Below are 124583 nucleotides of genomic sequence, written 5' to 3'. Positions count from 1 at the left end.
CCAAGACCTCAAGGAACTACAAAGGTCATGAATATAGCCCAATCCATTATGCAAACCAGCCTCCCATCTATTGGCTCTGTCTACACTTCCTGCTGCCTCGGCATGCACCGCACGCACCCCAGACATTCTCTCTTCCACGTTCTTCCTTGGGAAAAAGATACAAAAGATTGAGGCCACGTACCAACCGACTCAAGAACAACTTCTTCCCTGCTGCCGTTTGAATGGAATTACCTTGCACTAAGTTGATCTTTCTCTACACTGTAGTTATGACTGCAACACTACATTCTGCACTCTCTCATTTCCTTCTCAATGAACGGTAGGTTTTGTCTGTATAATGCGCAAGAGACAATACATTTCACTGCATATTAATACATGTGGCAATAATAAATCAAATCAGATCAAATATTTTATACAATTTAGGAAATTACACTAAATATATGTCCCTTTTAATCTTATAGAGTATAATGAATCCTTGCAACAGTTGATTGAGTGGATGCTGCTGTTAAATAAACAGTGGATAGTTTGATTTGATTTGATTCATTGTTGTCAAATGTATTAATATACCTTGAAAAGTACTGTTTCTTGCGTGCTATACAGGCAAAGCATAGCGTTCATAGAGAGGGAAAGGAGAGAGTGCAGAATGTACTTTTACAGTCATAGCTAGGGTGTAGAACAAGATCAACTTAATGCAAGGTAGGTCCAAAGTCTGATGGCAGCAGAGAAAAAGCTGTCCTTGAGTCAGTTAGTACATGATGTCAGACTTTTGTATCTTTTCCCAAAGGAAGAAGATGGAAGAGGGAACGTCTGGGCTGCATGGAGTCCTTAATTATGTCAAGTTCACAGAAATATTAATTTAGATGAACACAACCCAGTCCTCCCAACCAGAAATTAAGAGCAGGACTCTCCGACCTCATCTGTACCTGCCCCATTGCCAACAAAAACAGAAAATTGGGCGCTCAGCCAAAAATCTATTCACTGCAGCGACACTGGAGGATCCCAGCGGCAAGCAAGGTCAGAGGTTTTTGATGTAAGGTTTACCTTGAAGTAACTCAATCTTGTCAGTCATGGTATGAAAGTGCCAGTGTTGGACTGGGGTGGGCACAGTAAGAAGTCTCACAATACCAGGTTAAAGTTCCAACAGGTTTATTTGGTATCATGAGTTTTCAGAGCGCTGCTCCTTCATCAGATGTGTCAGTTATATGGCTTAGAAAAGCAGCTTGCATTATCAAGGACCGAGCGTGCATCTGATGAAGGAGCAGTGCTCAAAGCGCATGATTCCAAATATATCTGTTGGACTTTTACCTGGGTGTTGTGAGTTGTCAGTCATAGACTGCCTTTCCTCTCACTGTTGACCAGCATTTCAGGTTTGCCATGGGATCAATCATCCACTACACTCCCTCAGCAGGCTTTCCATTTAGTGCACTGTAGAAAAGTGGCTGCTTTTGACTATCTTCTTCATACAGAGTCCTTCACTTGCTTGATGGGCCCTGAAACTTTTGTGGTTGGGCAGTGTGATTTCCCAAACTGCTGCCAGTTGTGGGACTGGAATTTGGGGTGGACTAGCAAATGGTCTGCCTCTATTCAGGTTCTTTAGAAATCAGAGGCGCTTCCAAGAATGGACACAATAAAATATAAGGTGAATGAGGGAAATACAGTGTGCAATGTAATTTGTCATTTATGTGCAAATTTGGATGATCAGAAAGTACACTATCCACTCTCTTGAAGTACATATACTTGAAGGAATAGTAACTGGACTATAGCCGCAAAGAACACGGAATTGCAAACCTCTGTCTGTAGTAGCCTTTCAGAAAGGCCTATTTCCAATCTTCAGTTTAGAATTATAATATTCTAAGGCATATTGAGTGATTAGGATATGTTAACATTTTTAATTCCCAGAGACACTTTGATGTGATTTGATTTATTATTGTCACATGTATTATCATTCAGTGAAAAGTATTGTTTCTTGTGCGCTATACGAGACAAAGCATACTGTTCATAGAGAACATGAGGGAGAAGGAAAGGAGAGGGTGCAGAATGCAATGTTACAGTCAAAGGTATGGTGCAGAGAAAAATCAACTTAATATAAAATAGGTCCATTCAAAAATATGATGGTATGTGATCTCAGACTTTTGTATCTTTTCCCAGATGGAAGAAGATGGAAGAGAGTATATCCTGGGATGCATTCTGTCCTTAATTAGGCTGGCTGCTTTTCCAAGGCAGTGGGAAATGTAGACGGAATGAATGGATGAAAACTGGTTTGCATGATGGACTGGGCTATGTTTACAACCCTTTGTATTTTCTTGTGGTCTTGGTTGGAGCAGGAGCCATACCAAGCTGTGATACATCCAGAAAGGATGCTTTCTACGGTGCATCTGTAAAAATTGGTGAGTGTCGTAGCGGACATGCCGAATTTCCTTAGACTTTGGCAAAAGTAGAGGCGTTGGTCGACTTATTTAACTATAGCATGAGTGTGGTGGGACCAGGACAGGTTGTTGGTGACCTGGACACTTGGAAGCTTGAAGCTCTTGACCATTCCAGTAATGTGATAATAAAGCATGGCAGCAAGTTTTCTGCCACATAAACTCCTTTCCATCACTCCTGTTCAGACCCCCACCATCCCCCTCCTCAGTGGGTGCTTCTGGATTGTATGAACATAGGTTCAGGTGCCTGCTGGAAGTATTTTGATAAGTTGACCTTAGGATTTCAGACCGACAGCAGGCATGGAGAAATTCTATTCTTCCTCAAACTTGCCTGCCTTCCCCATGACCACCCAGGAATTTGAATGCTACGGTTTTTTTGTTCTAATGAATGCGTAGATAGAAATCTGTGTTAAATAAAACAAAGACAAGGTGAGTGCTTTTTAAAAAAAATTGGAGGCCGGTGCTTAAATAGAAAGGAGATGGGATGATGGCTATTTTCACTCTGAAAAAAATGAAACCGGCTTTGTTTGAAAAAAAAGGGTATGATTTGTTGTTAAACTTAAGGCAAAGGGATGGTGCAAATTGTGTTTGTTAAACTTTGAATAGTTAAGTAATATGGAAATTCAAAAGGGGCATGGTTGTAGAAAAGGGGCGTGTCTTAGCATTGCTTGATATTTGTACTGTGGGGTTTGGCAAAATTGTAGTTTGACTGTTGCTGCACTTCTGTATATGACCTAAAACAATTTGAATCCGGGATCTTTCCACCTTATTTGTTGAAACGCGCCAAATGTATTTTACGAGGTATGGATCGAGCAAATCATTAGCTGCAATAAAGTGACGGTTAAACTTTGACAAGAGTCTATTTGGTATCGGGTTCACATTTTGTTACTTCCAGTCCCTGAACCATAGGAGATAAAGGAAAAGCCAACTACTTGATTGACAGGTAACTGAAACTTTACTTTAAATATTGCAGCTGCTGTTTGCGCGTTGTATGAAAATGTAAGATTTTCTGTGAAGTAGTGTTTGAACATGTAGGGGCTGCTTCCAGAACACAGCCCTATATCATGGTGAAGGGTTTTTCAAAGGGTGTCGTTCTTGCTTAATGTTACGCAGTTGACAGCTGGTGGCAAGCTCTTATACCACGACTTACTTTACATAAAAGAACATTTGTCCCTGTTTTGGACAAATACAGCATATTTTGTATGTTTGCGTCTAATAATCTTGATAGCACAGACTGCAGAAAGTAATAATTTCACTAATTTGCCTTGGTGATATTTTCACTGTCTAAGAATAAATTTAGTTCCATGCAGCCTCGCAACCGACTTCTGTTTTTGTTTAGTTTCTGTTTGAGGTTTTCATTGATTTGACTGCAGACAGATGAGCAGGTTTTTTGGAAACAGAAAGAATTGCTAAAAGGCTCTTGTGTAATGTAAAAATGGTGACTGTCTCAGGTTGTGAACAGGACCCACCCGATTAATGCAACCTGTTACAATCAGGTCTGACAGGTTCGTAAAAGCTTGCTGTGCTTGTACATGGACTGTCATAAAACATGTATGTGAGTGCACCATCCACAAATGGTTCTGCTAAAGCGAGCAGCTCTCTTCATTGTCTAAATGAGATGCAATAGTATCTTGAAAATCGTTTCTGTGTTTTTTTTATGTGTTAAAAGCAAATAACCTGCAAATTATTAAATGTGCTATTATCGTGCAAAAATAAATCTCTCATAAAATAGCAGACAAGAAGGATTTGTACAAACATTAAGCACAAAGGTGCACTGTGTTAGAACAACGTTGCACAGAGTAATCTCAGTGCGACAGATTGATTAAAACGTTTTCAGTTTTCATGTTGTCATTGTGTTGATTGCTTTTCAAGACAGCCCAGGTTTTGAACGTTAAATAATTTGTTCGAACCTGACTTTTTTTTGACCGATAGCTTTAAAAACTGTGTAACATGTAATCAATTGTGTACAAAAGCATGATACCTTTTCTGAATGGGAGCTAAAGGGTGGCTTAACATTTAGCAACTGTTAACATCAGCAGGACTGGCCCTCTGGTATAGAGGCAGTGAAGGTGGAGGTGACTCAATCAATTGGTTTATTTGTGAATTAAGTGCAGAGCTGCCATTGTCGATGAATTCTTGATTTTGGTTCATTGTCAGGGAAAGGGAAGAAAAATTAGAATATAGGTAAGCTTGGAAAAAAAAGGTTATTCTTCCCCCTAAAAAAAATCTCATTAATACAACTGTGTGCTTCAGTGCCAGGTGTTAGTTACTTTTTTTAGTCAATTTATTAATCAAGAGAAAAGCAGGCTGATTTAAATATTCAAATTCAAACCGTCCATTTCTCAAGAAAATCCACATGAGGCAGGTCTCACACACCTCATAGGAACAGTAGTTACTGAGACCTGGGAGTGGTGACTCCAAATTATCTTTCTTACCTGGGAAACTTATCTGGGAAGACCAAGGAGAAGGACAGACTGGTTTTAGAAATTTAAGGAAGAATATAAGAAAAGATACATCAGCAGATTGGGTGGAATTCTCCCATCTTGAATGGTAGGAAGGGGAACATTTGTCGCTAAGGAGGTCGGCGAGAAGGCACACCAAATCTTCTGGCCCCAACCTCAATAATTATGTACCCTGGTGTTTCACCCAGTATTCAGTGGCAGGGCAGGCTGGATGACATGTAGTCCGCCATTGTCTCTTGCGCCATATTGATAAGGTGTCAAACATAAGTAACTTACCATTGAAGAAAGAAGGTCAATTGCCTGAAAGTGAAGATTGATCTCCGGCTATTCTCTGTGGCCAGAAGATGGACCCCCTGAGAAAGAAGGTAGATCTCCAGGAACATTCCGAGGCTGGAACATGGACCCCCTCCAGTACACTGAATCTGGAAGGTCTACCTGCAGATATTTCTCCCATCCACTGCTGTAGTGCTCTAGGGTTGCAGATGGCCTCCATCCTAAACTGCAGAGGCAGCCTCAGGCATTGTACAAATTCGTCCTGGTATCTACAAGCCACATTATTCAAAGTGTTTCATGCTGGCATGTCTTTCCACTGGCACCATGGAGAATCTGGCCTGGGGGGTTTGGGGGCATAGGAGGGTGGTGGGGGTGTTTGGGCCTTCATCTCATCCGTTGCAAATGAAGTTGACACCAGCCTTCAGTGGGTTTTCCAACCCGCAGTGGCAGGCATCAGTGGAAAATCCCACTTTAAATTCACGCCAACGTGAAACCAATTTCTGGGCTTCTCACCATATTCTCCCACCATTCCCACCATCGGTCACATGCTGGTGCGGGCTTGGGAGAATTCCGCCCGTTGTGTTTTGTTTATTTCCCGATATCTGATCTTGAAAAAATACATATTCAGTATGCCAGGCTTTGAGCTAAATAGTGTAGACTCATTCAGGTTTTCATAAACTTCTTTGTCCGTATCCCATGATGTAGAGATGCCAACGTTGGACTGGGGTGGGCACAGTGAGAAGTCTCACAACACCAGATTAAAGCCCACCAGGTGTTACTCACCTAATGAAGGAGCAGGGCTCCGAAAGCTCATGATTCCAAATAAACCTATTGGACTTTAACCTGATGTTCTGAGACTTCGTACTGTGCCCATATCCCACTGCCACTGTGATCATGGACACTTAATCAATCAAAGAATGGAAGCTTGGGGAAATTGGTTTAGTCACCGTCCTATGGTGCACGAGAAACTATTATTGTAATTCAAGCAGGCCTTCTTGGTGATTTTGTGAAGTAGCCCTGCCAGGTGATTCTTTTGCTGTGTGGCATTACAGCCAGGCTCTATCCCACTGTGTGAGGGTATCTTCCATGGGGACGAAGAATTCACAGCACAAAAGTGAATTGCAACTGCCTGCTTCCATTGTGTGCTGAAATAGCTGGGAGTTACAAGGCAGATTCTTTAATAATGTCATTATACATGAATCTGAAGGTCAGGCAGTTTACAAATAGTGGTGGTCAGATAGAGTAACTGAATTGTAACACAATGCCGGTGATTTATTATTCTTCATATTAATATCAAGCATAGTATATTTGTATTGTAACTTAATATTTTTTATACTAAACTAATCATAGTAGATGAAACATGAATTGTGCAGTTGAGGGTGATGTAAGAATTGGAGGAATGTTAGTTTATAAATTCAGCCATGCAATTGTTTTTCAGGAGCTAATTTGCTTACTAATGCCCCAAATATGGCAAGGAGCAAACGTACGTACGTTTCTGCTGGTAATATGCTGTATGTGACATTGGGAAAGGATAAAAAAAAGGCATTGATTCAAACCTACAGCAGGATTTGGGTTTTTGATGTATCAGATAGGGGTCTAATTCCTCCTTAAGGTGTCCTCTCCAGGATTGGTTTACCATGAAGTAGACAGTGGTTGAAGCCAGTGTCACTGGCTGAGGAATCATTCTCTCAAATTGCCTACCAGGCATGAAAGATTTAGTGATATGCAGAGCCTTTTCCAATCACAGGCCCATTATCAACATCCAAACCAGCTCCTGTGATTCTCAGACCCCTGTCCTCAGCGCATTTTGATTGTGGGCCTGAGTCCCAGCCTGATCTAATCTCAGCCCCAAACCCCAGACCTACACACCCGAAGTCCACTAACTGCAGCTGCCATTGACTAACTCTCTGCTGGCAGCAGATGTATGAATTCATTTATATGGGCCTGTGGATCAAATATCGGGGAGCCTCAGGCCTCACCACTCAGACATCAGGAATATTCCCTATATCCCAAACCAAAAGAGAAAATGCTGGAGAATCTCAGCAGGTCTGGCAGTACCTGTAAGGAGAGAAAAGTTTCAAGTCCAAACGACCCTTTGTCAAAGCTAAAAGGCATAGAAGGTGGATGTTTATAGTGCAGGGCGTGGGAATGGAAGATGAGTCATAGCCACAGAAACCAGGCGAAAAGACCACTAATGGTCCACAGAGAAAATAGAACACGTGAATGACCAAACAGCAGAGAAGCGAAAATGAAGATGTTGCGGGGGCAGGGGGAATAGATGGGACAGAGGTAAGATTTAGAAAGGAGAAGCAAAGGCAAATAAAAGGTAAGGGAAGAGGGATAAAATAGGGGGAAAGAGTGGCGGGGGGAAAAGAATGAAGAAAGACAATAAAGAAATAAAAGGTAGAGAACAGTAAAAAGTTAAATAGAATGAAAACAAAGAGATTGAGGTGGGGTAGAGCAAATCATCAGAAGTTGTTGAATTCGATGTTGAGACTGGAAGGCTGTAAATTGCCTAGACGGAAGATGAGATGCTGTTCCTTCAGTTTGCATTGAGCTTCACTGGAACATTGCATCAGGCCAAGGACAGACATGTGGGCATGGGAACAGGATTGTGTGTTAAAATGGCATGCAACTGGAAGGTCAGCGTCCTGATTGCATACAGACTGAAGGTGCTTAGCAAAGCAATCACCTAGTTTATGTTTGGTCTCTCCGATATAGAGACCACATTGGGAGCAGCAAATACAATACACCAAATTGAAAGAGGTGCAAGTGAAATGCTGCTTAACCTAGGTGCTAACTATGCTTGTCTTTTTAAGGGGTATGTGATATATTCCTTGTTCCATGCTTCTGTCCAGACCTTGAAAAATTAATGAACTTCGCTTCCGGTTTCCACCCCTCCATTGCCTTCTACTGGTCCACCTCAGACACTTCCCTTCTCTTCCTTGACCTTTTTGTCTCCATTTCCAGCAATAGACTATCTACCAATATCCATTACAAGCCCACTGATTCCCACAACTCTCTGGATTACAGCTCTTCACACCCCACATCCTGTAAGGACCCCATTCCTTTCTCTCAGCTCCTTCGCCTCCGTTGCATTTGTTTTGATGATGCCACCTTCCAAAGTTGTGCACCTCATCTGTGCTCCTTTTTCCTTAACCGTAGATTCCCATCTACAGTTGTTGACAGGGCCCTCAATGGTGTGCAGTCCATCTCCCGCACCACAACCGTCACTCACTCCACTCCCTCCCAGAACAAGGATAGAGTCCAGCCATCACATGCAAAGAATAATCACTTCTGCCAACTCCAGCATGATGCCATCATCAAACACATCTTCCTTTCACTTCCTCTTTCAGCATTCCGCAAAGACTGTTCCCCCGGGATAACCTAGTCCACTCCTCCACTATATCCCACACCTCTCCCATTACTCATGGCGTCTTCCCATGCAAATACAGAAGGTGTAACACCTGTCCCTTCACCGCTTCTATGTTTATCATCCAAGGTCCGAAACATTCATTTCAGGTTAAGCAGCATTTCACTTGCACCTCTTTCAATTTGGTGTATTGTATTCACTGCTCCCAATGTGGTCTCCTCTATATTGGAGAGACCAAGCATAGACTGGATGATCACTATGCCGAGCATCTTTGGTCTATGTGCAATCAGGACCCTGACCTTCCAATTGCTAGCCGTTTTAACACACAATCTTGCCCTTGTGCCCACATGTCTATCCTTGGCATGCTGCAATGTTCCAGTGAAGCTCAACACAAACTGAAGGAACAGCATCTCAGCTTCTGGCTATGCATTTTACATCTTTCCAGTCTTAACATCGAATTCAACAACTTCAGATGATTTGCTCTACCCCACCTCAACCCCTTTGTTTTCATTCTATTTTATTTAATTCTTTTACTGTCCTGTATCATTTATTTCTTTATTATCTTGCTTCATTTTTCTTCCCCCCATCCAGTCTTCCCCTACTTTATCCCCTTTCCCTTACCTTTTCACCCTCTTTGCTTCTCCTTTTCTGAATCTTACCTTTGTCCTTTCCATTCCAGCCCCCTCCTCCCCCAGCATCTTCATTTTAGCTTCTCTGCTGTTTTGGCCATTCACACCTTCTATCCTCTCTGTGGATAGCCATTTGCAGTCTTTTCCCCTGGTTTCTATGGCTATGATTCATCTTTCATTCCCTCTCCCTGCAGTATAAATATCTCTCACATTCTATGCCCTTTAGCTTTGACAAAGGGTCACCTGGACTCAAAACATCAGCTCTTTTCTCTCCTTGTAGCTGCTGCCAGACCTGCTGAAATTTTTCAACATTTTCTCTTTTGGTTTCAATTCCAGTATCTGCAGTAATTTGCTTTTTTCCCTGTACCCCATGTGTGCCAAAAATGGGCACACCCAGATGTCTGGATCTTCACTCTGTCCACCTTCTGCTGATGTCCCTTCTGCTTATACTTCACCTTCATCACTAGCTCATTGGTTCCTGGCCTATTGAACTCAAATACTTGCCCTTAGTTAGAAATTATATGAAATTATTCTGCATTATCACTACAATTTCTTCAGCACTATGTTTAAGTTCACACCCCTTCTCTACATTTAGTAGAAGAGCCTTCACTTCCACTGCATATTTGTGATCCAGCACTCTAGTTAAATGTCCTGGCTTGTTGTATCACCGTCCAACCTCAAAAGCCTCACTGCCTCTCTGCAACCCTCTTCTCCTGAAATTTTGGCCACTCCCTCAAGCTCCTTCACCTTGGTCTTCATTCACCTTGGCAATTTTGTAAACACGTGGAGTGATATTTGAGTTGTATATAACATAATATGATTAGTAGTTTAATAATAATAGGGTAGATTTTCATCTTCTGCACCTGGCTGCTAATCTGGCAGGATAATTACATACCCCTTCCAGAGGCTGTTTCATTTCCTTTCTATTTATTTCGCCAGAATGACAATTGGTCTGAGTCAATAAAGACACTGCGACCTATCCTATCAGATGGAAATGGAAACCTTTCCCAATATTATTTCCAACCAGTACTAGCCTATAAATTGTGTATGGTTCATGTAGTTTTGGCACAGACTGTGCAGAAATTGTTTTATACGATTCTGAAGAGAAATGTAGAAAATTTTTTATTATTTTATTTTAATTTGTGCCCACGTTTCAGATACCGAGGCACCATGAGGCCATCCAAGCACCAACACAATGGACAACTGCTTTTATTTTTGATGGTGATGGTAAGTTTTCACAGGTTTTTATTTCATAATTTATATTATGAATCAACATTTAATGATCGCTTAACGCGAATTGAATTATGCCTTTGATGTGACTCGTCTTCCTTTGTTGAGCGGAATTCTAGGCTGTTGTAAAGTTCTCCGGATTTCACTCACAAAGCGAGGTGACTGATCTGCAGGTTCTGTCGAATGTTTCTTGCACAAATATTTACCGAATATGCTTTGGCCACACCTTTAACTCTGGGAGCCAGAAGTAGATTGCTTAACTGGAATTTGAATTCAGTTCTTTGTTCACATACAGGAAAGCGGCAATTGAGAAACAGTTTGCCCAAGGAAATAATTTAAAAATTCAATGGCTTTACAACCGGCTGCTGGGATATCTCAATGGGCCTCACCAGCTAAACTTTGACACTATTTCCCTTTTAAGATTGCTTACATCACCTTTAATTGTGCTTAACTCAGCAAGGAACAGTAGGCATTTTATTCAACCCTGAGTTTATTGGTAGGTAGAGAAATTACTACAGGGTTTGCTGCAAGTTTGAAGCCACAAACACAGCTGTGTCTGCCACCTAGTAAAAAACAGCAAAAGCTGCTTGGCTGTTTAAAAAGCGCTGACAACTCTGAAAAACAAACCAAAAGCATTTATAAACAAGTTGTTGCAAGTGGCTCCTTCACAAGTTAATGCCGATAACACTGTTATGTAGAGAAGTAACGATTAGTTAATGAATGACACAGGAGGACGAAGTATACTCAAGGTACCAGGCTATTTTCAACCTGGTAATGTGTAAGGAGACAGGATTAATTAAGTACCTTGTTGTAAAGATTTGTCTAGGCAAGGGTGATCATAACGTGATAAAACTTTGCATTCAACTTGAGGATGAGAAATATGGGTCCACAGCTAGGGTCTTAAATTTAAAACAATGTAATTACAAGGGTAAGAAGACAGAGTAGGCTAAAGGTGATTGGCTACAAAGGTTGTTAAGGAAGATAGAACATAGAACATTACAGCGCAGTACAGGCCCTTCAGCCCTCGATGTTGTGCCGACCAGTGGAACCAATGTAATGACCCTCTAACCTAAACTGTTCCAATGTTATCCATATGCCTATCCACTGACCATTTGAACACTCTTAAAGTTGGCGAGTCCACAACTGCTGCAGGCAGGGCATTCCACGATCTTACTACCCTCTGAGTAAAGAACCTACCTCTGACATCCGTCCTGTAATTACCACCTCTGAATTTAAAGTTATGTCCCCTTGTGTTAGCCATCACCATCTGAGGTAAAAGGCTCTCACTGTCCGCCCTATCCAATCCTTTGATCATCTTGTATGCCTCAATTAGGTCACCTCGTGACCTTCTTCTCTCTAATGAAAATAACCTCAAGTCCCACAGCCTTTCCTCATAAGATCTTCCCACCATACCAGGCAACATCCTGGTAAACCTCCTCTGCACCCTTTCCAATGCCTCCACATCATTCTTATAATGCGGCGGCCAGAACTGTACGCAATACTCCAAGTGCGGCTGCACCATAGTTTTGTACAGTTGTAACATGACCTCATGGCTCCGAAATTCAATCTCTCTACCAATAAAAGCCAACACACCATACGCCTTCTTAACAACCTTATCAACCTGGGTGCCAACTTTCAGGGAGCTATGCACATGTACCCCGAGATCTCTCTGCTCGTCAACACTACTAAGAGTCCTTCCATTAGCCCTATATTCTGTACTCCTGTTATTCTTACCAATGTGATTCACCTCACACTTTTCCATATTAAACTCCATCTGCCACCTCTTGGCCCAGCTCTGCAGCTTATCTATGCCCCTCTGCAAACTGTAACATCCATCCTCACTGTCTACAACTCCTTCAACTTTGGTGTCGTCAGCAAATTTACTAATCCATCCTTCTACACCCTCATCTAGGTCATTTATAAAAATGACAAACAGCAGTGGCCCCAAAACAGACCCTTGAGGTACACCACTTGTAACTGATGGTAGAGGAGCAGTGGCAGATATTTAAGGAGATACTTCGTAACTCGTAAGAAACATATAATCCATGGGGGAAGAAAGACTCTACCAGAGGGAATCACCATCCATGGTTAACTCAGGAGGTTAATAGTGGAATCAAACTGGACAAATTCCAGACAAATGTGAGGTAATGCATTTTGGAAGGTCTAATACAGATAGGAAATATACAGTAAATGGCAAAACCCTTAAGAGAATTGATAGGCAGAGGGATCTGAGTATACAGATACACAGGTCACTGGAATGGCAATGCAGGTGGAGATGCTTGCCTTCATCAGCTGGGGCATTGAGTTTAAAAATTGGCAAGTCATGTTGCAGCTTTATTGAACCTTAGTTAGGCCGCACTTGGAATATAGTGTTCAATTGTGGTCGCCACACTACCAGAAGGATGTGGAGACTTTGGAGAGGGTACAGAAAAGATTTACCAGGATGTTGCATGGTATGGAGGGCATTAGCTATGAGGAGAGGTTGGAGAAACTTGGTTTGGTCTCACTGGAATGATGGAGGTTGAGGGGCAACTTCATAGAAGTCTACAAGATTATGAGGGGCATGGAAAGCTTTTTCCCAGGGTGGAAGAATCAATAACACACATTTAAGGTGCGAGGGACAAGGTTTAAAGGAGATGTACATGTCAGATTTTTTACACAGAGGGTGGTGGGTGCCTGGAACTCATTGTAGTGGAAGTGAACACAGTGGTGACCTTTAAGGGGCGTCTTGACACATATGTGAACAGGATCGGAATAGAGGGATATGGTCCCTGGAAGGGTAGGGGGTTTTAGTTAAGTTGGGCAGCATGGTTGGTGCAGGCTTGGAGGGCCAAAGAGCCTGTTCATGTGCTGTAATTTTCTTTGTTCTTTGAAAAGATGTGCAATGCTGCAATGATTAGTGGCAGGCCAGATTATTGGGAAACTTTTAGAATCTAATAAAAGACATCTAAAATGAATAAGGAGGAAGAAATTGCCCCGATTGCCCCCCCTTCACTCCAATGGGGAATACACTAGCTCCCCATTTTCGGGGAACTAGTGGCCTGACCACCCTGAAGTGAAAAGGGGCAATTGGGGCTGCCCAGGGAGTTGGGCAGTGGAAGGGTAGCGCCCTTGGGCATGGCGTCCTGACAGTGCCAACCTGGCCCCCCCGGCACTGCCCAAGGGTCAAAGTGCCAATGTCCAGAGAGCACCTTGGCACTGCCCATCGGCATGGGGGAGTGCCAAGGGAGTGTGGTCTATGGGGGGTGGGACCTAGGGGATGATCAATGGGTTGTGGGGGGGGGGGGGGGGGGATCCCGCTGCCACTCTACAGTTAGGATTGGTCGGGGAAGGAGGGAGGCCAGCGATCAGGGCGGGCTAGGGTGGGAGGGAGGTCAGCTGAGGGGGGGGGGTGTCAGTCTGCTGGGGGAGGTCAGCACTGTGGGGGGTGGGTCAGGTCTATGGGGGGGACATTATTGTTGAGGGGCTGCTGGAGATCATGGCTGGTTGGAAGGATGCAGGATCAGGGCTGGGCCCTGGAATGGTTGGCGGGGAGGGCCAGTGATTGGGCCTTAGGGGCGGGCAGTGAGCTTGCGTTGCGGGGTTCCTGGGACTGGCCAATTACTCCAATGAATTACTCCAGTTTTCATGCAAATTCAACACATTGAATTTTTTTGGGGAGAATTCCACCCCATGTCTTGGATGAAGAGACTGAATGTACCTTAGCCAAATTTGCTGACCATATAAAGAAAAGTAGGAAATTGAATAGATAAACATGATTTTTAATTTATGAGAGCTGCATATAAAACTGGGAAAGGTGGATAATCTTTGGTTCTGGGAAGGATCTAGGGCATTACAGTCCTGCTCTTCCTCGACCCAACAAGGGAAAGTTAGTCAGTTAGCTAAATGGCCCATTTGATTTCACCTGTTGGGAAAAGTTGCAGTGGTTTCACCACTCAGTCCAGGGTTAAGATTACAGTTAGGTCCCACTGACATCATAGCATGGGCAGCACAGTGGTACAGTAGTTAGCACTGCTGCCTCACAGCACCAGGGACCTGGGTTCAATTCCGGCCTTGGGTGACTTTCTTTGCCGACTCTGCATATTTTCCCTCTGCCTGAGTGGGTTTCCTCCAGATGCTCCAGTTTCTTCCCACAGTCCAAAGATATGCAGATTAGGTGGAATTACTGTGATAAATTGCCCCTGGCAATTAGTTTGTCTGTGTGTGTGAGTGTGACTATGCTTCAAGTGGTGTGATGCCCTTCAAGCTATAAGCCCCTGATGATAGATTAGCAAACTGTTTCAGGAATAATTAGCTATAGAAACAGACAAGAGTCTGACTTACGCACCATCAAGGTGCAGAAAGTTGAGAGACATACACATTTGCACATCGATCTCCGTATTTAAAGAGGATCCTGAGAAGTCCAGGTGAATGGTTTCACCGCCTGTTCAGAGCTGGTGGGATCCAGTGAGACATTGGTAGGTAAGTCACCCAATTGGTTTTAACTGACCATCCACTCAGTGCCTGCTGCCAGATTAAAAGTTGCCCCTATTCATTTAATATTCCCACAGTTAATCAATATACATCCTACCTTGCCATGTCCATGTCCATCCAGGGGCTGCAATGGCCTCTGAGTCCCCTGGCATGGTAACCATCATTTATTCTTAGTTTGTGGAATTATGTCAAATAGGCAGATGGGAACATGTGACGTTCCTGGAAGATTCAGCATTAATCTGATTTTGTTTATTAAAATATATTTAAATAAATGATAATCAGGCTGACAATCAGGAAGAGTATGAACCTGATTATGTCAACTGGGAAGGACCAGCGGGCATCGCAAACTGTTTGGCATCTGGCACAAATTGCATTTCAGATCTCTCTCGGAACTTTCCTGGCATAGTGGGATTTGCACTGGGCGCAATGCAGCCGGAAATTTGCCCCTTTTATCTAGCATTGGATTTATTATTAGGTGTAAAATCTGACATGATGGGAATCAAAGGATATGGGGGGATCAGGTTATTGAATTGGATGATCAGCCATAGTCGTAATGAACGGCGGAACAGGCTCGGAGAGTCGAATGGTATCCTCCCGCTCATTGTTTTCTTTGTTTCTATGTTTCCAAAGGTGTGTCCCCTCTTCCCTTAAACCTGATTCATTTTCTAGTTAGCACTGCTGCCTCACAATGCCAGGGACCTGGGTTTAATTTCTAGCTTGGCTGATTGTCTGTGTGGAGTTTGCATATTCTCCTCATGTCTGCGTGGGTTTCCCCTGGGTGCTCCTATTTCCTCCCATGGTCCAAAGATGTGCAAGTACGCTGACTAGCCATGCTAAATTGTCACTTAGTGTCAGGGGGAGTAGCAGGATCAATACATGGGGCTACGGGGATAGGGGCTGAATGAGATTGTGGTTGGTGCACACCTGATAGGCTGATTGGCCTCCTTCTGAATTGTCGTGGTTCTATGAATTTTATAATTTTGTGACAATGCTTCAATTAAAGAGCCATCTCTCTGACTCCAAGTCTTCGCAGCCTGATGAGTTGAGTCTTTCTTTGTTTTAAGCAATGCAAAGAGTGGGTTTCCCCTCTCAGCGTTATCAGGAACTTTGCCCGTTGTCCTAATCTCTTCTTTGGTTGGCTGCTCAATGTACTCCAACAATTGCATGCTTCAAATCACTTGATTAAAAAAAGCTTACCAGTACGTAGCAACTTTCACAACCATAGAGCATCTCAAAGTGCTTTACAGCTGATGAAGTGCTTTTGAAGTGTAGTCATTATTGTATCGTAGGAAAGTTAATTGCATTGCTTTTGTACATTATAGCTTTATTCGTATTTTAATTTCTCACTATTGCTGAAGTTTCACACACACTGCTCGCTCTCACTCGTCAATTACTTGCTTGAAATCTTGGGTGGTGTCCTGCTTTGAGCACATTTGGTGATCCAAGAGCAAAATTTGTCCAACATTGTGCTAGGTTTGAGAGGAGGTTTCTTTTTTTTAAATTAAGTTTTGCTCCAACCCATATGTATACCTCTGACACAAACCCTGCCATGAACCAGTGTAACTGGACAGCACTTAAAAGTGCAAGCCATTCAAAATAAATTCCTTTAAAATATGCTCACTGATATACCTAAGAAGAGTGACCGATGCTGATGCTACAAATGATTATGTGTGGAAAAGACCCTACAAAAGTTGACCATGGTAGACCATTCCCCATTAGGATGGTAGACTAAAGTAGCACTCAAAAGGATAAAAATCAAAATTTGTAAAATAAACTTAAATAAAGATAATAATTGAAAGTTTTTTTTTGGATATGCCTATCCCATGTGGCCCTGAGAAATTGATAGTAGATATTCCTTTTGAACTTCCTATTTTTTTTAGTGGTTTGTTATAACTAATTGGCTTACTAGACAATGCCAGCGGGCAGTTAAGAGTCAATGATGTTGATGTGGGACTGGCATTCCATAAAGATAGATACAGATATCAGAATTGTAGATAGAAAATCAGGAAAATATAGACATATGAAAGGAACAGGCAGACCGCTGGGAGATGTCACTTAATGTGGAAGTAACATGCTTTGGGAGGGAAAGCAAGAAGTAGGATTGGATGCATTGAAAATATGTTGATAGTCATCTAAGAGTGACGTAGGTGTTCACTGATAGTATGAGTGCAATTGAATGAAGGCATAAAGATACTAGCAACATTTTGGAATTTATAAAGAAGGACATGGACTGCAAGATAAAGGAACAATGAAACTTTTGTATAATATTGTGTGCAATTCTCAGCATCATATGAAGAAAATATATTTAAGCCACAGAGCACATAATTGTCTGTTGATGTTCAGCAAAGGTAGCTTTAATAATAAGATGAAAATTGGAGATATTTAGACTATTTCCACAGGAATAGGAAAGGAAGAGAGGAGATTTAATAGAGACTTTTTAAATTTGCGAAGGACTTTGATTGCTCTAATAAGAATCATAGAATCCTACAGTGCAGAAGGAGGTCATTTGGTCCATTGAGTCTGCACTGACCACAATCCCACCCAGGCCTTATCTCCATAACCCTATGCATTTACCCAAACTTGCCCCCCTGACACTAAGGGGCAATTTAGCAAGGCCAACCCATTTATCCTGCACATCTTCGGACTGTGGGAGGAAACCGAATCACCCGGAAGAAATCCATGCAGAGAATGTGCGAGCTCCACACAGATAGTGACCCAAGCCGGTATTCAAGTCTGGAACCCTGGAGCTGTGAGTCAGCAGTGTTAGCCACTGTGTCACCATGCTGCCCAAGGAAAGCTTATTTCCTCTAACTGAAGAATCATTAAAAGGGCTTATGACCAGGGTAGGTGAATGCCTAGTGGTGTTATCGTGGAGACCATTAATACAGCATTCATCTAATGTTCTGGGGGCCCAGGTTCGAATCCCACAATGGCAGATGGTGGAATTTGAATTTAATAAATATATCTGGAATTAAGAATCTACTGATGACCGTGAAATCATTGTTGACTACCAGCAAAACCCATCTGGTTCATTATTGTCCTTTAGGAAAAGAAACCTGGCATTCTTACCTGATCTGGCCTACAAGTGACTCCAGAGTTACAGTAATGTGGTTGACTCTAAACTACTCTCTGAGATGGCTTAGCAAGCCATCGAGTCAAGCCATTCAGCTCAATGGGCAATGGGCAATAAATACTGGCCAGCCAGCAACAACCATGTTTCACAAATGAATGAAAGAAAATGTTTCAATGAGAGGAGAGGTCAGGAGGAATTTTTTTTTAGGTTGTTTGGATATAGAATATTTTGTTGCAGAGAGTGGTAGAAGTCCCTGGGATAATTGGATAAATATTTGAAGCACAGAAAGATGGAAAGTGTGAGGGGAAATTCAGAGCAGTGAATTAGTGTTGGATTGCTGTAACATAAAGCTGACACACACCTGGACCAAATCACCTCCATCTCTGCTGAAATCCTCTAGAGTTCTATGAAGTACGGGCTGTTTCAGCTTTGCTGATCTTCAACAAAGATAGTTAACAAAATATGCATGCTCACCTGCCATGATCATTGAAAAACACCAAAATCCAATTTGCAAGTATCTATCGCTGATCTCTTTGAAATCAATATCTTGCTTGTACTTGTAATTGGTATGAAACTGAGGTCACACCTGCAGTTACCAGTTTGAAAATGTTTAATGTAATGACTGAGATAAGCATGGTATAAGAACGTGTGTGATTGGCGTTTGTTCACTTACCTCCAACTTAAAGATAAATCTTAAAAATATCATCTGACATAGACCACCTCTATTGAAGTTACAGTTCATCACAATCTTCTCTAATTCCTTCTTTTCTTACCTTTGCCACCCTAGTCTTTTCTTACAACATTCAAGCACTTGATGCCCATGATCAGTGACCCCCAGTCGCTAGTCCCCAGAAAGTTCACCTCCTGTCAGCACTTGCAAAACTTGTTGGAGTGATGCTTTTCTGATATATACAAGTAAAGTTCTTTGCTGCCAACTTGTACCCAGAAACAGACCCAATCTGAGCTAGATCCAGTCTCCTCTTACTACGTCCATCCCTGTGGCTGTCCTGCACTTTGGGGCCTGTCCACTTTTCCTGGTTTCTCAATGAACGAAATTAAATGAGGTAAAAGCAAAATGATTTGGGGTGAAAGCATAATAAAACAGTAACATGGGTTCATGAACATGTTGGGATCATTAACTGGCATATATCTTCCAATTCTTCATCACCGTGAAGGGCAGTTATAGCACTAGGGCATAAGACCAGTAACTAATTCCTTCCTTAAAATGTTTGTCGAATGGAGAGCAAATTGTGGTTTAATGAAAACAGAAGTAGAAAACCCCAATGAGGTATTCCTTAACAGTGGAATGCGGTGCAAAATACCTGTACATGTAAAACATTTCAAACCTGTGGGAGTAGGTCATGGGTGGAGTAACATGATGTAAGCGTGGGAGTGGCTCGTCTTTTAATCCTTTTCTTATCCTGATGCACAAACTATGATTATCCAATCCTGATGTGTATAATCTAGATCCTGCCTAGATTTTGGTGAAGGGGAGCCGAGTTATGTCAGGAAAATCCTTGTTTGATCGAAGCGCTCAGAAATGGCTGGGATGGGACTCGCTTTGCAGTGGTCGTTTCACTGGTGATGCTGTTGGCGTCGAGATGATGGCCACCATTATGGGTGAAGGTCTTGGCTTCCTGGCACACATTATTGGTGCTCATTTTGAGGAATTGCGAGATATTCTTAAAAGGAAGGATGAAGCAGCGAAGAGAATCCTGTCAGTTCTTGGTAATCCTGCTGCATGGCTTGTCGAGCACCCTGGCTGACCTGGAGAGATGGGACTGTCTGTGAGCCCAGTCTCCCGTGGAGTAGTGGGGATGAATTCCCGGCTGAATTTGAAATTGGCTGCCATGCTTTCACAATCTCAATTTAAGGGCTGGGTGTCTTGAGTTCAATGAAGCACATTATGCTCGGTCTTCGAGGCTGGGGGGTCAGTCGAAGATTCTGCCCATTGATTTTACATTGTCTTGTCCTCAGAGTTTGTTGAGAGGATTGGAGCGGCCAGACATGTCAGATCCTTGCCATGCAGTGGGGCCTGGGTTTTTCTTTGCTATGAAACTATGAATGGATCCTGGATATTGCTCCACCGTCCTGTTACAGCTTTGGTCTTTTCAAGCTCCGTGGCTGGTTATATTATCCTGCAGTTCATCATTAGTCTTGAGCTTTGTTCCCTTAGACTTTAATCCTGATTTTCTGGCAGTGTCTTTCATCCTGACAAGTGACAAAAATGATTGATGAGGGAAGGGCCGTGAATGTCGTCAACATGAATTTTAGTAAAGCATTTGACAAGATCCCTCATGGTAGGCTGGTGCAAAAGGTTAAATCTCTTGGGATCAAAGGTGAACTAGCTAGATGGGTACAGAATTGGCTTGGCCATTGAAGACAGAGGGTAGTAGTGGAGGGGTCTTTTTCTGATTGGAAGTTTGTGACTAGTGGTGTTCACAGTAAGAAGTCTCACAACACCAGGTTAAAGTCCAACAGGGTTATTTGGTAACAAACGCCACTAGCTTTCGGAGCGCTGCTCCTTCGTCAGGTGAGTGAGAGTTCTGTTCTGTTTATATGCCTTGTTTGTGAACAGAACTCCCACTCAGCAGCACTAGTGGCTTGTGCTACCAAATAAACCTGTTGGACTTTAACCTGGTGTTGTGAGACTTCTTACTGTGTTTACCCCAGTCCAATGCTGGCATCTCTACGTTGTGACGAGAGGTGTTCCGCAGGGCTTTGTTTTGGGACCTTTGCTTAGAATGACTTAGAATCCCTACAGTACAGAAAGAGGCCATTTGGCCCATCGAATCTGCACTGACCACAATCCTACCCAGGCCCTACCCCCATATCCCTACATATTTACCCACTAATCCCTATAACCTGTGCATCTCAGGACACAAAGGGCAATTTTAGCATGGCCAATCAACCTAACCCGCACATCTTTGGACTGTGGAAGGAAACAGGAACACCCGGAGGAAACCCACGCAGACACGAGGAGCATGTGCAAATTCCACACATCCGGGACATCTGGTGACCCAAGCCGGGAATCGAACCCAGGTCCCTGGAGCTGTGAAGCAGCAGTGCTAACTACTGTGCTACTGTGCTGCCCACTCTGCTGTTTGTGATATATATAAATGATTTGGAAGGAGATGTGGCTGGTATGATTTGTAAGTTTGTGGATGACACAAAGATTGCTGGAGTTGCGGATAGTGATGAACATTGTCAGGGATTACAGCAGGATATAGACAGGCTGGAAAATTGGGCGGAGAAATGGCAGATATAATTTAATCCAGATAAATGCGAGGTGATGCATTTTGTTAGATCTAATGCGGGGGGAGCTATACAATAAATGGCAGAGCCATCAGGAGTATAGACACACAGAGGAATCTGGATGTACAAGTCCACAAATCCTTAAAGGTGGCAGCACAGGTGGAAAAAAACAGGTGGTGAAGAAGGCATATGGCATGCTTGCCTTTATTAGACGGGGCATAGAATATAAAAGTTGGCATATGATGTTGCAGTTATATAGAATGTTGGTTAGGCCACATTTGGAATACTGCATCCAGTTCTGGTCACCACCCTACCAGAAGGATGTGGAGGCTTTGGAGAGAGTGCGGAAAAGGTTTACCAGGATGTTGTCTGGTATGGAGGGTATTAGTTTTTTACACAGAGGGTGGTGGGGGCCTGCAATGCATTACCAAGCAAGATGATTGAGGCAGGTACGCTAGGATCATTTAAGACTTATATAGTGAGCCCCACGAACAGACTGGGAATAGAGGGATACAAACGGATGGTCTACTTAGGAACAAATGATCGGTGCAGGCTTGGAGGGCCGAAGGGCCTCTTCCTGTGGTGTATTGTTCTTTGTTCTTTGTGTGTATGATATATAAGCACAAAGGCGTTTGTCGCCTGTTATCTTGATATATTGCGAGTGTGTTGAGTAGACTGTCTGACACGAGGGCTATATGGTTTTTATCTGGTTTTTCTTTTTATCTGTAATCCTTGCATTTCCACTGGAGGAGTACAACATTTAGTACCCTTAATTTTTTTTAAGATGAGTCCTGCTATTCCTTACTCTTAGACTGTGACCCCTAGTTCTGGGAACATTTTTCCTTCATTTAGTCTGTCAGTCTCATCAAGATTTTATATGTTTCTATGAGATAGTCTCTCATTCTTCTAAATTCCAGTGAGTACAAGCCCAGTCAATCCAATCTCTCTTCACATGTCAGTCCTGCCATTCCTGGAATCAGTTTGGTGAAGTTTTGCTGGACTCCCTCAATGGCATGAATGTCCTTCCTCAGACTAGGAGACCAAAACTGCACACAACACTCCAGCTGTGGCCTCACCAAGGTCCTGTGTAACTGCAGCAAGATACCTTTACTGCTATACTCAAATCCTCTTGCTATGGAAGCCTGCATGCCATTAGCTTTCCTCATTGCCTGCTGTACCTACACGCCAACCATTCACCATGACATCAAGGTCACATTGCACTTCTCCTTTTCTTAAAACTGCCACCATTCAGATGATGATCTCCTTTCCTGTTTTTGCTACCAAAGTTGGTAACTTCACATTTAGCCACATTATATTGTATTTGCCCATTCAGCCAGCCTGTCCAAGTTACCCTGCGGCCTCTTAGCATCCTCCTCACAACACACACCACCACCCAGCTTAGTGCCATCTGCAAATTTGGAGATATTGCATTCTATTCCTTCATCCAAATCATTAATGTATATTGTGAATAGGTAGGGTCCCAGCAATGAGCCCTGCTGTACCTGGCTAGTCACTGCCTGCCAGTCTGAAAAAGACCCGTTCATTCCCACCCTCAGCTTCCTGTTTGCCAATGAGTTCTTCATCCACGTCAATACATTGCCTTCAATACCGTGAGCTTTAATTTTGCTCACTGATCTCTTGTGTGGGACCTTGTCAAAAGTGTTTCGAAAGTCTATTTACACAACATCCACTTGTTTACCCTTGTGCACTCTACTGGTCACATCCTCAAAAAATTCCAGACGTTTTGTCAAGCAAGACTTCCCTTTAATGAATTCATACTGACTCAGACTGATTCTATTATCGCTTTCCAACGCTTAGTTATTGCATCCTTAATAATTGACTCCAGCATTTTCCCCACAACTGATGTCAGACTAACTAGTCTATAATTCCCGGTTTCCTCCCAACCTCTTTTTGTAAAAGGCAGGGCTATAATAGCTATCCTCGAATCCACTGGAACTCTTCCAGAGTTTATAGAATGCTGGAAAATGATCACCACTATTTCTCAGGCCTCTTTCTTGAGTACTCTGGGATGCGGGTCTTCAGGCCCTGGGGATTTATTGGGTTTTAATCCCAGCAATTTCCCCAATACAATTTCCTGATTAATAAGGATTTCTTTTAGTTCCTCCTTCATGCTAGACCCTCTGTCCCCAAGTACTTCTGGAAGGTTATTTGTGTCCTCCTTAGTGAAGACAAATCCAAAGTATTTGTTCAGCTGGTTTGCCATTTCTTTGTTGCCCATTATGAATTCACTTGTTTCTAACTGTAAGGGACTTACATTTATTTTCACCAGTCTTTTTCTCTTCACATATCTATAGAAACCTTTGCAATCAGTTTTTATGTTTTCTGCAAGTCTATTCTTGTATTCTATTTTCCCTTTCTGAATTAAACCCTTTGTCCTTCTCTGCTGAATTTTAAATTTCTCTCAGTCCTTAGGTTTGTATCTTTTCTGGCCAATTTATATGCCTCCTCTTTGGCTTTAACATTATCCCCAATTTCTCTTGTTAGCCATGGATGAGCCACCTTCCCCGTTTCACTCTTATGCCAGACAGGGATGCATAGTTCTTGAAGTTTATCCATGTCTTCTTTAAATGTCTGCCATTGCCTATCCACTGTCAACCCCTCAAGTATCATTTGCCAGTTTACCCTAGCCAATGTATGTCTCATACCATCAAAGGTCCTCAGTTTCAGGACCACTAGTCGCAGGTTTAATTGTGTCACTTTCCATCTTATTGATACTACGGGTGCTACACAGCATGCTACGGTGCAGAGGGACCTGGGGGTCCTTGTGCATGAGTCGCAAAAACCCAGCCTGCAGGTGCAGCAGGTGGTCAGGAAGGCAAATGGGATGTTGGCCTTCATAGCGAGGGGAATTGAATATAAAAGTAGGGAGGTCTTGCTGCAACTGTACAGGGCATTGGTGAGGCCGCAGCTGGAGTACTGTGTGCAGTTTTGGTCGCCGCACTTGCGCAAGGATATTTTGGCCTTGGAGGGAGTGCAGAGGAGGTTCACTAGGCTGATACCGGAGTTGAGGGGGTTGAGCTATGAGGAGAGGCTGAATAGACTGGACTTGTACTTGTTAGAGTTTAGAGGGATGAGGGGGGATCTTATTGAGAGTATAAGATGATAAAAGGGATGGATAGGTTAGAAGTGGAGAGGTTCTTCCCGCTCAGAAAGGACAGCAGGACTAGAGGGCACAGCCTCAAGATAAGGGGGGGGCGCAGTTTAGAACAGAGTTGAGGAGGAACTTCTTCACTCAAAGGGTGGTGAATCTCTGGAATTCTCTGCCCGTTGAAGTGGTGGAGGCTGCCTCGCTAAATATATTTAAGACGCGGGTAGATAGGTTTTTGGTAGGCAAGGGGATTAAGGGTTATGGGGAGAAAGTGGGAAAGTGGAACTGATCCCCGATCAGCCATGATCTTATTGAATGGCGGGTCAGGCTCAAAGGGCTAGATGACCTACTCCTGCTCCTACTTCATGTTTCAGAGGTCTGATTCATTACCTGCATGACTCCTAGCACTTGTTGCAGCCACAATTCACCTCCCCTTTAAGAGGCGTAGCCTAGCTTCAAGCAGTGCTGGGAAGTAATAATTTTGGGCCACCTTCAAATTCATGTAGCCAATGAACCACACAGTTAGTACTGGCTGCTAACTGTAGAAGGTCTTTATGGAGGCAGCTCAAAGATGTTGCTTTAGGCCCCTGTGTCTCCTTCCTTACTGACTGCACTGAATGGGATCCCAGTATTTTCATTCCCTTCTTCTCCAACTACGTTAATAGAAATGGATAAATAAACTTGCATTTATACAGCACATATCAAGTCTGCCAGATCCCCTCCCTCTAACTTTTGTTTCACAGTCAATTAACTACTTTGAATGTAGTTGTTTTAAAGGCAAACATTGCAGTCAACTCTTAGACATTAAGACCACACAAACAGCAATGAGATCAATGACAAGTTAATCTGCTTCTTTTTGTGTTGGTCATAAATGTTTCATTTCTCCACAAATAATACCATGGGATCTTTTATATTGACTTGAAAAGACATTTGGTGTCCCAGTTTAATTCTGCATTTGAAACTTCCACCAGTGAGTACAATTCTTGGCACAGTGATACAATCTGAAGTTCAAGCCCAATCTTAGGACTGAAGTCTAAAATTCAGGCTGACGTTGCAGTGCTTAGAAAGTGCTACACTGTGGGAGGTGCCATCTTTCAGATGAAGTATTGAACTGCGATCCTCTCTACCTGCTCAGATGGGATTAAAAGTTTTATGGCACTATTTCACCATGGACTGGATTGGTGGCCCACATGGTCTCCATCTGTCCTGCAATGACTACCTAAAGAGCAGCAGGTGTGTTTCAAAGATGCCCTGGTCAATGTCTGCTAAAAAAATCAAATGGTCAGTTATCTCACTCATTTACCTCACTCATTCTCTACAGAAATTGGGTGTCATGTTTGCCCACATTATTACATTTAAAAATTTTGTTTTGGCTATGGGGTGCTTTGAGACACTGTGACATTCCAAAAGAAGTTATATAAGTTCAAGATCTTTCTTTTACTCAATACTGCACTGAAATGTCAGCCTAGATCATATGTTCAAAGCCAGGAATAATGGTTGAACCCATTAATTTTTGATTAAGAAAGCCACCATTAAGCCAAGACTGAAACTTGACTCAGTGATACTAGTTGTACCTTTCCCTGAAAGTTGTCATTCATGGGAATTATGTACCAATTATTCCTCTAGGAGAATAGAAAGCTTGTGATTTTCAAGCACAGACAGGTTTATTTTGCAACTATTGGTACACTATAACTTCTCTTATAGCGTTTCCATAGCAAAACATATTGCCTTAAGGGGTTTACCTGAATTACAGGATTTTGCAGTCTTTACTTCTACATTGTGAAGCGGTTTCAATAGTAGGGCGTTACAGTATGTTTAGTCTTACTATATAGATCTTTAGTGTTAACAACAGATGAGTAGCAACTTGTTGCCATCACATTTAACTTTGCGAGGTTGTTAAACCTTTTCTTGCACTAAGGAAGAGCTTTACAGGGTTCAGAGTATCCACCTAAAGTCTGCATGATTTCTTATTGTTTAAAACTGTTATAAACAACTTAGAGGAAGGAATTGTGTCTGAAATGTCCAAAATTTCAGAGAACACAAATTTGAGCACAATGGCAAATGGTGAAAATCACCATACAAGAAGTCTGACTTGGTGAGCTGGATCAGTGTGAGGAGGAACTGAATATACAGGAAAATGTATGGTTATGGAATTTGGCCAAAGGAAGGTTGAAGTGAATAATGTATTCTAAATGTGAACCCAGCTAAGACGTTAAACTGACATCCTTCTACCCTCTTGTATGGATGTAAAATATCCCATTGGCACTACTCGAAGTTGCCAGGAGAGTTACACTTCATAATTCTGGTTGATCATCAATTCATCAATCAAAAGCACTAAAAGAAATTACTTAGTCATTTACCTCATTGTTTTTTTCTGGGACTTTGCTCTGTACAAATTGGGTGCTGTGCTACTCTATAATACAACACTGATTATATTTCAAAAATGTTTCATTGAGGACTTCATTGACTGTGAAGTGCTTTGGGATGTCCTGAAATTGTGAAAGATGCCATATAAATGTTGGTCTTTCTTTTTTTCCCTAATTTAGTCAGTAGGTGAAGCTTTCACAAGTTTCTTTGGCAAGAAATCAATTTTATAAAAGAGTTATATATTGGTATACACTTGGCAAAAAAAAGTTTGATTTTTAGCAATGACATTTGGATTTACATTGGCACATTGGTATAGAAATAGCTTTGTGCATGTATTATTTAATTTCTTTTTGTTAACTATAGGTTGTAACTCCTGGAATGAGAGCAAATCCACGCAAAGGTCCACTGCAGCCAATGACACTTAGCTCTACCGAGGGAGCTGATATTCCTATTTATTTATTTGAGGTAACATTCTTACAATTTTGGTCAAAAGTGTTGCTAATCATGTAAAAATAGATGTAAACAGATAATACCAAGTAAAAGAGTTAAAATTTAATGTAAAAAAAAGTAAATATATTTGCTGGCAGTGAGGAGCTGACATGCTATCCAATTCAGCCATGATGTGGAGATGCCGGTGTTGGACTGGGATAAACACAGTAAGAAGTCTCACAACCTCAGGTTAAAGTCCAACAGGTTTATTTGGTAGCACAAGCCACTAGCTTTCAGAGTGCTGCCCCTTCATCAGGTGAGTGGGAGTTCTGTTCACAAACAGGGCATATACAGACACAAAATCAATTTACAAAATAATGGTTGGAATGTAAGTCTTTACAGGCAATCAAGTCTTAAAGGTACAGGCAATGAGAGTGGAAAGAGGGTTAAGTACAGGTTAAAGAAATGTGTATTGTATCCAGCCAGGACAGTTAGTGAGATTTTGCAAGCCCAGACAAATCATTTGCAAGGCTATCCAGGTTTCGCACACATGAGGATGGCCTCAACCGGGATCTTGTCATACTATCTGTAACCCCACGATTTGCCTGGAGACAATACACATCTCTTTAACCTGTGCTTAACCTTCTCTCCACTCACATTGTCTGTACCTTTAAGACTTGATTACCTGTAAAAACTCACATTCCAACCATTATTTTGTAAATTGAGTTTCTGTCTTTCCATGCCCTGTTTGTGAACAGAACTTCCACTCACCCGATGAAGGGGCAGCGCTCCGAAAGCTAGTGGCTTGTGCTACCAAATAAACCTGTTGGACTTTAACCTGGTATTGTGAGACTTCCAACTCAGCTAAACCAGACCCCACTTCCAAAACTACATCCCTTACTTTCTTTGTGCTTTGTGTCATCACATATCACTTTCTCATCCATACTATTTGTCCTGCCTTAGGTGAGTGCCTGGGTTCTTGAATCCAATGCAAAGGGTGAGTAACTGGGTGGGTGAGCCATTGCTAGTGTTTCTAAAGATATGATAGGACTGAATGTAAATTGGAGGATGTGAGTGAGTGGTGGTGGCATAGTGGTATTACCACCTGATTAGTAATCCAGAGGCCCAGGCCAATGCTCTGGGAACCCGATTCATATCTGCTGGTGGAAATCAAATTTAATTAATAAAAATCTGGAATTAAAAGGCAACAGTGAAACCATTACCTGTTGTCATAAAAACACGTATGGCTCACTAATGTCCTTTAGGGAAGGAAATCTGATGTTCTACATGTGACTCCAGACCCATAGCAATGTGGTTGACTCTTAAATGGCCTATCGATCTGCCACAAAACCTTATAAGGGAATGACACTGGACAGACTCACGGCCACCTGCATGCTCCTCTTCAAGTCACTCACCATCCTGATTTAGAAACATATCAGCATCCCTTCACTGTCTCTGGGTCAACATACCAGAATTCCCTTCCAAATGGCACTGTGGGTGTACTTACAGTGGGTGCATCTTCTCAACAGTAGTTAGGGATGAGCAATAAACGGTGCCCTACTCAGTGACACTCACATCCCATGAAATAATTTTTAAAAAGTGTCAGTAGAGATGCTCTGCACTCAGCTACCATGCTGCACACCGATTGAAAGGTGTTTACCCATAATCTCATGGTTATAGCTTCGCATCATTGGCCTCCTCAATCAAGCACATATGTCAGTAGTTTCTCTTGTACTATGCAGGATTACTATTGTAACAATGTAATGGTGGCACGGTGGCACAGTGGTTAGCACTGCTGTCTCACAGTGCCAGGGACCTGATTCGATTCCCAGCTTGGGTCACTGTGCGGAGTCTACGCGTATTGGCATGGGTTTCCTCCGGGTGCTCTGGTATCCTCCCACAGTTCGAATAACATGCTGGTTAGATGCATTGGCCATGTTAAATACTCCCTCAGTGTACCCTGAGCAGACACCGGAGAGACTAGGGGATTTTCACAGTAACTTCATTGCAGTGCTAATGTAAGCCTGCTTGCGACACTAATAAATAAACTTAATTAATAATCAGCAGGGTAGAAAAAAACCTGGCTCATGTTGAACTGAACCCAGCTCACGTATCCTATTAGTGGATGGACAATCTAATGCTTGGTGAAGGCTGCTTCACAATGAGAGGAAGGGTCAACATTGTAGTTATAAACACTTGGCCAGTAATGCCTGTGGAAAATTTTATGACAGTGGTTTAAAACCCAAAAAGGTCAGCAGGATCATAAGAACTCCAGTATTTTGTTCTTTCAAGATCTTCTGCATTGTCTTGTACATATCAGTCTCTAGATAAAAACTGGCACTGTTAACCGTGGAGTTCTTTGAACAGCATTAAATCTTTGTGGATATCTTACAAGGGAAGCGATTACTGTTGAAGAGGTTGGGAAACAACAAAAAGTGATTGATTTCACAAACTCACTGAAATCTCCACATCATCCAGACTTGCAAGGCAATTATGGTTCTGCTTCCATTTCATGTGGGGTCAAATACCAGACACTGGAATGCCCTTCTCCTGTAGCCTGACATTGTCTAGAACTCTGCACAAAGACTGATTAACACAAAGTGTGAATCAGCTGATGTCACAAGTAGTTAACATTCAAGCAGCTCCACTCTGCTGTGTTAAACCCAGCAGATCTTTATTTTGATCATTATTTTATAATTTCAGGAGACTATGCCAAAATGTCGTGCCCTAAGTGTTCCAGATCAGCTAAATTAACATAGATCAAAGAACGACCCTGGAGCTTTCATGAGTAACACAATGGGCTGGATTTTACATTCCCTCACCAATTGGTTTGAAAGCGGGGAGCTTGCTAAAAACTTTGGAAAATGCAATACATAGCCTGCCTGCAACTTTAGCTGTGACTGACATGGACAAAGGGAGGGATCTCCTTTGCATCTCTCTTGGGTCCATCAGAGCTTCCTCCAGCCTCAGCTCCTATTCCCCGCTTTACCCTCATTGCCAATCTTCTCAAACTCAACCCCCCATGACCTATTCAACCGGACCTTCCAGCCTTGCCCCAGTGACACCCTGGACTTATCTGTCACTTCCAGTTCAAAATCTTCCTCTTCATCTGAATTGATTGTAGTCCCAGCAGTGACGACTACTTAAACCTGGCGCTGCTGGGACTACAGAGCTGCTGCCCATCTGATTGGCTGGCAGCTCTCTCAGGTGGGTCTGCCTCCCAAGATAGGGTGGATATCTTGCATTGAAACAAGCAATGCTGCTCCCAGTGTTTTGCTGAAGGGCAGCACTCATGCTGGTGAATGGGCTCCCCCCAACTTTTTACAAGAGGGTCGGGCACCAAGGCACTCTGTAAAATTCAATCAATTATCCACTAAGCTACTAGTACAAATACAATAGAATTTTATTTTAATTGTTTGTACTATCGATGCCAGAGTCAGATAACCCTTGATTGCAAATTTGATGATGATGCACACAAACTAAGCTTGGTCTATAATTTTCTTTCATCATAGTTTACACCAACCAACAATGCCGTGAAGTTGTTTAAAGTTACTGGTGAAACATACGGAAAGTTCTTCATTTTAGATGGCTGGTTGGTTTGCAACATGACCCTGGACCGCGAACAACAAGCATCTTACAAGTTACAAGTAAGCAGAAAGTAGAAGAAAATTCCAATCACTGCAACATTGTCGTATGTTTTTGGGCATGAAAAAGTAGAAGCTTTTGTGAGACCAATTAAGAATCTTGGTGACCGTGGGCATCTAATGACAACCTTTGCCCTTCCAGCCATTAAAACCTGCCTCAAAGAAGAGAAGGGTTGGCTACTGCTCTCTGGCAAGGGATCACCAGTTGTTGATGGGTGGCTTCAGGGTCAGTGGAGGGTAAACTGCTTAGGTTGTATCTAGCAAGTATTGCAAATTGCTCTTTGCACTGTGTAGCCACCAGTTCACCAATAATATGAAAATTGGCAGGGTAGCAAATAGTGAGGAGGATAGCCTTAGATTACAGGAGGATATAGATGGGCTGATCAGATGGGCTGTCAAGTGGAGAGTTTTAGTTATGAAGAGAGATTGGAGAGAGAATTGAGCCAGTGTTCCAGATCTGGATGACTCTTCGTTAGATGCTGTCAGACCTGCTGAGATTCTGCACCATTTTTCTGTTTTTGTTTCAGATTCCAGCATCCGCAGTACTTTGCCTTTATTTATCATTTAAATAGACTGGGGTTGTTTACCTTGAAGTAGAGTAAACTGAGGGAGCGACATGATTGAGATGTATAAAATTATGAGGGGCTTAGGTAGAGTAGACAGGAAGATACCTTTTCCCCTTGGTGGATGGATCAATGACCAGAGGGCATAGATTTAAGGTAAGGCACAGGAGATAGGGGATGTGAGGAAAAACCTCTTCACCCAAAGGGTGGTGTGAGTCTGGAACTCACTGCCTGAAAGGGTATGTTAAGAGGCAGAGAGCCTGTTAACATACAAGAAGTATTTAGATGTGCTGCTGCGATGCCAAGACATATAAGGCCATTGGCCAAGTGCTGGAAAATGGAGTTAGAGTAGTTGGCTGACTAAAGGACCTTAATGTGTTCTGTACAGCTCTATAACTCTGACCTCTGGCATGACCCCTAAGGCCTGTGAATTAATGAGATGATTCCGGGAAATCCAATGATATCGAGTGAAGATTATACAAAAAAAACAACAGTGCCACTCATGGCAAGCTTCGTTTTTTTACAAAGGCGTTTTACACATCTGTTTAAACCATAGAAGATCTAAAACATGGAAAATTGTCTTTATAATTCATTGTAAAGGGCATTGTGATAGTTGTGTCAGTGATTATGCAGAATGCAATGCTGAAATTTAAATGCAGGGCATTTTTTTTCAAATTAAAAATTTAGAACTTTGTGTAGCTGCAAGCAACACTTAAGAGAAACAAAAGAGAGGATGCCATTTAGAATTAAAACTTTGAACTCATCCTGACAATAGACCTTTGCTTCAGATGGGAAGTTGCAGTGTCATTTTTTTGAGTGTTAGATTATAATGCAAAATTAACGCCTGTGCAACTAATAATATCAGTTGAGATTATATTGAGGCAGTAATTAGCCGTATGAAAACTGAAGTTTTCAACTGTAATAATAAAATAGACATGGGAATTTAGATAGTACCTAATTAAACATTTGTAAATATTTTGCCCAACCAATTATGATTTGGAGTGCAGTAAATGTCATTACGTATAGAGCAAACATGCAGGTGCAGCAAGACGCTATGAAGGCACATGGTAAATTGGCCAACATTGCAAGAGGACTTGAGTGCTGGAGCAAGGATGTTTTACTGCAATTGTACAAGGCCTTGGTGAGACCACACTTGGAGTACTGTGAGTGCAGTTTTGCTCTTCGTCTAAGAAAATATATACTTATCATGGAGACAGTGCCGTGAAAGTTCACTAGACTGATTCCAGGGTTGGCTGGATTGTTGAATGAGGAAAGATTGGGTTAACTAGGCGTATATTCACTGGAGTTTGGAAGAAGAATGAGAGGGTATCTCGTTAAAATGTATAAAATTCTGACAGGTCTAGACTGACTTGGTGGGGAGAGGGGGCGAGAGTAGTGGTGGTGGTGTCTATGGCAGAAGTCTACATTAAAGGGTCGAGGTCTCTGGATATGGGGTAGGCCAGAAGATCCCACAGTGCATCTTGCAGATAATACACACTGCAGCCATTTTATATGGCTGGTAGAAGGTATAAAGTAGTGGATGGGGTGTCAGTCATGTAGTCATTTTGTTCTGGATGATGTTGAGCTTCTTGGGTGTTATTGGAGCATTCCATCAAACTCCTGACTTGTGCCTTGTAGATGGTGGTAAAGCTTTGGGGAGTCAGGAGGTGAGTTACTCTGCTCAGAATTCCTAATATCTGAGCCTCTTGTAGCCACGGTATGTATATATTTGGCTGTTCAGTTTCTGTTCGATGGTAACCCCCACAATATTGATAACGGGGGATTCCGCAATGTTAATACTATTGAATATCAAGGGGAGATGATTAGATTCTCTCGTGTTGGAGTTGATAATTGTCTGGCATTTGGTGACCTGAATGTTACTTGCCCCTTATCAGCCCAATTCTGAATATTGTATAGATCTTAATGCTGATGGACATAAAGTCCTTCAGTACCTGAGGAGTTGTGAATGATGCTGAACATTATGCAATCAACAAAAATCTCAGCTTCTGGCCATCTGATGGAGGGAAGGTCATTGATGAAGCAGCTGAAGGCAGTTGGGCCAGGGTCAGTTCTCCCAGACTCCTGTAAGGATATCTCAGTGCTGAGGTGATCAGTTTTGAACAATCACAGTCATCTTCCTTTAGGCTGTGTGTATATATTTATAGTTAAAACTTTAAAAGGGAACTAGCAGCTGGAAAACATGTTCTGATATATAGAATTGTAAAGACTGTGGTCCTAGATATTGTAGATAAAGGGCAGGAGAGTGAACAGCTTTCCAAGGCACTTAGTGCTGGAGTGACAGATTTGAACTTTATGCTTTAATAAATTGGTAAATAGAAGGATTTAACTTTGTTAATCATTGTTGTCTTTGGTTTCTTTGTTTTAGATAGTGGGCGTAAATGAAAATGATGAGACAGTTGAAGGACCTGAATTTGTGAATGTTAAAGTTGGCGATGTAAATGACAATGAACCTATCTTCACACAAGAAGAATATATCGGAGTTGTACGCCAGAATTCCAGGCCTGGTATGTAACAGGTTGATAACTTATGGTACAGTCATAAATCCTGATAAAGCGACTCTGTTGAGAGAGGTGGGGCAGCAAACCACAGATCCAGTTCTGAACGATGAGGTAAGGTCATTGGTACCCAGCAAAAAAAATCCATTTTTGAGCAGCTTTGAAGGCAAGTCATACTTAATATCATAACTGCACTCAGATTGGAGCCAATGAGGATCATTTATCCTTTCCGGAATCAATTAACTTCTGCTGCAGGATGAACTGGATCTTTTGTGAGACTTCTGAGAGTTACAGAGTTGTACTCAGGCATAGTGGTGGGAATTATAAGAGACTTGTATATAAATTTGGTAACCCCCTACATGGTGATAATGGGGGAAATATTTAATGGTAATGCCATTGAATATCAAGAGGGATATTCATGCCTCGGGGGTGCAAGGCATGCCCAATTGATGGGGCTGCTGGTGTCACAGGAGGGTGGAGGGGGCATGTGGGGGAGTGGTGGAGGTGAAGAAAACCCAAACCCCATCAAACCTCCCCCATAAGAAACATTTAGTTGAATCTTGCTGGGGCGATCCACCACAGTCGCACTCAGGAACTGATTGGAATATTGATCCCAATGTTTTTATTTAAAGAGGTAGTAAAGATAATGGTGTTGGGACATTTCCTTGGATGGAATGTTCATTTTTTTATTTGATTGGTCATTTGTTATCAGCTCTAGAACTTTAAAATGTACATAAATCGCAGATGTCTAATTGCTTGTGACTGCTTTATCAGTATCAGACAGTGACAAATCACGATGTGATTGACATGATTATGACATATTTTACTTTGTAATGGTTCTGTACATTCAGCATTTTCAAATGCTTCAATTCAGTTGTTTACTGGCCTGAAAGTAGAATCTGCAATGAATCTGGCAAGACTTCTTTCAAAGTAACATCAATGTATTATAAAAGAAAGGTGAGCAAACTGCAGCCAAAATCTTTTCATGGTGTAGCTTAATAATTTAGAAATAGTATCGTCGAATAATTGCAGCACAGAAGCAGACCATTCAGCCCAACAGACTGTGCCAGTTGTCTGTAAGAGTTATTTAGCTATTTGATGTCCCCGGCCTTTTCTCTGTAGCCCTGCAATTATCTCTTTGGATAATTACCCAATTCCCTTTTAAATGTCACACAATTGAATCTTCCTCCACCACACTCTTAGGCAGTGCATTCCTGATCTTAGCCACTCACTATGTAAAAAACATTTCCCAGGTATATTTACCAATCACCTTACAACAGTGTGCACTGTTTTATGATGCTTCTGCCAACAGGGACATCTTCCTCTTCTGTCCACATCCTCATGATTTTGAAAAGCTCTATTAAATCTCATTTTAAACCTTACTCTAAAGAGCACAGCCCAGCTTTGTCAATTTATCTTCATAACTGAAATCTCTTATCACTGAAACCAATTTCATTAATCTTTCTAAATTCTCTCCATTGCCTTCACATTCTCCCTAAAGTGTGGTGCCCATAATTGGACACAATACTCCAGTATTCACAACAACTTCCCTGCTTTTGTACTTCCATGCCTCGATTTATAAATTCCAGGGCCTGTATGCCTGTATCACTTTCTCAACCTGTCCAGTCATCTTTAACAAATTATGAATATATAGCCTTGTGTCCTTCTGCTCCTGCAGCCCATTTAGGTCATGGCCTTTACTTTATATTGCCTTAACTTGGCCTTCCAACCAAAATGTCTCACTTCACACTTCTTTGCATTAAATTTCATCTGCCATGTTTCTGTCTGTTCTGCCAAACTAGCCTTGTCCTCTTGAAGTCTAGCACTATCACTATCCTTCTCACAGTTCGCAATATTTCTATTATTTGCGTCTGAAAAATTTGTGAAATTATGCCCTGTGCACCAAGTCCAGGTCACTAATAAAGATTAAGAAAAGCAATGGTCCGAATACCTACCCCCACAACCGGGAAATCCCACTATAACTATCCTCCAGTCTGATAAAGAACCATTCACCACTGCTGTATGTTTTCTGTCATTCAGCCAACTTTGTATCTGTGCTGCCTTCTATCCGTAGGCTTTAACTTTGCTCATTAGTCTGTTATGTGGAGTTTCATCAAATGCTTTTTCAGAATCTATGGCTGGAATTTTCCGACTGTTCACGCCCTGCCTCTGCTGCAAGTGAGGACAGAGAATTTGACAATCAGCCAAATCTCCATTCATTGCAGCAGCATTGAAGAATCCCACTGGCATGAATGGCTGGATTCTGGCCTCTATATATATAAGTAACAAGACCAAATGATCATGATCAGCCATCTCTGCTCGTTCATCAAAAAGCAAATCTGTGTTGCTTTCTTTAATTAATTATATTTTGGGCAGTGATTATTAATTTTGCTCTGGAGTATTGTTTCTGAAAGCTTTCTCACCACTGGGGATAAATTGGCTGGCCTGTAGCTGCAGCATTTATCCTTACATCCTTTTATGAACTGAGGTGTAATATTTGCAAATCCCTAGGCAGCTGACATCACCCCTTTATCCCAAGCTATTGAAGATATAAAGATTACTTCAACAATTTTCACCCTTGCTTCCTTTAGCATCTTCAGATGGCTTTTGACCTGGCTTTGATTTCCTCCTAATTAATTTTTAGCCCTTCCAGTGTCTGAATAATCTCCTCTTTCATTATGACTTTATTTTCCTTGGTATAGGCGATTGCAAAGCATTCATTTAATACCTCAACTGTGCTGCCTACTTCGTGGCATAAATGCCTGTTTTTGCCTCTGACAGCTCTACTCCTTTTACCACTAGTTCATTGTTTATAAGCTGATAGAAGACTTTTGGATTCCCTTTTATTTTTGTCATCTTATACTCTTATTTCATTTCCCACTTCCACTCAGAACGTTCTATATTTAACCTTATTCTCACTTGCATCTATACACAATATTCCAGCTGAGGTCTAACTGGTGTCCTAAATAAGTTCAGCGTAACCTCCCTGCTTTTGTAATCCAGTGAGAAACAAAGAAGCAGGTCATTTCTCCATATATTTACAACAAGCTGAAGGCTCATTGAATACACTCAGTCGGGGAATGGTACCTCTGTGTTGTTCTGAGATTTTCTTTTTATCATTACTTAAGATTTGGGTATCATTGACTAAGTCAGCATCTATTGCCCATCCCGAATTGCCCTTGAGAAAGTGATGGTGAGTCACATTGATGTCACAGCTCCAGGGACCTGAGTTCAATTCAGGCCTTGGGTGACTGTCTATGTGGAGTTTGAATATTCTCCCCATGTCAACCATTTTTAATCTCTGTACTCCATGTGGTCTAGATACTCCCAGAATACTGCTAGGAAAGGCTATTGACCTAGTCAGTGAAGAAATGGTGCTAAATTTCCATGTCAAGATGGTGTGTAGCTTGGAGAGGAACTTGTAGTTCGTGGTGTTCCCATCCATTTGCTATCTTTAGCTTTCTAAGTAGTAGAAGTCGTGGTTCGGATGGTGCTGTTGAAGGAGTCATGGTGTAGTGCTGTGGTGCATCTTGTAAGTGGTTTACTTTGCTACCATTATGCTTTTTCCCTGGAGCGTAGGAGGCTTGGGGGTAATCTTATAGAGGTCTATAAAATAACGAGGGGCATAGATCAGCTAGGTAGTCAATATCTTTTCCCAAAGGTAGGGGAGTCTAAAACTACAGGGCATAGGTTTAAGGTGAGAGGGGAGAGATATGAAAAGGTCCAGAGGGGCAATTTTTTCTCACAAATGGTGATGAGTATCTGGAACAAGCTGCCAGATGTAGCAGTAGAGGTGGGGACAATTTTGCCTTTTAAAAAGCGTTTACACAATTACATGGGTAAGATGGGTTTAGAGGGATATGGGCCAAATGCGGGCAATTGGGACTAGCTTAGGGGTTAGAAAAAAGGGGCACATGGTTAAGTTGGGCTGAAAAGCCTGTTTCCATGCTGTAAACCTCTATGACCCTATGACTCTATGTAACGGTGCTGGATGGAGTGAATGCTGAAGGTGGTGGATGGATGTGGTGCCAAATTAATGTGCTGCTTTACCCTGAATCGTGTCATATTTCTTGTGTGTTGTTGGAGCTGCATTTGTTCAGACAGGTGGAGATTATAGCATCACATTCCTGACTTGTGCCTTGTAGATGATGAACTAGCTTTGGGGGAATCAGGAGGTGTGTTATGTTGGCACACAACACCAAGCCTCTGACCTACTCTTGCAGCCACAGAATTTTAACGACTGGTTCAGTTCTTTACCTGGTCAGTAGTAACCCCAACTGAACTGAAAGCTGCCACACTTCAAACCTCCACTTTCTCTCCTTGAACGTGTTATTGCTTCCCAAATCTGTGACTGGTTTTAGCTGAGTAAGCCCATTCACAACCTCAGTGTTGAATTTGATCCTGAGTTGCAAAGAACTTGTCCATATTATAATCAAGATTCCACCCCAGGAATGCCCTACGACTCCAACTTTCCCTTAGCTCATCTGCTGCTGAAATCTTGGTTATAATCTGTTTTTAATCTCTAGATTTGAATATTCCAATCTGCTCCTGGCTGGCCTTTCATCTTCCAACTTTATAAACTTGTGCCCATAAAAATCTTTTCTGCACATATCTTAACCTCATCTAAATCACCTATCAACCTTTTAATTGCTGACCTTCACTGTCTCCCTGTCCGACAACACCTCAATTTTAAGAGCCTTTTCACTGTTTTCAAATTCCTGCATTGTTCCCCTCTTCCCTGCCTGTGTAGCCTCATCAGCCCCAAAACTTCCAAGGTTCCAAAACTCCCCTCTAATTGCATCCCTAATTTTAATCACTCCACCATTTCTGGCTGTGCTCTAAATAGAAACATAGAAGATAGGAGCAGGAGGAGGCCATTTTGCCCTTCGAGCCTGCTCTGCCATTCATTACTATCATGTTTGATCATCCAACTCAATAGCCTAGTCTTGCTTTCTCCCCATAACCTTTGATCCCATTTGCTGCAAGTGCTATATCCAGCCGCCTCTTGAATACATTCAATGTTTTGGCATCAACTACTTCCTGTGGTAATGAATTCTTCCAGCTGCCTAGGTCCTAAGCTCTGGAATTCCCCTTTTAAATCTTTTCACATATCTTTCTCTTTTAAGATATTCTTAAAAACTACTTCTTCTGTCAAGCTTTTGGACATGTTTCCTGATTTCTCCTTCTATGTCTTGTTGCCAGAAATGTTTTTTTCCCCCCATGCTGAGCAGTTTGGGACATTTTTGCTACACTAAGTGTTGGCTGTACTAGATAGTTGCATGATAAGGAAGAAAGTAAGCACAACAGTGAGATTAGACTGTGGGCTGGCTTTACAAATGCCTTGTGGAGCCACAACGATTGGTAATGTTCACCAACATATTGCAAGCCTCATGCCCACCATATTCCATTCAGAATCTCACATGATGAATGGCCACTTGGGTGAGCAAGCTCATCAGCATCTCTGAAGCTGTCCAAGGTGAAGCTTTCAAAGGGCGTGGGGAAGTAACATTTATAAAATTTTAAAAAATGTTTTTTCTATTTACAGGAAAGTCTTTCATGCGTGTAAGTGCCATGGATTTGGATGACCCTGAAACCCCTAATGGTAAAATTAGGTACAGCATCTCACAACAGGTCCCAATCAGTCATGGTGCAGTGTATTTCCAGATTGATAATGTAACTGGAGCGATTTCCACAACTGAAAGCGGTATGTTGACCATAAGATAAAGCATTTCTTCTATTAACATCGCAATTTGAACATAGGACACCTCTCTATTTCATTATTTTGAGAATCCATCTTTATACTTAAATGTAGGCAGTTCTAAAATAGGCCCTGATATCAGAATATATCTACCACTGTCATTTAAATATGAATGTTATTAAAGTATAAGAACATAAAGAACATAAGAACATAAGAAATAGGAGCAGGAGTAGGCCATCTAGCCCTTCGAGCCTGCCCCGCCATTCAATAAGATCATGGCTGATCTGTCGTGGCTCAGTTCCACATTCCTGCCCTCTCCCCATAACACTTAATCCCCTCTCTTATCAAAAACCCATCAACCCGCATCTTAAAAATATTTAGCGAGGCAGCCTCCACTACTTCAACGGGCAGAGAATTCCAGAGATTCACCACCCTTTGAGTGAAGAAGTTCCTCCTCAACTCCGTTCTAAACCACCCCCCCTTTATCTTGAGGCTGTGCCCCCTAGTCCTACTGTCCTTTCTGAGCGGGAAAAGTCTCTCCACCTCTATCCTATCCATCCCATTCATCATCTTATACGTCTCAATGAGATCTCCCCTCATTCTTCTAAACTCTAACAAGTACAAGCCTAGTTTATTCAGCCTCTCCTCATAGCTCAAACCCCTCAACTCCGGTATCAGCCTAGAAAACCTCCTCTGCACTCCCTCCAAGGCCAAAATATCCTTGTGTAAGTACGGCGACCAAAACTGCACACAGTACTCCAGTTGCGGCCTCACCAATGCCCTGTACAGCCGCAGCAAGACCTCTCTACTTTTATATTCAATCCCCCTCGCTATGAAGGCCAGCATCCCATTAGCCTTCCTGGCCACCTGCTGCACCCGCAGGCTGGGTTTTTGCGACTCATGCACAAGGACCCCGAGGTCCCTCTGCACCGTCGCCTGCTGCAGTTTTTCGCCACGTAAGTAATAATCCTTCCTACCATTATTCCTACCAAAGTGGACCACCTCGCACTTGCCAACATTAAATTCCATTTGCCAGTTCCTGGCCCATTCGCCCAGCCTATCTAGATCCTTCTGTAGACTCTCCACACCCTCCGCACAATTTGCCTTTCCACCAATTTTGGTGTCATCAGCAAATTTCGACACCCTACACTCGGTTCCCTCCTCCAGATCATCTATATAAATGGTAAAAAGCTGAGGCCCCAGCACCGACCCCTGGGGCACTCCACTAGTCACCATCCGCCAATCCGAATAGCACCCATTGACCCCCCACTCTCTGCCTCCTATTTGACAGCCAATCCTCTATCCACGCTAACACCCTATCCTCTATCCACGCTAAACAAGTATCATATTAGTTAAATAAAGTCATGTTAAACAACATGTGTACAGTGCAATTAATGAATGCTATGGCCCTGATTTTATTGGCAAGGCTGTCTGAAGCTCGTAAGTTTGCACCCGAGGCTGATGGGGAATGTCATTCTGCGAACCTCACCTGCCCTGATTTCAGGATGGCTGTGCCAGTAAAATCAGGGCCTATGTGTTATGATCTGGTTGATGTTATAGTTGGATGGGAAGATCCCAGAATGGAACCCTAGCTCAAAAGACCACAACTTTTACCCCTTTATTAAATGTGGAAGAAGAGTCACATGACCGTTAATTAGTTTTAGCACCAGAAAAAAACATTTATTAACATGAAAAACTGGATGATAAAATAATGCCCTTCTACCTTCCCCTCCGCCCCCTTCAGGTCAAGAAATCCATAGAAGTTTTAAGATTAACATGGATGACATTTGAAATTACAATGATCTCTTTTACACCCAAAGTGCTTTCTTAAAACACGCAGATTGGCTGAGGTCAGACGCACACTCCATTCAGAATCCAATTTATCCTCAGAATCCCTCAGATGATTGTCACATGAGGGTTTCCAAACACCACTTCCAAAGCATGCTTTAAACTCTTCTCACAAAGGAATACTTTCATTCAGCAGTTTGCATTCTAAAATCCACTCCGCTTCCTGCCCTGAACCTCAGCTCCTATGTATCCCACCTCTCCTTAGAAGATCTGAGTGCTGCTTGTCATGTTATGTGGTGTGAGTGTTGTAGTTCCACAGCAGTCAATGTTTTTTATTGTCTGTAACTTATTTTCTGTTTAATTGTCAAAGTGTGCTATTTCATTCTCTAGCTCTGTCACAGACACTCACCCATGCATTTTCACACAATGAATTTGTCCAAAGTAGTTGCAGCATTACAACAACATTAAATCATTAACTTAAGGTTCAGTAGCGGAGCAGGCAATGTGGAGACAAACTGTTACATTGATTTCCCACAATAAATGATTAATTTTATGGTCAAAATTTGTGATATCTTTTCAAAATCTTTCTGTAACATTATGCATTAACCAATGTCAAAAAAAAATTAACACAAATTGTGGAAGAATTTTTTTGGACAGTTTAAGGCCGCATGGTGGCACAGTGGTTAGCACTGCTGTCTCACAGCGCCAGGGTTCCAGGTTCAATTCTCATCCTTGGGTCACTGTCTGTACGTTCTCCTTGCTCTGGTTTCCTCCCACAGTCCAAAGATGTGCAGGTTAGATTGACTGGACATGCTAAATTGACCCTAATATCAGGGGGTTAGTAGGGTAAATGTGTGCGGTTGCAGGAATAGGGTCTGGGTGGGATTGTGGTTGGTACAGATGGGCTGAATGGCCTCCTTCTGTACTGTAAGGATTCTATGAGTTTGCTTCTTATGGCTACTTAGCAATTAAATCAAACTGCTTTTCGTTGATTCATACATAACTAAGTTCTCCTCCAAGTCATATGATTGCCTTGGCTTGGAACTATAACCCTGTTCCTTCACTGTCGTGGGATCAAAATCCTGGACCACTGTCCCTAACTGCACATTGATGTACCTGCGCCACATGGATTGCAGAGGTTCAAAGAGGCAATTGCCACCACCTTTTGATTTGATTTGATTTATTATTGTCAGATGTATTTGTATATAATGCTGACCTAGCTAGTGATTCCCATGTCCCATGAAAGAATATAAAAATTAATTGTAGATCAATTGTACATTAAGATTATCATTAAATAAACATTTGTAAGGGTGTAGAATCATACACTATTTAGATATTGAGAGCATTTTTATCATTAAAAGTGGATTTTATAAAGCCTTTATAACAAAGCTTCCACCAAACATTTTAAGTTTATTTGCAAAAGCACAATAAATTATTGTGCCACTTGCACATTAACGGTGAGGAAAAGATCCAGTTGTATTCTTTGATTCCATTGAAAGAAAAGTTTATTGCCAACTGGTTTTCCCTAAAGATGGCATGGAGTGTAATGTTTTATTGAAAATGTATTTATCTGCAGGGTATAACTCACTTGATCCTCTAAATGAAGATGCCTACCAGCTAATAGTTCATGCTAAAGATTTGGCTCCCTTGTCTCTGGGCAGTAACACAAAAGTGAAGATTACTGTAAAAGAGAATCTATGGAAGTCACCTGGTGAAATAAAACTTATGGAGAATTCTACAGATCCTCATCCCAAGATAATCACACGGGTAAGACTTTCAAAGTAATGAGAATAACGGAATTGTTTTGTATCTATTGTCTCTTGGTCCATCCTAGGTCTCCACCCCTTTTTGAAGACTGTTATGCCCCTGTGCTGAAGCATTATGCCATGCAATATTAAATATATTAAATGTATTTAGTATTGGTCAATATTAAAACTGAAATCCATTACTGAAAAGACAATGGTGCCTAATGGCACATGCCGTTATTTATGTGCAAATCAGTCAACAACCTGAGGTGAGGAGTTGTCACAAGGTGCCTTACAAACATTGCACCATCCACTCAACCTCCCTGTTATTTTCTTGACACTTCTGCATTAAAAATGAATTAACCATAAAACTCACTACAGAATGTTTTCTACCAACACCAGCACAAATGCCCTTTAATCAACGTGATAACTGTTGATGACTGCCAATCAACATCCTTTGCTCAAAAAGGAAATAATTGTCAGCTTTGATTTGATTTATTATTGTCACATGTATTACTATTCAGTGAAAAGTATTGTTTTTTGTGTACTATACAGAAAAAACATACCATTCATAGAGTACATAGGGGAGAAGGAAAGGAGAGGGTGTAAAATATAGTGTTACAGTCATGGCTTGGGTGCAGAGAAAGATCAACTTACCACAAGGTAGGTCCATTCAAAAGACTGACGGCAGCAGGGAAGAAGCTGTCCTTGAGTTGGTTGGCACTCAGACTTTAGACTTTTGTATCTTTTTCCTGATGGAAGAAGGTTAAAGAGAGAATATCATTGCTTAAGAATTTTTTCCCATTGTTCACAAAGATCCTGATCACTCATTGTGTACCATTATCAGCTTCTAATTATAGCAACCCTGGAGACTAGGTTTGTTCAAACCATATAAGTGCACAAAGAATCTGAACTACCAGGCATGCTGTGAGATGCCCTGCTCCACCAGAACCTAGGCCTTAGTTTACATTGCTTTTGCTTGCTAGGCACTGACATTCCACAGGATTTCACGTCTGCAAACATCATCCCAACCATTTGCATTGTTTCCCTGGAGAAGCTGCCAACTTTGCAATGGGACACTGGAGAACACTTGCAGAATTTCAATTCTATCGTTTTCTAGTTGTGCCTGTCTGAGAATCAGGTCCATGGGTTCAAACCCCTTAAAAGGCATGAGTGTTACAACACAGAAACACTCCATTTGGCCCAACAACTGGACAGGTACATGGGTAGGAAAGGTTTAGAGGGATATAGGCCAAAAGTAGGAAACCTGGTCGGCATGGGTGAGTTGGGCCAAAAGGTCTGTTTCCGTGCTGTACATCTCTATGACTCTCTCTCTAATTCCATGTTGGCCTTTTCTCCCCACAAGAGTAAAGAGTCTGAAATAGATTTACCCATCTCTTCCTGTATCACTTCACTCCCTTTTCATTCATCAACTTATCTAATCTGATATGGAATATTGTTTTAGTTTTTCAATTGATCACTAAGCCTGAAAGTGAATTCCACAGCCTCAAGACTGTGTAAAGGAATGTCTCTTGCCCTTTGCCCTGCATCTCTTATTTCTAACATTATGTCTGTGAGCCCCCATTCTAAGATCTCACGACTACTGAAAACAATCTTTTATCTGCAGAGCTTCCTCCTTCTCATAATTAAACATTCCGACTATATCATTTGCAATCTGTGTTGTTCCAGTGGCAACAGCCTCTATTTTTCAATTCTGCCTTTATATTTGTATTCCTTACACCAGACAGAATCCCATTGAATCTGCATTGCACCTTCTCTAAAGCCTCAATATCCTTTCTTTAGTGTGACTCCTGACAAGATGAATAAAACACTGAAATCTTATGATTTTATATAGAATTACCTCTTGGCTTATATATTCTATACTTCATTAAATAAATTTAGGGGATTGTTTTAACTTGAATGGAAAGTAAATTCAGATATGGCATTAAATGGGCAGCTACTTTGATTCTATCAGTTTCCTGATGGATGGGTTGAATTTAAAAAGAATCATAATGGAAAGTGGGCATATTGGCTAGACCAACATTTATCACCCATCCCTAATTGTCCTTGGGAAGGTGGAGGTGAGCTGCCTTCTTGAACTGCTGCAGTCCATGGGGTGTAGGTGCACCCACGGTGCAGTTAGGATGGGAGTTCGAGGATTTTGACCCAGCGACAGTGAAGGAAAAGAGGTAATTTCCAAGTCAGGATGGTGAGTAGCTTGGAGGGTAACATCAAGGTAGTGATGTTCCTTTTATCTCCTGCCCTTGACATGCTAGATAGTAATGGTTGTGAGTTTGGAAGGTGCTGCTGAAGGAGCCTCGGTGAGTTCCTGCAGTGCATCTTGTAGATGGTACACACTGCTGCCACTGTGAGTTTGTGATGGAGGGAGTGAATGTTTGCAGATGGGATGCCAATCAAGTGACTGCTTTGTCCTGGATGGTGTCAAGCTCCTTGAGTGTTGTTGCAGCTACACATATTCAGGCAAGAGGAAAGTATCCCGTCACACTCCTGAATTGTGCCTTGTAGGTAGTGGGCAGGCTTTGGAAAGTCAGGAGGTGAGTTACTAACCACAGAATTTCAAGCTTCAGATCTGCACTGGTAGCCACAGTATTTATGTAGCTGATCCTGTTCAATTTCTGGTGAATGGTAACCCTCAGGATGATGATAGTGGGGAATTCAGTGATGGTAGTGACATTGAATGTCAAGAGGTGATGGTTAGATCCTCTTTTGTTCGAGATAGTCATTGCCTGGCAATTTGCAGGAGTTGCAACTTGTCAGCCCAAGCTTAGATATTATTGAGGTCTTATTGCATTTGGATGTGGACTACTTTTTAATTATTAACCCTGTGGAATTCTACTCATTTAAAAAAAAATCACATCATCTGTTGAAGGTAATGCCTGGTGAATTTGACTGCGAAATGATCAGTGTTCCACAGCACAAGCCTACTTCTGTTCACAGTATAGCTATAACTGTTACTGTCCGAACCAAAATTTATCATTTCACAGATCCATGCTGTCATTGAGCTATCACTTCTTTAGATTATTGCTCCCTCTTATAAATATTTCCTTTGAAAACACTACTTTCTGCCCTCTTTGGAATACTCCAGGAGATCTCTCTTTATAATAAAGCTGCAAAATTTCTCCTTTGGGAAAAATATGGTAACTTTGGGAGTAATATCATTGGATTTGGAGTGGGGTGCGGGGAAGGTATAAGGTGGTGCTTTTATGAGGCTGCTTACGAAGAAGGCTTCAGCCCTATTTCACAGATGCACTGTCTAATTCTCCGGCCATTCACGCCAGTGGCATTCTCTGGTTCCACCGGCAGCGCACCTCTGCCCATTTCCTGCTGGCATAGTGTGACGTCAGTGGGAACTCCCATTGACAGTAGCGGTACCAGAGAATCCTGCCAATAGCAAACAAAATGCCAACATCCCACAGCGGGAAACATGCGGCTGGGAGAACTTCTTCCGTAATCTGGAACTAAAAGTCTAATGATGATCATGAAGTCATTGTGTAAAAAAACCATCTAGTTCACTAATGTCCTTTAGGAAAGGAAATCTAGTCCAGCCTGCATGTGACTACAGACTGCTAGCAATGTGGTTGATTCTTAAATGCCCTCTGAAATGGCCTAGCAAGCCAGTCAATTCAATGACAAATAGGGATGGACAATAAATGCTGGCCCAGCTAGCGATGCCCACACCTCATGAATGAATAAAAATCAAAATTATATGCAGTCATTTAAATGTCACACTTACTTAGGAGGTATGAAGGCTGAAAGGTAACATTTTAAAATTCCATTGCCATAGATCTGGACATTTATTAAAGGGAAATTGGAATTGAAATGATCTAAAAGCTCCTTTGTTTTGGTTCAAAAAACAAAGAACCGGGCAGCACAGGAACAGGTCCTTTGGCCCATCAAGCCTACCCCAACACATGACGCTTTTCTGAACTGAAGACCTTTTCCCTTTGTGTCCCTCTATTCTCCATCTATTCATGTAAGTATTAAGATGACTCTTAAACCTTGCAATTGTGTCTGCTTCTACCGCCTCCTCTGGCAATGCATTCCAGGCACTTAACACTCTGTGTAAAAAAAACTTGCTTCTCACATCACTTTTAAACTTTTCCCCTTTTACCTTAAACCCATGTCCCATAGTAATTAAGATTTCTACCCTGGGAAAAAGACTCTGACTATCCATTCTATCCATGCCTTTCATAATTTTGTAAACTTCATTAATCTTTATCAAAGTATATCTAAAATGCATCAGAGGACAATGTACATTTCAAAGATATAGCTTTTAAAAAACAAAAAAATGCATTGTCAGTAAAAGAGTCCTTTTATGTTTTGGTTTCTGATTTAATTTGTGATTCCCATATTTTAGATAATTAGAACTATTTTCAAGTATCATTACACCATTCAAATACTGATAGGAAGATTAGTCTTTGATTAGCCTTTGTCTCTTCTATTGGAAAAGAATTGTACTGATCTGTACAGTGTCGGGGTATCAGAAAAGCTCTATTTTGCTTAGGCTGTTGGGTGCTGAGGTGGGCTGGTTGAAATGCTTGCTTTGGTTTACTGAGACTTTGTCCCAGGTGTGATGATAAATATTAGGTCATCTCTCTCTCCACCCCTCACATACTGTCACTTCCATGGAGGCAAGGAGTGTGCAAGAAGGGTTGAAGATGGCTAAAGAACCTGAAGAGGTTAAGATATAGATGCTCTCATAAACATTTTATAGGTGGCCAAATGGACAGTCTAGTGAAGTGGCAGGAGGAAACACCAGTAGTCGGGGGACCAGCTGGGATCCCTATGGACAGCCCCCTGCAATTGGCAGGAGGAGGTGCCCATGATTTGGATGTAAGGTAGGGATGTGTGGTATGGTAACCAAAGCTCTAGGGGAGGTGGAGAAATCATGGCTAGAGGTCAAAATTTTTTTAGGCAATTTGGAGTGAGTTCTGCTGATCCACCTGATCCACAAAGGTTGCTGAAAACAATCGTATTTAATGGGTAAGGTTTTTGAGTGGGTACCTTTTGGTGCTCAATTTCCCATGCACCAGCCACAAATTTCAAATTGACCTCCCATTTGCACTGTGGGAATCCAATTAAAAAATAAATGAAGGGCTCCACTGAGAAAACTAAGATGGCACAAAACCTAGCCCCATAAAACATCAATGGACGTGCATGTGTTGCAACTTAGGGTCGTATTTTGTGCATTTGACATCCAATCCCCAGTCCCCAACCCATTCTTGCCCAATGTAATAAGGTGATATTGAGATCAGGCTGTTTCAGGAAGAAAATCTAATGGCAGTCAAAATAGTTCAATTTGGAATTCAGTAAAAAGGAATAACTTCATGGAATCATGCCCTGTGCAATGAAAACATTGCCATTTTCAGACAATAGTTGATTATGATTTGAGAAATTATCGAATGAAAAATCTGAAATGCTGTCAGTTAAAACTAAGGGAAAGAAAAGAAAGAGCAACTAATGTGGGTTCTATGAAATTCTGACTTGATACAAAATGTAGACTTCCTTGATGAAGCATGTGTCAAAGTGCTGCTCGGAATGTTGCAAATTACAGAAAAATATCACTTGCGTTCTGTGGAAGAAAGGTTCAGAATAAAGAAGGAGAAACAATTTGGGTTTTATCTTAATAATACGTAATTAATTTGAGAATAAGAATTTGAAGACAGTCCCTTCCTGTAATTCTTAATGTACAAATTAGACTGAACTTGTTAGAGCAGGTTTTGAACGCCGAGATTGAGGAAAGCGGTAAACTGTGCTTATTGCCTAGAGCTGAGATTATTTTGAAATTAATAAACATGTTTTCATGGGGCGACATGTTGATACAGCGGTTAGCACTGCTGCCTCACAACGTCAGGGTCCTGAGTTCAATTCCAGCCTTGGGTCACTGTCCGTGTGGAGTTTTCACATTCTCCCTGTATCTGCGTGGGTTTCCTCTGGGTGCTCCGGTTTCCTCCCACAGTCCAAAAATGTGAGGGTTAGGTTGATTGGCCATGCCAAATTGACCCTGTTGTCAGGGGGATTAACAAGGTAAAAGTGTGGCATTAAGGGAATAGGGCCTGGGTGGGATTCTGGTCAGTGCAGACTCGATGGGCTGAATGGTCTCCTTCTGCACTATAGAAGTTCTATGATTCAAGGTTGGACTATGAGTTACTATAAACAATAGCCCAATTAAAGAATACAGTACTAAACTGATCTATATCACAATAATGCATTATTTTATTGCCGAGTGCTATAGTTCCCGGGGGGGGGGGAGTGTAACTTTACCATCCTTCATAATGTGGGTGAGTTCACATCAAGACTATTGACAGCAAAAAGCTCTCACTGCTTGGAAATTTCCTCAGTCAAGTATTCAACTCTTGGAATTGTTCCCACTTGTTTGGTCACCGAGCAGACATGGTATAATTTAAATGCAGTCACTAATTAGCAATTAGTAATGACTTTATTTGCTTTATGTGCTGTCTCATTTTCCAAGAGCTCCTCTATAGCAACCGGCAATCATTTATGCAAAAGTATGAAATATTACAGCTGCTGGAAATCAGAAATAGAGAATTCTGGAAATACTCAGCAGACCTGGAATCAGGGTTAGGGTTCTTGCGAGTTTCAACCAAATGCATGCCAGTACCTGAGGAAAGGAAACATTTCACATGGGGGCCAGGAAGGGAAATGGAGTGGTCAGCAGTCTAATGGAAATAGAGTTGAGAGAACAGAAGATGGGTTTCATAGACTAGATGAGCTCAGAAAGGACAGAAAGGAAGATGGGAGAAAAAGATGTGAACGTAGGGTTAGGGCAGGAGTCATGAACAGGAAAGATAGGTGGCTGTTCGCGGAGCAGGAATTAAAATGAGAAAAGCAAAAAAAATTCTTTTGCATCTGAAAAGGTTCAATAGATATTCAGGCCTTCAGCTGCTAAGGCCCTAAGGTCTGGAATTTCCAACTTTGGGAAAGAGAGATTTATAAGGAAAAGTATGGAGTTATTGCAGAGGTAGAATAAGGAGATAACATGTAGATAAGAGGACAAGATCTTAAAGCTGGGATCTACAGATGATTTCACTGTGTAGGTTAGGTTGGGAGAGATTAGATCCATTATGTGTGATTTTAGAGTTTGTGCAGGGAAGGGGGTTTCAGATTCCGAGAACCGGTTGAGACAAGTTCTGGGACAGAAAGAACTTGTTTAGAGTGACGCAGTTTACCTGAACTGGAAGTGTACCAGTGTGCTTACAGAAAGTGTAAATAAGGGAGGGTGGATTTAAATTAATATGTTGAGGGGGGGGAGGGAATGCAGAAAATATACGATAGATTACGAGTAATTAGGAATGAGAGAAGTAAGAATACTAAAGAATAACTCAATTTTGTTTATATGAATGCAAAGGATACAAAGAGTAAAATTAATGTGTGTTCTGAGTCACATAAGTTCCTTTGACCAATAATCCTTGTACTCACTGATTTACACTGGTTTCAGTTCAGCAATAGTTTGATTTTAAATTACTCATCTTTTTCTAATCCCTTAATTGCCTCTCCCCAATTTATCGCTAACCTCATCTGATTTCCCAACCTTCAATAATATTTGTGCTCTTGTAATTCTGGTCTTGTCCTATTTTAAACACTCTGCTTAATTTTGACTTGATTTATTATTGTCAGATGTGTTAGTATAGAGTGAAAAGTATTGTTTCTTGCACTGTACAGACAAAGATGAGAGATCACATGACACCAGGTTATAATGCAACATTTTTTTTAGGTGAATCAGGTTTTATCAGGTGAAAGTGAAGGTGCAACGCTCCAAAAGCTTGTGATTTCAAATAAATCTGTTGGACTATAACCTGGTGTCATGTAACCTCTCATCTGGTCCACCCCGGTATCTCCACATCATACAGACAAAGCATATCATTCATAGAAAAAGAAAGGACAGAGTGCAGAATTTACAGCCATAGCTGGGGTGTAGAGAAAGATCAACTTAATATGAGGTAGGTCCATTCAAAAGCCTGATGGCAGCAGGGAAGAAGCTGTTCTTGAGTCAGTTGGTATGTGTTCTCACACTTTTGTATCTTTTTCCTGATGGAATAAGATGGAAGAGAGAATGTCCAGGATGCGTGGGGCCCTTGATTTTGCTGGTTACTTTTCCAAGGCAGCAAGAAGCGTAGACGTGTAGACAGAGTCAATTTGTAAGATCATTGAAGTCAAATGATGTGTTTTACTAAGGTGAGGCAGGAAGCTGTATGCATTTATTTACTGGGGAGTTCCTTATTTCAATGGAGTTCGATACTGAAAGTGATACTGAGTCTCTGTGGGTAGCAAAAGAAAATGTTAGTAACAGGAAATATGCAACAACTCACCAAACAATTAAAGGGAGTATTCTGCATCTTTGTCAGGTATGATTGTACAGAAGAATACTAAGTATTAATTCCGGGAAAATGCACCAAAATGGTAACATTTGGAGAGATAGTGGAAGGAAAATAAGTGAAAGGAAAAATCAAACAGGAATGTTTAAGGGTGTTGTTTTTAATATGTAAAAATACTTTATAGCCGAAATTAGTCAAAGTTTTACTGTTACTTGCGAACAACATTAGGAAGGAAGAGAAACCAGAAAATGCTAAAGTGGGCAGGAAAAGAACAGCATGGGAGATCCACAGAGGTAAGTCGAGGAATACCAAGAAAATGAGAAGGGCTGCAAAGGTGGATTGCGAGAAAAATGTAATTCGAAAAGTAAAGCAGTACATTAAAGTATTCTTCAAGCATTCTTCAAGAGGAAACAAAAGGATCCATTAAAAAAATTATAATAGGAGCAAACTGTCCAAAGATTCATCATAGGATTGCACTTAGCAGATGATATTGAGACTTCCAGCTGATATAGGTGATTACATGGCAGCATGGATGCCACGGTAGCATAGTGGTTAGCACTGCTGCCTCACAGCACCAGGGACCTCGGTTTGATTCCTGACTTGGGTCACTGTCTGTGTGGAGTTTGCACGTTCTCCCTGTGTCTGTGTGGGTTTCCTCCGGGTGCTCTAGTTTCCTCCCACATTCTGAAAGACATGCGGGTTAGATGCATTGACCCAAAGAGCTGCTAGACTGTGGCGACTAGGGGATTTTCATTGCAGTGCTAATGTAAGCCTTACTTGTGACTAATAAATAATTTTTACATACTTAATAAAGCCAGAGCTGCACTCCCAGTCACAAAATTGATAATTAGAAGGGACAATGAAGGACAGAAGGAGGAAACAGATGGCAGACAAACCCTTTGACATGTGTTAGTACACTGATTTAGACTTAGACTTTGACTTTGTGTAATTGTGTAAATAGGGCAATAGGGAAATAGCAGCTCATAAAACATCTCTGCAAATGTGTATAATATGAAGCAGATTTACTCGATTGCACAAAGTCAGGCTGCAGTGCGAAAATTGCATCATTTTAAACGTGAAAAATGTGTGGATTTTGTTTTTACTGGTTAGGCAGATAATTGCTCCTTCCCAGCAAAGCTGTTGTGATGAACATGAATGACTTTACAGGAACCTTGTGGGGAAACTGGGACTTACCATTCTTCTGGAACTATTACACATTTCACAATGAGATCACCAATTTTTCACCAGCTACGTGGCATTTTATCTGGATTAGATATGTGAAGAAAATTACTATGATTGGTTTGTTTTGCGTTGTTTCTGCTGAATGATTCACGTTTTCTGAAAAAACCTGTCAGTAAACCAGGTTTCTTCACTAATTTTCCACCAAGGAAGGGAATATGGGCAATAGTTTCTTAATTCTTACAGGCCTGCATTATTTCTCTCATTTAGGTGGAGTGGAATGACCCAGGTGCAATATATGAACTCAAGCCAAAGGAGAAGATGGCTTATCCCAAATTTCCATTTGCAATTGATGCTGGTGGTAACATTAGTGTGACAGAACCATTAGACAGAGAGGAGATTGATCATGTAAGTCCCTGTGTTCACAGGTTACAAAACATGCTTTCTTCGAAGGATTGTACTAAGACCTCAAAGGGAGTGGAGGAGAGGAACAAATAGATGGTTTTGTATCTAGAGACATGGAAGTAATTCACACCTTCACCACTTGGGCAATAATGTGGCGGAGTACATTGCCTGGTCATTGTAGTATCTACTTGATTTTCATTTTATAGATTCCAATGTGTAGAGTTTGGTTTTCTTTTTCTAGGAGGGATATAAACGTATTGGGAAAAGTTAAATTATTTTGTGTAGGGCATCTGGGTGTTATAAATGTGAGTTTGTCTCTGAGAGGCATGTCCATCATCCATGTCATCTTTGGTTAATGTTTTTTATGCATGTTCAGATTTCTGTGAGGGAACAGGCAGCTTGTCTTCACGGAGGAGGACACAAGTAGCTCACCAAATATTAAAGATAGAGGGTTGGTAGAAGATGAGGTCCTTAATACAATTACTGTTACTAAAGAAGTAGTGCTTGGTAGACTAATGGGTCTGAAAGCAGACAAGTCCCCGGGACCGGATGGAATGCATCCCAGGGTCCTGAAAGAAATGGCAGAAGTAATAGCAAATGTGTTAGTAGTTATTTATCAAAATTTGTTGGACTCTGGGGAAGTGCTGGCGGATTGGAAAACAGCTACTGTTACGCCACTGTTTAGAAAAGGTAGCAGACAAAAGGTGGGTAACTACAGGCCGGTTAGCTTAATGTCCGTAGTTGGGAAAATGCTAGAATCCATCATTAAAGAAGAAATAGCAGGACACCTAGAAAAGAATGGTTTGACTGAGCAGATGCAGCACGGATTCATGAAGGGGAAGTCGTGTTTGTCGAATTTACTGGATTTTTATGAAGATGTGACGAGTGCGGTAGTCAGTGGGGAACTGGTGGATGTGGTGTTTTTAGATTTCCAGAAGGCGTTCAATAAAGTGCCTCACAAAAGGTTGCTGCAGAAGGTTAGGGTACACGGAGTTGGGGGTGAAGTGTTAGTGTGGCTTGAGGATTGGCTATCTAATAGGAAGCAGAGAGTTGGAATCAATGGGTGCTTTTCTGGTTGGCAGCTGGTGACTAGTGGTGTGCTGCAGGGATTGGTGCTGGGGCCTCAACTGTTTACCATATACATAGACGATCTGAAGGAGGGGGTTGAGTGTAGGGCAACAAAGTTTGCTGACAACATGAAGATGAGTAGAAAAGCGAATTGCGTGGAGGACACGGAAAGTCTGCAGAGGGATCTGGATAGGCTGAGTGAGTGGGCGAGGACCTAGCAGATGGAGTATAACGTTAGCAAATGTGAGGTTATCCACTTTGGAAGAAATAATAGTAGGAGGGATTATTATTTAGATGGTGAAAAGTTGCAGCATGCTACTGTACAGAGGGACCTGGGGGTCCTTGTGCACGAATCGCAAAAACACAGTGTGCAGGTGCAGCAGGTGATCAAAAAGGCGAATAGAATGCTGGCCTTTATAGTGAGGGGGATAGAATATAAAAGCAGGAAGGTCTTGCTGCAACTGTACAGGGTACTGGTGAGGCCGCAACTGGAGTACTGTGTGCAATTTTGGTGCTCTTATTTGCGAAAGGATACATTGGCCTTGGAGAGAGTACAGAGAAGGTTCACCAGGCTGATATCAGAGATGAGGGGGTTAGCTTATGAGGAGAGATTAAATAGACTGGGTCTGTACTCGTTGGAGCTTAGAAGGCTGAGGGGGGATCTTATAGAGACTTACAAGATAATGAAGGGGCTAGATAGGGCCGAGGTAGAGAGATTCTTTCCACTTAGAAAGAAAACCAGAACTAGAGGGCACAGCCTCAAAATACCGGGGGGGAGGGGGGGGAGGTGGTGCTGTTTAGAACAGAGTTGAAGAGGAACTTCTTCTCTCAGAGGGTGGTGAATCTCTGGAATTCTCTGCCCATTGAAGTGGTGGAGGCTACCTCATTGAATATGTTTAAGTCATGGGTAGATAGGTTTCTGATAGATAAGGGAATTAAGGGTTATGGGGAGCAGGTGGGAAAGTGGGAACTGATACACTTCAGATCAGCCATGATCTTATTGAATGGTGGGGCAGGCTCGAAGGGCTAGATGGCCTACTCCTGCCCCTATTTCTTATGTTCTTATGGTCTTATGTTGGCTATAATAAAACGATGGCTTTCTCAACCTGATTAATCAACATTGTGAATTGGGAAAAGGAAAAGACCAAAGTTTTCAGAGCTCCTGTGAGAATATTCATTAGGGAAACAATACCTGCTCTTGGAACATCGACCAATGGCCAATGGCTGTAGAGTAGCCTAGAGTGGACACTTTCTCTCTGCTGGGCTACATTCTGGTTACAGCATCATAAACATATCTGATATGTTGTTTGGGGCTTTCTCCAAAAACTTTGTAGGCAGCCTGGCACCTTCTTGGATGACTGTATAAAATGCTGATGCTGAACTGACAAGCTGTTCTAGTTGACAGACCCTGTGAGAATCAAATCCTTGGGTTTAGTAGCTAAAGGAACCTCCAGCCAATCATTTGAAACTCTCAAAATGTAAACTCCATTTGCTCCAACAGCCAATCTATAAGAGAGTGTACTGTGATTTGTACAAGGCTGTATTTGGTTATGTAGAAGCTGTGCACTATCCGATCTACTGGCTAACATCTCTGATTATCTAGTATTTTTTTAATGTGTATTCAGTACGTACTTTTGGCGTATGCTCTGGATGAAAACAGACAGCCGCTAGAAACTCCATTGGAAATCATGATCACCGTAGAAGACATAAATGACAATCGCCCAGTTTGTGACGAAGCAGTAACAATGATAGAGGTGCAAGAGAACGAAAATATAGGTGAGCATAATCACATTCTAAAATGTGAGGTATCATATTCTCTATGTGAAAGGATTGGGATATTATTAACCATATTCAAGCCTACTAAAATGAATAATTGATAAAAAGAATAACCAATTTAAAAGATTACGGACAGAATTTTCTCAAGGAAGTTCTAAGTATAAAATGGACAAGAAAACAGGAGATTTTCTTGCCTGTTTTTTCAGTGAAGTTGGTGATGGTAAATCTGAATCTCGCCAGTAGGGGAGATGGACTCTCAGCATGCCCATGAGGCCGGCTGCTGAGTGTCGGGACCATTACACAGGTGCCTCAATCTCCCAGTACACAGCATATTGGGACATCTGTCGACCCCCTCCCAACAGACGTTGCTCCCCCTCAATGATCATTGCCCCAAACATCGCCTCCTCTCCACCAAATTCCCAAATTATGGCCCCAACCGATCATCCCTCCCCACACCTGATCACCGCTCATTCAAGAGTGAGTGCTGAGCTGCAAGAATCCCCCGTGTTTCTCTCCTCCCTTTCTTGGTAATAATTCCCACTTACATCTCTAAATCAAACTTCTTGTCCCATTGCCATCTTTTCCTTTGCACCAATATATTTTTGTTATATAATCTCTCCTGCTGTCCAATTTTTAATAGACCTTCTCTTGAGTTCTTGTGTCTCCTCTTTTCCCCACCTCTGCTCTTGCATAGAATGTTTCACATCTCTAACTCTCTCTGATTCACGGGGGATAGATCATTGACCTAAAACATTAAGGCTGCAATTCTCTGGTCTCATTTGCCCCATCATCGTTGCCAGCGAGAATGGAAATTTTGACACTCGGCCAAATCTCCATTCGCTGAAGCCAGATCAGCGAATCCCAGCCGTAAGCAAGGTCAGAGAATTCCGGCCTCAGTCTGGATCTCGCTCCACAGATGCTGCCAGACCTGCTGAGTACTCCCAGCATTTTCTGTTTTCTATTTCAAATTAACTTTAATATGCATATTAATTTATGTCACTTGTTACACTTTGTAAATTCAGGAAGCCCTATCGGAGTTTTGAAAGCGACGGATAGAGATGAACCTGGAACAATGAATTCTTTGTTGAATTATGTAATTCTTGATCAACAACCAAAGAATCCAGAAGACAACATGTTCACTATTGATGATTTCACTGGAGAGATCAAACGTTTCCAAGGGACTCTGCAGAAGCAAATTACACCAGAATATATTTTAAAAATCTTAGTCACGGACAAATCGGGAGATAAAGGAGGTGTGTATAAATCTCACCAATCCAAAAATTATATGACCTGGTGTTTGTAATTATTGACCGCACTCAGAGAATGTCAAGGCCCTCTACGCTAATTTACTCTTATACGTTTCATAATTGCTTGGGCATTGGAGCTTCTTGCTCAGGCTTTGGGAGATCTTTGAGAGATTGAATAGATTGGGTCTGTACTCACTGGAGTTTAGAAGGCTGAGGGGGGATCTTATAGACACTTGCAAGATAATGAAGGGGCTAGATATGGTAGAGATGGAGAGATTCTTCCCGCTTAGAAAGGATAGAGAAGTAGACGGCGCAGCCTCAAAATAAGGGGGGTGCAGTTTAGAACGGAGTTGAGGAGGAACTTCTTCACTCAAAGGGTTGTGAGTCTCTGGAATTCTCTGCCCATTGAAGTGGTGGAGGCTACCTCACTAAATGTATTTAAGTCACGGGTAGATAGGTTTCTGATAGACAGGGGAATTAAGGGTTATGGGGAGAAAGTGGGAAAGTGGAACTGATCCACTTCAGATCAGCCATGATCTTATTGAATGGCGGGGCAGGCTCGAAGGGCTAGATGGCCTACTCCTGCTCCTATTTCTTATGTTCTTATGTTCTTAGGCTGTCCACTTCTCCCTTTTTAAACAACAACAAATGGGGTTTCTTCGCTTCATGTATTGAAGTCATCTCCTTGGTGCATAGGCACATTGTATGAGCCCAGCTCCTGTTCTAAATCCTGTTTTAATTGCCAGTTTCCTAACTGTCCCACATTTCACTCTTGGTTCCTGTGGTTTATGGTTCAACTGAATTGTTTTTCTTCTAGTGATGGGGAGCATTGGCAGTGAATTGAATGACTTTTACCTTGGACATTTTTCCACAATGTGGTAGATATTCCTGACTCTGTTACCCTCATTTTGATGAGCGAAAGGGAATCAGGTTAAACCAGAGCCACATACAGAAACCACTCTTGATGCCTGGATAGCTCCGTCACAATAGCCTGCAGAGGCTTCAGCTCAGATTTAGAAAGATCTTGCATACTGAAAGATTCAAAATTCAATAATAGTTCAATATTTCACTTCCTGCCCTCTCTGCCACCGACAACCCATCCCTGCTCTTCATTCCCCTTCTCCTCATCAGGTGGCACGGTGGCACAGTGGTTAGCACTGCTTGGGTTCAATTCCCAGCTTGGGCCACTGTCTATGTGGAGTTTGCACGCTCTCCCTGTGTCTGCATGGGTTTCCTCCACATGATCCAGTTTCCTCCCACAGTCTGAAGATACGTGGATTGGCCATGGTGAATTGTCCCTTAGTGTCAGGGGAACTAACTTGGATAAATGCATGAGGTTATGGGGATAGGGCCTGGTGGGGTTGGTGCAAACATGAATGACCTCCTTCTGCACTGTAGGATTCTATTCTATAACGTAAGTGCTCCAGTACTGGCAAAAGGCTAGTATATCAGATACAATTTTCTATAATTTATAATTTATTTATAGTCGTTCAAATTGAAGTTTGGAATATTTCATAATTAAAGCTTTTTGTTTCTTTCTTTAGGGCTAAGCACCGAATGCATTGCCAATATCTCTGTTATTGATATCAATGACATGGCCCCAATCTTTGAGAAATCAGAGGTAAAAGAAAAATGAATTTTACTATGCCTGTGTCAACAGTTGCAAAGCTCTGATCAGTTTACATTCCTGAAGGTAGCACGGCAGTGGTCTGCATGGTTCAATCGAATTCCCTTCACCATTAAAAAATTCTAATAAAATTAATTGCAATGATTGAGAACTTTCTATTTCATTGGTCTGTAACTGTTTCATTTTCTCGTTTGGGCTTAATATATCCTGGGGGTTGGGTGTTCACATACTCTCCATTATTCTGAATGTTACATTTTTATAACGGTAAACAATTGTTTTGTGTTTCACATTTGCCAGTATGGTCCCATCACCTTACCTGAAGATACTCCACTGAATACAGTACTTATAGAAATCCATGCAATAGATAATGATGAGCCTTTCACCGGCAGCTCTGACATATTGTACAAAGTTATAGAAGGCGATATCAGTGGAACTTTCAAAATAATAACCGAAGAAAGCACAAATAAAGGAATGGTGCAGCTGGCAAAGGTAAAGTTCTGAAAACAAAACTATCAATAGCTTCTGTGGTTGCAAAGTAATTTATATTTAAAGGGCTGTATTCTTAGAATGTTATATTAATGCTTTCCTGACAATTGACCCCTGAATAAACCAAGCCCAAATTGTGATATGAGCTATGGTTAGGTAGTACAGCATAATACTTTAAAACTTTCCTGTATAATAGGATGTCTTTCTCTTTTGCGTATTCTTCTCTTGTCTGTACCCCATGCAGTGCATGAGAAATCAAACTGCAAACAACACTGCAACACAACTGCAAAAGCAGTTGAGTTAAGTCGTTTGTTCAAGAATGGCTTTGTCCAGCACACATTTGGCCCACAATATCTCTCCTCTATCTGTTCTGCTATGGCCAGAATTCTCCGGCCTCACACGCCCCACCACCACTGGCAGCGAGAATGGGGAACTTGACACTCAGCCAAAATTCCATTCTCCACAACGGAACCAAAGAATCCCGCAGCCGATGCCGGAGAATTCCAGTCTATGTTTTTCTATCCGGTCTGCCATGTCTCTCTATCACCAAGCTCAACTGCTTTTGCAGTGATGTTGCAGAGTGCTGTTGCAGTTTGATTTCTCATGCACCAAGGAAATCCTACCCACAAATAACATGTGACCCTTCCCCACATCACCAAGGCATGAGGGTGATCTGACCTGACTTACCCCCTCACTTAGCTCTCCTCCCCCTCAGACCCCCTCCTCAGGCCCCCTTTCCCCCTCAGACCACCCCCACCCCACGCAGCTCCACTTCTCCTCAGACCCTAATTCAACCCCCCTTCAGGCCAAGCATCTTGAAAGTGCCAACAGTGCATTGCCCCATGGCACCCTGGTACTGACAACCTGGGCTGTCCGCATTGGGTCCCAAGGGGGCTCAAGGATGTAGCTCTAGAGTCCATTTGCCCCGGTCTGCAGAGGAAGGTTCCATCATGGGACCTGGAATTTGAGTGGGTTTGGGCTGGGGACAAGGGATTGACTGTGCCGCTCTCCCCTGGGATGGAGCTGTCATGGCTGGACTGTCCCTTCGAGTCCTGGCAGACCTGAGAATTATCCCTGGCATGGTGATTTCAGGCAGAACTGTGATCCGCATCTGCATTGCTGCCTGTCAGCTGTGAAAATTCTGAAGTGGACAGGTCACTTTAATTTCCCTGGCCACCTGGCAGGATTTAAATCATTGCAGCACTTGGTTCTGCAGCAGAGATTTTTCTTTCTCCCTGTCAGAAGCTGCAGGGAAGTGCCCTGACAGGGAGGACAGGATCAATTTCATCTGGGGGGAGCGGGTGGGGGCTCCAGCCTACCCAGCCGTGCAGTTAGCCCCAGTTTATGCACACAACTTTGATTTGAAGTTACTGTGACTTCCCAGTAAGCAGAAATCACTTGAACCACCCCCACTGCACTTGAAGCCTTTCATCTGGAGCCAGTTCCACTGCAATGCCTCCTAAAAGATTCAACTGTCAGGTCAAAGAATGGCTGTTGCGGCTGGGGGAGAGGGCAGAAAGGAAGAGAGACTGGTTGTTGGGGGTGGGGGCAAGAGAACGAGAATGGGGGTAAGAGGGAGACTGGTTGTTGGGGGTTGGGGTTAGCGAGTGACTGCTTGTTCGGGATGGGGAGAGAAAGCGTGCGAGACTGGTTACTGGGGGAGGAAGGAAAGAGAAAGAGTCTGGTTGTAGCGGGTGGGAGAGAGAGAGAGAGACATTACTGGGGATGGAGAAAGACAGAGAGACTGATTGTTGAGGGTGGAGAGAGAGCGACACTGGGGTGGGTGGTAGAGAGAGACTGCTTACTGGGGGTGGAAGGAAAGCGAGAGAGAGACTGGTTCTCGTGGTTGGGGAGAGAGGCTGTTTGCTGGGGGATGGGGGGAGAGAGGCTGGTTCCTGTAGTTGGGGAGCAACTGATTGCTGGAGGTGGGAGGAGAGAGTCTGGTTTTTCAGTGTCTGGGGGGGGGAGAAAGACTGGTTCCTGAAGTTGGGGAATGACTAGTTGCTGGGGGTGGGGGAGAGAGCCTGGTTTCTCAGTGTGGGGGCAGAGAGAGAGAGAGAAAGACCAGTTCCTGCATTTGGTTGCTGGTGGTGAGGGGAGAGAGGGTGTATGTGAGTGAAATGTTGCTTGATCTGAAATGAATGTCAGAAGCACCATATTTTTAACATCCATAACATTTTTTGTCCCTATGCAAACCCCCATCCCGTTCCCCCACTGAGCCATCTGTCACCATGAAAACCATTTTCGATTGTTGGAAAAATCCATCTGGTTCAATAATGTCTTTTAGGGAAGGAAATCTGCCTTCCTTACCTGGTCTGGCCTACATGTGACTCCACAGCCATTACAATGTAGTTGCATCTCAACTGCCCTTGGGCAACTAGGGATGGGCAATAAATGCTGGCCCAGCCAGCGATACCCATGCCCCATGAATGAATCAATAAAGATGCTACCAGCCCTGCTGAGGTTTTCCAGCCATTTCCGTTTTTGTTTCAAGTATTATGATTTCAGAGAGTATATTATTCTTGAGTATATTATTATTTTTGCATAGCTCAATAATAAAATAAAACAAAGGATGACATTTAAGGCTGACTTGAGTAGAGATGCAAAGTATATTAATCAGTAAATTTAAAGGGACTAGTCTGAAAGGCTGACCTGAACATTAAAATCAATCTACCTAACATGTGAAGCGGGTGTTGGATAAAATATATTGGGTGGGATTTTACAGTTACGCTCACCCCATAACCAGAAAATCCTGCCTGAGTTCAATAGACCTTTCCATGGTCTGCCCCTTGCCTGCTCCGATTCCCCCCATGAGTGGGAAAATTCACCCCATTGTGCCACTGAAATCATGTGTAGATCAGATAGTTCTAATGCAATCAACAATTCAGAATATAATTCTTCTAAAATGCAGAACTGCATCTTTTATTTTAAATCAAGGGTGATGCAAACTAACTCACTCGGTGCCACCACCTAAGTCCCCAGTGCCAAGTATAACTTCAAGATGCAAAGACAAAGGGTGATTAGACACTTCTGCAGAAGAACATCATGTAATGAATCACTTGTCTTGTCTAGTGTATCCCCTGAATGCCAGGTATGGACACAAGGCAGGATCAAGTTTTATCCAATTCTTTAGCTGGGGATCATGTGTGGTGGAAGAACATTCAGCTATAGAGAATGTGAGAATTAGTTAGGTAAAGTCTGTTTGTTTTATCAGAGTTTATCGGTTTCATTTACTGAATGCAACACATCAAATGAATCAGTGTGAAATTTGATATGTGAACTTAAAAGATATCATTGAAACTGACTTCTCTTTAAGAATGGAGAGACTTGATCTATGTTGAGTCATTTATTTGTTTCTATTGTGCTTTTTTCCTTAGCCACTAAACTTTGAAGAGTGTTCGTTCTATAATTTAACGATCAGTGCCACAAATTCAGAGCCACTAGTAGCAGGAGTGGAGTACAATTCGAGCTCATTCGCCATCCTGATCATTAATGTAACCGATAGCGATGAACTGCCACAGTTTTCAAAGTCTTTATATACCAAATGGATATTTGAGAATGCATCCAAAGATGACAGCGTGCTTAAAGTGGAAGCCAAAGACCCTGAAGGTGGTGGAGTGAGGTACTAAATGGTCAGATACTGCTTACTAAAGCATATGTAAATGTGCACACAAACACAATACAAGCGATTGTCCAGGACCAAGGCTTGTAGGATTGGACACCGGTGGTTAACATTGGACATATTTAAGAACTATTGTTGAGAAAGTTAAGAATCAAGCCTTAGTAAAAGTAACCCATGATACATTGACTATTACAAAGGAGTGGAATTACTCGCAATATCGTTATGATCTTAGCTGATATTCTTAGTAGACAAGTCAAGTCTCAGAGTAGATCCTAACTTTTATAGTGGAAAAATTGTAGAAGTGAGCTACTGAACAAATTCACAGGAGCCTACTGATGGACTTTTAACATACAAAATAAAACGTTTGTTAGGCATGAAAAATTAATTATACCACACCGACAAAAACGTTGGAAAGATCTCAATAAAAACACAAGAAAGTGATTCAAATATTCATGATCCCTTCACTCCAGCTATGTCTTTGCAGACTCATACAAATTCAGAAAGATAAAAAATTTGCAATATCTATCTTGTACTCTAATCTTCAGAGTAAGTATGTGGTCCATGAGAACCAATTGGCAATTTGTGGTCAGACGTACTACACTCCAACAGAAATGACAGATGAAACCAAAGCAAATTTTATGGATTGCTCAACAATCCACTCAGACATTTGTCAGACTGACAGCCAGCCTGTCTCATTTCCTCATGAGCGTTTCCAATCTCCACGTTAGAAGGATTCACTTTGGAATTCTCTCTAACAATTTCTGCCACTCAGACTGCTTCAACAAGGATACAGTTCCGGGTTTTAATCTTGCCTTTCAATGTTCCTTGCCTTTCAGTGTTCCTTTCCCCAGATCTTGGCACACAAGCAAGCTTCGACTTCCAAGTGCAATTTCAGATTTTTGGCTGTGCCATGCAGAACACCAATACTCTAAAAGACCAGCAGCATAAAGTCACAAACCTTGGGCTCCCTCCTCGAATGTTCAGACCTTCTTCCTTGAGCCCACTTTGCTTCAGGTCTGCTTCCTGCAGTTTGAATTCTCATCACCTATTTTTCTTTTCCTTTCTTTACTTAACAGGATCTGTTTCTCATTTTGACACCCGTCCCTTACCTGGGACAGTCTTCTACAGCCATTTTGTGTCCCAATCTCTTGTGTGGGACCTTCCTGTTGGTTTTTGACCCCCCTCCCTGCCCTCCTCCCCGTGCCCAGCCAACACCCCCCCACCCCCCCCCCCCCCAGAGCACCTGCTCTGATTGACGCCCTTCTCCAGGTCACCTGACTGTAGTTACACACAGTCTCACTTTTCTCCTTCTTTACCTTCCACATGTGCATGCAGGGCATGTGTGACCTCTTTTCTGGCATTTGTGAAATCAACAAACTACACATGTGCAGCCATCACATGGGTGGCACGTGTGACATTATCTGGAATAGACGAAAGAGAGATTTAGTAACAGACTTGTAAATGGAAGCGAGCTCCCAGTCTGCAGATGCATCTGACAACTGCGGACTGGCTGCATTCTCTTTGGGTTTCTGGGGGATTCCGATCTCACCTTCAGTGCAGGCATAGTCTCGCCCCTTCCCAGCTACCTCAGTGGTCTGTTCCTCAGAAAGCCTGAGGACTCAGATCTCTGCCATTCCCTTTCTGATCTTGGCCTGCTCCCGCTTGTTGTGGATGAACTTTTCCTGTAGAAAGGCTGAGGATTGGTTGTGATCCCAATAGTTCCATGAGCAGTTCAGGAGCAGGAGTGTCAAAGGCAGCTGCTGAGCCTTCCCCAGTGAATGATTAAGAAACTGTTTGTCTTTCAACTGATAGGGAATTATGGTGCCAAGCACTCATTCAGTGCTTATGTCTCATTTATTGGTTATATGTGATATCCCTGTGCACTCTATCCATTAGCGCACCTGATGTCATTTTCAGGGTGCCATTTTGCAGTGAGTGCACTGATCCTGGTGGAAAGCAACAGATTATTCCTTCCCTTGCGGCACTGCTGGCTGATTCTTTTCTGAGTCCCATGGATGTTAAGCACTCCCACAACCTCCTTCCAGTGGTTAGCTCTGCTGCCTCACAGTGCAGGGGCCCGGGTTCGATTCCCGGCTCGGGTGACTGTCTGTGTGGAGTTTGCACATTCTCCCCGTGTCTGCATGAGTTTCCTCCAGGTGCTCCGGTTTCCTCCCACAGCCTGAAAGATGTGCTGGTTAGGTGCATTGGCCATGCTAAATTCTCTCTTGAGTACCCAAGCGGATGCCAGAGTGTGGCGACTAGGGGATTTTCACAGTAGTTTCATTGCAGTGTTAATTGAGGCCTACTTGTGACACTAATAAATAAAACAAAGGGTCAGAGGGGAGACCCTCTGCTGCTATCCCATAACACACCTTGCTTTAATAGCATGGAGGAGAATCTCTAGGGAGGAATCATTGAACAGTGGGGCAGAAGGTTGCTTAAAGGAATAGAATATAAATGTAAGGAATTAGTATTAAAACTATACAAGGCATTGGTGAGACCGCACCTGGAGTGTTGTGCACAATTTTGGTTCCTGTATTTGAGGAAAGATGCAGTAGCATTGGAGGCAGTTCGGAGAAGGTTCACTGGATTGATTCCAGAGATGAATCTGTTGCTTCACAGCTCCAGGGTCGTGGGTTTGATTCCTGGCTCGGGTCACTGTCTGTGTGGAGTTTGTCCATTCTCCTCGTGCCTGTGTGGGTTTCTTCCGGGTACTCCGGTTTCCTCCCACAGTCCAAAGATGTGTGGGTTAGGTTGATTGGCCATGCTAAGAAATTGCCCCAGGGATGCGTAGGTTAGAGGGATTAGTGGTATAATATGTAGGGATATGGGGGTAGCGCCTGAGTGGGATTGTGTTCGGTACAGACTCGATGGGCTGAAGGGCCTCTTTCTGCATTGTAGGATTCTATGATCTATGAGGGGTTTGTTGTATGAAGAAAGATTGAACAGTTTAGGCCTATACTCTCTAGAATTTAGAAGAATGAGGGGGGTCAAATTGAGGTCTACAAGATGATAAAAAGTCTGGATAAAGTAGACATGGAATGGATGCTTCCTCTTGTGAGGCATTCTAGGACGAGAGGTCATAGTCTTAGGGTAAGGGGTAGCAAACTTAAAACAGAGTTGAGGAGAAACTGCTTCTTCCAAAGGTTATGAATCTGTGGAATTTGCTACCTCAAAGTGCATGTATGATGGGACTGTGAGTAAATTTAAGAAGGAGTTAGATAGATTTTTAATTGGTAATGGGCTGAAGGGTTTTGGGGAAAAGTCAGCAAAATGGGGATGAGGAGCATATCAGCCGAATGGTGGAACAGACTCAATGGACTGAATGGCATAATTCTGCTCCTATATCGTATAAACTTATGAACTTCTCTTAGGCGTTGATGCACAATCCAGAGCTCCTGACCTGCAGTAAATCAATAGCTACCCGAATGCTCTTTAAATAGGGCGCCCTGACCTTCGACCCCCATGAGATAACAATGAGGCAGGTGAGTTCCTGTCCATCGCTGCCACAAGATTCACTGGTTGTCTAAACAATGAGCAGAACAGTGTAAAGTCACACATGCTCGGTCATCCTGCCATCCAGCAGGAATCACTTCAGAGCAGAAGAATGCGTCCACAGTCATTTCTACACTTAGTAATGCAGTCAAGAACTTCCACATTCAGATTGCTGCTGTGGTTCAGTGTGTCTGAAATTCGATATCCTTGAAAATAGCATCTGGTATCTTAAGATCAAATCATTGAACAGTGATTCAGACATATGGGGACATATTCTCAGTGCACAACAGGTTGTCAGCGGGCGGGACACTCACCCGAAGGCAAAACGCTTTTAACATTCATGCCAACAGGCAATCACAGGCAGCTTAGCAAAGGGGAGGAGCAAATTCTCTGTAGGATCCAAGCAGGTATTTTCCATTTAAGGGGTTGGTGTGCATGTCAGTATGAGTCACTCACCTGTGACAACTTGGTAATACGTAATATGAGGCAGATGATTATTCCTGTGCATGGGTGCTGTTGACCAGCCAAGCTGGCTTATTGATAAAAGACTTGGTGGGATAAGCAGGTTACTGACAATTAGAATTCTCCCCATTATAATCCTTTGGAGGCTATTGCCCTAACAGATAGAAGGTCATAGCTTAAAATGTTCTGGGAAGCTTATCAATGGTCTGAGCCAGCAGGCTGTCTGGATTTTGTTGCTTAAGTGGAATGTAATATTAATATTGAGGGAAATTGCATATAAGAGAACTGTTTCAAATCCAAGTACTACAAATAGTAACTTTTAACATGAATAATGTTTAACTATATTTTTGTTATCAGAGGACCATTTAGATTCAAGGGGAAAATCCACATTTAACAGTTTTAGATTGCACAGGGTGACTGATGCTGGCAAAAGCACATTTATTCTGATTGAAAAATGTTGACGGGTGTTTTCTCTTGAAGTTATGAATTGCTAAACTTAAGTTAAATATAGAAACTCATGAAACTCAATGTCCTGAGTTTAAGACGTGACTTTATTAATCAAATGTTCGAATGGTAGAATGACATAAAGTAGCTCAGCACTCCAGGTGCAGACTGCTGGCAGCCCAATATCACTCTGGAATACAATGCCACTGTGAGGGCAATTACACATTTTCAAAATCATATTTTCCACATTTCTGATGAGCATAATCTAGTAAACATTAATACGATACAGTCAATAATCATCACTGTCACTAACTTCAGCCAATAACAATATACATCCTGATCTCATAGAGTCATAGAGGTTTACAGCATGGAAACCAGCCCTTTGGCTCAACTTGCTGCCTTTTTTTTAACAACTAAGTTAGTGCCAATTGCCCGCATTTGGCCCATATCCCTCAATAGCCATCTTACTAATGTAACTGTCTAAACGCTTTTTAAAAGACAAAATTGTATTTGCCTTTACTACAACCTCTGGCAGTTGGTTCCAGACACTCACCACCCTCTGTGTGACAAAATTGCCCCTTTGGACCCTTTTATATTTCTCCCCTCTCACTTTACATCTATGCCCTTTAGTTTTAGACTCCCCTACCTTTGGAAAAAGATATTGACTATCTAGCTGATCTCATTATTTTATAGACATCTATAAGATCACTCCTAAGCCTCCTATGCTCCAGAGAAAAAAGCCCCAGTCTATTCAGTTCTCCTTATAACTCAAACCATCAAGTCTTGGTCCTAGTAAATATTTTCTGCACTCTTTCTAGTTTAATAATACCCTTTCTTTAATAGGGTAACCAAAATTGTACACAGTGTTCTTGGTGTGGCCTTCCTAATGTCTTGTACAACTTCAACAAGATGTTCCAACTCATGTATTCAATGTTCTGACCGATGAAACCAAGCATGCTGAATGCCGTCTTCACCATTCTGTCCACCTGTGACTCCACTTTCAATGAGCTATGAACATGTGCTACTAGGTCTCTTTGTTTATAGCTCTCCCCAATGCCCTACCATTAACTGAGTAAGTCCTGCCCTGGTTTAATTTACCAAAATGCATCACCTTGCATGTATCTAAATTAAACTCCATCTGCCAATCGTCAGCCCACTGACTCCATTGATCATGATCTTGTTGCATCTGAGATAACCTTCTTTACTGTCCACTATGCCATCAATCTCGGTGTTATCTGCACACTTACTAACCATGCTTCCTAAATTCTCATTCAAATCATTAATATAAATGACAAATAACAGTGGCCCCAGCACTGATCCCTGAAGAACGCTGCTGGTCTCAGGCCTCCAGTTTGAAAATAATCTTCTACAACCATCTTCTGTCTTCTGCCATCAAGCCAATTTTGTGTCCATTTGGCCACCTCACCCTAGATCCTTCAAAGGTTTTGTTAAAGTCCATGTAGACAATATCAACTGCACTGGTCTCATCTACCTTCTTGGTTACCTCTTCAAAATACTCAATCAAGTTTATGAGACATGATTTTCCACTCACAAAGGCATGCTGACTGTCCCTAATCAGTTCCTGCCTCCCTAAATGCCTGTAGATCCTGTCTCTCAGAATATCTTCTAAAAACTCACCCACTATAGATGTGAGGTCCACCAACCGGTAGTTCCCAGGCATTTTCCTGCAGCCCTTCTTAAACAAAGGCGCAACATTTAGAACATAGAACATAGAACATAGAACATTACAGCGCAGAACCAGTTAAAAAACAATGACCCACTAATCTAAACCAATCCCTTCTCGTCCATAAACCTATCCACGGATCTCTTAAACGCCCCCAAACTAGGCACATTTACAACTGCAGCAGGCAGGGCATTCCAATCCCTCACCACCCTCTGGGTAAAGAACCTACCCCTGACATCCATCCTATAACTACCCCCCCTTAATTTAAAGCCATGCCCCCTCGTGCTAGCTTTCTCCATCCGAGGAAAAAGGCTATCACTATCCACCCTATCTAAACCTCTAATCATCTTATATGTTTCAATAAGATCCCCTCTTAGCCGCCTTCTTTCTAGCGAAAACAACCCCAAATCCCTCAGTCTCTCCTCATAGGACCTCCCCTCCATACCAGGCAACATCCTGGTAAATCTCCTCTGCACCCTCTCCAAAGCCTCCACATCCTTCCTGTAATGTGGGGACCAGAACTGCACACAGTACTCCAAGTGCGGCTGCACCAGAGTTGTGTACAGTTGCAACATGACGCTGCGACTCCTAAATTCAATCCCCCTACCAATAAACGCCAAGACACCGTATGCCTTCTTAACAACCTTATCTACTTGATTCCCAACTTTCAGGGATCTATGTACACATACACCTAGATCCCTCTGTTCATCCACACTATTCAAAGTCCTCCCGTTAACCTTATACTCAACACATCTGTTATTCCTACCAAAGTGAATTACCTCACACTTCTCCGCATTAAACTCCATCCGCCACCTCTCGGCCCAGCTCTGCAACCTGTCTAAGTCTCCCTGCAAACTATGACACCCTTCCTCACAATCTACCACACCTCCGACTTTGGTGTCATCAGCAAATTTACTAATCCACCCAACTATACCCTCATCCAGATCATTAATAATTTGCCACCATCCAATCTTCAGGCACCTCACCTGTGGCTGTCAATGATTCAAATATCTCTGCTAAGAGAACTGCAATTTCCTCCCTAGCCTCCCACAATGTCCTGGGATACACTTCATCAAGTCCTGGGGATTTATCTACCTTGATGCGCTTTAAGATTTCCAGCACCTCCTTCTCTGTTATATGTACACTCCTTAAGACATCACGATTTATTTTCCAAGTTCCCTAACGTGCATACTTCTCTCAACAGTAAATACTGATGAGAAATATTCATTTTGGAACTCACCCATTTCATTTGGAGTTTCATTTTTTATTAATTATAGACGTTACCTCCCTTCTGTTGCCCAGCAACACAGGATGCTGGACAGTGAGATGGGAGAATGATTCCCACTGACTCCAACCCACGTGACACTCGTTGGATGCTGAGAAAATTCTTATGTCCACCTTAACCTGTGTTATCAGCTTGGAGCTGTATAGTTCTATTCATCAAACTGGCATTGGTAGCCATCTGTTCCCGCCAACTGCTGATAAAATAGTCACCTTCAGTACAACCATTGTCCCATGGAGCGCGGTCTCTTTCTGTACTCCATCCCATCAAACCCTGCTGTATATTTGCTGAAGCTTCACAAAATGTACTCTAAAAGCAAACTGCATCAATTTTATAAGTTCAAGATACGTGTTTTAAATGAGGAATACTTGTTATCCAGTTAGAGTTGTCTTCCACAGTGACAGATCTCGTCAGTGCTCTCTGTAGTCTAAGATCATTCACTCTTAAGTCAGTGTTGTGTTAGTGTTCTTAAACCCATGATTTATTAGCCTAATTCAACCTTCCTACATCAAGAAATAAGACTAATGATCTGCTTCTGTTTGATTAGTTATAGATTAAATGACCCAGATGATCGGTTCAGGATCGACTCTGAAACTGGAGAGATTTTCGTTAAAGGTGAATTGGACATGGAGAAGAAAAGATATTATGAAGTTAATGCCATTGCAGTGGAGGAAAGTAAGTGCTTTTAATTGATTCTTTGAAATGGAAAGGGAAATAGGAATATCAGCATTAGCGCAAATAAAGCCATTTGGCCCATTGCGTCTGTTCCATTATTCAGCAAGATCATGGCTTTTAATTCCACCGTCCCTCATCATCCCCATAACCCTTCATTTCTTTAGAATTAAGAACAAATTGAGGCTTACATTCTTGATCAAGGCCAACATTATGGAGGAGGAGTAGGGGATTAACGTAAAAGCACCAACGTTCTACAGCAACACGTGTGTAAGGTAGTAGGGATTCAAAGCATGTTGATTCTTGCATTTTATTCCGTTTTCTGTCTGACCATGATCGAAGTGGCTTAGGTCAAAGACACACGTTCTCATCCTTGCTTTCAAATTTCTCTGTCCTGTCTCTGTAATCTCCTCTAGCCTCGTAACTCTGCCCGATATTTGTGTTTTTCGAATTCTGGTCCCTTGTGCATTCCTGATTTAAAATGCTCGACCAATGGTGGCTGTGTCTTCAGTTGCTTCAAGCCCCGAGCTCTGCACTTCTCAGCCTCTTTACCTTACTTTCTTCTTTTGAAACCAAGATCTTGGTCATCTGACTTAATGTCTGGCACTCTAACAGCATTGTGGGTGTATCTATGTCTCAGGGACTGCAGCGGTTCAAGAAGGCAGCTTACCATCACCTTCTCAGGGGCAATTAGGGATTGGCAATAAATGCTGTCTTGGAGTTTGGTGGGGCTGATTTCACGTGTATGCTGGAGGGAGGGGACCCTGGGGAGGCAGTAGCATTGTGGCAGCGCTGCCTCCCCTGAGTCCAGTGCTGTGGCCAGTAATGCTGAAGCTAGGTTGGGGATGGGGTAGGGGGAAATGGAGGTAAGGGAAGAAGGGGTGAGAGACACTCTGCGATCTGGGGGTGTGGGGTGGGAGGGAATGAGAGGAGAATGTGTGAGGATGAGGTGCCTTGGTGGGGGAATGGGGGAATCGAGACCGTGGGGAAGGGTCTGCAATCCCCGTGGAGGGTGGGGGGAGATTGTTACCATGGTGAGGGAGGTCGGGGTGGGGTGGGTGCTGGCAGGAGAGCTGCTGTTTATCAGCTGTTTGCGCGCATGGGCATCATGAGCCTCCAATCCAAACTGTCGGCTCACAGGTGGTTTAACCCCTGCCCCCTGCCCTAGAAGTGTGGTTCATTTTCTGCTCTTTTTTTCATCTAAGTGGACAAGATCACAGACTTGAACTCATCCAAAAACAGGTGAGCAACCTTCCCAATTTCCCACCAGTCCTGGACTTGGAATCTTTTTGATAAGATCGCTCCAGTGGGTCTGGCAGCATCTGTGAAAGAGAATAAACAGTTGATGTTTCAAATCTATGTGACTCTTCTTCAGGAGAACAGCCTGAAGCTATAAAGAGGAGTCACCCAAACCCACTACAGGTGTCACCAGATCTGCTGAGGTTTTTCAGCAGTCTCTGCTTTTTATTTCAGACTTCCTGCATCCTTGGCATTTTGCATTTATTCTATTGATTGTAAAGTGTTTGACACGATGGCACAGTGGTTAGCACTGCTGTCTCAAAGTGCCAGGGACCCGGGATCGATCCCCGACTTGGGAATCTGTGCAGAGTTTGCATGTTCTCTCCATGTCTGCGTGGGTTTCCTTCCAGGTGCTCCGGTTTCCTCCCACAGTCAATGATGTGCAGGTTAGGTGGATTGGCCATGCTAAAATTGTCCCTTAGTGTCTTTTGGACCTTCCATTCCGCCTTCTCTTCTTCGCTCACTCTCTCTTCTCCCTCCGCTCTTTCTTTCTCTTTCCTCCAGACCCATTTCTCAATCCCAAGCTCTATTGTCCCTCTCTTTTCAACTACCATATTCGAGTTGCTCTCCCTCATCCCTGAGCCCCATGTCCGCCTTCTCCCCTCCTACCACAATCTCTCCCAAGAGTCACTGGTCACTCACACATCCCTTCCCCTCTCCTGTGCCTCAGTTGCTGCTTCCAGTTTACCCTAGCCTGTCTCTCATTCAGTCCTCTCCTCAGACTCCCGACCCCCAGCCAGTGCCATTTTCTCCTGTTATCCATAAGCAAGGATATCTCTAAACACTGGTGGGAGGGCAATGTCACCAAGAGAATGCTTCTCCGAGTTAATAATTTGTGGCTGGAATGTTTGCAAGGTGGGGGGAGGGTGGGGGGAACGGTGAGGAATGGTAGAGCAAGATGTGGAATTCACAGAGGCAAGAAATGTAAAGGATAAAGTTCTTCGCAGCTGCCAGGAGACTCTTGTGGAATCCAGGAATGTTTGCAACCCTATCGCTGACAGTTATTGACAGTTATTACAGGCCTTAATTAATGTACACGAAACCATAGTGTCTACTGATATGCATGTCGAAACTATGAGTCACTTATGATGAATGTTTGTTTTCTTATTCCTCCATGGGATATGAGCATCGCTGCAAGACATTTATTGCCCATCCCAAGTTGTTCTTGGAAAATCTTTGTCAGCTGCCTTCTTAAAATGATGAAGTCCATACTATAAGGGTACTTCTGCAGTGTTGTAATTTGACCTAGCAATAATGAAAGGATGACATTATACTTTCAAGTCAGGGTGGTGTGTGATTGGGAGGGGAACTTGCAATTGGTGATGTTTCTATGTCCACTTTCAGTGGGCAGGTAAAGTGTTGTCCCATCTCTCTGGACTGTTAATGCAGACTTCTAGAATACTATTGCAGTAATGCTATCACAAGTTAATGCAAACAATTTTGGATGAACTTAGACCTGTTCCCTAACTTTATTATTATATTTCCTATTACTCAACATCTGGACATTTATATCATGAATTCTACTTTGCTGCAATTGCAAATACAGTGAGTTCCATTTATTAGTGGCAGATTTATTACGTTTCTGGGTTCCCTTGACATTCAGTGAGATATTCCCCACCTATTTAAATAAAGGCTGATCCATCAGTTAATAATTGGTCTTGAGTTTATTGAATTTGGCCATTGTCCGTTTTTATCAACTAAAGGAAGTTCAGAGTATGATCAAGATTTCCTCTGTATGAGTTTTTAAAAACTCTTTCATTGGATGTGGCTGTTGCTAACAAGGCTTACATTTGTTGTCCATCCCTAATTGCTCGTGAAATGCGTGGCTTGCCAAGCTATTTCAGAGATCAGGTAAGGCGTAACCACATGGTGATGAGTCTGGAGTCACATGTAGGTGAGACCAGATAAGAAGGATAGATTTCCTTCCCTAAAGGACATCAATGAATCAGATGGTTTTTACAATATGAATATACAAATGATAATTTCATGGTCACCATTGCTGAGACTAGCTTTATATTCCAGATTTATTTATTGAATTTAAATTCCACCAGCTGCTGTGGTGTGATTTGAACCCATGCTCCCAGTATATTGGGTCTTGGGATTACTAGTTCAGTGATGTTACCATTATGCCACCATGACATAACCACAATACTATACAAAATAGGCAAGCTCCCTGAATATAGGCAAGGACAAAGCTACTAACAAATGAAAATATGGACATTCAAATTAGGAACTGGAGAAGGCCATTCGGCCATTTGAGCCTGATCAACCATTCAATAAAATCATGGCTAAATTGATTAAACCCCAGCTCCACATTCCTGTCTACTTCCAATAAACTTTGATTGCCTATTTAGTCAAAAATCTATCTACCTTTGCTTAAAAATGTTCAATCACCCTGATCCCATCATTCTCTGTGGAAGAAGGTTCTAAAGACTCACAGTGCTCTGAGAGAAAATATATTTCTTCATCTCCATCTTAAATGAGAGATGCCTTATTTTTAAACGGCATTCCCCAGTTCTCCCACAAGGGGCAACATCCTTTCAGCATCCACCCTTTTAAGTCTCCTCAGGATCTTGGATGTTTCATCACCTCTCATTCTTTTTAATTCAAATGATACAGAACTGTTCAACCATTCCTCATAGCATAGGTAGAATTAGGGACCTTGTTGTGAAGGATCCTCTTGGGATGATTGATCATTGTGTGGTGGAGTTTCTGATGCAGATGGAGGCGGAGAAAGTAGGATCCCGGACCTGTGTCCTTTGTTTGAACAGAGGGGAGTACGATAGGATGAGAGAGGAATTGGCAAATGTGGATTGGGGGCGCAGATTAGTCGGTAGGTCTGCTGAGGAACAGTGGAGGCTCTTTCAGGAGATCTTTCTTGGTGCTCAGCAGAAATTTATTCCGATGGTAAAGAAGGATTGTAGGAGAAGAGATAATCAGCCGTGGATAACGAAGGAGATAAAGGAGAGTATAAAATTAAAAGCTGATGCGTTTAGAGTGGCTAAGAGTAGTGGGCGAGAAGAGGATTGGGAGAGGTTTAAATATCAACAAAGAATGACGAAGAAGTTGATAAAGAAAGGAAGGATAGACTATGAATCTAGGCTAGCGCTAAATATAAAAAAGGATAGTAAGAGATTTTATAAATATATAAAAAGGAGGAGGCTGGCTAGGGTGAAAGTTGGACCCTTAGAGGATGAGAGGGGGGATTTAGTGGTGGGGGATGAGGAAATGGCCGAGGCCTTGAATAACTTTTTTGCTTTGGTCTTCACGGAGGAGGACACGAATAGTTTGCCGGGTGTTAACGATGGAAAGATGGTAGGAGTGGAGGGCCTGAATGAGATCGTTGTTACTAGAGAGGCAGTGCTCGACAGACTAGAGGGACTGATGGTGGACAAGTCCCCAGGACCGGATGGAATGCATCCAAGGGTTCTGAAGGAAATGGCGGAGGTGATAGTGGATGCCTTGGTGATTATTTTCCAAACCTCGCTGGATTCCGGGGAAGTGCCGGAAGATTGGAAAACGGCTAATGTTACGCCGCTGTTTAAAAAGGGTAGCAGGCAAAAGGCAGGGAATTATAGGCCGGTTAGTTTAACGTCTGTTGTAGGAAAAATGCTTGAATCCGTAATCAAGGAGAAAATAGCGAGGCATTTTGAGAAGAATTGTTTGATAGAGCAGACGCAGCATGGATTTGTTAAGGGGAAGTCGTGTCTGATGAATTTATTGGAATTCTATGAGGATGTGTCTAGTGCGGTGGATAGAGGGGAACCGGTGGATGTGGTGTTTCTCGGTTTTCAGAAGGCGTTTGATAAGGTGCCGCATAAAAGGTTGTTATAGAAGGTTAGGGGGCATGGAGTTGGGGGTAAGGTGTTAGCGTGGATAGGGGATTGGCTGTCAAATAGGAGGCAGAGAGTGGGTGTCAATGGGTGCTATTCGGATTGGCGGTTGGTGACTAGTGGAGTGCCCCAGGGATCAGTGCTGGGGCCTCAGCTATTTACCATTTATATAGATGATCTGGAGGAGGAAGCCGAGTGTAAGGTGTCAAAATTTGCCGATGACACAAAGATAAGTGGAACAGCAAATTGTGTGGAGGGTGTGGAGAGTCTGCAGAGGGATCTAGATAGGCTGAGTGAGTGGGCGAGGACTTGGCAGATGGAATACAATGCTGGCAAGTGTGAGGTTATCCACTTTGGCAGGAATAATAGTAGGAAGGACTACTACTTACAGGGCGAAAAGCTGCGGCATGCTATGGTGCAGAGGGACCTGGGGGTCCTTGTGCATGAGTCGCAAAAACCCAGCCTGCAGGTGCAGCAGGTGGTCAGGAAGGCGAATGGGATGCTGGCCTTCATAGCAAGGGGGATTGAATATAAAAGTAGGGAGGTCTTGCTGCAACTGTACAGGGCACTGGTGAGGCCGCAGCTGGAGTACTGTGTGCAGTTTTGGGTGCCGCACTTACGCAAGGATATTTTGGCCTTGGAGGGAGTGCAGAGGAGGTTCACTAGGCTGATACCGGAGTTGAGGGGGTTGAGCTATGAGGAGAGGCTGAATAGACTGGGCTTGTACTCGTTAGAGTTTAGAAGGATGGGGGGGATCTCATTGAGACGTATAAGATGATGAAAGGGATGGATAGGGTAGAGGTGGAGAGGTTCTTCCCGCTCAGAAAGGACAGCAGGACTAGAGGACACAGCCTCAAGATAAAGGGGGGGGGTGGTTTAGAACGGAGTTGAGGAGGAACTTGTTCACTCAAAGGGTGGTGAATCTCTGGAATTCTCTGCCCGTTGAAGTGGTGGAGGCTACCTCGCTAAATATATTTAAGGTACAGGTAGATAGGTTTTTGGTAGGCAAGGGGATTAAGGGTTATGAGGAGAAAGCGGGAAAGTGGAACTGAGCCACTTCAGATCAGTCATGATCTTATTGAATGGCGGGGCAGGCTCAAGGGGCTAGATGGCCTACTCCTGCTCCTATTTCTTATGTTCTTATTATGTTCTTATAACTCCCCCATCCCAGGTATCCATTGACTGAACCTCGCTGAACTGCTTCTAATGTATTTATATCCTTTCATAAATACAGAGAGCAAAACAACACACAATATTCTAGATGTTGCACCAATGTCCTGCACAACTGTAGCAAAACATCCCTACTTTTATATTCCATTTGCCTTGCAATAAACAACAACACTCTATTTGCTTTCCTGATGGACATAAATCAGAATTCTCCAGTATTGTACGCTCCAGTACCACTGTCAGCAAGAACGGAGAATTTGCCGCTCAACCAAATCTCCACTCACTGCCGCAGGTGAGTTCAGAGAATTCCGGCCATAATAAGAACATAAGAAATAGGAGCAGGAGTAGGCCATCCAGCCCCTCGAGCCTGCCCGCCATTCAATAAGATCATGGCTGATCTGTCGTGTCTCAGTTCCACTTTCCCGCCCTCTCCCCATAACCCTTAATCCCCTCGCTTATCAAAAATCCATCAACCCGAGTCTTAAAAATATTTAGCGAGGCAGCCTCCACCACTTCAACGGGCAGAGAATTCCAGAGATTCACCACCCTTTGAGTGAAGAAGTTCCTCCTCAACTCCGTTCTAAACCGCCCCCCCTTTATCTTGAGGCTGTGCCCCCTAGTCCTACTGTTCTTTCTGAGCGGGAAGAGCCTCTCCACCTCTATCCTATCCATCCCATTCATCATCTTATATGTCTCAATGAGATCTCCCCTCATTCTTCTAAACTCTAACGAGTACAAGCCTAGTTTATTCAGCCTCTCCTCATAGCTCAATCCCCTCAACTCCAGTATCAGCCTAGTAAACCTCCTCTGCACTCCCTCCAAGGCCAAAATATCCTTGCGTAAGTGCGGCGACCAAAACTGCACACAGTACTCCAGCTGCGGCCTCACCAATGCCCTATACAGCTGCAGCAAGACCTCCCTACTTTTATATTCAATCCCCCTCGCTATGAAGGCCAGCATCCCATTCGCCTTCCTGACCACCTGCTGCACCTGCAGGCTGGGTTTTTGCGACTCATGCACAAGGACCCCGAGGTCCCTCTGCACCGTCGCCTACCCATAACAAAAACAAAAAATGCTGGAAAATGGAGGGGGGTGGGGAGGTGGACGGAACTGGGATTGGGGATAGGGTAAGCCCGGAGGGTAGGAAGAAGGATCGGATTGTTCCTGAGGGTCTTCGGTGCATTTGTTTCAATGCTAGGAGTGTGACTGGCAAAACAGATGAACTGAAGGCAATAATGTTCCAAAGGAAGTTGGAAGTGGTGGCGGTGACAGAGACTTGGTTAAAGGAAGGGCAGGACTGGCAGTTGAATGTTCCCGGGTATAAGTGCTTCAGGCGTGATAGGGGTGGGTCGCTGAGAGGTGGGGGAGTGGCGTTGTTAGTTAAGGATTGCATCATAGCAGTGCAGAGGGAGGGAGGTATAGAGGATATAGGAATCGAGTCGCTATGGGTGGAGTTGAGGAATAGGAAGGGAGCTGTTACTATGTTGGGTGTGTACTACAGACCGCCCAACAGCCCGAGGGCTGTGGAAGAAGGGATAAGCAGGGACATTCTAGATAAGTGCAGGAAGAATAGGGTGGTGGTAGTGGGAGATTTTAATCTCCCCGGGGTAGACTGGAAGGTGCCGAGATCAGAGGGTGCTGACGGGGAGGAATTTGTACAGTGTGTAGTGGAAGGATCCCTGGAGCAGTATGTGGATAGCCCGACCAGAGAGGGGGCTATACTGGACTTGGTTCTGGGGAATGAGCCTGGGCAGGTGGTTGACGTTGAAGTAGGAGAGCAGGTGGCTAACAGTGACCACAACTCTGTCTGGTTTAAGATATTAATGGATAAAGATGAAGCCTGTCCTAAGGGGAGGGTGTTAAACTGGGGGAGGGCTAGATACAACCGGATTAGGCAGGATCTTAAAGATACGGACTGGGGTAAGCTGTTTGATGGCAGGTCGACGCTGGGTATGTGGGAGTCTCTCAAGGGAAAACTAAAATCTTTGCAGGAAAGGCACGTGCCGGTCAAGAGGAAGGATGGGAAGGGTAGGATTAGAGAGCCGTGGGTAACTAGGGATATTGAGGACCTGGTCAGGAGGAAGAGGGAGGCGTACATTAGATCTAGGCATTTGAGGACAGAGATAGCGTTAGAAGAATACAGAGAATGTAGGAGAGAACTTAAAAGGGGCATCAGAAAGGCAAAAAGGGGCCATGAAATGGCTTTGGCGGGTAGGATTAAAGAAAATCCCAAGGCATTTTACTCCTATGTTAGAAATAAAAGGATGGTTAGAGGGAAGATTGGTCCTCTCAGGGACAGAGGAGGGGAACTATGCTTGGAGCCTGGGGGAATGGGGGAGATCCTGAATGAATACTTTGCGTCGGTATTCACGCAGGAGAGGGGCCTGATGTCTGGTGCTGTGCTTGAGGAGTTTGAGGATCCGTTGAGGGATATAGTCATCACGAGGGAAGAGGTGTTGGGACTTTTCGACAGTATAAAGACGGATAAATCTCCGGGGCCTGATGGCATCTATCCCAGGCTGTTAAGGGAGGTGAGGGATGAAATTGCTGGGCCTCTGACGCAAATCTTTGTCTCTTCTTTGGACACAGGTGAGGTCCCAGAGGATTGGCGGATTGCAAATGTAGTACCGTTGTTTAAGAAGGGTCAGAGGGATAACCCAGGGAATTATAGGCCGGTGAGCTTGACTTCAGTTATAGGCAAGCTAATGGAGAGGATCCTCAAGGATAGGATGTATGAACATCTGGAGCGCTGCAATCTGATCAGGGATACGCAGCATGGCTTCGTTACAGGGAGGTCGTGCCTTACGAATCTAGTGGAATTTTTTGAAGAGGTGACAAAAACGGTTGACGAAGGACAAGCCGTTGATGTCGTCTATATGGATTTCAGTAAGGCGTTTGACAAGGTCCCTCATGGTAGGCTGATAGAAAAGGTGAAGGCTCATGGGATACAAGGCCAGGTATGTAGATGGGTGGAGAACTGGCTTGGGAGGAGGAGACAGCGAGTAGTAGTGGAAGGCTCCTTTTCCAATTGGAGGTCTGTCACCAGTGGTGTGCCGCAGGGCTCGGTACTAGGACCTCTTCTATTTGTGGTATATATTAATGACTTGGAAGAGGGGGTAGGTGGTGTGATCAGCAAATTTGCTGATGACACTAAGATGGTTGGATTGGCAGGTACTGAGGAGCAGTGCCTGGCAATGCAACAGGACATAGACAGGCTGGTAGATTGGGCAGATAGATGGCAAATGGAATTTAATCCGGAGAAATGCGAGGTGATGCACTTTGGCCGGAATAATGTGGAGGGGAGTTATACGATAAAAGGTAGAACTATCCGGAGTATAGATACGCAGAGAGACCTGGAGGTGCAAGTGCACAAGTCCCTGAAGGTGTCGGTGCAGGTGCAGAATGTGATGAGGAAAGCGTATGGTATGTTAGCCTTCATAGGAAGAGGTATAGAATATAAGAGTAGGAGTCTGATGTTGCAGTTGTATAGAACGTTGGTTAGGCCTCACTTGGAGTACTGCATCCAGTTCTGGTCGCCGTACTACCGGAAGGATGTAGAGATCCTGGAGAGAGTGCAGAGGAGATTTACCAGGATGTTGCCTGGTATGGAAGGGCTGTCTTACGAGGAAAGATTGAATGAACTTGGGCTGTTTTCCCTTGAGAGACGTCGGCTGAGGGGGGATCTAATAGAGGTTTATAAGATTATGAAGGGGATAGATAGAGTAAATGGTGGTAAGCTTTTTCCGCTATTAGAAATGGATAGAACGAGGGGTCACGGGCTTAGGGTGAGGGGGGCTAGGTATAAGACAAATATTAGAGGGCAGTTTTTTACGCAAAGGGTAGTGGGGGTGTGGAATGCACTGCCGAGTAAGGTGGTGGAAGCAGGCACGCTAGGGTTGTTTAAGAGTCACTTAGACAGCCATATGAGCGGGCTACATATAGGGGGATATAGTAGGCCTTACTAAACATTGTAGGCTCGGGAATACGTTTTGCCTCAGGGATGTTAGTCTTTGCCTGTTTAATAATGAATTTTTTTGTCTCCACAGGCATTTAAGTCCAGCAAGGGGCATGCATGCGGCAGGTTGTAGTGGGCTGCTCTTGGACGTTGCTTCGGGAGTTGCCTATTACTTCATGTCGTTAGTGTGCTTAAACTGGACCATCTCGAGGGCAACATGACAGCTCAGAGACTATCTCTGTTACTGTGCGGACACATGGATTTGGGCCTGTGTCTGTGGGAGTTTGCACGTTCTCCCCGTGGTTGCGTGGGTTTCCTCCGGGTGCTCCGGTTTCCTCCCACATCCCCAAAGATGTGCTTTTAGGCTGATTGATTGGGTACTAAATTGTCCCTAAATTGGACCTCCCTGATCCTCGCACATTAGGCGTAGACTAAAATCATGAATAGGTCACTGAGACAGTGGGACGGCGGCGCGGGCTCGTTGGGCCGAAGGGCCTGTTTCCCGTGCTGTGTTGTTCTTTGTTCTTTGTTTTGTTGTAAATCTCAGCAATCTGACAGTATCTGTGGAGATCGAACAGAGTTAACATTTCAAGTCTGACAAAAAGTTAACCAAACTTGAAACCTTGGCTCTGTTCTCTCTCCACAGTTGCTAGCAGACCTGCTGAAATTTTCCAACACTTTCTGTTTTTGTTTCGGATTCCAGCATCCACAGTAATTTGCTTTTATAACTATCTATAATTCCTGGCTCAATCCTTTCATGGAAACTAAGTCCAAGCAAATTGTTTTACTCATCAAACAAGAATTATTTTGAGTTTACCCACATCCATTGCAACACTAACACAGTGTACTATCTCAAAGCACTGAACAATTAAATTATATTTGTTGTTATACAAACTAATAACTGCATTATTCATTTTGCAATTCTTTGGATAATTCTTTCTTCTTGCTAAATTGTTATAATTTCTTTTAGTTCAGTTTCATAAATCTTCCAATCGTGCAATTTGAATACAAGTACCGGGAATTGTTTTTCTTTTTTATTCTTTCCTGGAATGTGGGCTTCGCTGGTTGGGCCAGCATTTGTTGCCCATCCTTAATTGCCCTTGAATTGAGTGGCACTTAAGAGTAAACCATATTGCTGTGGATCTGGAGTCACAGTTAGGCCAGACCAGAAAGGGATAACAGATATCCTTCCTTAAAGGACATTAGTGAACTAGATGGGCTTTTACAAAAAAAATCAACAACAATCATCATTAGACTTGTAATCTCAAATTTATTTTTTAATTGCGTTCAAATTTTGTCATCTGCCATGGTGGGATTTGAAGCCAGGTCCCCAGAATTGTACCCTAGATTACCAGTCCAGTGGCAATACCACTATTCCACATCAAAACAAGAAGCTCTGGAAAACTCTGCAGGTTTGGCAGTGTCATGGACAGAGTAACAGTGTTAATGTTCCGAGTCCAATACAACTCTTTTCTCAGTTCCTACCCTTCCACTACCCCAGAATAAACACTTTGCAACATTGAAATGGGACCAGAAAGAATCCTTTGTCCAATAACTGACCATCAAACAGCACTGGTGTAAGTCCCACCTCGATTTCCACAGCCAGCCATTTTGCTCAAATATCCCACCATTCTGACACTTCCACTAATCTATGGGTCTACACAAAGTTCAGCATATTTATTTCTTCTGGCTTCCATGATCCGGAATTTGCTTTCAGGATTTCAGTTGTCATCTCATTTTAATTCTATACCTTGATATGATCCTCACATCAAAGCGCTGTTTGTTTCTTACTTTTTCTCCCAATTGGACATGTTTCTTCCAGCCAATGTGACTCATTTGTTTAGAATTTTCTGGTAGCTTTCCTGGCATTCTGCTGTCAAAAGTCTTTTTAAAAGCTTGCAGATAGTTTTGTGACTTACCTCTGAATTCAGGTATGTCTTGTTCAAAGTTCTCTGCATTCTTATCGAAAGGAATGTGAGATTACATTCAAATGTGGATCCGTATATAAACGCAAGCTGCCTTTGCTCCTAAAGATTAAGAGAAATTTTTCAGCGTGGTCCAAACTATGTTTGTCATTTGTAGGGTTGTTCCAAATTTGCTTTAATTAACCTCACACTTAAAACATTTAAAGTTTAGTGTTAAACTTTCTTTATTCATTCATGGGGCATGGGCACTGCTGGCTGGCCATTCCTAATTGCCGAAGGGTAGTTGAGAGTCAAACACATTGCAGCAACTCTGGAGTCACATGTAGGCCAGGCCAGGTAAGGACAGTAGATTTTCTTCCCTAAAGGACATTGGTGAACCAGATGGGTTTTTCCAACAATCAACAATGGTTTTCACGGTCATAGTAGATTCTTAATTACAGATATTTTTTATTAAATTCAAACTCCACCACCTGCTGTGACAGGATTCAAACCCATGTCCTCAGAATATTAGCTAAGTTTCTGAATTAATAGTCTAGCAATACTGCCGCTAGGCCATCACCTCCCCTTAACTAAGCATTTGCTTTGTGTTTTCTTATAGATCATCCTCAAAAGAGTTCTACAGTGAAAATTAGCATTTACGTAAAAGATGTAAACGACAATGCTCCTAAGTTAGCAGCAGTGTCCTCTTCATTTTCCATTTGCCTCCCTGCCCAAAAAGAGGAAAAAGTTACAATCTACGCTGAAGATGACGATGCAGAATATGGTGCACCATTTAAATTTTCCACTGATGAAATTACAGGCAAAAAAATCAATATAGAACAAATTAATGGTAAGTGAAGATGATGGTTCCAACTTATTTAAGTGTGATACTAAAATCCAGCATTTCATATGATAGGTTTTTCTGTTCCAAAATTGGGAGTTGGTTTTGGCTGGACCAGAAGATTCCGCCCATAATCCTTTCTTTGCATATATAATATTGTCACTGGATGAGATTTTGTCCTCATATTACTCTGATTATGGACACAAACAGGGATATAGTGGGGTATAATACCCAATGCCATTTTGGCCCTGCTATGGGACCAAAACAGTTGTCCCCTGCCTCAGCTGAAGGCTGGCAGCCTCACTTCATCCACTTGCTTCTGGACATTTTTTTAAAGACCAAAATCAGGCCTTTATGTCCCAAAGGCACTTTTAATTTGAGGAGACGAGTCTGAGAAAAATCAAAAAACAACACACCATCATAGCATTACAACAAAATAATCTAACCAGAATTTGATTTGAATGTAGGAAACATTTGGGATTGCCAGTAAGGTGAAATCTATTTTTGGAATCCCTTTGATGTATTTGCAAATCCTTGTACCTGAACAATGTCACTAGCGCGGTGATTATCTTCACAGCCACTCACGCTTCTGTCGCCATGATGTTTGGTCCTCACACTGAAGAAATAGAATATAAGATTCCTTTGAAAATCACTGACAATGGCTCTCCTCCCCTACAAGGAAACAGTATCATAACAGGTAATAGTTCGTTGTTATCAGCTTAAAATACCAACCAGTTCTTAGGGCATGATTGTAATAAATATTACAAATGACCTTTTTGTAAGTTAAACATTTGTTTTGTTTCATGATCCTGACCCTAGAGTAAAGGAATAGAGTTGAAAACTGCAGATGTATCTGATTAGTCCTATCTTTCAAATAGATCTCTGCTAATTTTTTCCATACTGAATGGCTCCAATGCCCTTCTGGACGGTGCTTCCCCACAATCACTTTTGACATAGTTAAATCTTAATGGTTGTGCATTTTTCAAAGCTTGAGTCTCTATTGTTGTTTGCAGCAATCTTGAACATATCTGGGTTTAATTTATATTTTTCAATAAATTTCCCAACATTACAACAGTCGACACAATTTAAAAGTACTTTATTGGCTGTGAAAGTAGCGTATACAATGTGAGTTTCTTTTTTCTCCTTTGCCCTATTCAGATTCTATTTGCCCAAAGTAAACAATCACATTTTTTTTAAGTGGACATAGAGGAACATGAGGATACATGTTATTTTAAAAGTTAATTTATTAGTCACAAGGCTTACATTAACACTGCAATGAAGTTAATGTGAAATTCTCCTAGTCACCACAGTCTGGCATCTGTTTAGGTCAATGCACTTAACCAGCAAGTCTTTCAGAATGTGGGAGGAAACCAGAACACCCAGAGGAAATCCATGCAGACACAGGAGAACATACAAGCTCTTCACACAGAGTGACCCAAGCCAGGAATTGAACCCAGGTCCTGGGGCTATGATGTAGCAGTGCTAATTGCTGTACTACCATGCCACTTGACATGTAGTATTGAAAATGTTAGAGGAGTTTGAGATAGTGGCTAATAAGGCAAGTGGGATCCTGGTTTATAAGTAGAGGCATAGAATACAAGAACAAGAAAGTTATGGTAACCTTTATGAACCACTAATTTGATCCCAGCTGGAGTATTGTATCCAATTCTGGGCACCATACTTTGATAATGATCGGAAAGTGTTTAAGAGGGTTCTAAAAAGTTTGAAAGGATGGTGTTATGGATGTAGCGCTTCAGTTTCTTGGATAGCTTGGAGAATCTGGGGTTGTTCCTCTTAGAAAGGAGAAGGTTGGGAGGATATTTGATAGAGGATCTGGATTCAGTGGATCCAGAGAAACTGTGCCCACTGATAGTAAGGTTGAGAACCGGATTTAACATTAATGACAACTTGAGGAAAACTTATTTGTGCAGCAAGAATACTCGATAATGAAGGTGTATTCAAAAGGGAATTGAATAGTTATCTGAAGACAAAACAAATGCAGGGCTATGGAGAAAGGATGAGGATGGGATGAGATAAGTTGTTTTTCCAGGAAACCAGTGTGGACATAACAGGCCAAGTGGCTCCTTCTATGTTGTAACCATTCTATGATTCTATTTTATGACTTCAGCTCAGACACTTCAAAATCATTTTAGATTTTCAGTACTTTTCCCAATGTTTTGAATATATTTGCTGTAATTTGGCAATGGGAGTTGTATACTTGCTCCAGAGTGGTCTTTTATGGATTTAATGCCACCTCTTTGGATTAACATTTCATCCCTCTGGCTATGCATTCCATATGATTCCTTACTGCTTCTGCACACAGTGAACTATTTACCACTACTTCTAGATTACATTCATACTCCATTATAGTTGTTTAGTTTATATTCCCATGGCTCCCTAGCCTCCCCTAACCTATTCATTTTGCCCTTGTGCACATTAGCCACGCCTTCCTAGCCTATCTACATCCATTTGTATGTTAGCTGTTCATTACCAGGAGTCATTCCAATTATTCAAGTAGCATATGAATGGATTTCTTCTGAATATTGTTTGCCAAGTAATGTTTGATCATGGAAAATTCTACTGACTGCACAGCCTACAGACATGCAGGTCAAATGCAGACACTCCTATCTGCTTTAATGGATAACAGATCGGGAATTCCATAATCCTGTATATATGGGTAACAAAGAATGCTGAGTCGATGGCAGTTATTTCAGAATTACCTTCAGAACAATATGCTGCGGGAATAATATGATAAATGCATGATTGGAGAGATGGCATAAAGAAGATATTTTGATTCCTGGGACACTGGGAATCTATAAGTAGAATCGAATCTCTATAGTGCAGAAGGAGGCTATTCAGTCCATCGAGTCTGCATCAACTCATCTTTATGTATTTAAAACATGCCTTCCCTGTTAATCCCCCTAACCTACACACCCTTGGACATTAAAGAGCAATTTAGAATGGCCAATGAACCTAACCTGCACACCTTTGGAGGAAACTGGAGCAGCTGAAGGAAACCCATGCAGGCGCAGGGAGAAAATGCAAAATCCACATAGTCAGTTACTCAAAGCCAGAATTGAGGCCAGCTCCCTGGTATTGTGAGGCAGCAATGCTAGCCAACGTGCCACTGTGCTGTCCAGGAAAAGTGACCTATATAATGCACTTTGGTAGATTGAACCAGAGCAGGGCTTACTCAGTTAGTGGTAGGGTGTTGGAGACAGTTATAGAACAAAGGGATCTAGGGGTACGGATTCATAGCTCCTTGATAGTGGAGTCCAGGTGGACAGGGTGGTGAAGACGGCATTCGGCATGCTTGGTTCATTGGTCAGAACATTGAAGTTGTACACGACATTGGTAAGGCCACACCAAGAATACTGCGTACAGTTCTGGTCACCCTATTTTAGAATAGTCATTATTAAACTAGGATGCTACTAGGATTTGATGGTTTGAGTTATAAAGAGAGGGAATGGGACTTTTTTCCTTGGAGCAAGGAGGCTTAGGGGTGATCTTATAGAGGTCTATAAAATAATGAGAGGCATATATGTATATATATATATGAGCAATAGGCAACGTACTGTTATTCAGCACACTAACTACCCAAGACTTCCAGCTTCAGCTAAATTTGCTGGGATGCACCGGCTGCTGGAAAATTCTTGGAACAGAAGAGGAGATTTTTGAATTTTTGTAAAGAACAGATAGCCATTTATAGAAATACTGGGTCCCAGGACCCATTTAGGCCTAAATGTATAGGAATAAAAAGTGGCTGTAAAATGACAAAATAAGATGCTGGCAGATTCTGAATGGTAACAGAAGTGGGAAGACAGGAAAAGGAATCTCGAGGCAAATCATGGCATAGCAAAAGACACAAAATCTCCACTTGATGGATGGCGAAACTAAGGAGCTGCTAAATGAAAACAGAAAATGCTGGATAAACTCAGCAGGATAAACCCGCTCCTCTCTGTCTTCTATGACCAAGATAAACTTGGATGCTGCCTGTAAGATAGACCAAGATTAAGGTTTAAGGACTTCTTGAAGACGAACCTCAAAAAATGTGTTATGTTCATCATGGATTGGGAGATTAGCAGGATAAATACATTGGGTTACAGAGATAGGGTTTGGGTGGGATTGTTGTCAGTGCAGACTTGATGGGCTGAACAGCCTCCTTCTGTACTGTAGGATTCTATGATTCTATGTAGTAGATAGTCAACATTTTTTCTTGAAGGTAAGGGCAGGGGTTTAAGGTGAGAGGGGAGAGATACAAAAGGGTTCAGAGGGGCAATTTTTCCACAGAGAGTGGTGAGCATCTGGAACGAGCTGTCAGAGGTAGTAGTAGAGGCGGGTACAATTTTGTCTTTTAGAAAACATTTAGATTGTTCCATGGGTGCCTGGGTAGCAAGGTGGCACACTGGTTAACACTGCTGCCTCACAGCGCCAGGGTCCAAGATTCAATTCCGGCCTTGGGTCACTGTCTGTGTCGAGTTTGCACATTCTCCCCACGTCTGTGTGTGTTTCCTCTGGGTGTTCCAGTTTCCTCCCACAGACCGAAAGTGTGCAAGTTAGGTTGCTTGGCCATGCTAAATTAATCCTAGTGTCAAGGGGTTTAATAGGGTAAATGCGTGGGGTTACGGGAATAGGGCCTAGTTTGGATTGTGGTTGATCCAGACTCGATGGGCTGAATGACCTCCTTCTGTACTGTAGAGATCCTATGAGATGGTATAGAGGGATATGGGCGAAACGTGGGCAATTAGGGATAATTTAGTAGTAAAAACAGAGTGGTATGGACAAGTTGGGCTGACGGACTTGTTTCCATGTTGTAAACCTGTATGACTCTATGGGCCCTATTTTACCATTTTGATTCTAAGTGCTGGGCGAACTTGAATCTGGGAATGTTTCAGGTCCGATTTTTAGATCTGCTGTCAGGCGCTCCTATATGCACTCTGCCTGAAAAAATATCAGCAATTCTGAATCGTGCTGCAGAAGCCTGTGGGCATGGGTTAACATGCCCGAAATCCTGCAGCTCTGATTGGCACCTCCAGCTGTGCATGCGCAGAAAAGAAATGACAGAATGCGGCTCTCCTACCACATTGCTTCCGAGCTAGATAATGCCTCCCATGGCCCCTCATTGACATTGCCCCACCACCCCCCCCCAACATTACTGACCCATTTATCCCCCCACTCCCTCTGCCACCCAGACCGGTCATGGGTCCCTCCTCCCCACCTTCCCCTCACTGACTTCAGGCAGTGTGGTAGCAGACCCCACTATCTCCCTCACTGCTCTCAGGCAGAGTGGCAGTGGACACCCCTACACCTTCCCCACCCCACCGATCTTAAGCAGAGAGCCGTCGGACGCTCGGCACCTACCTCCTCACTAACTGGAGTGCCCGAATTGGGCTTTTGTGGAGCACATCTGTCTCGTGCCAATTCAGGATGGGCGAACGAGGTGGTAAACGGGAAAGTGCTGGTAAAGTTGGGTGTGCAGCCCATTAAGTCAATCTAAATTGCTTCAGAAGGTTAGGGGGCATGGAGGATTGGTTGTCTAATAGGAGGCAGAGAGTTGGTATCAATGGGTGCTATTCTGATTGGCGGTTGGTGACTAGTGGACTGCCGCAGGGATCGGTGCTGGGGCCTCAGCTATTTACCATTTATATAGATGATCTGGAGGAGGGGGCTGAGTGTAGGGTGAAGAAATTTGCTGATGACATGAAGATGAGTGGAAAAGCAAATTGTGCGGAGGGTGTGGAAAGTCTGCAGAGGGACCTGGATAGGCTGAGCGAGTGGGCGAGGACCTGGCAGATGGAGTATAATGTAAGCAAATGTGAGATTATCCACTTTGGCAGGAATAATAGTAGGAGGGATTACTATTTAAAGGGAGAAAAGCTGCAGCATGCTACAGTGCAGAGGGACCTGGGGGTCCTTGTGCATGAATCGCAAAATCCCAGTCTACAGGTGCAGCAGGTGATCAAGAAGGCGAATGGAATGTTGGCCTTTATAGCGAGGGGGATAGAATATAAAAGTAGGGAGGTCTTGCTGCAACTGTACAGGGCACTGGTGAGGCTGCAGCTGGAGTACTGAGTGCAATTTTGGTCGCTGCACTTGCGCAAGTATATTTTGGCCTTGGAGGGAGTGCAGAGGAGGTTCACTAGGCTGATACCGGAGATGAGGGGGTTAAACTATGAGGAGAGACTAAATAGACTGGGTCTGTACTCGTTGGAGTTTAGAAGGATGAGGGAGGATATTTTAGAGACATATAAGATAACGAAAGGGATGGATAGGGTAGAGGTAGAGAGATTCTTCCTGCTCAGAAAGGACACAGGACTAGAGGGCGCAGCCTCAAGGTAAGGGGGGGCTAGTTTAGATTGGAGTTGAGGAGGAACTTCTTCACTCAAAGGGTGGTGAATCTCTGGAATTCTCTGCCCTTTGAAGTGGTGGAGGCTACCTCGCTAAATATATTTAAGACACGGGTAGAAAGGTTTTTGATAGACAAGGGAATTAAGGGTTATGGGGAGAAAGCGGGAAAGTGGAACTGAGCCACTTCAGATCAGCTATGATCTTATTGAATGGCGGGGCAGGCTCGAAGGGCTAGATGGCCTACTCCTGCTCCTATTTCTTATGTCCTTATGTTAAATGCATGCAAATACATTTAAATGGCTGTTGTGCCTGTTTCAGGCGTGGTCCCGATCGCAGCCATTTTTGGGCCTTGGTAAAGGGGGAACCGGTGCGGAGGCAGGCGTGGATTGTGGTACTCGCCTCACACCCGTCTTTACCAAGTTTTTGTACCTGAAAACGGGTACAACTTGATGGTAAAATTGGGCCCTATGACTCTTTAGTATGAACAAGATTTCAGCTGAACCAAGCTGGGCCAATTGGCAGAGTAACTAATGCTAGTGGAGAAGGGGAATAATGAGAGAAACTCAGGGATTGGCAGAAAGTAATGTAGAATAGATTGGACTGTAATAAAATTAATAGGGAAAGCAGGAAAATCAGACAGGGACAGGATTGAGTTATATGCCCTTACCTTCACAAAGTATTATGAATGAAACTGATCGAGCTCATGGCGCACCTTACAAAAGCTTTAATAGTGATATGGGGTGGAAATTTCACATCCCGCCCTCCATGGGAATCATAGCAGGGACAGGACCATGACCTCGGCGGGGGGAGGGAGGGGATTTTCTAGTTTTGAGGCCAGCGTGACCAGAATACTCTTCCCATGGCTTAAGCGAGGACAGGATTCAGAACCAAATAATTCTGGCTGCTAAGTATTCAAGGTGTGATTAAGTAGGAAGATAGAAGGAGTGGCAGCAGTATTAATCAAATATCTTGGGGTATAATCTTCACTTGGTGACATGGTGTAAAATGAATGACAACGAGTTTGGATTTGGGGTGCCTCAGGGATTTAGCGGAAGACGTATGGAATTTTCAAAATGGAGTTACGGGAATAGGGCCTGGGTGGGATTGTGGTCAGTGCACTGTAGGATTCTATGGATTTTATGAAATAGTTGTAGTCACAAAGAATACAATTTAAAGAACAAAGAACAAAGAAAATTACGGCACAGGAACAGGCCCTGCAGCCTTCCAAACCTACACCAACCGTGCTACCCGACTTAACTAAAACTCCCTACCCTTCCAGGGACCATATCCCTCTATTCCTATCCTATTCATGTATTTATCAAGACACCCCTTAAACGTTACAAACGTATCTGCTTCCACTACCTGTCCCTGCAATGAGTTCCAGGCATCCACTATTCTGTGTACAAAATCTGTCTTGTACATCTGTTTTAAATCTTGCCCCTCGCCCCTGAACCCTATGCCCCCTAGTAATTGACTCTTCCACCCTGAGAAAAAGCTTCTGACTATCCACTCTGTCCATGCCTGCCATCATCTTGTAGACTTCTATCAGGTCTCCCTCTCAACCTCCATCACTCCAGTGTGAACAAACCAAGTTTCTCCAACCTCTCCTTATATCTAATGACCTCCATACCAGGCAACATCCTGGTAAATCTTTTCTGTGCCCCCTCCAAAGCCTCCACATCCTTCTGGTAGTGTGGCAACCAGAATTGAACACTATTTCCAAGTGCGGCCTAACTAAATTTCTATAAAGCTGCAACACAGCTTGCCAATTTTTAAACTCAATACCCCGGCCAATGAAGGCAAGCATGCCATATAGCTTCTTGACTACCTTCTCCGCCTGTATTGTCACCTTCAGTGACCTGTGTACCTGTACATCCAGATCCCTTTGCCTATCAATAAACTTAAGAGTTCTGCCATTTACTGTATATTTCCTATCTGTATTAGGCCTTTCAAAATGCACTAACTCACATTTGTCTGGGCTAAACTCCATTGCCATCTCTTCGGCCAAGTCTCCAACTGATCTATATCCTGATGTATCCTCTGATGGTCCTCAATTCAATAATTTTGTTACAGCCATTTCTGTCCTGTAGGAAGGCTAAGAAACTGGTTGGAAAAATTCAAATCAGGAATAACAGGAAAGGTGGGAACAGATTATGGATGCAAGACACATTTAAGGATTTTGGAGAGGAAAAGAAGCTTGCAGCTTGTGGCAGGAATTAGCAAGGGCAGAGTTAGAGGAAGGGGTGAAGGCAACTGTTTAGAAAGGAGAGGGGGCAGTACCTGTTTTGTCTTGAGTTTGGTGTCCACATTGGATTTCTTTAGAGTTTGTCCGTTACCCTAAGAAAGCTGCCATAGACAGTTATTGGTAAAAAAAAACTGGTTTATTTATTAATATCAGAAGTAGTCTTACATTAACACTGCAATGAAGTAACTATGAAAATCCTCTAGTTGTCACACTCCAGTACCTGTTCAGGTTACCCTAAGGAGCACAGCAACCAGTCTGTCTTTTGGACTGTGGGAGGAAACTGGAGCACCAGGAAGAAACCAAGATGGAGAGGAGAGCATGCAGACTCTGCACAGACAGTGACCCAAGCCAGGAATCAAACCCTGGGTCCCTGGCGCTGTGAGGTAGCAGTGTTAACCACCATGCCACCCACACAAATTAATCTACATCTCTTACTCTGCTTGAGTTTGTACTTCTGCATCCCACCAAATCTCAGTCTCTTAGGCATGTGACGCTCATCATAGATACATCAGCAGTTACATCAGGATCAGGTATTCCTGATGTTAACCCTTTACTCTTCAGTGCCCAAAGCTAAGGAAGGATTGACAATGTCACTAAGCTGAGAAGCAGAAAGGGAAATTGGATGTCTGCGGTTCAGCAGGCTGGGGGAGTGGTGGGGGGTGGTGCATGTATGTCAAAGTTTCTTAGAAACATCAGAGGGACCATGAAAAGATGAGACAGAATTAGAAAGGAATGGGGGAGTTTCAGGTTCAGGACAGACGAAATCTCAGGGGATGTTTGTTTTGGTTGGCAATGAATGGGGGTGGTAGCAGTAGAATCACCTCACTGAATAGTTTATATATTTAACACAGACTTCCACAGGCTCCTTACACTTTTTACTGTGAGGATAGATGGAGCAGAAAAGGACTGTTTGAAGAGATGATTGATAATGAAGATAACATGTCACAGGTTGTTATTGTTCTGCAGAATGATCCTAGAATAGTGAATTGTTTCTGCAGAGATTGTGGCCAGCTGGAACATATATGATCAAGCCAGATTGGCAATGGATGGTTCAGCCAGTTGTGTGCCAGATACTCTCAAATCTGTATTCCTCTGGCTGGTCTATGTGTTACGTTTGCCAAAAAATCTGTGTCGCAACCCAGTCTTTTCTTCTGGTTGCCATTTCTCTGTAGATGCTGTGGCTGCAGGGCTTACTGTTTGTGCATGCTAGGACAGGCTTCAAGAAAGGATGATTAAAGCATATGACTTATTCCTTTATAACCTTTCCCTGCTAAAATTCTTCCTCTTATCAGTTCTTTGACTTTATTCATACTAATCTGAAATCGGTCTAGCTGTATGTGTGAGGCATTTTTTCTGCATTTGCACTCCTCATCTACAGCTGACACCGAAACTCCTGTTTAGTTCAATGTCAAACAAAATTAAGCAAATGAATTTTATTGGATGACATTAGATTGAGAAACTATCCAACACTTTAATGTGAAAGTGGTTGTGTTGGTTTGTGTGAGTCAGTAAATCCGTAGAAATTGTTAGGAGAAACAAAAATGAAAGATGGGGATAAATGGAAGTACTGGAAATCTGAAATATCCAAAGAAAAATAAATATGCTATCCGCATTCATGATAAAGAACATTGAAAAAGAGTATGGAAGGAAGTCCCTAACCTAAAAACTCAAATAATTTCAACTTTTTAGATTTGGTTTTCCTTATGAAGAAGTATGTACATATATTCAATGAAGGCACTGTCTGATTTATCACATTGTACTTGCAGAGGAATATATTTGTACCTGAGAGTTAAATCTTTTAAATAGAACATATTTTATCAATAGCCTCTTTAGCTTGGTTATGTCATAAGTATGGAGTGAGCCATTGGGTGAGATTTTACGGCTTTGCTCATCCTGAAACTGTAAAATCAATCACCCGTTCAAATTTCCGTGGTAGGCAGGGCAGTAAAATTCCAGCCATTGTCTTAATGATGTGATGATAGCAATTGTAAAGTTTGCGATTTAATCTTTATGGTGCCACAGGCTCCCAATTCACTTCCTTGGGTCATTGAGAGAAGTTTTGATCATATTGGCTTTTGGACCGTCTGATAATTCCCAAAATCTAGGCTGAGTCCACAGTCTCTCTGACTGGCATATGTCACAGTAGGGAACTGCACCATCTTATAGCTAGCTGTAACATGTTGCTAACCTGCATGTTGCTGGTGATACTTGCAACCTTGTAGGTGGACCCAGCAAGCATGGGCTTGGATATGAAGTATATGATCTTTCAGCCATTTGCCAAGAGTGAGTGAATAATGAGGGCTGATAAAGAAAAGTGTAGCAAGCTCTCCAGTATTGATTCCCTCAAACTCAGGTATGAGACGTAGTATATCTAGAATATTATTTGCTAGGTGGCAGGATATGAGCCCTTTTTTTTCCTCATTCCATGTTGGCTTGATAATTGGCTTGGGTGTCGCACTTAAGCCTCACTTAAGCCTCGTCATGAGCCTCTTAGTATGCTGTGCACTACCCCATTACTGTCATGTGATGATATCAGACTTGTACGTAAAGCATCCCAATTTGACTAATTAATGTTGTGTTATCTATCAACATCTTGGAGGTTACCATTGACCAGAAACTAAACTGGAGCCGCCATATAAATACCATGGGCTACAAGAGCAGGTCAGAAGCTGGGAATTCTGTGGCAAGTAACTTACCTTGTGATTCCCCAAAGCCTGTCCACTATATATGAAGGAGTGTGATGACTTCGGCGTGTGATGGAATACTCTCCACTTGCCTGGATGAGTGCAGGTCCAATTAACTCAGCTCGACATTATCGAGGACAAAGTGGACTTTTGATTGGAAACCCATCCACCACGTTCAACATTTACTCCCTCCTCCACTGATGCACAGTGGCAGCAGTGTGTACAATCAAAAGAAGCACAGCAGCAACTCACCAAAGCTCCTCCGATAATATCTTCCAAACCCATGACCTCTACCATCATGAAGGGCATGGGCAGTGGATACATGGGGACAACTCCATCCCCTGCAAGTTCCCCTACCAAGCCACTCATCATCCTGACCTGGAACCATATTCCTTCACTGATAATGGGCCAAAATTCTGGAACTCCCTCCCGAACAGCACTGTAGGTGTAACACTACACAGACTGCAGTGGTTCAAGAAGGTGCTTCACCACCAACCTCTGAGGGACAGTTAGGGATGGGCAAGGGTGGCCTAACCAGTGATGATCATGTTCTGTAAAATAATTTAAAAAGTGTGCATTTTATATGGTTCTCTTTGTTTTCCTCCTCAGTTAATATCTGTAAGTGCGTAGAAGGAAACAAGTGCTTCATTCCGCTAAAAGAACAAAGTGGACCGTCAAAAGTAGCCCTTGCAGTTGGAATACTGGTTGGGACCTTTGCTGTCATAGGTATGTACTTGCCTAGAGCTAAGCTGCAGGTTTAGTAAGAATTTCTGTTTGCTAAAATATCACTTATTTGTTGAAAAATGGTTTAAATAATAAACATTCATTCACAAAATATTTCCACAGGTTTAATCCTCGCAGTGGTATTATTACGAACGAAACGCAGAAAGAGTGATAAAATAGACCCCAAAGCAGCACGGAATGAGAAAGAAGCTATACCTCTAGCTCGATGCTAGAAACTTGAATATCTACTGCTCCCGAAGGAAATTATTTTGCAGGGTCAACCTTGTAGTCTTTGAAGATCCCTTCACAAACACTTCTCTTTTTAATGTTCGACAAAACTTTGAATGCAATTTAATTTGGTGTTGATTTTACCAGAAACATTTATTTATAACTAGAATTTTGCAGAATCCTTTAAAAAAAATTAGAAGGATGTGTGCATAGAGTGTATTCATTACATTCCACTGTGCCAATAAAAGTGTTGTGTAATATTTGGAATGCCACTCATCAATCTCACTTTCAAGAGCCTAAATTTGAATCTTATTTTGAGTGAATGTGACTGTAGAATTATTCATTTTTGGAGTCAAAAGAGAAAATTCTGGAAAACCTCAGCAGGTCTGGCAGCATCTGTAAGGAGAGAAATGAGCTGACGTTTCATTCCAGATGACCCTTTGTCAAAGCTGGTTTCAGATTCCAACATCGCAGTAATTTGCTTTTATTCATTTTTGGAGTTTTATTGTTAGGATCTGTTTGATTTTTAAAAAAAGTTATTTGCAATTAAAATTTGTTTGATGCTGGTTTGCAAATATTTCTTGCCAAAATAGCACAATGGCTATTTTTGTTATTTCCTTTATAGTTAATAGAATATGTAAAAAAAGGGGATGGTTCTGAGTGATGCCAAGACAGACCAATCATATAGGACAAGCTGGTGTACCCTCTGCACTTAACATAGGGGGCACTGTCTTCATGAGTTATATTTTGGCATCCAAAATGAAGCAGCCGAGATTTTCAACATTTTTGTTAAATGCTTCAGCCTTAAGCCAGTTAGTTAATGCTTGAACCTTTGTTTAATGAGTGATACAAGCCACACACCATTTCAGGTTTAGTGAAGTCACAATACAGTCATGCAATGAAATAGTTTGACCCGAGTCTTACTATTGTCTTTCATGTTTGTTAGGAAAAATACTTTATAAATACGTCTTTAGAAATATTCCAATCGGTGAGCAGGGCTGAGTTAGGTGAGCCCAGCAAGAGCAATGTTGGATGCACTGCACTTGATAAAATCACCAATGGAGTAAAGAGGAGAAAAAGCAGCCAGGGTTTTAACTCCTGAATATTATCCAGTGACCTGCCCTGCAAAAATGGGCATGGGTAAACATCAGACGCTGACATGGTTTTTGGGCTCAGCGTGATTTTCACTGTGGTGAACCCAACCTGACAGCAATTACTGTCGAGGTTTGCACACAATGGATGGGATTTTATGGCCTTGCTCATCCCACAACTGTAAAATCCCACCCGAGGTCAATGGACCTTTCCATTGTCTGCCCCTCGCCCGCTCCGATTCCTGTGGCAGGCGGGGTAGTAAAATTCCTGCCAATGGGTGCTTTTGTCCAGAATATTGGATGGATTGGCGGGGCTGTATCCGGCCAAACATCAGTGCCTTCAGGAAAAACTGAGAAAGCAGCGAAGGGAATGGGTGAGGGTGTGGGAGAAATTGATGCTGTAAATATATTGTTTCAGTCGCATGCCAGATAAATAGGCTTTGCTGTTTGTTGAGATCGTTTGTGTTCCACGGACATCTTTTTCCTCATATTCCTTCTGGGTCCTCATACCAAAGAAAGTGCTGTGTAAATAAGATTTATGTTTGAATTATAGTGTCTTTTTTTGTCCAGCTGTCGTTGAGTAACTTTCATTATGTTAATATTAAATTGAAATGTTATTGGCTAAAACGATGACGCTCCTGCTGCAACAAGATATTGACAAATACAGGTTTTTAAGAAAATGATTGTTGTAATTCCTTTGTAACCTTCTGTGATCATGTTCAGGGTAGATTTATTGCTTATTTTGCATGTGCATATATTTTTGACCTCAGTGGTTTCTCCTTATGGTTAAATGTGATGATTTTAATATGAAAATATTTGCTAAATTGACCTTTGTTGCTGCATTGTTTGTTTTCTTCTGTGCATAATCTTCTCATGGGGCTTCTTATTATTATTAGTGCTCAGGGATGACTGGTGATAATTAATTGTACAATGAGACCTGGCTACTGGAATGACTAGTCAGTTAGACATTACTTAAATGTTTTTATGACACCATGCTGTAATAGCATGCTTCAACTTCTCCAATCTCACTGAATAGGGCCTTTTCTGTCTGGTTGTCAAATCAGCAGATTTACTTACTTGTCAGAGAGAGAACCAAATTATAAAGGTTTACAAAGATGCACTCAACCTCTGAAAGTTTGATGCAGACAATCACTGTACAATGCCAACACCAAACCATCTTAATGTGGCAGATTTATCTTGTCTTGCACATAATGGGTGGGATTTTATGGCCCCACTCCTCCCAAAACCGTGAAATCCCACCCGAGGTCAGTGGACTTTTCCATTGTCCGTCCCTTGCCCAATTTGATTCCCATGGCAGGTGGGGCAGTAAAATTCCTGCCACGGGCATTGGAGCGGGCAAAGGAGTAAATATTCTTTGAGATCTACATTTGAAATGTTTTGAATATGTTGTTTTCCAAATTGTGATTCGCTTTTGAGGATTATGGTGCTAAAATATTGCAATGTTGCCCTGAGAGAGAATAGAAGTGGTTGAGTGTGCCCTACATGGGGTTATGGGGATAGGGGCCTGGGCGGGATTGTTGTTGGTGCAGGCTCGATGGGCGAATGGCCTTTTTCAATGATTTACATTCAAATGAATATGTGGCAGCTAAATAATGTATTGGCTTTTGCAGTGCGATTATAAGAGTAGCATATTCTACAACTGACCCAGGATCACATTAAGCCTTTTAAATGTACGAACGGAGCCCCCAGTATCTAACATCAAGTAAATAGGAACCCATTGCTAGTCTTTTCTTTGCACGGTCAAATTTAAGTAATTGAAGTTGTGCTTCAGTCTGGTTTGGTAGGTGATGTGTCATTGAACATGAACTATGGTTCTAGGTGAATCAACAAGGCTCCAGGTTCAATCTATGGTTTGTGCTGTTAGTGGATCCTAGTCAGGGCGATAATAGGTCTTTACTAACAATCTCAGTGTCAATGGCCAAGATTTCTATGTCCAGAGATTTGAGATTAAATCAGCACACACAACCTGGGTGGCATGGTAGCACAGTGATTAGCACTGCTGCTTCATAGGTCCATAGGTCCATGGGTTTGATTCCAGTCTTGGGTCACTGTCTGTCTGGAGTTTGCACATTCTCCCTGGATGGGTTTCCTCCCACAGTCCAAAGATATGTGGGTTAGGTTGACTGGCCACACTAAATTGCCCCTTAGTGTCCCAGGATGCTTAGGTTAGAGGGATTAGCAGGTAAATATATATAGGGATACAGGGATAGGGCCTCGGTGGGATTGTGGTCAGTGCAGACTTGATGGGTCAAATGGCCTCTTTCTGCACTGTAGGGTTTCTATGATTCTACATGGATCTATGTGGTCAGCATATCTCTGTTCCACACTGATCAGTGAACCCCTGGAAGAATAAAAATCAAATTGCAAGTATAGTTCTTTTACGTCAGATTACTAGGATATTCATTTTGGAGCCAGGTGGTGCAATGAGTTAACACATTATTCTTACAGCTGTGATGTCTGAGTTCAAATTAATGGGATTAAAGTTTCCTCTTTCTTCTGGCTTTGAGGATCTCTTGTGAAATAAGCTCAAACAGTCTTAGCTCCTAGTGCAACACAAAACAGAAAATCTCAGAGAGAATGACCACAAGGATAGCTAGCGTGGCAAAGGGAAAGTCCAACTGCTGTAGTAGGCATATATTGGGCAGAGTAAGGTGTGTGTTGTTCTGCATCAGATCTGTGCTTTCCATGAGACTTGGAAAGTGTTCTACACTGGCACTGGGTGCCAAGGTGGTTATATCTTTCTTGTTGAATACAAAACTCACTGAAGTAGAGGTATATTTACAATCCAGTTTGATTGTGCTGCCGCTGTTTTGTTTTTGTACTTTTATATGAATCACACCATTCCAAGCTATAGTATGTTTATACTTGATCTATCCTCAATGCTCGGGTTGTTGAAAATTGCAAAGAAATGAAACGGTCTAAAGCTACACCAATGTAACAGTTTTGTATGGCCTTGTCTGGGTATTAAAAAAAAGAATAAAAAAAATGAGAAAAGGATTTCAAGATTTATTGGACTTTTTTGCAATAACTGGAGGTGACGTGATGTGTCTCCAACAACAAGAAGGGTTTATTACACTATAAAAATCATTTACACTCGAAGGGTCTGACAGAATCATGTGCATATCTCAGCTCTCTTCTCTCTGCCTTCCAATGAGGTCATCCCAGTCCTAGGATGCCAGCCTTTGCTCCCGATTGGCTCGGCTTCCCTCACTACCGTTCCATAACGTCTGGTCCCATCATGAGGCCTGCAAAGGATCACCCCTTAAAGGGGCCATGTTACCACAATCTTTCTCCCCCAGCTCTTGAGTCTACCTATGAGTGAAAACAGAAGAGAAACACTGTTACACATAAGCATACAGACTCAATGAGGGTGATTCTCCCCGCCCGCTACGCTGCTCCTAGCAGCGCATCTGGCCAGGAGACATTAGGGGAGGCCATTTCACGGCTCCCTGCTGGGTGTCACGGCCTCTGTGCATTTCCAGTGCAAAGATTTCTGGCGCGGAGCTGATTTCAACACTGAAATAGCAATTTGCATTTCAGTAGTGGGCCCAGGACTGAAGTCTCTGGGCCTGCTAGCATCCCACCAGGAGTGGTTCACTCCAGCGGGGCTTATAACTGCTTCCCACAAACAGGATACAAGTGGCTGCTAAGAGAACTAGGGCCATGGAGGCCCCCTCAGGAGGTCAGAGGTAAGGGGGTGCTTTCTGGGCAGTACCAGCCTGGTAGTGCCAGATTGGGCCCCTGGTGCTGCCCAAGGGAAACCTTAGCACTGCCCACCAGGCATCAAGCTGTGCCAAGTGGGTGGGGGCAGATGAGGTGGGGCCTGTTGGGGCAGAGCCTAGGGGGGTGATAGGTGTGGGTGGGGAGTCCCACTGCCACGTTGAACAGGGATCAGTGGCAGAGGAAAGGAGGACGGTGATTGGGGAGGGGTTAGGGCTGCTGGTGGAGGAGGGGGTGTAGGGACTGCCGGGTGTGGGGCGGCCAGAACTGCAGGGGGGGGCTAATTAAGGGCAGATCGGGAGATCGGAGCTGACCGGAGTGGGGGGCACATTGGGACTGGCTGGGCAGGTCGAAGAGGCCAGCGATCGGGGGTTTGGGGGATTGGAAGGCGAGCAATGAGGTGGTTACGGGGCTGGTCAGCGATCGGGAGTCTGGCAGTGCGGGGCCACTGTGCATATACTGATCTCTGCTCTGACAGATCAGAGCATGTGCAGTGGTCTGCTTAGCGTAATACTGCCAGCCTCTCCAATGGAATAGGCCCCGCTTCAGATTTTCAATCTGAATCTTGTTGGAGCACTCTGCTGTGCTCAGAGTGTGGGAGGCTCATTCTGAAAATCCCACAAAAAAAAGCGGGAGTTGCTCCAGTTTTCATACAAATTGGGGATTCTTTTGGGAGAGATACCAAAGGAAAAGTCCATTCACTGAGTCAGTCAGTCTGGATACTTCTGGACTGTGGAATGCTGCAGCTCAACTCAAGGTCCTTCAACAACTAAGGCTTTTAGGTAGCGTAAAGACGGATGAAGCTCCGGGGCCTGATGGTATTTATCCCAGGCTGCTTAGGGAGGTGAAAGATGAAATTGCTGGGCCTCTGGCGCAAATCTTTGTCTCTTCTTTGGACACAGGTGAGGTCCCAGAAGACTGGAGGGTGGCTAATGTTGTACCGCTGTTTAAAAAAGGTAGTAGGGAAACCCTGGAAATTATAGGCCGGTGAGTTTGACATCGGTGGTAGGAAAATTAATGGAAAAAATACTTAGGGGTAGGATGTATGAGCATTTGGAGCGTTGCGATCTGATTAGGGATACGCAACATGGCTTTGTTAGGGGGAGGTCTTGCCTTACGAATCTGGTAGAATTCTTTGAGGAGGTGACAAAAACGGTTGACGATGGGAGAGCCGTTGATGTCATCTATATGGATTTCAGTAAGGCGTTTGACAAAGTCCCTCACGGTAGGCTGGTAGAAAAGGTTAAGGCGCATGGGATACAAGGCCAGGTAGCTAGGTGGATTGAGAACTGGCTGGGCAATAGGAGACGGAGGGTAGTTGTTGAGGGGACCTTTTCGGGCTGGAGGCCAGTGACCAGTGGTGTGCCGCAGGGCTCAGTACTGGGACCTCTCCTCTTTGTAGTATACGTAAAAGACTTGGAAGAGAGCGTACGTGGTGTGATCAGCAAGTTTGCGGGTGACACCAAGATGGCAGGATTGGCGGATACTGAGGTGGAATGTCAGGTGATACAGCAGGATATAGATAGGTTGGTACATTGGGCAGATAGGTGGCAGATGGAATTTAATCCTGACAAATGCGAGGTGATGCATTTTGGAAGGAGTAATGCAGAGAGGAGCTACGTGATAAAAGGTAGACCGATTAGGAGTATAGAAATACAGAGGGACCTGGGAGTGCAGGTTCACAAGTTTATGAAGGTTGCGACACAGGTAGAGAAGGTTGTGAGGAAAGCTTATGGAATGCTAGCCTTTATAGGAAGGCGTATAGAGTATAGGAGCTGCCGTCTAATGCTTCAGTTGTACAGGACGTTGGTTAGACCGCATTTCGAGTACTGCGTCCAGTTCTGGTCACCTTACTACCGGAAGGACGTGGAGACTCTGGAGAGGGTGCAGAGGAGGTTTACCAGGATGTTGCCTGGCATGGAAGGACTGAGTTACGAGGAAAGGTTGGAGAAACTGGGACTTTTCTCCTTGGAAAGACGGAGGTTAAGGGGAGACATGATAGAGGTATATAAGATACTGAAGGGAATAGATAGAGTCAATAGTGATAGGCTGCTCCCTAGATTGGGTACAATTACGAGAGGTCATGATCTAAGGGTGAGGGGGGAGAAGTATAATTTGGATATGAGAGGAAGGGTCTTCACGCAGAGGGTCGTGGGGGTATGGAACACGCTACCGAGTAGGGTGGTGGAGGCAGGAACGTTGGACTTGTTTAAGGTTTACTTAGATAGACACATGAGCGAAACAAGGATGGAGGGTTTTAGTAGGGGGTATTAAATAGGGTCAGAGACTCGGGAGACACCGGAAATGCAGACTTACATGTTAACGTTTTTGTCTTTTTATTCCGCAGGTGGCGGTCCACCTTGTTGGCAAACGAGGGGCATGCACACAGTGGGTCGTGCGTGGGCTGCTCTTGGAGGTTCCGGGAGTGGCCTAGTACTTCGTGTCGGTGTGTGTGCTTGATCCTGGACCGGTAGACAGGCGCCGCAACAGCTCAGTGACTAGCACTGCTGGCTGTGCAGATACATGGATTTGGGCCTGTGTCTGTGGGAGTTTGTGCATTCTCCCTGTGGTTGCGTGGGTTTCCTCCGGGCGCTCCGGTTTCCTCCCACACCCCAAAGATGTGCTCTTAGGCTGATTGGTTTACCAAATTGACACTATTCTCCCCTGAATCTGGCTAAGTTAGGGGTTCCACTCGCATACACGCAGGGCAGGGTAGGTGTAGGAGGATGCGGCGGCGTGGGCTCGCTGGGCCGAAGGGCCTGTTTCCCGTGCTGGGTTGTTCTTTGTTCTTTGTAACCAATGAATCCAATCTGGCAAAAGCAAAAGGCAAACTCATCAGCTCAGGCTTGACATCTGTGGTGGTTTAGTTTATTTACTGGTGTCACAAATAGGCTTACATTAACACTGCAATGAAGTTAGTGTGAAAATGTCCTAGTTGCCATATTCTGGTACCTGTTCAGGTACACTGAGGGAAAACTTAGCATGGCCAATGCACCTAACCCGCACAACTTTGATTGTGGGAGGAAAACAGAGCACCCGGAGGAAACCATAGACACAAGGAGAACGTGTAAACTCCACACAGACAGTGACCCAAGACAGGAATTGAACCCAGGTCCCTAACGCTGTGCCACCGTACCAGCCATATTGACTTTGACAATCACTTTTGTCCTCTCTAACTGCTCACTGTGATCTCCTGATGACTGACATAGTTTTTCCTCATCACTAGTGTAATAACAGCAGATATCTCAACGTGGCTCCAACAACAAGGAGGGTTTATTAAACTATAATAACTACTTAAACTCTGAGGGTCTGAGAGAAACATATGCACATGTCTATTCTTTTCTCCTTCCCGGCTCCAACTGAGGTCCTCCCAGTCCCAGAATGGATTCAACCATTTTTCCATAGAACCTATATCATCTCTCACTACTGCCCTAACGCCATCCTGAAATATCAGAGCTACACCACCTCCCTTATCTTCCTGTCGGTCCCTCCAAACAGTCTGATAGCCCTGGATATTTAATTCCCAGTCGTGACCATCCTGCAACCATGTCTCTGTAATCTGTCATTTGCAATGATTTGTGCTGTACCTTGTTTCGAATTTAGATAAAGCAGCATTCAGATAAAATGCCCTTATGCTAGTTTTGTACCTTCTTTTTGAATTCTAACACTTCCATTAATAACATCTCCTGAGTTCTCCTTCCTTTTAACTTTTTCCTGATTTTTTTATGTAGTTGGAACCTTCTCCCAACATTTTGTCCTTCTTCCCTCCTTCTCGGATTCCTTACATTGGTTCCCATCCCCCCGGCATATTAGTTTAAACCCTCCCCAACTGCTCTAGGGGGCCTTACAATAAGGAGGAGCAGATTTAGGACTGAGTTGAGGAGGAACTTCTTCACACAAAGGGTTGTGAATCTGTGGAATTCCCTGTCAGTCAAGAAGTTGAGGCTACCTCATTGAATGTTTTTAAAGCAAGAATAGATAAATTTTTGAACAATAAAGGGATTAAGGTCTATGGTGAGTAGACGGGTAAGTGGAGCTGAGTCCACAAAAAGATCAGCCATTGTTTTGTTGAATGGCAGAGCGGGCTCGAGGGGCCAGATGGACCCTCCTGCTCCTAGTTCTTATGTTCTTGTGTTCTTATTTTCCCTCATTCCTGATTGGCCTGGCTTCCCATTCCATAGGGCCTGGCTTGCAAAGGGTCACCCACTTAAGGGGACCACATTAATACAATTTTGAAAGTATGTTTTATGGGTTTGATTTTATGATTCTAATCTGCTTACATAACCGTAGATTTTTGTATTTTTGGTTACGTGCATGTGTGTGTGTGTGTGTGTGTGTGTGTGTGTGTGAGTGTGTGTGTTTAAAAATGCAAAAATCCACTTAGAAAAATGCTTTAACAAAAATGAGATTATTCATGTGCAAGATCAATGTCACTACTTTAGTTAATGATGCATTTTATGATTTTAGCTCATTAGCTGAGACAGGTGACATTGAATATTGTTTTTAATAAGGCTACTGAGGTAATTATAGTTGGCATATGAAGTGACTGTGCAATGGACCTGTAATAAAGTATACTTAGAAGGTAATTTCACTATAACATCACATCAGCTTCAATATAACTATAGCCCGATGAAAATCCAAATATAAAATTGGCTTCCGCAGTGGCTCAAAGTGCAGCTGTTCAAATCAGATCCAGATCTGATCTACAATCCATGTGATTTCAGTCAGGAGCAGGTAGAGGTGTGGATTAGCCTCAGTGTCCAAGATTGGAGAGGGAGGAAATCTTCTAAGTTTCCACTTCTGTCCATTGTGTGTAGCTATCAGGTGGGTAAGTGAGGCTACAATGTCCCTCATGATTGAGAAACATGCTCACATTTGCTGTAAAGGCTTACAGACAAGTAATGGCAGGCTACAGGAGGCAACTGTCTATGGCATTACACCCAGGCAACAGTTCATGCCTTCAGGAAAGATGGGGAGGTAAGGTGAGGGACAAGTGGTAAGAAAATTACAAATAGGAACTCCCTCAACACTGCATCCAGGACACTGTATCTGGTTGCCATAACTGGTATTGGAAGACTGTATAAACATCATGACCACATGAATAAATGGCTTCTGTAAAACTTCATATTTGGTTTTGTGAAAAGTGTTCTGTGCCAAGGGAACATTGGGCGGCCCAACTCAACAATATCGTTATTTAAAAAACAAAATCATCCTCCACTTACTCAGAAAACATTTCTTTCCATCACCCAGAATTATTGTCTGCACAGAAAATGAGTGCTGTTCAATAATGTTGGGCTTTTATCAGCAGTCTAGCTAAGGAATAAAAGGCATGATGTGGAGATGCCGGCATTGGACTGGGTAAACACAGTAAGAAGTCTCACAACACCAGGTGCTGTGAGACTTCTTACTACTGAATAAAAGTTTGTTCCTCCTCTACTCTCTGACACAGAATGCTGACTTCTGCAACTGCAGGAATAGCAGTACCCTGGTATTAAAACTACATTCTTAAATCTTTTGTGGCAATAGGGTTTACATGAGCGTGCTAATCAGCTGCACAGTGGGTCATCTCTTCCTTTCAATCTACTTTTTCCCTGCTGAGTATCCTTTTTATAATAGTATTTATCTTGTGCCATTGAGTAACCACCATTCAGGAAGAGCGGTTGTATCACAGCTTCCCACCTGCTGCTTTTGACTAACAATGAGTGTGCAGGGAGAAGTTAACAGGAAAATAAAATAACAACAGGATTCCTGACTGGATCTGAGTCACACAACAAATTAAAGATCTGAAACACCTCATGGCTACATTTATGTTGCCTATTATTTCTACAATTGTTGAAAACACCTCATTTACATTAAAGATGTCTACATCAGTTGGGTCTGTTTGAAAACACACAAACTGGAAAATCTACATTCCTTCTTGTGCACTCCCACCATAACCCTGGTAGGTCTACAGCAGAAGGACTGACTCTTCAGTCACAGTCTAGCTAGGTTATTTCCCATCTAAGTCTAGAATACTGGGAGAGCCAGCAAGGAACCTGTACCAACCTGTCAAATGCAACAGCATGGGAGGTGCTGAGAGTTCCTGGGGACATGCAATCTCAGTTTTACATTGGCTAGCTATCTTTAGCAATACATCTGCTGAGGCCTAAACTTTTGCTCTGGCATTGAGTTGGCCCGCCAACACAGCCTGGGAAAAAAAATGCCCCAGAAATTTATCAAAGATATGAAATGTGAATAGAATAGAAAACAGCCCCCATTCTTCACAAGCTACACATGTCATGCTCCATCCATGCCAACCTATACCCCGCTATTCACTTCCAGCCATTATTTTGTAAATTGTGTTTGTGTCTTTATATGCCCCTTGTTTGTGAACAGAACTCCCATTCACCTAATGAAGGAGCAGTGCTCTGAAAGCTTGTGGCTTGTGCTACCAAATAGACGAGTTGGACTTTAACCTCATGTTGTGAGACTTCTTACTGTGCTTACTCCAGCCTAATGCTGGCATCTCCACATCATGGTCTCTATCACCACCATGGCTCCTCATTGGCCTTAAGGCAAATTAACACCAAATTGTGCCAACCCCTGCCACCCACCACCCTTTTCCCTTACAACCTCCACCAACTGACACAGTATCCACTATGGGGACCAAAATACTGAACACAGTATTTTAAATGTGGCCTTACTAGTACCTTGCACAGTTACAGCATAACTATTTTACTTTTATGCTCCAGCTCACTTGAAATAAAAGCCAGCATTCCATTCGTCTTCATTTTTACATTGACCCCTGTATGCCATCTTTCTGGGTTTCATGGATGAGTCTGTTTGTGCTACAGCTGTCTGCAGTGTCTCTCCAATTAAATAATAATCCACCTTCTCATTCTTTCTTCCAAAATGAATAATCTCACATTTTCCCACACTGAATTCCATTTGCTAATTTTCTGCCCTCTCACTTAACCTGTCAATATTTCTCTGTGAACCATCAATATCCTCCTCACAACCTGCCTTCCCTCCCACCTCTGTATCATCCACTAATTTGGTCATAGTACACTCTATTCCTTCCTCCAAATCATTAATTTATATTGCGAAGAGCTGCAGTCCCAACACTGACTCCTGTGGCACTCCACTGGTTACTGCTCTCCAACCTGAGAAAGACCCTTTCACAGCTACTTGCTGTTTCCTGTTAGTTAGCCAATCCTCTATCCATGCCAGAATATTCCCTCCAATACCATATGCTGTTTTCTTGCCTCGTAGCCTTTTGTGTTGCACCTTTTCAAATATCTTTGAAAATCCAAATATACAACAGTGACAGGTTCTCCTCTATCTAGTATGGCTGATGCCTCCTCAAAAAACTTTAATAAATTTGTCAGACAGGATTTCCCCTTCATGTAACCATGCTGACTCTGCTTGATCCAGAGTATGACTTTCAAAATGCATTGCTACTCTCTCCTTAATAATCAGTTCTGGTATTTTCCTATAACTGAAGTTAGATTAACTGGCCTGCAGTTTCCTGCATTTTGTTCCCTTCTCTTTTTGAAGATGGATACCATATTGGCAGTTGTTGTAGGTAAAGATACCTCTGAGACTAATTGTGAGTCAAAGTACAGCAGTTTATTCAAAAGCTTTTGGGAGATACACCTGGTACCTAACAGCGGCTCCCCAGGCATCTCGCTGGACACAAGTTAAGAGCATATATTTACACCCCTCCCCTGGGCACGTACGCATCTTCTCATTCTCAGCAGGTTCCCAGGCCATGGGTTGTCCTCCAACATGGGAACATGGCTGCCTCGGCATTTCTTCATGGTTATCTCAAGGCCACAACTGAAGTGTGTGATTAGCCCTTAGCTAACGTACAGGCCGACAAGACAAGTTAAAATTAACGGACCGGCATAACAATCTATGCTCACAAGTTGTATAACATATATATGTATAATGTGTTGGTATATGACACATAAGCAGTATATAATGAATATGTATATGAATATATTTAGGACATGCAAGCTTCACTATGTTAGGCGAAAGTTCACGAAATTAAAGGCACAACTTAACTACAAGCTGGGTTAGCTAGATTTCTAAGCGGGCTTATCATAAACTTGTGTATAATAGCAAGAGCAGCTGCCGTCTCCCTGTTTGGGTCACCTGAAACTTGTGTACAATAACAAGGGTAGCTGCCACCTATGCACACAAAAACAAAGTTACATTTATCTGAAATATATGAAAGCACGTTGCACCTAGACTATAAACAAGCTTCATCTAGACTACTGGATATTTTCCTCATTCTCTCAAGTATTACAAAGTTCATTAACTCATTCCCTACTATAGCAGTTTTCCAATCCAGTTCGAAAATTCAAGAAATTTTGGAAAATGACTACTATCCATGATCCATGTACCCGGCCCCTTTAAGATCCTGGGGCGCAAACCATCAGATCCAGGGGACTTGTCAGCCTTTAACCCCATGAGTTGCCTAAAACCAATTCTCTGGTGATGGTGACTGAATTTAATTCCTCCATGCAATTTGTAACCTGAAAGTGTAGCTGTCTTTCCCTTCTGAAATTCTCCAGTACATGTATGCACACATGTGAACGTATATGCGTGACAGCACACTCAAACAAATGCACACACACAAACAACAACAAACAAATAGAGCCTCTGCAGAGATGGATGGTTGAACAAAAGACTTTCTGAAAAAGATAAAGTTTACAGGGTTTGACACTGTCAATCTCATGTGACAACTGTCCCAGGAGGTATTTGGAGATTCTCACCAATATAGCTTTAGCATGGAGGAGAACCGAGCAAGATGAACTCACAGAATCCCTAGAACATAAGAACATAAGAAATAGGAGCAGGAGTAGGCCATCTAGCCTTTCAAGCCTGCCCCACCATTCAATAAGATCATGGCTGATCTGAAGTGAATCAGTTCCACTTTCCCGCTTTCTCCCCATAACCCTTAATACCCCTGTCTATCAGAAATCTATCTACCCGTGACTTAAATATATTCAACGAGGTAGCCTCCACCACTTCAATGGGCAGAGAATTCCAGAGATTCAGCACCCTTTGAGTGAAGAAGTTCCTCCTCAACTCTGTTCTAAACTGCCTCCCCCCCCCTTATTTTGAGGCTGTGCCCTCTAGTTCTGTTTTCCTTTCTAAGTGGAAAGAATCTCTCTACCTCTCCCCTATCTAGCCCCTTCATTACCTTGTAAGTCTCTATGAGATTCCCCCCTCAGCCTTCTAAACTCCAACGAGTACAGTTCCAGTCTATTTAATCTCTGCACATAAGCTAACCCCCTCATCTCCGGTATCAGCCTAGTGAACCTTCTCTGCACTCCCTCCAAGGCCAATATATCCTTACGCAAATGCGGTGACCAAAACTGCACACAGTACTCCAGTTGCGGCCTCACCAGTACCCTGTACAGTTGCAGCAAGATCTCCCTGCTTTTATATTCTATCCCCCTCGCTATAAAGGCCAGCATCCCATTCACCTTCTTGATCACCTGCTGCACCTGCAGACTGGGTTTTTGCGATTCGGCTCATTGAGTCTGCACTGACCACAATCTCACCTAGGCCCTATTCCTGCAACTCCACATATTTACTCTGTTAAACCCCTGGCACTAGGGCCAATTAAGTATGGCTAATCATTCTAATCTTCACATTTTTGGGCTGTGGGAGGAAACCCATGCAAACACGGGGAGATCATGCAAACTCTACGCAGTGACCTGAGGGGCTGGGTCTCTGGCACTGTGAGGCAGCAGTGCTACTGCCGTACGTGACAGTAATGGGGCTGCGCACAGCATACTAAAAGACTCACAAAGTGATTTAAGTGAGTCTTAAATGTGACTCTCAAGACAATTCTCAAGCCAACATGGAATAGGCAATAGTTTCAACATTAGCTCAATCCTTCTTGTCTCAGCCTCTCATGTTTCCAAATACAAACAAGCTTTATTGAGGTGAAGATTATTAGCTGGATCATCACACTGTATTCCAGGCAAGTTACAGAGAGCGTGAGTTTGGCAACTTTTCCCCTTCACAGTTCATTCCCAACTGAGTTCAAAAAACAAGTTCAAAACTTGAAGCTCATCTCAGTGAGATGATTTCCAGTAAATCACTGGGGCCTTTGTCTTTAACACCGTTTCTTACTCCATCAGTTAAAGTAATCACCCTTCAAATAAGTAAAGAGCTCTCCTCCCCCTCAAGGACCATGCTGGTCTATTAGATGAAGTCATGCAATTTCTTAGAAAAAGTCCAAGATGAACTTAAGACCTTTTAAAATAAAACTCCATGTCAGTTTCCAAGTTTGGTTTCCAGTTTGGAAAAATTTGCTGAGTTGTCTGTCTAGCAGAATGGTCCATGTGTCAGATTGGCTGCTTTGGATATAAGAACATAAGAACATAAGAAATAGGAGCAGGAGTAGGCCATCTAGCCCTTCGAGCCTGCCCCGCCATTCAATAAGATCATGGCTGATCTGAAGTGGATCAGTTCCACTTACCCGCTCTCTCCCCATAACCCTTAATTCCCTTGTCTGTCAAAAACCTATCTACCCGTGACTTAAATATATTTAGCGAGGTAGCCTCCACCACTTCAACGGGCAGAGAATTCCAGAGATTCACCACCTTTTGAGTGAAGAAGTTCCTCCTCAACTCCGTTCTAAACTGCGGCCCCCCCCCCTTTATCTTGAGGCTGTGCCCTCTAGTCCTACTATCCTTTCTAAGCGGGAAGAATCTCTCTACCTCTACCCTAGCCATCCCTTTCATTATCTTATACGTCTCTATAAGATCCCCCCCTCATCCTTCTAAACTCCAACGAGTACAGACCCAGTCTATTTAGTCTCTCTTCATAGTCCAACCCCCTCATCTCCGATATCAGCCTAGTGAACCTCCTCTGCACTCACTCCAAGGCCAAAATATCCTTGCGCAAATGCATCAACCAAAACTGCACACAGTACTCCAGCTGCAGCCTCACCAGTGCCCTGTACAGTTGCAGCAAGACTTCCCTGCTCCCTGTGGTATAGACCACCCTGATTGACAGGATAATTGGCCAGTGAACCCAAACCTCCCTAGAGCATGGGCCTGGTGTTCTTCATCCTGTACACCACCTTTTCTTGGGGCCTGGGATGAATTTGCAACAACCTGGCTCAGGTTGGCATCAGTTGTCTGCTCCAATTCAAGATGTGGCATTGCTTTCAGCTCTTAAAATGGCAGTTGTGCATCAGGTTGTGGGCTCCTTTCCAGGTCTGCAAGCTCAGTTGGTTTGCAGTTAGCAGGAATTGGTTATAATGGCACCACAAGTAGGAAATTTGATATCTGGTCACCTGCACATTGGTTGACCTAACCTTGAATTCTGAATGGTTGACAACAGCCTTACCTGACCCTCCACGTATGGTCCTTTTCATGATTCAAACTGAAGCGTGGGTAGCTGAATCAATGAAACCAGAACTAAACTCAAACCATTGATCCGTGGGTTTCATGCACTTAGTGGCGCACTGTGCAACTTGCATCTGGCAGATTTGGGATGACAAAGCTGCCCAGTGTATAAGTGATGTTAAGAGTTAAGGTATGTCGTTGAGGAGGTGGATGAGAAGGAGCTCTAATCTGCATCTGGTTGTGCTGATCTGAGCCAGAAACATTTGATGCTGACAGCTTTGGAAATGAAAATATACAAACAGTTCCCGGTGCTAACATGCCTCACTTCAATGAGAACTCGAAAGTTGAAGTAAAAAAACACCAACATCTGGCATTGGAAAACTTGCATAATCAAAGAAATCCAAATCATTGAGGTAATCGTAGCTTAAATACGATTACATTTTTGGCCGGCTTTAATTCAGGCCATTTCAAAGGTACAGCATGTACTATTCTGCAGTTTATCCTTTCAACCAAGCGAGTGGTACATATGTTGTCCTACCACATTAATCTCTTCTCTCCATTTAATAATCTCCTGTAATCTGTGTTTCAAGAGTGGTATCATTTCTGAGTGATTGAAAATGTTAAAATGCTGTGGCCCAGCTCCATTCCCTTCACCTTTGATATTTTGGTGAGTTTGGTATCTTCATACAAACATACAAGCTCTTATCTCAACCCATATCCTGGAGCTACTGCTGAGCTCATGTGGAAAATATTTAACTTCCCACATGCCTGGGGAGATGAAGTTTTTTTTAAAATGCACCAGGAAAGAAAGGACTGGCTCAAATAAACACACAAACTGATGGGGAGAAGTAATAGTGAGGTATGAGTTTCTGAGCATGTCATTTTCTTTTTACCTAGCGGCTGTAATTAATTCCATGCACTATACTTGCAAGCACGGTGCAATTTGAAGATTTGTGTGTTTTTTTTAACTTGTAAAGTCAATAAAAGATAACAGAACCCAATTTCTTAGTACTTCCATAAAATCAAGTCTTTCAAATCTATAAAAGCAAATGGTTATTATGCATTTGGAGCCAATTGTTTTTCTTTAACCTACTTTTCAAATTTTGAAGCAATTTGCTAAGATTATCTGAAAGCTACCCTTAAGATAAGATACTAACAGAGTTCGCTGGATGGTGAATTTAAATGAAATACTTAGAATCCAAGATTAATTGAATCGCTATAACTGTCATATTAACAGAAGGACTGAAGCTCAGAGAAAGATCTTGCATTTTTATTGCAATATTCACAATATTAAGACATCCCAAAGTGCTTCATATCCAATTAAATAAATGCGGCAGGCTTAGAGATGAGAGCACTAACAATGGCTAGCGTCCAGGGAAGAAAAGGAACAAAATATTTTATAAGAAGGGTGACACCAAGTTTAAGCTTAAGTTTATTTATCAGTGTCACAAGTAAACTTACATTAATGCTGCAATTAAGGCACTGTGAAAATCTCCTAGCACCTACACTCCAGCGCCTGTTCGGGTACACTGAGGGAGAATTTAGCATGGCCAATCCACCCAACTAACACATCTTTCAGACTGTGGGAGGAAGCTGGAGCACCCGGAGGAAAGCCATGCAGATCAGGAAAGAATGTGCGGACCCCACACGGCCAGTGACCCAAACCGGGAATCGAACCCAGGTCTGACAAAAGGGCATTAACTTGAAATTTGCATTCCATTTCAACCTGCTGAGTAATTCCACCATTATCTTCTTTCATTCTTGATATCAACTGGGACTATTATTGAAAATAATACTGTGCAGAACCAAGGCTCTTACTTTTTTTTAAGAAAATCAGTAGCCCTTTTAAAGAACAAACATCCCAGAGTCAGAATTGCCAGCTGGGCTGGATGGAGCTGTTAGGACAAATCTGGAAAAAGTAGGAAGACAGGAGCATTTAAAAAAATCAGCACACAAAGGATATTTGATTAAACATGTTGTAAAACACTACTTACAAAAGGAGCAATTTGAGTGAGTGAGAAATATGGGTGGGTTTATTCTCAAAGAACAATTTATGAGCATATAGTGACAGACAGAAAAAAATCCCTTTGGTTCGTCCAATAAGGAAAGGAGACGGGAGGGGAGGGGTGAATTTGGGAAATTCCTCTGCAACCCATCCAGGCAAAACCAGTCCAAAACCAAAACCATCCAGCAAAAACCAGCCCATATCACATTGGCTCTTATAGACACCTTGTGATCTATTCAGGTAAAAACAGGCTCAGCTCACACTGAAAGCCATGAAAGGCATGTTCCATAATGAAAGAACTACCTCCTGATATCGAAACTAGGTCTAGCTTGCAGTAATTTATGTGTTCTTCTTAATGTACTTAATTGAAACAAGGTGTGAGCTGGAACACAATGTATTCACTTACCTGTTCAGGTCAACTTTAACTGTGTACATCCGTGAAGTATGGAGACTCACCCTGCTCGCATTCATAATAATGCACTTTTTTCCCCCAATTTAAACATCAATTGCCCTATGAGCCTCCATTGACCCCAATAACTTATTTGCTCTGGCTATTCTTTTATGGCATCGCTTGTGAACCTTTAGAGACATATACATGAGATTGATGAGATCTCTTTCTTTCTCCACGTTAATTAGTGCTTTTTCCCTGTGAAGTATATACACACATACATATATATGTACATAGTAAATATATTTTGAACGTTCACTCTTCCCAAATGCTTGTATATTGCATTCTTCAAATTTAAACATCAGTTGTCAGTCAGGTGCCCAATCTGTCAATGTGTTAAGATTCCTCTGTGGCAGTAGGGCATTGTCTAATTTGACCTTAATACTACTTGTAATTTTGCCCATCGTACCCACAATGCGCATATTAAATCATTAATAAAAATAGTAAAAAGCAACAGTCCCAAAACTGATCTCTGCACAACACCACCAGTGATCGCTCCAATGTCAAAATCCTGGAACTCCCTCCCTAACAGCTGTGCGGGTGTGCCTACGCAACATGGAATACAGGAGTCCAAGAAGTTGGTTCACCACCACTTTCTCAAGGACAATTAGTGATGGGCTTTGAATGCTGGGTTTTCCACTGACTCGAATAAAAAAAATCCAAATCCATAAAACTGCATTCTGTCACTGTCCTTCCAGGCATTTCCCTATGCAGCTCTTATATTATCACCAGTACCACAGGCTTAGATCTTGTAGAAGAGCCTCCTGTAGTATCTAATCAGAATGTTTTTGCAAGTGTAAGTGGATAATTTTGACTCTGTTTCCCTCATCCTCCATCTTGGTGACTTCTTTGAAAGATGTCAAATAAAAGAGTCAGTTTACGGGTACGTCTTTTAAAATTGAGAGCATTGGTGACGTTTTTGCAAAAGAGGGAAGCATAATAGAGTAAGTTTGGGGAATAGATTGCCTTTGGGGGTCAATGAAGGTCAACAATAACTGTCTGAGATAATCCTTGTGTAGCAGAGAACTATAAATCTCTCCCATTGTTTATCCAAACTGTGGTTGGCATCTGTACTTTCCACTCTATTGACAGCTGCTTTTTTTCCACATTATTCTTTTTTTATATTTCAAACAGAAGTATTTGAGGATTATTGAAATAGAGTACAACCTTGTATTTTTATTTCCCGTTAACATCAACACAGCTTTTAGCAGTTTATTTTCCATAATAGAAACTTGTCTTTTTCCATTACGCCATGAATCCATTATTCTGTCATCCCCATAATCATATACTTTACCTTTCTGATAATTTATTGAAAAATGGAACATAGAACAGCACAGGAACAGGCCCTTCGGCCCATGATGTTGTGCTGAACATGACATCAAATTAAACAAATCCTTTTGCCTACCCTTGGACCATACCTCTCTATTCCTGCATATTCCTGTGCTTGTCAAAAAGCGCCTTAAATACCCCAATCGTACCTGCCTCCACCACTACCCCTGGCAGCATGTTCCAAATACCTACCATTCTCTGTGTAAAAAACTTGCCCTTCATACCTTCTTTGAACTTTTCCCCTCTCACCTTAAGTGCATGTCCCCTAGTATTAGACAGTTCATCTCTGGGAAAAAGATTCTGACTGTCAACTCTATCTATGCCTCTCATAATTTTATAGACCTCTACCAGGTCTCCCCACTCTCTGCCACACCAGAGAAAACAACCCTAGTTTGTCCAGCCTCTCCTTATAGCTCATACTCTCTAATCCAGGCATCATCCTGATAAACCTCTACTGCATCCTCTCCAAAACCTCTACATTCTTTCTGGAATGAGGTGACCAGAATTGAATGCAAAAGTCTAAGTGAGTCCTAACCAAAATTTTATAAAGCTGCAATATGACATCCTGACTCTTGGACTTAGTGTCCCGACCAATAAAGGCAAGCATGCCATACACCTTCTTTACCACCCTATCTACTTATGTGACACTTTCAGGGAGCTATGGACTTTAAACCCAAAATCCCTCAACATCAATGCTGTTCAGAAAAATGGAACACAGAACAGCACAAGAACAGGCCCTTCGGTCCATGATGTTGTGCTGAATATGGCACCAAGGGCATGCTTTTCAATTAGATCACCCCTCGTTTTTCTAAAATTCAGGCACATTTTACAAAGCGTTTCATCATAGAACAAGCCTCTTATTCCGGGAACCTCTGCTGTAGTGCCTTTAATGGGAATATTTCCTTCCTTGGATAAGGTGACCAAATCTGCGCATAGTACTGCATGTGTGGTTTTACTCCTATTCAGCCATGGGGTGTGGGCATCACTGGTTAAGTCAGTGTTTATCATACATCACTAACTGTTTTGAAAAAGTGTGGTGAGCTGCTTTCTTGAACTGCTTATGTGATGACTTCAGCCAGGCTAATGAGGTTGGCTTGTTAGAGAATTGCCTGATGAGACCTAATTGATGGTTAATTCAGGGAGCCTCATACTCTCTATTTACAGCAGGTGTGTCAGACACCCAACATGCATACAGCAGGGAGCAAATGGAGAGCTGGCTGTGTACAGATGTATGGTGTAAATAAAGTAACTTGGTAACAGGACTTCCGCCTCCGTGGGGTTATTGCACTGTGATGTTATCAAAGTCCTGTCCAATTGTAGCAAGGCTGATCTGTATTTTGAATACTAACTTTCTGTGTTCTTTGTACAAGTCCACCCACATTCCTTTGAACACACCATTTACAAGTCTCGCAGCTTTTCTATTCTTATCATTAAAATGAATGACCTCACATCTCCACATGAACCTTGATTTGCCATCTTGTTTCCCACCCACTAGACCTGTGTGTGTCACTTTGCTGTCTATTTATATCCTCATCTCAGTTTCTCCCCTTGTGTCATCAGCAAATTTGGATACCGTACTCTTAGTCTCAGCACCTAAATCAGTGGTTTTCAAACATTTTTACTGGCAACTCACTTTTACAAAATGGCCACACCCCACAACCCACCAGGCAAACTGCAACAATTGCAATCTAAGCAGAATTTACCGTACATTTAATAATTCATCTTCCTACCTTTTCCTTTCATGAAGTACACATAACTTGAATTGTATCAGGGAATATAAAGCTTTTCTTTCTTGTGTTGTCTATGTCATCATCTGAGTTGAGAGGTCTTCATTCACATCATGCAGCACGGTGGCATAGTGGTTAGCATTGCTGCCTCACAGTGCCAGGGACCTGGGTTCAATTCCAGCCTCAAGTCACTGTCTGTGTGGAGTTTGCATATTCTCCCTGTGTCTGTGTAGATTTACTCCGGGTGCTCTGGGTTTCCTCCCGCAGTCCAAAGATGTGTGAATTAGGTTGATTGGCTGTGACCCTAGTGACAAGGGGATTAGTGGAGTAAATGCATGAGGTTACAGGAATAGGGCCTGGGTGGGATGTGGTCAGTAAAAACTCGATGGGCCAAATGGTCTCCTTCTGTATGTAGGGATTCTATGATTCAATGACATACTGCTTTCTACAAAGTGCTCACTATATAAAGAATATCTCATTTTTCTTTTGAACAGGATCACAGAACATCCTGCTTTTTTTAAAACAGGAAACCCACAACCCATTTTCAACACCCCTACGACCCACACTTTGAAAATTCCTGGGCTAAACCATAAATGTGGCTGAGGCCCTAACACTTGCGCCCTTGTGACAGTCCAGTAATTAATTACAGACTGTTAACTTGAAAATGTACCATTTCTCCCAACTCTCTGTCTTCTGTCAATTAACCAAACATCTATCCATGTCAAAATGTTACCCTTAATTCATTGATCCTTTATCTTGTGTATTAAAAGTTAGTGTGGCAGCTTATCGACTGCCTTTGGGAAATCCAAATATGCTGCATGCACTGGTTTCCTTTTATCTATTCTACAAGTTAGATTTTGGGAGCAGTTTCCTGACCCGTGCGATGCCGCGCAATGGCGTTTTGGCCAGCGAATTCCATGAGACAGGCCAAACATGATTTGGCCTAGCAAGAACCCCTTTTGGGATTCTCTCCCCCAACCCCTTCCCTGCCAATGGTGGCATAATCTGGATCACATCAGCAAAAAGAATAAAAGTGAAGGTCCGTGCTTGAGTAGAAGGTAGGACAGGTTAGATGATAAAATCTTAATCTAGTTCCTTTGACAGCAGAGCCTTGGCAGTGTAAGCAGCATCCAAATGAAAGACAGCACAATGTGGTGGTGCAAAACAAAAGGAGACGGCACCATCATCCCTTTAATCATTTAATTGCTCGCGTCACAGACCTCCCCGTTTGCTCTTGTTAAGAAACCTATAATGACCTTAATTTGAAGTTCAGAGATCAGGGACTCAATTCCTGATGATCCTCGAACCTTACATCCATGAGCCAGCGGGAAATGTTCTGTTTGTTGGTGTTTGCTCTTCAGACTGAGGACTGTGTGCCTGTGCAGAAGAAAAGATGAAGAATGGCGTGAAAATGCAGATCGGATGATCTGACACAGAATGCCATTATCAAGTAAGTGTCCCAGGGAGAAGGACACAAGAAGATGGCTGAGATGATCCCCGAAGGAGGTTCCTGGCAAAGGATAAAAGACGGGGGATAGAAATAAGTCCTGTTAAGTCAAGTTTAAAGGCAAGAGCAGAAGCATTGGCTGAAAATTACAGAAAGAGCGGCAGGGATCAGACTTTGAGCCAAGTGGGCATGAGAGAACCCTAAATTTTGAGAAGATTAGTGACTCTGTGCTCCGTTGAGTCAGGGAAATCATTTTACGACTGTGGTGTTCTGCTTGACATGGCCAAAGATATCAGGTTTACTGAACAAGATGAAGCTTGAGTGTACTCAGACAGCCAGGGTAAAAGCATCTCAGAAGGTGAGATTGAAACGCTGAGAGGTGGACCTTTGCTGAGAATTCCAAGATGAGATCTTCAAAGGTAACCATTAAAAACCCTTATAAGAAAGACAAAGTCTCAGTGTAATTGATTGGTTCACTGTGTGACTAAGATTTGTGTGGGTTGTCGAAAAGCCCATGGAATTGGGTTTGATTGCATCAGTCATTTATTGTGTAGTGTGAAGTGTTTGACCACACTTTTCCTGTTAATTTACCTGCACCTCATACTTACCATGAGTGCTAGAGTATAAGATGGATATTATAAATGGTTCTATCTTTCTGAACTTGTAAAGTTTATTTTTGTTTGTTCCAAACCTATGGAAGCTTGTGACTTCATTCACTTTGCAGTGTTTTGAATCTCAAGATTTATCTACTTTAAACAAACCTTTAATGGTCCCAGATCTCCCACCATGACCCTGGGTCTGACTAACGATCATAATGCTCTTTTCCCCCTACTCTTCCCTTTCCCTGCTTCTGTGATTGCTTAAAACCTCTCACAGCTCCAAGTTTTTGCAATTCTGGCGAAAGGTCATTGACTTGAAGAGTTAGCTGTGTTTCTCCCTCATCCGATGCTGCCAAACTTGCTGAATGTTTCCAACATTTTTTGCTTTTGTTCTTGAAAAAATCTTAATCTGGTTCCTTTGACAGCAGAGCCTTGGCACTGTGAGCAGCATCCAAATGAAAGAAGCACAATGTGGTCTGGGACAGGCAGTTTTAACTGGTAAATTGAAGCTATTATTAAGAGGCAGGGAAAACAGACAGCAATGGCGATGGATGGAATTGCAAATCAGTAAAGCTCGGCAAAGAGCAGCCCTCGTCCGGTGCCAATTGGTGGAAAACATACACATGCTACCAAAGGATTAGAACTCTTGAAGCAGACATCAGGACGGTATTACTGACTCAATCTATAATATAGGAAATTTGCCAGGTATACTCTGCACTCCTTATAGGGGCATCCTCATTGTGGCACAGTTGTTCATGCAACTACATACCTTCACCAATAGATGGAGTTTGATCTCCTCATGCCTACACCTCTTACGCCAGTCCAACGCCGGCATACCCACATCATGACTACACCTCTAGCAGCAGGATTCAGGCAACCTCACAACGCAATGACACTTTCAACATCCTCAACCTATCTCCTGGCTGACATATAACTAACAACCGTTTGCTTCTTCCATTGCTTTAACCTTCCCCTCTCAACTCTTTAAGTAAATGATTCATGACAACTGTCTGATCATTTTTCCAAAGGCTGTTCCTGCAGAAGATCTGCTTTACAACATTTTTCGATCCTTCTAAACATATTTTAAAACATGTACATCATCATGATTACTTATCTTCAAGCTCCCTGGCTGCCTTTGGCATCCTGACAGATTCTCAGTTTTTGCATCAGTGTTTTGATGACTATTTGCAGGGTATGGGGGAGGGGGAGGGGGAGGGGAGAGTGAAATCATGGTTTCGTGGTCATTTGCTGGATTCTGCACCACACGTTAATTGTTAATAGAAAATTGTTCCGATTACACATTTTTTTCCATATTCCCTTGTTCCCCACCCATATACCCTATGTTTGACACCAGTTTGAACACAAAACCAGGCTTCGTCTGGCCTAAACATCTTTTAGTCTTCCTAGGCCTCTTGTTGCCAACACGTGAAAGAATAACACTGATGTTATCAGATTAATTATGTGAAACCATAATAAAAAACACACAGAATCATAAAATAATAGAAGGATTATTGCACAGAAAGAAGTTACTTGGCCCATTGGGGGAACTTTTCCCAACTCGCCTGCCACGGGAACAATGGTGGGGGGGCTGGATCTGTTGACGTCGGGCAGGATTTTCCGGTTTTGGGGCAAGTCTAGCTGGAAAATCCCACCCATTTTGTCTGCACCAGCCAAAAAAATGAACCATCCAGCTGAATCCCACTTACCAGAATTTGGTCCATAGTCCTGTAGGTTATGGCACTTTGAAGTGTACATCTAGGCTCCTTTCAAATGAGATGAGGATTTTTGCTTCTACTACCGTTTCAGGAAGTGAGTTCCAGACCCTGACAACCCTCTGGATGAAAAGGATTTTCCTCATCTCCCGCACCCAAATCTTTGTACCAATTGCATTAAAAATAATGCCCACTAGTCACTGATCTTGCTACTAAGGTAAATAGGCCTTTCTCACCCACTTTGCCCAGGCCCCTCACAATGTTGTACATCTCAATCAAATCTCCCTTCAGCATCCTCTGTTCAAAGGGGATCAGTCCCATCTTATCCAATCTTTATATGTCAATAGTTATATGTCAACCAGGAGATAGTTTGAGGATGTTGAAAGTGCTTATCCAATGCTTATCCAATCTTTCCTCAAAGCTGCCATAGTAATGATAAATTATTTAGTAACTCAAGGAAGTTAAACAGAAGAATTTTCCATTGTTCATGATTTTATATCATTAACACATCAAAGTATCTGAATTAATCTTGAGATTTAATTAAGTTTTGAGTGCAGTTCATCCAAGAAGTGGTTAATGTCATGCTGAACCCATCTGGTTCATTAATGTATTTTAGGGAAGGAAATCTGCTGTCCTTACCTGGTCTGTTCTATATGTGACTCCAGAGCCACAGCCATTCTCAACTGCCCTCCAAGAGAAACTAGGGATGGGCAATAAATGCTGGCCAGCTAGCGATGCCCATGACCCACAAATGAATAAAGAAAATACTGTAATTGGATGTGTGAGCCTGTGCAGACCTGGTAGGCTGTTAGAAAGAAAGATATGGTGGAAAGGAAGTATTTTAAACTGCGTATGAAGTAGGGTTAAAACAGTAGTACGAGCAGCAAAGAAAATCAAGAGCCAAGATTCTTTGGTCCTCCCCCTCCAATTCTCTGTAACTCAGTTCACATACATAATAAAGATAGCAATCAGGAATAGTTCCCTTTTCTCATATCTGTGGTTTTGGCATAAATGGAGCAGAAAGTCATTTTAATTAGTCAATAATCAGCCACAAACTACCTTCCATCTTCTTGATGAATTGAAAAACAAAACAGTTTGTCAGCTCGCTTTTCCCCATCCTAAGCTAAATGTTAATGCATTTCAAAGATTAACGCAGATTGATCCAAATACCTTGGGACTATACTTTGGTAATCATTCCCAGGATAGTGACAACACTGTGGGCTGAAGGGCCTGTTCCTATGTTCTATGTTCTATTACAAATGCACAATATCGCTGACATTGGCATTGGTGACCAAGTTCTCAGCATTTACTGTTGTTACTCTTCTGAAACTGACAGCATTTTCTGGGATTGAAAATTCGAACCCCCCTCTCCCAAAAAGGTGGGAACAGGATGGGTTGAAAGTACTGGCTCTGGGCATGTGCCAACTTCAAGGTGCTAATTCTGTTGCCAGCAGTCATTTTTTCCAGGGAGTGATTAGTGAGGGAATCCTGCTTTACTCTCAATGGAGGCTAATTAAATCAATTAAAAAGATCATTAAAGGCATGTCAAGGGGTGACTTTTACATTTTAAAGGGGTGCCTTCAGAATTTCTTCATCCAAAGGTCAGTGGTTAAAGAGTGCGGAACTAGTTATAAGAGAGTGAGCAGGGCCAAGAACACAAGAAAAAAGGGGAGCTGGGCACTTGGCAATTGGGTGACCTTGGCACAGCACAGGTTGCAGGGAGAGTGGGCACTTGAATGTGGCCTTTGAATGTGGTCATCATCCTTTAGCGCTGTGGTGCAGTAGTGGAGGGGGCACAGCTTCTAAGGACACCTGGGTGATCACCTAGCCAGAGGAGACTCCATCTGGAACTGGAAACATGAGCGTCCAATTTTGGATCCTGTCACAATAAGGACTAACATCCTGTACAAGAAAACCAGAACACATGAAACCATGAAGGCAGGAGAGAGGATGGAGAAACTGGAAGCAACAGAGGCCAAATGCAGAACACAGGATCAGCCACTGATGATGGTCATTAAATATTTTTAAAGCGAAGGTAGATAGATTCTTTTTAGTATCAAAGGTTATTGGAGATCGATGGAAATGTCGAACTTGAAACATAAGAACATAAGAACATAAGAAATAGGAGCAGGAGTAGGCCATCTAGCCCTTCGAGCCTGCCCCGCCATTCAATAAGATCATGGCTGATCTGTCATGGCTCAGTTCCACATTCCTGCCCTTTCCCCATAACCCTTAATCCCCTCGCTTATCAAAAACCCATCAACCCGCGTCTTAAAAATATTTAGCGAGGCAGCCTCCACCACTTCAACGGGCAGAGAATTCCAGAGATTCACCACCCCTTGAGTGAAGAAGTTCCTCCTCAACTCCGTTCTAAACCGCCCCCCCTTTATCTTGAGGCTGTGCCCCCTAGTCTTACTGTCCTTTCTGAGCGGGAAGAGTCTCTCCACCTCTATCCTATCCATCCCATTCATCATCTTATATGTCTCAATGAGATCTCCCCTCATTCTTCTAAACTCTAACGAGTACAAGCCTAGTTTATTCAGCCTCTCCTCATAGCTCAACCCCCTCAACTCTGGTATCAGCCTAGTAAACCTCCTCTGTACTCCCTCCAAGGCCAAAATATCCTTGCGTAAGTGAGGCGACCAAAACTGCACACAGTACTCCAGTTGCGGCCTCACCAATGCCCTATACAGCTGCAGCAAGACCTCCCTACTTTTATATTCAATCCCCCTCGCTATGAAGGCCAGCATCCCATTCGCCTTCCTGACCACCTGCTGCACCTGCAGGCTGGGTTTTTGCGACTCATGCACAAGGACCCCGAGGTCCCTCTGCACCGTCGCCTGCTGCAGTTTTTCGCCACGTAAGTAATAGTCCTTCCTACCATTATTCCTACCAAAGTGGACCACCTCGCACTTGCCAACATTAAATTCCTTTTGCCAGTTCCTGGCCCATTCGCCCAGCCTATCTAGATCCTTCTGCAGACTCTCCACTCCCTCCGCGCAATTTGCCATTCCACCAGTCTTGGTGTCATCAGCAAATTTCGACACCAT

General features: G+C 42.8%; 1 protein-coding gene across 2 annotated transcripts; it reads left to right on the top strand.

Annotated features, from left to right (window-relative positions):
* The first annotated feature begins 3103 nt into the window (after nt 1-3103).
* Nucleotides 3104-100189, top strand: cdh17 (cadherin 17, LI cadherin (liver-intestine)). Of its 2 annotated transcripts, none has more exons than XM_080194413.1 (18): nt 3104-3221; nt 10315-10384; nt 27028-27129; nt 30606-30740; nt 33687-33825; nt 39362-39520; nt 42879-43069; nt 52854-52991; nt 55682-55832; nt 56855-57085; nt 58624-58700; nt 59004-59195; nt 62570-62814; nt 70729-70856; nt 83631-83861; nt 84430-84549; nt 95739-95855; nt 95976-100189. In XM_080194413.1, the coding sequence occupies exons 1-18, from the start codon at nt 3208-3210 to the stop codon at nt 96083-96085; spliced, it is 2550 nt and encodes an 849-aa protein (XP_080050539.1). In that variant the 5' UTR covers nt 3104-3207; the 3' UTR covers nt 96086-100189. The 2 variants fall into 2 exon arrangements, with proteins under 2 accessions (XP_080050539.1, XP_080050540.1); XM_080194414.1 differs by having other exon boundaries at nt 3104-3363.
* The last annotated feature ends 24394 nt before the right edge of the window (nt 100190-124583 follow it).

Source organism: Carcharhinus amblyrhynchos, chromosome 8 (assembly GCF_965287045.1).
Source record: "Carcharhinus amblyrhynchos chromosome 8, sCarAmb.v2.hapA, whole genome shotgun sequence".
NCBI classification, from domain to species: Eukaryota; Metazoa; Chordata; class Chondrichthyes; order Carcharhiniformes; family Carcharhinidae; genus Carcharhinus; species Carcharhinus amblyrhynchos.
Note: the sequence above shows the minus strand (reverse complement) of the source record. Positions and strands in the feature narration are given on the sequence as shown.

Excerpts from the sequence above, each read along its gene's own strand:
- cdh17 (XM_080194413.1), top strand. Across the intron at positions 27,130-30,605 it reads TTCCTATTTATTTATTTGAG|TTTACACCAACCAACAATGC; the intron begins GTAACATTCTTA and ends CTTTCATCATAG. Across the intron at positions 83,862-84,429 it reads CAATATAGAACAAATTAATG|CCACTCACGCTTCTGTCGCC; the intron begins GTAAGTGAAGAT and ends TTATCTTCACAG.